Here is a 138,792-nt window from a genome sequence, read left to right as displayed (position 1 = left end):
TTACTATCAGCAAAACAACAACAACAACAAACTCTGCTATAAATTTCTCCCACAACTCTTCAGAATTTCATCCAGTTTTGGGATTAGACGATAATTCTTCGGAATTTTAAGACGATGATGGATCTGGGTAGGGGGTGGTGGCTGGGAGGGTAGTACAGTTTACTTAGTATCGCCGAACGGCTAAACGTTTAACATATTCTATTTATACAGTATAGCCGGGCGGCTATACGTTTAGAATATTCTATTTATAGCCGAACGGCCATACTTTTTTAACATATTCTATTTATATAGTCCCGCCCCCCGGCTATACTGTTAGATATTCTATTTATATCGTATAGCCATCCGGCTATACTGTTAGATATTCTGTTTATAGAGTCTAGCCGGACGGCTAAACCTTTAACATATTCTATATAGCCGTTCGGCTATACCATTTGAGATATTTTATTTATACACTATCGCCGCCCGGCTCTACTGTTAAATATTTTATTTATAAGGTATAGCCGCGCGGCTATACCTTAGCATGTTCTATTCATAGAGTATAGCCGCGCGGCTATACATTTCAACATATTCAATTTCTTCATCCGAGTGTGTAGTCCAACCAAATTCTCTCTCGCCCTCTCTCTCTCTCTCTCTCAAATTCCAAGAAAATGGCGAAAGATGAACGTAAGGTGTTGTTGGTATTACTAAATAAATGGGCTAGGCGTGTTAGAATTCAGACTATGATCTGAATTATTACTTGCATTCTACAACTGCTACTGAATGAGCAGAGGTTTCAGAGAGATTTTCAGAGTGAGAGAGAGCTTGAGGAAGGAGCAAAAAAGATGAATCTGTTATTCTCTCATGCACACACTGTGCACTCATAACAGCTGGAATAAGATATTCCAAATTACATCATCCAAATCTAGCCATCCATTCTTCTAGTATAAGATTACATCTTAGCTCTCCACTTGAACTGTAATCTAAGGGCTCACATTTAAATCTGTAAATTTAAACTAAATACAAAACAATATCAGCTAAAACACTTATATTTCAACAGGGCAAGCTAAGCAGTTGCTAGGAGGTCACTAGGCGGGCGTTAGGCAGTCTAGGCAGGTGCTAGCGCCTAGAAAAAAAAAATCCATTTGGAAACTCCAAGGTTAGGGACGAGATGACGATGTGCTATGACAGAGAAAGGGATATATATATATATATATATATACAGAGAGCTTCCATTGAGAGATCCCTCAAATAAGCTTATTTGAGGGACACCCCTTGTAGGGCCCACTCTGGATTATATTTCACTAATCCAAACCGTCTATTTTGTAGATATACATTCAAAGATATATATACAAAAAATCACTTGAATCCGATATCATTTGACCATTCAATTGAGTTATTGAAATTTTAGTACTTTCTTGAAACACCGTGTTCATTAATTTTGTATGACACAATTGGATGTCGAAACAGTTTCCGATTTGTCTAATTTTTTGTAAGGATGATCTATGAATGAAGACCTAAAATATAGATGGTTTGGATCATTGGAAAAAAAAATATAGAGTGCCCTAAAGGGTATCCTTCAAATAAAATTATTTGAGGGATCCCTCAATAGAAGGGGACTGTATATATACATACATATATATATATATATATAAGGATTGAAGAAGAGAGGTCGCCAGTTATGTCTGAGCGAGAGATAGGGGCTAGAAGACGGCTCGTGTTCCAATGAATTCAAGGAGATCCATTTTGTCTCGTAGTCATTTTATAGCGTATAGCCGCACGGCTATACTTTTAAATATTCCATTTACATGGTACAGCCGCACGGCTATACCTTCGACATATTATATTTAACGTATAGCCGCGCGGCTGAACTCTATTTATGCACCACATGTCAAAAGAAGTCTATTTAAAACGAAAAATTTACAACACCGGAGTGTATATATATATATATATATATATATTATGGGATCCTTTTTTCTTTAAATTTTTTCTCCGATTTTTATTTATCGATAAGAGTAGTTTATAACATTATTCATTACTATCTGGCTTGGATAAAAACCGATTCAAGTAGTTAATGGCAAGGTATGGTATGAAAGGGTCAAGGTTGCAAGAATATTGTGCCTTGTAAATTATGAGAAGTTTAGACCAATATGCAAGAAGAGAGAAATTAACTGAAGAAACAGAGCTCACAAGTTTCTTTTCTATTTCATTTTTTACCTGTAAAACAAGAGAAATGGCTTCTAAGGCAAAGAGGTTTTGAGCAGCTTAAGGAATTTTGTGAGGGCATGTGGTCAGATTCTGAGGCAAAGAGATTTTGCAGACAAACTCATCCATTTTCTCTGCTTGGTTTTGTGTTTCAAGTGAATTTCTTTATGAAGTCCGAGTACAGAGGAGGTCAAGGAGAGGACATTGGAGATGTATGTCTTCACCTTCACTCCCCTCAGTAGTAGGTAAAAAGAATATTTCTTTAAAAGATATTCCTAGTTGAAACCATCTATTTTCTATTTGTATATGTATAATCTTGTACCGCATGAGAAAAAATACTAACTATATTTGCATATCTATGACAACATTCACATGTGTCGTTAATTTTTCAAATAGGACTATCCGTTAACCGATTTAATAAGAATTTCTATCGTTATGTGAACATTTCCAAATAATGCAAAGGATTCCAAAATTATTAAACACTGCTCAAATGCCCAAGAATCATATCCATATTGAATTTGGTTTTATCTGAGCATCAAGGTGAAGATCGTACATGAAATGAAACAAAACATGAAATATCACTACATAAGGTCCAAATATCACCACTTAAAACTAACAAGAACAGTAGAAACATTCTCAATACATTGTTAACTGCCTATTTAACTAAGGATGTTCATTTTTTTTTTATTTTTTATTTTTTAAAGACTAATGATATTCCTTTGCACTGTTAAGGCCCAGCTTCTCAATTTCTCTTTCAGGTTGCCTTTTGATCCAAAGATGAAGTCTTTCACACAACCTTCTCAATTCCTTTGCACTGCGCAGCTCTACAAGTAGTATAGCCGCGCGGCTGTACGTTTAACATATTCTAATTAGGCTTTTCATGAAGGCACTAGGAGGTAACATAACTGGTTCAGATAGGAGGATCCTGTTTCTCTGTGGGGTAAGTTTTATTTTCCTTCGCAGTGCAATGAGAAATATGAAATTGTGATGCCGATCAATATTGAGCATATATAGTATCGAGATTTGCCCTTTTACAGATACTTCTGAAAGATAGTGAAAATAACCTGAATAGTCTTTACCAGATTTGCCGCAATTCTGGCGTGATAAGGTTCCATCATTCCTATGTGTTTTTTCAATGTTTTGGTGGTATGATTCATTGGTCTGCCTACCTGGGTCCGTTGCCCATTGGAATACTTGTTTGTCAGGTCATTTGTGTGAGTTGAGAACTTGTGAAAGTAAATCCAAACATGCTTACTGGTCATTTTTCAAGTTGTTTGAATTATGGATTCTAAACATGATACATAGACAAGTACATCCTTTATGAATTTTAAAAGACTTCTTTACTTTAATTTTCCGGAAAGTTGACTACTGAAGAATTTCAATTTCCCCCTTCCCCCAAAACTGAATACCTCCACCAATACCCGAGCCAATTAGGTCTCCAAATTCGAAATGCTACTACTGCCCTAGACCCATAAATTAGTTGCTGTCAGATTTCATAAGAACCTATTTTCTTGAAACCAGTTGTTTGTTTTCCCTTTAAAACCAAATCCTTTGAAGCATACCTAAACTTCTCTACCTACAATGCCAAAACTTATACAACTTGACAAACCTTAAAGCCCACTACGTTTTTTAAGCTGGTAATTTAACAGTGATAAGATGATCCATAAATCAAGATTGGCTACTTGACAAACCTTAAAGCCCACCAAATTCAAAATATTATTTTACTTGTCAATATCAATATTGATAAGCTGGTCCATAAATCAAGTTTGGCTACGTGTTATAATTCACTGTGAATCTAGTAAACCCCTTGACAAGAACATTAAAGCTGCATGTTGTTTGTTTATGAACTAATTGTTATCTACGTATTATTCCTGTCAATGATCAAAATTTTATATTTCTCACAGTTACTAAGCATCATTCACTTTCTCTCCCTCAACACTTGTAGGACTTCATGGAAGATTATGAGGTAATTGTGCCTTTTCAATCTCTTCAAGCTCTAGGATGCCATGTTGATGCAGTTTGCCCCAAGAAGAAAGCTGGTGAAATCTGTGCAACTGCTGTCCATGATTTTGAAGGTGACCAAACATACAGTGAGAATCCGGGCCATAATTTCACTTTAACAGCTGACTTTGAAGCTCTATATGTCTCAAGTTATGATGCTCTTGTAATCCCTGGAGGTCGAGCCCCAGAATATTTGGCATTGGATGAGAAAGTTATTATATTAGTGAAGCAAATTGTGGAAGCCAGGAAACCAATTGCATCCATCTGCCACGGGCAGCAGATTTTAGCTGCTGCTGGTGTTCTACAGGTAAGGCTACTCCCTTTAAGCCAGGCTACGCCTTTGTTTCCAGAAATTTGATCCGAATTTCAATTTGGTCCATATTCTTTAAGTTTCTCAATCAAATCCGACTATTTCCATATCGCTTCAATTTGGTGCGTCGTCAAACATAGTATTGATATTGTTAAAAATATTACTGACTTTCTATAATTCCATGTGATGCCACCAAAGGAATTGCTCCAATAATTGGGTTCAACTGAAACAAAGTGAAGCTGTAATCCCTGTTTAGGTGACACTGTAGTTTTATTGTATCTATAGCTCATCTTTTAATAGCGTTGGGTCCCATGTCGTTGGGATCAGTCCCATGCTGTCCAGAAGTTCAATAAGTTGATTTCTGAAACTAAATGAGTTGAAAGTGTACAAAATGCAGAAACAATAATATAAAGTTAATTTGTTAGGCACACAAACAAGGACGCAAAATCCTCATTAACAATCCAAAATCATATAACAAAATCGAGATTATAAATTTTGGAATTTTAAAGTCCAAGCATGATATGGTAGATATGGGAGATGCTACAATGAGGGGGATCTGAGTGGGGGGTTTGAGTGAGGGGTTCAATCCAACCATCCAACCATCCAATAATTAAAAAGGTTTTAAGTTCAAAATTTCCTTCATATTATTGGATAGTGGTATTGAACCCCTTACCCACAACCCCTCATTATAGCATTTCCGTGGTAGATATACATTTATTTGTGGATTTATTTGTTCTTTTACTCACTAGCAAAGCAATGTAGTTGATCGTAAATTTAAATGTTTGTTCTGTGGGTGTTGATGAGCGAGCTTGCCAGTTGGTGCATGAACATTTGTGCTGTAATATAAAAGTCAGAAGGTGTGTACTGTAATGCAGAATTCTCTGAAGGCATATATGCAGTAAAAATCTATGCTAGATGGAATGGTTAAGAATGGGGTAAAACAAGAAATTACCTAGTAAGGAAAACCAAAAGGCTTGGCTGAGCTAGGCAGTTTCAGTTTTTCAGAAGGTGTTAGGAAGAGTTAGGAGTATCATCAATTTTGAGAGGGTTGATTTACCAGAGTGAGTATTTTATGACAAGTAAAAAAGAAACCACCTTGAAGTTGTGATCTGTTTGCCTTTTGCTGATTCTTCTGATTGAGGGTTGATTTACTTATTTTCACATTATGAACTTTTTTTAATCATGTCCTAATTGTTGTTAACTGGCTAAATTTTAGGGAAAGAAATGTACTGCGTATCCAGCGGTTAAGCTTAATGCGGTTTTGTCGGGAGCAACATGGCTGGAACCTGATCCAGTAGATCTTTGCTTATCAGATGGAAATTTGGTTACTGGAGCAGCGTGGCCGGGCCACCCAAAGTTCATTTCTCAGTTGATGACATTGCTTGATATTCGAGTATCATTCTAGTTGCTGTTTACCGGGTCAGCTGCTTGCATGTACTACATGTAATTCATGAAAGAATAAGGCATGTATGTTGTGTTATGTTAAGGTGACGTTTGTATATATGAGGGAACAAGTGACACTCTGGTTTTGATATATGTATATGTCATGTTCCCTGCAAGTTTGGTATTGGATGAACAGTAAGAAAAGAGAACTAGCCAACAAAACCCAAACAAAAGGTTAAAAAATAAAGTTAGAAGCATAAAAGCTGGAAACAAAATAAAAGAAAAGAAAAAAGAACAGTGCATACACACCATGAGAACTAAACCGACAACCTGCAAATGTCTACTTAAAACAAAAATAAGAACATAACTACACAAAACTGAGTGTTTATTAGAAAACTTAAAAAACTAACTGAAACAAGAAAACAACTAAAAAGATCATGCTAAAACGAAAGCAAAACAAGAAATAACCATAAAAGGAAACAAAAGCCTGCTAAAACCAAGCTGCAGAAAAAACAAAGAAAACTGAAGACACAAAACCCACAAATCCACAGAACAAGAAAAATAAACACAATGACACAACAAAAGGAAAACAAAAGTAACAAAGAAAACACTAAGATGATCGTTCTAAATGTAACAACATAATATGTCCAACAAGGCAAAACTTATCTGGTGTTGTAGTAACCATCAAACCACAAGAAACTACTCCAGACTTATTTATTAACGTTGAAAACACCCAATAAAACCGTTAGTCATCAAATTTACTTTCTTTTATATGTTAGTTGTACTTTTCTTTCTCTTTAGCTGGTGGGCCCAGGGGTAGGAGTTCTTTGGAACGGTATGCTCTCAACTTTGGAACTGCAATGCTTGTAGAGGATCAAATGAACCGCCAACAATTGCTCCCAACTTTGGAACTGCCAAGGCTTGTATAGGGGCAAAAACCATGCAACAGAGAGGGAGGCTCCAAAAAGGAGGCGGCAACAAAGCAACTCTAACAGTAAAATATGAAGAAATGTGCAGAACAAAATTGTTGGTTTTTGGTATATTGAAAAACGTTTATTCAGAAGAGAGAAGAAAAACCAGAGAGAATGAGAAAATGTTCTGTATTTTTCTATATTGAGGTCTGAGCAAAAACCTGCTCTCATATACATGACATAAGGTGCCAAAATCAGGATCCTAAATTTTAGGATACAAGGACTCATCTCCTACCATTCATAATGATTGGAGGCTACGATTCTTACACCTAGGCTAGAGTCTGTTAACACAGTACAGCTAAGAAACAGACAAAAAAAAAAAAAAAAACAGCTGTAGAAATTATCCCAAAATAGCTAGAGTAGCTAACGGCTACTTCCCAAAAGGGAAAGTTCTTCAATTCTTCATTCTTCTCAGGAACAATCTGCAGGATTGTCATCTGCAGTTTCTTATTAAGCTCATGAGTAGCTTAATTCTCAACAGCCTCTCCTAAGCTGCTTCTGGCTTAACTCCAAGTTTCAACTTAGTTGATTAAATCTGTCTTTAGGCAGTGCCTTTGTAAAAATATCTGCAAGTTGTTCTTCACTTCTGCAGAATTTCATGTCAATCACTTCTTCTTGTAGAGCCTCCCTTATGAAATGATACCTCCTGTTTATGTGTCTAGTCCTTTGATGAAAAACTGGATTCTTGGCCATAGAAATTGCTGACATATTGTCACAGAAAAGAGGTGTTGCCTCAGTTTGCATTTCACCAAAATCATCAAGGACAAACCTTAACCAAATAGCCTGTGTTGTTGCCTCGATGTCGAGACATACTCAGCTTCACTGTTGATAGTGCCACTGTATTTTGTTTCACAGAGGCCCAAGAGAATGCTCCACTTCCAAAGCTGAATGCATAGCCAGAAGTGCTCCTGCTATCATCCTCACTACCTGCCCAATCTGCATCACAGAATCCAATGAGAATTGCAGACTTATCCTTCACATACTCAATGCCATAGTTGAGAGTTCCTTGCACATATCTTAGGACCCTTCTTGCAACTCCCATATGCTTCTTTGTAGGACTAGTCATAAACCTTGACAGCAAACTGGCAGCATACATCAAATCTGGTCTAGTTGCTGTTAAGTATAGTAGACTTCCTACTATCTTTCTATAGAGTCCTTCATCAGCTAAGTCACTTCCATCCACTTTCTTGAGTCTCTCACCAGTAGGCAATGGAATGGATACTGGTTTGCAATCTTCAAGCCCAAACTTCACAAGCAAGGATTTGGCATACTTGCTTTGATGAATGAAAACCCCTTGATCAGTTTGTAGTATTCCCATGCCCAAGAAGTGATGAAGGAGTCCAAGGTCTGACATTTCATATCTCTGCATCATCTCCCTTTTAAACTCAGCAAGCATCCTCTCACTGTTTCCAGTATAAACAATGTCATCAACATAGATTGAGACAATGATTAAACCTCCTTCATTATCAGATCTAGTGTACAGAGTAGCTTCACTAATGCTTCTTTTGAACTTGCACATAGATAAATATGCATCAATCTCACTGTACCAGGCTCTAGAGCCTGCTTAAGTCCATACAAGGCTTTTTTCAGCTTGTAAACCTTGTGACTTCCATTTTTCAGTTCAAAACCCTCAGGCTGCTCTACATATACTTCCTCATCAAGCACACCATTTAGGAATGCTGACTTGACATCTAACTGAAACAACTTCCATCCCTTTTGTGCTGCAAGAGCAATGAGAGTTCGAATTGTGTCTAACCTTGCAACTGGTGCAAAGGTTTCATTGTAGTCAATTCCAGGTTTCTGTGCATACCCTTTTGCTACAAGTCTGGCCTTATGTTTTTGAACTGTTCCATCCAAATTAAGCTTGGTTTTAAACACCCACTTCACACCTATAACAGGTTTATCTGCTGGTCTCTCAACCAATTCCCAGGTATTGTTCTTCTCTATCATTTCCAACTCAGCATTCATAGCTTCTTGCCAAGCTAAATCACCAGCTGCTTCTTGATAGTTCTCTGGTTCAATGATACACATGTGGCATCTTGCATATATGTCTTCCAGAGTTCTCAACTTCACTGGAGTAGAGCTAGGTGTAGAAGCTTGACTGTTATTTCCTACTGAAACACCAACAGTTGTGTTTGAGTGAGAGCTGCCACCATTATCAAACTGAGTTGTTTCAGTTTGTTCTTCACCAAATTCAGTTTCTATTTCATTTCCTCCAAGGTTGAATGGTATTGGAACAGATTCCTCTTGATCACTCTTCCAATTCCATGCCTTGTCCTCATTGAAAATTACACTCCTTGAGAGCACAATTTTCTTAGATTGCAAGTCATACACTCTGTAACCCTTTTCACAGCTTCCATATCCCATAAAAACTCCCTTTCTAGCCTTGTCATCAAACTTCTGCCTCAAGGGTGATGGAACATGAGTATAACAGATACAACCAAACACTTTCAGATGCTTGATTCCTGGCTTTCTTCCTGTGAATGCTTCGAATGGTGTTTTACTTAGCACAGATGTTGTAAAACATCTGTTTTGGAGATACACAGCTATACTTACAGCTTCTGCCCAAAAAATCACAGGGATTCCTTTCTCTGTCATCATGGATCTTGCCATCTCACATATTGTTCTATTTCTCCTCTCAGCAACTCCATTTTGCTGAGGAGAGTAGGCAATGGTTAATTGCCTCTCCATTCCCATGCTTGCACAGAATTCTTGAAACTCATGTGAGGTATATTCACCACCTCTATCACTCCTTAGTTTTTTCAAACTAAATCCACTTTGCAATTCAACAAAGGCTTTGAATTTCTTGAACACATTAAAGGTATCAGATTTGTTTCTGAGAAAGTATACCCAGCACATTCTTGAAAAATCATCAATGAATGTGATGAAGTACCTATTTCCACCAATTGACTCATTTTGCATTGGTCCACACAAGTCTGTGTGCACTAATTCCAGTGGACAGCTTGCTCTCCATGCTCCCTCTTTGTCAAACTTCTCTCTGTGATGTTTTCCTGAAACACAACCTTCACACACATCCTTCATTTCGGTTAACACAGGTAGTCCAGCCACCATTTCCATCTGCTGCATTTTTTTCATGCTAACAAAATTCAAATGTCCAAGTCTTCTATGCCAGATCCAAGAATCTTCAATCACTGATGCTTTTCTAGCTGCAGGTGTCATAGATTCTAGTGAGAGAGGGAAGCATCTATTTCCTCCCATGACCACTTTAGCTACAACATTGTTGAGGCTGCCATCATCAAAAATAACTGCCATGTTACCCCCAAATAGGACATAGTAACCATGCTCCATCATTTGGCCTACACTCAATAGATTCTCATCCAAGCCCGGAACAAGCAACACTTCATGTATATACCTTCTCCCATGTTGAGTTTCAACTACTAGAGTGCCTTTTCCAGTTGCTTGTACAAGATCTCCAGTGCCCATTTTAACTTTGCAAGTCACAGTCCTGTCAATGTTTATTAACACAGACTCTTGAGAAGTCATGTGGTTGCTGCAGGCGCTGTCCACAAACCATACACTTCCATTTTTCACACTTGCAGAGTGGCAAGCATAGAACATGGTGCCTGTGATTACCTCTTCCTCCTTTGCACAGTTAGCCACCTGCTTGTTGCCTTCACAGTCTTTTGCAGTATGACCAAACCTATTACATTTTCCACATCTAGGTTTGCCTTTGTGCCTGCACACACCAAAATGATACTTTTGACAGACTTGGCATTGTGGTTTCACACTTCCTTGACTGCTGCTACCTTGCTTGTTCTGAGAATTGAAACTATTGTTCCAATTTCCTCCAGCATTGTTATTCCAGCTTGAGCCATTGTTATTTTGAGACCAATTTGATCCCTTTTTGTCTTGTCCCTGCCACTTTTGATTTGGTCTACTCTGTGAGCCCTTATTAGAGCCATGAACTTGGTTATTTCCAACCTTGAGGCTACTAAAAGCTCTCTCAGTTCCAGCCACTTTATCTCTTTCATCATGTGTCTTCCCTTTTATCATAAACTTTGACAGAGGCAATGACCTCTTCAACTCTAAGAACATCAAGGTCTCGAGTTTCTTCAATAATAGACACAATGGATTTATATCTTCTACTTAGACTCATCAAAAGTTTTTGCACAATTCTTGTTTCAGTCACATCTTCACCAAGAGATTTCAGATTATTCACAGTTCCAAAAAATCTAGCCAAATAGCTATCTAAGCTTTCACCATCACCATTCTCATATACTCAAAATCTGCTCTAACAGCTTGAAGTTTTACAGCTCTTACCTTTTTTCTCCTCTGAACTCTCTCCTCAAGACATCCCAAGCTCCTTTTGCAGTCTTTTCATTTCTGATGCGAGGGAAGAGCTCATCAGTTAAGGCTCCTTGAATGAGACTCAGTGCCTTGGCATTTTTGATTCTGTCTTCTCTGGAGATAGTAGGTGCTTCTGCTGGAATTTGCTCAGCTTCACTTCCTTCACCTCCAGAGTCTTCTTCCTCTTCAATAACTAGCTGAGGTTGAACTCCGACCTCAACTACATCCCATAGATCATGTGCTATGAGGATGGTCTCCATTTTGACAGCCCAAAAATCATAGTTTGCACCATCAAACTGTGGAGTTCGTAGATCTCCACCTGAAGAACCTGATCCCACCATTTTCCTAGCGAGTCTTAGTGAACCAAACAATAAAAGAGCAACCTTTATCCCTTTTGGGAATTTTTCAGGAAAGCTCTCTCTCTCACACCACGCCTCTTTGGATCTGTACTCAAGAGCTCGATAATATGTTGGTTTTGGTATATTGAAAAAGTTTATTCAAGAGAGAAGAAAACCAGAGAGAATGAGAAAATGTTCAGTATTTTTCTATATTGAGGTCTGAGTAAAAACCTGCTCTCATATACATGACATAAGGTGCCAAAATCAGGATCCTAAATTTTAGGATACAAGGACTCATCTCCTACCATTCATAATGATTGGAGGCTACGATTCTTACACCTAGGCTAGAGTCTGTTAACACAAGATACAGCTAAGAAACAGACAAAAAAAAAAACAGCTGTAGAAATTATCCCAAAATAGCTAGAGTAGCTAACGGCTACTTCCCAAAAGGGAAAGTTCTTCAATTCTTCATTCTTCTCAGGAACAATCTGCAAGATTGTCATCTGCAGTTTCTTATTAAGCTCAGTGAGTAGCTTAATTCTCAACAAAAATCCCATACCACTAATGGAAGAGGAACCAATTAGATGACGTATGATCATCGACAATCACAAGCAACAAAAATATAGTACGTAAAGAACATTCATGCAAAAATAAAACTTTTAGATGTTATGCTGCCCAAACAAGGACTTAGGGGGGGACCAATATTATCCTCTCACGAAACTGTGAAACAAGAGCAAGAAATAAGAAACACAATTGTGAAATCAATACCAAATGAAAAAGAATAATACGTTAATGGTCAATGACCAAAGCAAACAAGATAGAGTGGTCGCAGACAGAATCTCCTCAATTTTCCATCAAAGACAATTCCCACGGGAGCCACCACACATACGCAGATCTACATGTGAGTGTGGCGATCCGACTGTGCGGAGACGGAGAAACATAGAAAACAGAGAGTAAGAGAAACATAGAAACTAAAACTGAAACAGCACTTCGATTCATCTCCAGTATATTGACGTTCTTAATCAAAGTTGTGATACTAAAACCCAAAACCAAAAGGTGGAATAGTTCTGCAGTTGGTGGAATTGGGAAGGCAATGGGTGGTTCCCGAGAGGATAAGTCTGTGTTGAAACATCTCTGGGTTATCTGTTGTTGTTCGGAAATCTTCTTTACAAGTTAAATCCTTGAACACACTCACTCATATTGTTAATATTACTGAATAAATGATCTAGACAGGGGCTAGGAGGGCTAGGTGGTTGCTAGGCTGGCGTTAGGTCGTCCTAGGCGGTTCAGGCGTGCTCTAGCGCCTAGAAAGAAGAAAAAAAAACCATTTTGGAATCTCCAAGGTTAGGGACGAGATGACGATATGCTATGTGAGAGAGAGAGAGAGAGATATATATATATATATATATATACAGAGAGCTTCCATTGAGGGATCCCTCAAATAAGCTTATTTGAGGGACACCTCTTGTAGGCCCCACTCCGGATTGTATTTCACTAATTCAAACCATTTATTTTGTACATACTCATTCAAAGATCATCTCTACAAAAAATTACTTGAATCCGATATCATTTGACCACTCATTTGAGTTATAGAAATTTTAGTATTTTCTTGAAGCATCGTGTTCATTGATTTTGTAAGACACAATTGGATGTCGAAACGGTTTCTGATTTGTCTAATTTTTTGTAAGGATGATCTATGAATGAAAACTTTAAAAATAGATGGTTTGGATCATTGGGAACAACTTTGTAGGTTACCCTAAAGGGCGTCCCTCAAATAAAATTATTTGAGGGATCCCTCAATAGAAGGAGACTGTATATATATAAGCATTGAAGAAGAAAGGTCACCGGTTATGTCTAAGTGAGAGAGAGGGGCTAGAAGATGGCTCGTGTTCCAATGAATTCAAGGAGATCCATTTTGTCTTGAAGTCATTTTATTAGTACAGCCGCACGGCTATACCTTTAAATATTCTAGTACAGCCGCACGGCTATACCTTCGAGATATTCTATTTACAGTATAGCCGCGCGGCTGCACTCTTTAATAATTCTATTTATGCGCCACGTGTCAAAAGTAGTCTACTTAAAAAGAAAATTTTAAAACACCGAGTATATATGTGTGTGTATATATATATATTATGGGATCCTTTTTTTCTTTAAATTTTTTCCCCGATTTTCGTTTATTGATAAGAATAGTTTATAACATTATCCATTACTATCTGGCTTGGATAAGAACTGATCCAGGTAGTTAATGGCAAGGTATGGTATGAAAGGGTCAAGGTTGCAAGAATATTGTGCCTCGTAAATTATGAGAAGTTTAGACCAATATGCAAGAAGAGAGAAATTAACTGAAGAAACAGAGCTCACAAGTATTCTTTTCTATTTCATTTTTTACCTGTAAAACAAGAGAAATGGCTTCTGAGGCAAAGATGTTTTGAGCAGCTTAAGGAATTTTGTGAGGGCATGTGGTCAGATTCTGAGGCAAAGAGATTTGAAGACCAAACTCATCCATTTTCTCTGCTTGGTTTTGTGTTTCAAGTGAATTTGTTTATGAAGTCTGAGTAAAGAGGAGGTCAAGGAGAGGACATTGGATATGTATGTCTTCACCTTCACTCCCCTCAGTAGTAAATAAAAAGAATATTTCTTTAAAAGATATTCCTAGTTGAAACCATCTATTTTTCTATTTGTATATGTATAATCTTGTACCGCATGAGAAAAAATACTAACTATATTTGCATATCTATGACAACATTCACATGTGTCGTTAATTTTTCGAACAGGATTATCTGTTAACCGATCTAATAAGAATTTCTATCGTTATGTGAACATTTCCAGATAATGCAAAGGATTCCAAAATTATAAAACACTGCTCAAATGCCCAAGAATCATATCCATACTGAATTTGGTTTTATCTGAGCATCAAGGTGAAGATCATACATGAAATGAAACAAAACATGAAATATCACTACATAAGGTCCAAATATCACCACTTAAAACTAACAAGAACAGTAGAATCATTCTCAATACATTGTTAACTGCCTATTTAACTAAGGATGTTCTCTTTTCTTTTTTTTTTCTTTTTTTAAAGACTAATGATATTCCTTTGCACTGTTAAGGGCCAGCTTCTCAATTTCTCTTTCAGGTTGCCTTTTTTATCCAAAGATTAAGTCTTTCACACAACCTTCAGCAGACTCTGTCGCCCTCTTAATCTGCCATCACAACTTTGTGCCATTAGCCTTCGAAACACTTAACGTACACCAAGTATAGAAATTATTCAACAAAACTGATATCTATCAAAAGAACCTATGACAATCGCCAATTACCAATGAAGAAATTGAAGGTTTTCTAAGACAGAGGAAAAAGGAACATGAACACAGAGAAGAATCTCAGCTCAGCTAAAGGCATCCTGCCTTATAATATAGATGGTGAGACAAAACATGCTTTACGTTAAACAATCTAGTCTTTAACTACCTAATAATACCTCAGCACTAATCTTAGCCATAATCTGTTTCAAAGGCCAAGATGCTATCCTTACAGACAGAAACAACAAATTTTTTAAAAAGACAATCAACAGCACCTCTAGCAGGCAAGGTACTTTGCAATAACGGACTACTTTCATGTCTGCACCTATTTCTAAATTCTAACTCGGAAAATTTGTCACTATTCCATTGAGCATCATATAGTTCTAGTTTCATGAACACTCCTACAAGCAGTCCACTACACAAACTGGTTCACATTATAATTTTGATAATGAGATATGGTAACAGGAGAGACGTCGTATAGCAAAATCAGTTCAAATCACATAACCCAAATTTGGTCCACAACTAGCAACTCAAGTTCAAGCCCAAAATCTAAGACCCCAAAATTTTGAACTAAAAGTGCCAACAAGAAGAGAAAATTGTAACCCCAAGACTAATTTTCATTTTCTCCCTACCATTTCTTAACAAGATCCAGTAGTAATTTTACAAAAAGTGTCACGTCCCAGACCCGGGGGTCGGTGGAAATCCCGCTCCCGGTGCGTGAGTAAAGAAAATACAAACTAAAATAAAATAAATAGAAAGCCGAAACATTTGGTTTAAAATAAACTTCTTTAAAAACTTTTAAGAATATGGATTCTCACAATCTACCCTCCTTAAAGAAATTTCGTCCTCGAAATTTAAAAAGAAAAACTTACTAGAATCAGAGAAAAATTTATGGGTACTTCTTATGCATTTCAGTTTCTAATTCCCATGTAACCAAAGAACTTTGACCAATGGTTTTTTTTTTTTTTTTTTTTTTTTTTGGATTAAGTGTAGGCAACATGACAATGATGAAAATGGTAGTATGAGGGTAATACTAGCCATTCAGGATATGACCTATGCTATTCGTGAAACAAATCCAAATAACTATGAGCCCCATTAGGAAACTTAGGACGATCAATTAATGAGGATTCAAGGAGAATTTCGTAAGGCACGGCCACCTATGTTCAAGGGTGATCCAAACCCTACGGCAGCATAAGTATGGTTAAGACAAATAAGGAGAAAGATGAATGAACAAAGAGTTCCTAGAGACCTGAGAATGACCATTGCTTCTACCTATTTGGAAGGACAAGCTTATCATTAGTTGGAATTTGACTTGGCTATGCTTGATGTTAAGAATGCAACTTAAGTTCATTTCAAACCCTATTTCGGCTTTCTTTTCATTTTATTTTATTTTATTTATTTTCTCACGCACCGGGCGAGATTTCCACAGACCGGGTCCGAGACGTGACAGAAAGAAATCACCTGAAGAACAAAGAACATACAGGGTCGAGAGCATAGGGCTCAAAGCCATAATCAGCAGCCAAAGAGTAAAAGTACAGACTTTGACACTTGTTCAAATCTGAACTTAAGCGTCGAGGTCTTTTAAGAGTCATTATATAAAGTTATTTTTGCCTATGTCTATATACTAAGAGAAAAACAAATCTGAACTTGTCTTAACCACTTGAGCTACAAGCCTTTTGAATATATATTGTTTCTCACATTACTTATTTCCCCAAATCACAATTTGGCACATTTGTAAAAATAATTTTATCAACAACACAAAGAAAAATATTTGCACACCTATCAAACTGAATTTTGCAGGAAAATAGGAGGCAAATTCCCACCATAAAAGCTTGAAATACTTAGCCAAATAATTGATAAGCAGAACAATGGCCATGTTGCATTACTTTCCAAAATGCCTATAGACCATTTACTATTCAAAACCGGATATTAAGAAACTGAAAAGGAAAATGCAGGGGCTGTGTATCTCAGTAGCATACTAGCAAATCAGTTTAATAAGCTAGTTTCCCTCCAAAGCATTCATGGGTAAAGAGAAATCTCATATACCTGTAATGCATCATGTATGCTGCTTGCCACTGGTTTGCCTCAAAAGGAAGCGGAGCGGGTGAGCCTTGGCTTGGCTATCTTCTTGTCCTCTTCAAGAGAGATTAGTGAAAGATTGGCTGGGTTCTTGATCATCAGTTTAGCTACTAGATATCCTGAGATGCTCCAAGTCTGGTGCTTCCTCGCTTGCTTCCAGATATATCTCCCGACTTGCCGTCATAGTATTCTGCCACTCGTCTTTTGAGAGCCGCTGCTCCACCTATTCAATTGCTCTCTCAGCAGTCTGAGGCCTCCCCGTCTTGATACATGCTGCAGTAAGCAACCACAGCAGTGCTACAAGACAGATGCAACAACATTAACCAATTGTTTTAGAACAAACACATAAGTCAGAATTCTGTGAACAAGCATCAAAATATCATGAATAGCACAACCATTTGGCATGCTTTCCCAAATTACATTCAGAAATGTATCCCACAACATTTATATACCAGAAGATTTCGATTGGAAAAGTGGTTACAATTAGCAAATAAAGACGTTTAAAATAAAAGATACTATGTCAGGTAAGTAGTACTTGTAGCCTAGTTTACTAAATAAAAACAATAACTACCCTACTCATATAAAGTGGGTACTAATGTTCATGAAATGTAATTGAAAGGTCTCAGTCAAATAGAACTAGCATTAGGCTTCAAGTAGAAAAATAGAACTGCAAATTGTAATATCAAGCAAATAGACACAGGGGACATTATCTGAAAGATTTACAAATCAACGGAAACTAACAAAACCAGCCTTGAGCCACCGATATTTAAGCAAAAACCTTTATACTTTAATGGTGAAAATGACTACTAGAGGTGCTGAAATGAATAGACATAGCACGTAACAGAGACGAATCAAAACAAGACATGAACAAAAAGAACAGAAAAGATAAAGAGCTAATGCAAATAGCATATTGTGATAACACCATCTCCATGAGACTTACTTGCCCAAGAGCCACCATTGTGATAACTCCATGAAACTTCTCTGGGTTATCTGTTGTTGTTCGGAAATCTTCTTTGCAAGTTAAATCATTGAACACACTCACTCATATTGTTAATATTACTGGATAAATGGCCTAGGTGGGCTAGGTTGGGGCTAGGCAGGCTAGGCAGTCTAGGCGGTTGCTAGGCGGTCACTAGGTGGGAGCTAGGTGGTCTAGGCGGGCGCTAAGCGGTCACGGCAGGGCGCTAGGCAGTCTAGGCGTTCTAGGCAGGCGCTAGCGCCTACAAAAAAAGAAGAAGCCATTTTGGAACCTCCAAGGACAAGGACGAGATGACGATGGTGCTATAAGAGAGAGAGAGAGAGAGAGAGAGAGAGAGAGAGAGAGAGAGATGAGGATTGAAGAAGAGAGGTTGCCGGTTATGTCCGAGCGAGAGAGAGGGGCTAGAAGACGGCTCGTGTTCGAATGAATTCAAGGAGATCCATTCTATCTCATAGTCATTATATTTTATTTATAATGTATAGCCGCACGGCTATACGGTTAGATATTCTGGTCACCTAATTTGTAGTAATGATCCCTCAATTATACTTTGAGTTACATTTTGGTCACTCAATTCCAAAAACTAGTTATAGAGGTCACTCAATTAGGTGTAGTGTTGCACCATTAGTCCCTACCGTTAGAGAAACTTGACGGTAGGAACTACTGGTGCAACACAACACCTAATTGAGTGACTTCTGCAACTAATATTTGAGTTGAGTGACCAAAATGTAACTCCGAGTACAGTTGAGAGACCATTGTTACAAATAACTCATTAATATATATTCAATTAATCAAAACATCGGCCTTGGGCCTTGGGGCTCTTGGGCTCTTGGTGGATGCTCTAAAGACAATTGGGCAGAAAATATGAAATAAGAACCATGTCGTGTTTAGCACAATAAAAAACACAACGAATAATACACAAACATTAAGGCCTCATTTGTTAGACAAGATTAGGATTGGACCAAAAAAGATTAGGACTGGGCAATTTAGCACTAATTCTGTCTTCAGCCGAACAATGATTTTCTAAAAACTTGAATTAAGTATGATTAAAAGCTCACAAACTGGCCTTAATTAACAAGACACTCCTCAAACTTGATGTGAGAAAACCTCAACCTTTCAACTATCGTCTTCTTCTCTTCAACCAATATCGCTTGTATAAAAAAAATATTTTAAAAACCAATTTACCTAATATGTATATAGACTTATTTACAACAATGCCCCAAAACTGCTAAAATATGAAAATACAACTTCTATATGTTGTGTTAATTCTTCTCTCCAGTACTAATTGTACAAGTAATATTGGTTTACACACTAACTAGAAGTGTTTTTTTTTTTTTTTGGGAACTACACTAATACTAATTATTTTTTAAACTATTCCACCTTTGGCCCAACTCAATTAAAAAAAAAAATTATGGATAAATAACAATATTGCGTAAATAAAGTTTTCTTTAAAGAAACTCATCAAGTTGGGTTTGGGAACTTATGAACCAAGAAAATACTACTACATAAGGGTTTATATTTTTCTTCTTGAAAAAAAAAAAAGCTGTCACTTGTCAATCGGATTTGGAGACTTGTAAACCAAGAAATCCTAGTCCTAGTCCTAATCCAATTCCCAATTCTAATTCTAATCGTATTTGGTTTAGATTCTGAAGTCTCTCCCCTATATATACATAGGTCTCTTTAGAATAAAAAACCAATCTTATTTCTCTTCTTGTTGAGTTCGATCTTCTAAGGCTTCTCGGCGTTCAATTTTGTTGTTTTGTTGTTTTGCTTCTATATCCATGGCTTCCAACGATGAAATTAGAAAACCAATCGAGTCACTGATAATGCCTTCCATATCCCCCCTTGAGTTTTTCCTCGTCACCAAACCAAAATCCGATTGGTACGAAAATATGGATGATGATTATTATTATGAGGAGGAGAAGGAGTATGATGATGATGATGATGGTGTTTCCACACTCCTTGACCAATTTAATCAACTTTTCATGAAAACAAAGCCTTCAAATAATTCATGCACAACCCATGTACACGAACACGAGGGTGACAGGCCCAAAAGCGATGATTATACTGTGTCTCTAGATGGTTTAAATCCAACCCTTCATCAACATCAAGATCTGCACCCACCAAGATCTGCATCTTACTTTGAGTGCAACATGTGCATGAAAATGGCAAGAGAGCCAGTTGTGACTGCTTGTGGGCATTTGTATTGTAGGCCTTGTTTGTACAGTTACAGCTCTCAAAAGGAGGAGTGTCTTGTCTGCAAGAGTAAAGTGTTTAATTCTTTGATCACTCCTATTTACAACTGCAGAGACCTCAACTCTGGCTTCAATGTGCCACCAAGAACAAGTTCAAGAGCCCAGCAAGCCATCTCACGTATCAAGCAATGGCAAAATAAAGATTTCTCTGTCGAAGAAGGTCATCAAATAGTGGGGGAATTAATATCCCATTTGCAAGTCTTGGCTGAAGAGCGTCTCGTTCCTCGATCTGTTTATCATTCTGGACTTGTCTCAGCTCAAGAATTCAAACAAGCTGCAGATAAGTGGGAGACAATGCGTGTCTCTATTGAACATCTACAGAAAAGCAGATCTCAGTGTTCTGCTCAAAACTTAGAATTGCAAGGTCTGAGAAACCAAGCTCAAGAGGTAGAGGCTCAGATTGCTAAACTGCAAACAGACCTCAAAACTATCAGAAATAAGGAAAAAGAGGTGCATCTTCAACTTCAAACCAATCTCAAAAAATCCTGGGAGCTACAAAAACAGATCACCACCACTGCTCAACCCAGATTAGAAAAATCGTATGTTACTATCTTGAAGGGTTCAACACTCCGGGCAGGTATGGATGCCAAATTTAAATTCCTCAAAGTCATCTTGACTAGTCTTGTACTGTAATTTTGATATAAGAGCATCTACAATGGGCTCCCTATAATTTATTATTGCTTTGTTTTATGTATATTTTAAACTTTTAATTAATATTAATTATTTTTATATAGAGATGAAGTAATTATATTGAATCAAAAAATAATTATAGTATTTATGACTTTTGATTGGAGTATGATTGGAGTTCAAATTTTATAAAGAGTTCCTAAAATAGCTTTTGTGTATTTTTAGCTATATTTTAACTAAAAAATTGAGAGTGCTCTAATCCAATGAAATATGAAATTTATCGTCTTTCTGCCTTAACCACAACTTGGTTTCTTGCATTGATGAAAAGAGTTACTTTACAACCGTATGTATGGCTTAAGCAATATTAAGTGCCCGTTTGAAGTTGATTATTTAGAGTGAACGTGATTTTTTTAAAAAATTTGAAAATTCTTGTCCGATTGGTAACCTATGAGAAAACAATAGGGTAATTCTATATGAACCCCATAAATTACTCTTTACACCCCATAATTTTTTACACCCCACTAAATTTTAATAAAATTTCAAATTACTCATTAAACCCCTTTTTTTTCCCTAAATTGCCCTCATAAACCCCATTCCCTAACCACCCACTGAAAACCCCCTTCCCTTTCAGCCACACCCCATCTGAAATCAAACCCCACCCCATCTAATATCCAGCCACACCCCACCGAAAATTCTCTCCTCTTGCAGACACACCCCATCGCACACCCCATCCCATTTACACCAACCTCCATCGCAGAACCATCGAAGAAGCCTTTGCCATTGCCTGCATCGTAGAACATCGAAGAACCCTCTCTTGCCATCGCAGATCTTTGCTCACCATCGAAGATGCCCTTTGCCATCGCCTCCAGCAAACCTGAACCATCTCTGAAACATAACCATCACACCCATCTCCATCTCTGCAAACCCAAAAGCCATTGAAGCTCAAGTTCTCACAAATCCTTATTCAAGGTTTGATTTCAAATTTGATTTATATATTTACGTTTCTAAGTGTTGATTAAGCCTACATTTGATTTCACTTTTGAAAAGCCAAAGTCTGATACTGATTTTGATTTCGATTTCAAGGTTCTGGGTAGTTCGAACCTGATTTTACGAAATTGAATTCTAGTTTCGGTGGATTGCCACCGAAATGATTACATTTCTTCAGTGGTAGTCCACCGAATTGAACTTGTACTTTCGGTGGGTTACCACCGAAATTGTTACCTTGTTTCGGTGGTAGTCCACCGAATCTGCTTTCTATTTTTCAGGGGACTCCCACCAAATTTCTTTCGGTTTTTCAGTGGTACTCCACCAAATATGTATTCTTTTTTCAGTGATTGTCCACCGAATTTATTTCCGTTTTTCAGTGATTATGTACCAAATACGTTACTGAGTGTGTACTTAATATTTTTTATTTTTAGATATGAAGAGGATTCGTAGGGGTACTACTGAAGCTTCATCATCACGACCTAATAGACAACGTCACACGGCCTCAGCGAGGAGACAGAGAGCGGCTCCCCAAGATCACATTGAGGATACTACAGAGGTTGAAGATGTAGTTCCTACTAATTATAGTAATGTTGACGCAGAGGTTGAAGATGTAGCTACTGCTCAGGATAGTAATGTTGAGGTACATGCCGAGCCTACTGAGCCATCTCGAGTAGGTCCCATTGATCCATCTTTACTTACGAGTTTTAAAACTCACATAGCAGCTACAATTTGGAATAACCAGGTAAGTCGTTTTATTGTGACAATAGAAGGTAGAATATAAATCTGGTTCATGGTAACTAACCTTAATTTTTTTTTTTTTGTTTAACTAGGAACGTGAGCCCCTTAGGTGCATGTCGAAAACATCTACCCTTCGTGAGTGGAATTGGTGGGGTAATCCAAATAATGGTATATTCAAAGGGTACATTCAGAGGTCTGGATTAGAGCACCTTATTAGGTATTCTTATCGGAATGCTGATAAGATTGTGGTGTCTACATTTGTTGAGAGGTGGCATCCCGAAACGAACACCTTTCACATGCCTTTTGGTGAGATGACCATTACATTGGATGATGTGTCATCTATTTTAGGCATTCCTGTGTCTGGTGCAGCGGTTGCTCCTCTTGGAGATGATGACGAGACAAATTTTGAGTTGTTAGTTAAATACTTAGGAGTGACTGATGAAGAGGCTACTGAACAATTGCACAAATACAGTGATGAGTATGTGAGTTTGTCATGGTTACGGGCACGATTCTCCAATGTTTCGACACAGATTCAGAGGAGTACGTCATGTATTCGGCCAGGGCATATTTGCTATATCTCTTGGGTTGCACTTTGTTTGTTGACAAGATTGGCACGAGAGTCCAAATTGTGTACCTTAGACTACTTAGAAACCTTGATAGTGTTGATGGTTATTCATGGGGTTCTGGGTGCTTAGCATGGTTGTATAGACAATTAGGCCAAGCTTCGAGGTCTAAGGTGAAGCAGATTGATGGGTACATGACTTTGCTGGAGGCATGGGTGTATGAGCACATGCATGGTGTTGTTGTCCCTGATCATGACCTTGATTATTTAGAGGTCCAGCCTCGTGCACTTCGTTGGATTCCACGTCGAGACAATGGCACAACGTCGGTAGACGTGCAGAAGTATAGACAACGGCTTGACGCTTTGAATGCTGATCAGGTGTGTTTCTCTTACATATCATCCAACTTTGTTGTGTTTTGTATTTTATATATATTTTTTGGTTTAGGAATGTATATTCTAGTGGTTCATATTTCAGGTTATATGGGAACCTTACAAGTTTGAAAGGGAACACCACCCATTTCCAGATGTTGCATTCTACTCAGGGATGCTCAGATGTTGTGATGTTATTGAGCCTTACCATCCTGAGCGGGTTCTTAGGCAGTTTGGTCGAGTGCAGACGATTCCTCCCAAAATAAGTGCTCTAACCAGAATAGGTAGTCGTGCCAATTCCTATTAGTCTTATAGGTGCAATCCATGATAAGTAAATGTGGAAATGCGCGCAAAATATCAATATTAATGGGGTGTGTCCAAAACAGGTCAGTTACAATACCCCCAGATGTCCTATGCCACTCAATATAATTGTGTTCGGATAACTTAGTAAGCAATTGTTGCATTTGGGTTCTCCCAGCAAATTCTTTGGTTCTATTTCGGATCCTAGCATTGTATATTGTCTTCATAGTTGAAACATTCATTGCATCTCTATTTTTAATGGTGACCAAAATATCTCTGGGTTTCACCAAACTCTTAGACATGTCCACCAACAAGACATTCTCCTCTTCAGTAAGTCGCCCCACAAATGAATGACCTTGAAAATACTCTGAAATAGGATGGTTGTGTACTCCACAAACCACCTCCAACTTCCAATCATCCCTATCACCAATATTGACACCTTTTAACAAGAATGGGCATCCACATTTCTTGGTACCAGTGTCTCTAGCACATTTTTTCATATCACTATTTGCATCCGATCTTATATCAGTTGTCTCACTAGACTTGCAAGACTTATAGTTACCGTTCCTCTCACAAGCAAGTATTACACGAGGTCTCCTCTTGCCCTCACCTCCATAATCAGACCTTTTAATTACAATGACAATATTATTCAATTTTCCTTGTTCACGAGCCCATCGAAGTAATGCATCTCTACCATTCTACACATAAAACTCATATTATTTAAATATAAAATTTGAAACATTAATGCCACGTTAATAATACTAAAAAGGATTTCAGATAAATAATTACCGAATAAGTTGTGAATTGATCACTATAGTCCATTACACATTCTGTTCCCACATTGTTGCCTTCAGTAGGGGCGTCACCTTGATTTTGTTCCTTCAATGGGAGTAAGATCAAAATAGCTTGGATTAAATTTGTGGTTGGCAATAAGTTATTGAAAAAATAAATAAATTTCGGTTGGATGCCACTGAAACGCAGTAAAATTTCGGTAGCACACCATCTGAACTACGTTCCATATTACGGTGGATCCCCACCGAATATTAAGTTTCTCACCGGTGAAATCCAACCGAAAAATGCGCAAAGTTTCGGTGGCATCCCATCGAAATTATCTGTCGCGTTCGATGATGTCTTGAACACAACCAATGATCATTATGAAATATTAAACTTGCAAAACGCCAAAAATAAACTCGTACCTCATTCAAACGTCTCTAACTTCAATCTCACCCTTCATTAATAAATACAATATATTTTTTCACCAGTATAAACTTATAAATCTTGGGTTTAGGGTTTAGGAACATGATAGTTTGAGAAAAAAGTCAAACTAGGGTTGCAGGAACATATGTGGGGTGTAGTGAGCAATTTTAATTTTAATTTTAAATTTTTTTATCCTTAACGGTAATTGTGTACAAGGGCAAAATAGGTTATTTATATTTAAAATTAGTATGGGGTGTAAAGAGTAATTAATGGGGTGCCAATAAAATCACCCAAAACAATAAGGTTTCATTTTCTGATAAATTTGAGGCGCTGGGTTTTAATGAATTTTGAAAAATTCCGAAAATACCCCTATCGATTTTCTGGCTCTCTTCTCTTGGTGCGTCGTCTCCTCCTTCCCTCACGTGACGTTGCTTCTTTACGCCATCGCTTCACAGAGCCTACTCCTCTCCTTTTCTTCCATTCTGCCTACAGTTTTTTCTCGTTGGATCAATTGAGGCGCACTGCTGAGCCACAAGACTCAGGTAAGAGGCGCATATTATGTTTATTTCTTTTCAATTTCAATCTTCCCTCTTTCTCTTTAATTTCCAGGGTTTTAACTATCATTGTTGTTGCTATTGGTTTTCTGTATCACGTATTGGCTTGAGAATGGCATTTTTCCATTTGGGTTTTAGGGCACTGCAGCTCCCTATCTAGTGTAGTTTGAATTATGTGGTTCCCTGTGGGAATTATTGAGAATAGTTGACCTGTTTTGCAAATACTACAAAGTTGGATTAAATAACAAGCAGTACTAGAAAAATAAAATTATACGACGAAAAGGTTTTGGGAATTCAGTCCTTCCCTCCGTCCATTTCCGATTTTCACAGGCAGCGCAACTTCACTCTCCATTTCCTTTCCCTTCCCAGGTAACCCTAATTCCAAAAACCTAACCCGAAAATATATATATATATATATATATATTCATACATAGTTGTCCATATGTGGATATGCGGGATGCGTGCATATGGCCATATAGCTCAGTTTGTTTCTCTGCAGCTTAGCAACTTCACTCATCTGAAATAAATTATATTTTTCCCTTTTCATTTGTATTAGGTTCATATCTGCCTGTTTTATTTCTCTGGCTTTTTGTATAAATGCTCATGTGGGTTTTAGGTGTTTCAAAGGTTTCTTTTCATTTTCAAGGCATGTGGGTTTTTGCTATTGTAAATTTGTCACTTTTTTTTTATTTTTTTTATTTTTCATTTGGTAGCAGGGAAAATGCGTAATAGTTATGATAATTTCCAATATTCTTTTGTGTATTTTACTTGTGGCTATTTGATTTTGGTTGTTCTGTTTATGGGTTTGACAGAGGTAACTTGTTGGAAGTGCCTGGATTTTCTTTATAAGGTTGTCCACTGTCCAGTTGCCTTTGTAGGATTTAATTCTTTGACTATATTGTATCAACTATTCTCCCTTTCTGTTCAAACATCATGCCTTCTGTATAAATTTTATTTTTGACATGTAATCCAGGTTTGTAGGGTTGTTTAAGTGGTTGTGCCTTCTTTGACTAGATGTTGATAATTGCATCATAAGCTAACTAAAGTACTTCACACTTTATTGATACAAATGGGTGAAATTAGATGAAGGCTGAGAGTTATTTGTGGAGGAATCAGGAATGGGTGTTCTTGTGTGCTCTTTTCTTATGTGCTACTCTACTTCTTCTCTTTCTTATGAAAAGAAAGTTATTTGTTCTTTGCTGATTCATTTTCATATTTTGCAACTCATATCAGAGAAAAAACCCAACCCATTCTAATTCTAAGAGTCAGGGAACAGAGACAAAGATGGCAAAGCGTCTAATTTCAACCTTTAACCATGGGCTAGTTGGCAAACTCTTTTCCGAGTCCTTCACTAAGGTAGCATTACCTTGATATATACATATTTGTTTATGCATTTATTACATGGATCTGATAGTATGTGATGCTGTGTTGGTGTTGGTGTTGGTTGGGTTGGTTCATTTGGTATAGCTGAACTCCGGAAAGACAGTGGCTGTGGGATTGGGTAAACAGGACAAAGCAGGTTACAGTACCCAGGCCAAGCAAGAGTATGTATCTTTTACGGTGTTGCTCTTTTTTTCCATGAATATTTTGTCACCATGGTTTATGTTTTATTTCTTTTTGGCTACTATGTTGTCACCACACCATGTTGTGTTTGTGTATATGCTTTTATATTTTTTTATTGGGTTTTTTTTCTTCTCTTCCTCTGTTCTTATGGTATTTGGATTTTGGGTTGTGTTTGTCTTTTGAGTAGGTCTCATTTTTACGACGGTGCTTTTGTGGATGCATTCTTGATGAAAATGAAGAACAACAAAGATCTTCTTATGAATAAGAAAATTTGGTCGCGGAGATCTACAATTTTGCCAGAATTCGTGGGTTCTACAGTTCGTATTTATAATGGAAAAGTTCATTTTCGTTGCAAGATCACTGAAGAAAAGGTTGGACATAAATTTGGAGAATTTGCAATGACACGGAAACGTAGAGTTCATGCTAAAACTACTGGACCAGCAAGACCAGCAAAACCAGGAAAAAAAGCCGGCAAAAAGTAAAGCTCTAAGAGCATGCGTATGTCACTCAAAGAATCTGAATCACATCTCATGTTCCGTCTTTTTTGATCTTATAATGTCAGGTTTATATTGAAATTCTTAACATATCTGATTCTATCTTAACACATGAGCGATTTGGTTGGACATTTCCTGTAGTTGGTTGTGTTAGGTTTTGTTCCTAGTTTATTTTAACTCATTGTTGAAATTTTCTCAGTGGATGCTTGCATGCTAATTAATACTTTTGGTAAGCACAAGTTGTGTTTGGTTTGTTATTTGCATTGACAGAGATGTAGTTTGTCCAAACAAAGCTATTTGATTTCAGGTTCAGATCCTCCATCTGATTTTAATTTCTCTAAACAAAAATAACTTGCCTCGTAATTTGTAAATGTGGTGAAGCCAAAACCCAAAAAAATAAAAATAAAAAAATCTCAATTCTTTTTAAAAGTAAGGAAAATTAAGATGCCATTGCCTATTTTCTGCAAAAATACAAAAAGCCCTTCTGCGCACAAATTGTACCTTCTCGTAAATTAATATTCCTGGAAGAAAAACAAAATATTTAGTAAGGCTATTCGTGTAATTTTAAAAATTTTAATTTTTTTTTAAAAAAAAAAGAAAAGGAAAAACACCTGACACACTCGTACAGAGAAAATGGGGGATGAAACTTGGAGTACAAGTACAACCCAAGCTAAGGGAGATGAAAATATTAAAACAAAAATTGAGAATGGAGAAAAAACTTCCCAGCTCCCAGTAGCATCTGTACGATGGGCGATTGTAGCTCAAGGTCTCAACTTCTCAGCTGTAGATAGAACAGAAAGCTGGTGCCGAGTTGAGTGTGATGGGCAGAGGTAGAAAGAGGTCAGGGAAAGATCCAGAAGCGGGTTTTGGAGAAAATGATGGGGGTTTAGAGAAGAAAGAGGGCTTTTTGGAGAATCAAAATGGTGGGACAAAATGGGTAGGTGAAGAAGGTGATGGGGTTGCTTTGAGTTTGAAGAAGAAGAAGCGTGGTGGAGCTTTGGCGGGTGAGAAAGTTGTGGAAGGTGGGGATGGAACAAAATGGGAGGAGGGTAAAGGCAATTGGGTTGCTCCGACTTGGAAGAAATATAATAGGCGGTGGAAGAGGGACAGAGATTTGGTCCCTGAGAAAGTTGGGGAAGGTGGTGATAGAGGTAGAAAGAAATGCCAAATGGGTTCTGAGAATCGGACTGGGAGTGATGAGAAATGGGGTCCAATGGGTCTGGGGAATGAGAAATTTTATGTCTTCAGTGAGTTGGACTCTCAAGAAGGTCAAGGGCAAGGAAGTACTGGTTTTAGTGGCAAGGAAGTTGAAGGAGCTTCAGCAAAGAAACGTGGTAGACAGAGTAAGAAAAGTGAGAAAGTTAAGGCATCTGAAAGGGGAGTGGAGAAGCTTGTCAGTGGGAATTGTATTGTTAATAAGAAGAGTGCAGAAGTATGATGTTTGTAATTCTCTGTATTGTGATTGTTTTCTATTGTTGTGATTATGTAATAACTTCTGATTTTGGATCTAACAGTTTGTTGAGGAGGTGTCTTTGATGTGCCATCAATGTCAGAGGAATGACAAGGCCAGTGTTGTTCGGTGCAGAAGGTGCAAGAGAAAGCGGTTTTGTATCTTTTGCCTAAAAAAATGGTATGGATTACTTGCTTGATCTATCTTATTGATTCTTCTGATTACTAACTTGTAAAGATGGTTGATTATTTGAATTAGTTTTGTTGGACTTCCATCATTCTTTGAAGTGAGTTTTATTAGTAAAATCCAGTACATGTATCTTGAACTGATGTTTGTGGATTTAATTTTCCAGCAACTTGTTTTTGAACAGGTTTTTGGAAAATTATATAAATTTCTTAGCCCAAGTACTAATTCATTCTGCTATTGTAAATTTAGTTCAAATGAGTTATATGCTGTTACCCAAAAAAAAGAGTTATATGCATTTGACTAAGTGCTGTTACCCAAAAAACAAGAGTTATATGCATTTGACTAAGTATGTAATCAAGCAATATAGATGCACTCCCAGAAAACTAATTTCCTTTGCTCTGTAAATTGCTCAATATTTGTTAATAAAGGTTTTAGAATCAACTTTAAATTAATGGGTGGAACCTGGGGTATGTTAGGACTGGATCTAGTACTGAGAGAAGTCTCTTTTTATGTGTAATTGTAATACTCCAAATATTTTGAATTGATATTTGAAGTTTTTCTTTACATAGCTTTTATGACTACTTATTTAGAAGTTTTGTACTGTATAGGTATCCTCAGATGTCAGAGGATGCTATTGCTGAGGCTTGTCCTGTATGCCGTGGAAATTGTAATTGCAAAGCATGCTTACGCTTAGATGTACCTAATGTCAGTTTATCCTTCTTCAGACATCTCCTGATTTTCACCTCATGCCTGTTCATTTCATATGTTATTTATGTGAAGTTTGATAAAATCTTATGGTTTTCACTGTAAATTTTTTTTTTGCGTCAGCTGCAATTCTGCATTAGCAAAGATAAAAAAGTTGAGCACTCAAAGTATTTGCTGCAAGTACTGCTTCCATTCTTGAAAAGAGTTAATGATGAACAAATGATTGAGATGGAGATCGAGGCTAGGAGACGAGGTATATTCTGTTTATGTCAGACAGGTGTAGGTACTTATTATATGGAGTTTGTTGATGATACAAATAAAAGTGCAGTCCAAGAACTGCAAAAACAGTGACTAAATTTACTTGAAACACTGTTAACCAAGAGAACAAACCCATACAGAAGTTCGTTGTATTTAAAGGAAAGTATTGAAACTTCCTATTGAAATTTGATTACGATACATAGTGTTCTTCCACTGTTATAGTACCCAAATTATCCGCTTAATTTACCAGCTCTTACATTTCCTAGATTTCATTGTTATAATGGACCTTAAGCTATCCGCTTAATTTACCACTCTTACATTCCTAGATTTCATTTGTTATAATGATTCACACCCCACCTAAAAAAGTTCCCAAATTTCCAATGTCATCTAATATTTTGAAAAGGAGGGTTATAATTTATAACTTTGTGTTCAAGTGACTACAATGAAGAGTTTTTCCCCCCATAAGTATAATTATTTTGGGTGTGGGATGTAAGATTAGAAGATGGCTTTGCATGAATAGATTTTGGGCGAAAGGAAGCAGGTTTGCAAATGACATTGTCACACACACAGGCACACATAGGTATATTCTTTATGTTACATTAATTTGTTTTATTCAGATTTTCCTAGTGGATGTTTCTTGATTCTTCCTTGGGGTTGCTTCTGATTGTAGGAAAAAAACGTGTGAACTTGGTTCTTTAATTTGCAAAATAAGTGATCAGTGTGATATTATTTTCTTTATCGCCTGAGACCTAACACAAAATATTAACAAAACTTTCTGCATATTTGTAATTTGCTTTTTGGATGTCCATTGAGACAGGGCTATCTCTTTCGGAGCTAAAGATACAGCGATCAAATTCCTCTTATGGTGATCGAGTGTACTGGTAGAGCCTTTACCAGAAATTTATTCTATTATAGATTTGTTCCGTATACCTATTAAGGATCCAATATTAACTTTTTTGTTTTCTTTTTCAGCAACAACTGCAAAACTTCTATTATTGATTTACACAGAAGCTGTCCTATATGTTCATATGATCTTTGCCTCATCTGTTGCCAAGAGATTCGAGATGGACACCTGCTGGGTGGTGGGGAGGAAGTGATTATGGACTATATCAATCAGGGCCTAAACTATTTGCATGGTGAAAATTGGGACGCTGTAGAACTGCCTTCAGAAACTAGCCACACTTGTCGTACATGGTCAACATCTGAGTGGAAAGCAAATTTAGATGGAAGTATTTCTTGCCCCCCAGAGGACAAGGATGGTTGCGGTCAAAGTTTTCTAGAATTGAGATGCATGTTTTCTGAAAATGATGTCAGAGAGTTGGTTAAGAAAGCAGAGGAAATTGCTCAAACTTACAAATTTACGCACGCCGCTGGAACTTCTGCACAACGGTGTTCATGTTCTAATAAGTTAAGGAAAGCAGCTTCTTGAGAGGGTTCTGATGACAACTTCTTGTACTGTCCAAGGGCTGGAGATATCCAACATGAGGAGTTTAAGCATTTTCAATGTCATTGGATCAGAGGTGAGCCTGTGATTGTGAGCAATGTGCTTGAAACTGCATCAGGTCTAAGCTGGGAACCTACGGTCATGTGGCGTGCTTGTCGTCAGATGAAACATACTAGGCATAAGAAACATTTGGAAGTCAAGGCCATTGATTGCTTAGATTGGTGTGAGGTCAGTTGTTATGACTTTTAATTCCTCAGTACTTTTTGGTGTGAGGTCAGTTGGATTGATGCAGGATGAACTTCTGTACATACAACTGAGGACAGTTGTAATTTGGTTTTGTTTTGATGATTTCTTTAACAGAATGTTGGTGGATCTCTTATCCACCCAGCTTTTGTATCTTGTACTATGGCTATATGTTTATCTTTCGTTTCTGGTTCTTTGTTTTAATAACTTTTATTTCTTGTAAGAAAAACAATTGATCAGTATTGTTCGTACTTATTTGTTCAATTGCTAACTTCTTGTCGTTATGATGTTCTTAATCTGGTTCACTATTTAAGTTCTAGCAAGAGAATGCTAAGAAGAAATATATGTACAGGTGTTGTCATCAATTTCAGGTTGATATTTTGATGGTGAACCTTTTATGGGGGTTTGATTCTTTTACTGGTTTGTGCAGTTTAAATAAGCATATATTGGTCACTGGTTTAAATTATAATTTCTTATAATATATTTTTCTTTGCTCGTGACTTGTGAGTTATACGTTATTTTGTTTATTCATGTGTCAGACATTTATTTAGTGTGTGTGATTCATTAAGGAAAGAGGAAGACCAAAAATAATATAGATGGAGTGATGATGGATATAATTAACTATGAACCAAGTCAAAGCTAATTAGTATGCTCACCCATCCATGTATTAAGAAATTCAGAATAAGAATTTAGCATGAAATCAGGTTAAATTACACTTCACTCAAACTCTGAATATAGGAGAGCTCAATTGCTGAGTAGATCCCTTAGAGTTTTGGGTTTGTTCAAACTTAATTCAAGTTCTAAACTCAGGCTTTGAAATAAAACGAAGAGCAAGGTAAGATTGTGCTAGTTAGCTGGAAAATTTAACTGAGAAGTGTGGATGATCATTAAAGAAAAAAAGAATTCAAGAAACATGAAATTGTAGGCTGGGACTGATGAAGGGAAGGAAGTAAATAGAGATCATAGCAGAGTCTGGACTCACACCCATACTTGGTTTCACAGAATACCTTTCATATTGCAGAAGAAAGGTTGTGGCCAAAGAAGGATTCTGGGAGCAAAATTCAATTCATGTCATGCCTTTAGACACTTACAAATATTTATAACCAGCAAGATTTCCCCTACACTAGCATTGAAGGTTAACCAATTAAAGAGGATTTTCCGGTAAATATCTTTACTCTCTTTGCAATACCACCCTCCCTCCGATGTCTAAATTGATGATAAGGGTGGTTATGACCAGTGGTTTTCTTATCTCAAACCATTTCTAATGAAATCCTCTGTTCACTGTATTGCTTTTTATTTCTAATCTGCTTCTGTTTGTGTAGTCCCTTAAGATATTTGATAATGCCCCAGTTGATTTTAACGTTGGCCTTTTTTCTTAGGAGAAAGAAGAATTCTTGATTGAACGTCTTTCCATTTTTTGTTCTGATATAGCAATCACTCTTTAATTGAAAATTAAAGAATGTAAAGTTTTCTTGATGGTTTGATTTTGATTTTTTATATAAATTTTATTTTGAATGCAGATAGATATCGGTATCCACAAGTTTTTTACTGGATATTCAAAAGGCCGTTTTGATCGGAAAATGTGGCCTCAGATGCTAAAACTCAACGATCCGTCCCTGGATGACTTTTTCAAGGAGCGCCTTCCTCGTCACTGTGCTGAGTTTATTTGCTACTTGCCGTTTAAGGAATATACTCATCCCCACAGAGGCTTTTTGAACCTTGCTGTTAAATTGCCCAAGGAATGTGTAAAGCCAGATATGGGGCCAAAGACATATATTGCTTATGGTGTTTCCGAGGAGCTTGGACGTGGAGATTCTGTAACCAAGCTTCACTGCAATTCCTGTGATGTGGTGAGTTTGGCTGTTTTGCATTTCTACTTTTTTTTCTCTTTCGGTGGGGTGGGGGGGTGTAGGTGCTGCGCGTAGCTGTGTTTACTTCCCATCTGACCTTTCTTATAGGTTGGAGTTTTTCAGTTGGGTATGTATCTTTAAAAAAATTTACTACCTGCCCATAATTTTCTATTGAAAATCTAGCAAAGTTGGTTTGCAGTTTGCTATTCTGTATCTGGTTTGAGGTTTGTTATACTGGTATGTAAGACTTGCATTATTGAATTTTCTTTTTATGGCTTTTTTATTTTCTGGCAGAAATCACTGTATATTTAGTTCTAGCTTTTTGCAAGAAGGTTTTTTTCCTTTGCTTTTCTGCACATTGTAACTTTCAACATATGTTGTCTTGAATAACCTGTTTCAGGTGAATATTCTGACACATACTGCTGAATTTACCCTTACTCCCAAGGACATTGAAACTATGAAAAGGTTGAAAAAAAAGCACATTGAACAAGACAGAAGGGAAATGTTTGGACATTGTCAGACTGTGAATGACAATGTTGGTTGTAACAAGGCTGGCAGTGGCAGGGCCGCAAATGATAAGCAATTTTTTTTTGAAGTTGACAATCAAAACAAGGGTGCAGCTTTTCAAGAGCTGACTGATCCAGCTGTTCAACCTGATGGTGATTCTTGTGTTTCTAGTTTGAATGCTGGAAGTTTTACAGAAGGATCCAAGTCTGAAAAGAATGTAGAGGGTGGTGCTTTATGGGACATTTTCCGGCGAGAAGATGTTCCTAAGCTGCAGGATTATCTCCAGAAGCACTACAAGGAATTCAGGCATACCTATTGTTGTCCGCTGCCACAGGTAATTAATTGCTCATTAATTGTTAGGGTTGACGTATTTGAGCTAGGAATGAGAGAGAGAGACAGAGACAGTGAAGGTTCAGCCCATATTTAGGCAAGTATGCATTAATTCATACAAGATAAAAAATACATAAGCATGCCTAACTCTTACAACTCAACAAATGTGACAAAATAAGAAAACTCGACTGGCTTTTATTTCTAGACATCCCATACATGAGTATGAACCAGTGTGGAAGGGTTGGTTATATGAATATGTTCTCTAGGAGAAAAGGACACATGATGGTGATGGTATTTCTAGACTAGACAAGGATTCAACTGCTGGCTGGGTTTAATAGACCTAAATGAAAGATGACCAGGACTAGACAAGGAGCTAGAAATCATGGAATACTGGCTATCCTTCTCATGCCCTTCACCAATCTTCTTCTTTGTGAAAGACTAATAGGATGTTAGCTTTTAAAGATCTCCTACTCCTTGTTGACTTGTAGGGCAAACCAAATGAATTAGAATTATCATGGCCCTACCTGCAAATGAATATGTAAATATGCTGACAAATATATTATTCAGAACAAGACGTGATAATGGCCGACCAAGAGTCGACCTTCTGAATGAGAGAGAATGTTCGGCCCGCATTTTGGCCTGCTATCTTTATGATTATGACGTAGAAAAGTAAAATTACATGGACCTTGAATTGTCATTTCTCAAAAGTAGGGTTGATTTTCAGATAGATGAGATTGGAATAGAAGCCTTTAGACAAACTTACAAAATTCCAAAGACACTTTACTTCCGACTGAAAATTTTCAGAATTCCAAAAGACCTTTCTGATTTTACAGTTTTTGATTTCTCAAAGGATTCAGAAAAGGGTTAAGTTATAGATAATAATAGTAATAATAATAATAATGAAGCATTAAGTTGCAAATTAGAGTCCAGTGGATCCTCCCTCTGATTCATTCAAGCTTTTCTTCAAGGTCGGTGTCCCAACTAAGCTGAAAAATTTCACTTATGACATCTTACAGAGAAGAAGGCCCTGTGCATGCTTATTAGCGTGTTGTATGCAAAGTAGGCAGAGTATTTGGACCATGTATTTTTAGCACTGCAGGTTCACCAGACAGATCTGTTGGAGGTGTTTGGCTTTGTTTGGATGTTCCCTAGAAGCTGTTTATGTTGTGGTTGGGGTTTTATTTGGTTGAATCTTTGTTGATGTTCTGTATTGGCTCTCTTGAGGACAAGCATGACGAGGAAGAGTTAATTTGGAATAGGATTATTGTTAGCTTTTGTTTCCAGTTGCAAATTTGTATCCCATTTGAATTAGTATTTCAAAAAAGGAAAGTTATTGATATGTTTTTGTTTATCTGAACGTAGTTTCATTGTATATTAGTTTCTTTTTGTAGGTTATTCATCCCATACATGATCAGACCTTTTATCTGACTCTGGAGCACAAAAGGAAGCTCAAGGAAGAATATGGTTGCTCCATTGTATATATATTTGTAGTTGGATTGAAATTTATAATCCATCTGGGTTTCAAATTATATATCTTTTGTTGTTGTGCTGTCTAATAGGAATTGAACCATGGACATTTATCCAAAAACTGGGGGATGCTGTTTTAATTCCGGCAGGATGTCCACACCAAGTGAGAAACTTGAAGGTAACTTGTAGTACAAAAAGAAAAATGCTTGCCTTCCATCTATGGTGTACCATTTCACTTCTTTTTCTTTGTTACAAGTGAGAACAGGGGAGGAGGATTCGAACTCTGGCTTCGGTTTGGGGTTGGAGGCCTGAAGCTAGGACCCATGGTGTAACATTTTTTAAAAGCAACAAATAAATCCATTTTTCTGTGTGTCCAAAACCTTTTTTTTATAACTACATCTACCCACTTCATTTAAGCTATTCTACCTCATTTGACTCCTCATGACATGGAATAAGATATTCTTTATTAGCTTTCTTGCTAAGTTATGAAAAGACCCATTCCTTCATTTAAGTCTTTCAGTTTCGAGGGTGATATATTTATTGTCTATCTAAAATTGGAAAGAAAAAATTAGTATCTTTGAGACTTTCTGGGTCCTGTTTGTCATTCATAGGCCGTCTCTGTACTGAATTCCTATCAATCTTGCAGTGAACACACAACAAATCATCTCAGATTAAAAAAATGCTTGATGGTCAATGTAAAATTTTATTGCTCTGTTCGTGAAATATGAAATTGTGTTGTATTGATTGGTCCATTTCCATAATCAAATATACATAAATCTTGACAATACTAATTTTCTCCCCAGTCGTGCATTAAAGTCGCACTTGAATTTGTCTCTCCTGAAAATGTTGGGGAGTGCATACGGTTGACAGATGAATTCCGCACACTTCCACAAAATCATAGGGCTAAAGAGGACAAATTGGAGGTACGCCGTCTTCTGTAGACAAATATGTTTGGTTAATCACGCCAATCTTATGTCACTTGTTATAACATGAGTTGTAAGTGGCCTTTTCGTTCTGTGGGTCGGTATGATTATTCAATCATTATTGTCTAAAGAAACATCCTTATGTACTTTTTGTATTCATTTTTTTCACACAAGCGATATTGGGGGAGGGGGAAATCGAACCTAATACCTCAAATGCAAGGATAAATGCTCTTAACCACTTAAGCTACAAGCCCCTTGCCTTTAGATGAATGCTTAAATGCTTTTTGTATTCAATTTAGTTGAATGCTTTTGGGAGGGGGGGTAAATGCTTTTGTACTCATTTTAGGTGAATGCTTTAGGGAGGGAGGTATATTCATTTTAGGTTAATCATTTGTGGTGTAATTTTGAGGTTTTTGTTACCATATGGTATGCCTGTTTCAGTTAGTTTTTCCATTTTAATGTTCTGTTGGAGGTATATTACAGAGATAAGACCTAAGTGACCATTAACTTCAAAACAATTCCGGTTGGAACAGAGGGCTAGGATATTGTGGTGGACAGGATAATTATTTGATGCAAAATATTTTTTTTGTTATAAAGGGCTTATTATTCTGATCCTCTTGAAACAGGTGAAGAAAATGATTGTTCATTCTGTGCGTTGGCTTGTGAAGGATTTGGATCAAAATATGAGGTTAGTGAACAAGTATAAGTTGATGTGTAGTTTAGATATTGCGTTTATGTATTAATGGAATATGAACATAGGGTTAATTCTTACTTGTTTTATTGGATTTTCTTCTTTCAATTTTGTTTTTGGGCCTCCATGGCGTCAGACATGTATGCAGAGATGAATCTGGAGAAAGACAGCAAGAAGGAACGGCAGAAGAGGGTGAAGTCCAAGCTGTTGACAAGCAGCCCAGACAGAAAGACAGAAGGGTTGAAGAGGAGGAAATGCACTTGGTTAAAGAGCAGCCTTCACCTGCCCCTGTTGTACAATGCAGACCTGTACATGCATGGAGAGAGGAAGAATCTGTAGGACAGCAAGACGGAATGGAAATAGAGGATGTCCAAGTTGTTGTAAAGCAGCCTTCACAGCCCCCTGTTGAAGGAGGTAAAACTGGGCATGCATTGGAAGAGGAAGAAGCTGGAGGACAGCAAGAAGGAATGGGAGAAGAGGAGGTCCAAGTTTTTGAGGAGAAGCCTTCACAGTCCCCTAAGTCCCCTGTTGAACTATGTAGAATTAGACATGCATGGAGAGAGGAAGAAGCTGGAGCACAGAAACAAGGAATGGTAGAAGAGGATGAGGTCCAAGTTGTTGAGGAGCAGCCTCCACAACCCCCTGTTGAACGATGTAGAATTGGACATGAATGGAGAGACAAAGAAGCTGGAGCACAGCAAGAAGGAATGGTAGAAGAGGAGGTCGTCCTTGTTGAGGAGCAGCCTTCACAACCCCCTGTTGAACGATGTAAGATCGGACATGCATGGAGAGGTGAAGAAGCTGGAGGACAGAAAGAAGGAAGTGGTGATGAGGAAGAGGTCCAAGGTGCTGAGGAGCAGCGATCCTCCTCGCATCCTGCACAGTCCACTGTTGAACGACGTAGCATTGGACATGCACTAAGAGAGGTGGAAGGAGGACAACAAGAAGAATGGAAAGAAGAGGAAGAGGTAGTTGTTGTGGAGAAGCCTTTACCATCATCAGAGTCTGGAGGAGATGAGGAAGAGGTGGTTGTTGTCGAGAAGCCTTCACAATCATCACAGTTTCAACACACCACTGTTGATCTTGTTACGGTGGTGCAGCATCTCGATGGCCTCATGGAACGCATTACACATTTTGAACAGACAATGGAAGAGAGAGATAGAGTGCAGCATCCTGAATTCCAGCGCATACGTTCAGATTTATTGAATTTATCTTCCCGTCTTGGTTTTACAACTCACCCAAGAGAGCCTGGCATCCACCATCCTCTCAGCAGCTGAAGACCAAAGACCTTTAAATTTAGGATTTGTCGTCTTGAATGATGTATGCGAACTTTGGATCAATGGTTCACTTTTTGTTTTAGTGTACTTAATCAATGACAGTTGATTTTGGAACCAAATTTTCAGTTCGGCTTGGTATTTCTTCTTGCTGATCTCCAATCTTAAAACTTAGAGATTTTATTCATGAAGCAGTGGCTATCCCTCTTCTCATTTTGCTCATGTTTTTCCTTCTTTAGCTTCAGAGGTTCAACAGATGCATCTCCATTTGATTGCCCATGTTGCAGATTCTTGGTGTTTAAGACTGGGACAATGTCATTTGTCATAGGACCAGCCATATCCAATCTCATAAATATGTTGTAATTTGAAAAGCTTAGCTTGATAGGCGTTTTCATGTCTCTTTTGCTTTTGTTTGGGAATTGCTGATCTTCTCCTCGGCTACTCTAGCAATTTGATTCCACATTTTGTATTTTTTAAAATAATAATAATAAACACTATGCTTACTCCAGCCACATTTTGTATTTCACCTTGATCTCTTAGAATTTTACTCTGAAGTAAATAAATGAGAACACATTATGTGAGTGGCATGCATATTGTTCTTTAATGTTTTCCTTGACTTATTCTGCCTATCCTTTAAGCTTAATTTTTCATTCTTGTTGAGAATATCAGGAAAGTTTTTAGAACAGCTGCTAAAACTTCTCAAGTCCAATTGCAATGAACTTAAAGAGAAAAAGAAAAAGGGACATGAACACTAGCTATTGGATTCTTGGTCTTTGCCAACACACAACCAATTTGGTATTCAAAACACTATAAATTTATCACAGAGAGAGAGAGAGAGAGAGAGAGAGAGAGAGAGAAATCAACTTGATCTTGATCTTTACCAACTTCAAGTCAAGTTGATACTGTTCATTTGTGCTTATCTTTACATCCTAGCCATCACTTTACCAAGCTTCTCAAGTCACTCACCAATAAAAGGGCATTACCAAATAGAGCATGAAACTCCAAAAACAAGGCAAAAGTTACTTAGTGGTATAAAACTATTTATTATATTTGGTTTACACCACTAGAATGATTTGGAGTTCACCAGGTTTTTTGGTAACATTTTGGATGAAAATGTTGGGGTTTACTAGATTGCATTATTGGCACCGCCCTTTGTGACTGTCAATTCTCTAGAATTTGTGAGAAGTCCTTCATTTTCAGTGGATGGGATGGGATGGGACAAGAATTAAATCCTATTGGGTAGAAATCTCTTCTTCCTTTTCATAGTAAGAGATTAGCTGAAGTCACTTTCTGGGGCATACAAGTTTGGGACTTTAGCAAGAAAATGGAAAGTTTGAAGGGTTCTCTGTACATGGGACAACTAGCGAATTGAATCAAATAATGACATGCGGTCCTTGCGCCTGTGTGACATCAATTACAATTATTGGGACAAGTCCCTAAACAAACAAGTTATTTCTCTCATAACTTTTTTTTATTACATATACATATTTCGGGTTACGTGCCGGGGACCAGGGTCCAAATTTTCTCTATTACCTCTCAATTCAACATCCATTATGATAATAGTGACATTCACATGTCTAGTGTCCCAAGTTTTTATGTGGTTCAAGCTGGATGGGTTCATCTAGGATGCATTATTGTTGATGATGACTTAAAAACCTCTCAACAAGTGTCCGTGCTCTTTGCAAGGATAATAAGTCAAATCACACATTATCACATAATAATACAATCACATATTATCACGTGATAATACGTGATTGATTTAAAATACCGTTAAAATAACATTCCGGTACGATATAGGTAAATTTTTCTCCTCCATTAAAAGCATGAGTTGATTTAAGACCCAAAGCCCACTCCCTCTCCCTGTCAGTTGACCGAATGTCTGAACACGGTTTGAATATGGAGAGAATTTACATGAAAGAGGAAAGTTTTATTATTATGATGGTAAAAACCCACCTAAGACACCTTCTTGGGATTTTTTGTTTTATTTGTTTCCCATATTAAAAATATATATATATAAATATATAATTGGGATATGTTGAACTGCCAAAAACAATTATAATATTTTGATGAAATTTTCAAGGCATTATATATATGATTGGTGATTAAACGACAAACAAAAACCCAAAAAATTTAGAGCTAAATTACTCTCTTAAAGCTGTCAAGCACAACAAAATACTGAAAAAATTAATCATGGTCCCTGCAATTAATATAACAAGTTTAACCACTAATCCTTCAAAGCCAAGTGTTCTCATACATGTTTAAGGATTTCATAATTAAATGTCAAAGTAACATGATAAGCTTGAATCTCCAATACAAAATTGGAATTAAAAGTTAACCATGAGAAAAATAAATATTTTTGAGGAATATGAAAAGGAGTTGAGAACATTTTGCTTGCAGAGTGAACCAATTTGCTGGAAAATCTGTCACTGGTCCCACAGGGCATGTGCTCCGCTATGATCAATGGTGATGCAAATCAACGGCTGAGATCATCACAGCAGATATGTTGATAGCAAATACAAGATACTGATATTATATATTTATTTAGACAGTGATAAATTAGTAGAATTTCTTATAGGGAAGATATGTATGAGGTGGCAGTTGCTTAGTATTGAATATTCATGTGTATATGGGCTGCATCCATTGTCTTCTTCCCTGTAATCCAAAACCCACATGAGATATTTCCATGGCTACATGATGGTACTTTGACACTTCACCATTATCTTATGCTGTCTTCTGCCAAAGATTCTGTCACAGTAGCCATACGAATTGGTCAATTGATTTAAGTTATTTCATTATTATGTTTAATAAACATATATATATATATATTTATATATGCATGTATAAATATATATTCTGCAGAAGTTGGTGACACGGTTGTAACAGAGGTCAGAGCAATTTGGAGACATAATTGGACCAAGTTGAAGGTGGCATATCAACAAGCTTAGAATACTCAAATATGAGTTTTTCTCTTCTTTTTTTTAAAATTATTTACAAGCGATATTGAAAGTGAGAAAAATCGAACCTAAAACCTCGGATACAAATGTAAATGCTATCTTGTCTACTTGAGCTCGAATTTGAGTTTTTTTTTTTTTTTGCCGGGGAGGGGGAGATTGATATATATGTACTGTGCTAACTGCTATGTTAACATGAACACCCCAATCCTCATAAAATAAAAAGAAGGTGGTTTCAATTCAAAACCGGTGGAAAAAGCAAATCTATAGTGAGATTATAGAGAGTGAGGGCCCTGAAAAGTTTTATGTGGAATTCATGGCATGGCATGGCAAACCTTATGGCCTACCAATATGTGAACTCGTTTATTGGAGGAATACTAAATGTACACATGAAACATGAAAAATGGTTTTGTCACCAGTAAACAAACATATATGTTACCATGAAAAAAGAGAAAAAGGGCAAAAGAGAGACCAAGCAAGGGGCAGATGGAAAAGCTTAGAGAGAGAGAGAGAGAGAGAGAGAGAGAGAGAGAGAGAGAGAGGGAAGGGGAAATAAAGCAGATGGGATAAACAAAAACAAAAATAAAGAAAAGCAAAGAATAGCAAATGGATGCAAAAGATGGTCTCAAAGCACACACTACTCTATTCCCACATGGGGAACAAAATAGCTGAACTGTAGTTTCTCTTATGCGATTGGACCCCATGTCTTCTTTATATATATTCTCTTTTTTTTCTTTTCCTTTTTTCTTCTTATTTAAATGCTTCTTGTTTTTCTAGAGAATCATAAAAGCCCAACACAAGACCTCTGTTTTTATGCACCACTCACATTCTTTCTCTAACTTTGGAGCTAGGCCCCCTCCCCTATCATGGCTAAGCAAATCAACATAGAGAGTGATGCTCAAGAAAACCTCCTTACCTCATCTTCCTCCTCCACCTCCTCAACAACAACAACTTCTGATTTTTTGGCTGATAAAAACACTCAAAACTCAGAGAATTGTACATCCCAAAAAGGCTCATCAATAAATGGGCAAGAAGAACCAAACAATGAGAATGAGCAAGACAACAGCAAGAAGAAGAAGAGGCAGAGAAGCAGTGATCAGAGTGATGGCAAGCACCCGACATACCGCGGCGTAAGAATGCGTAGCTGGGGAAAATGGGTGTCCGAAATCCGAGAGCCAAGGAAGAAATCAAGAATATGGTTAGGGACATACCCAACAGCTGAAATGGCAGCTAGAGCTCATGATGTGGCAGCTCTAGCCATCAAAGGTGCTTCTGCTTTTCTCAATTTCCCTGAATTGGCTCAAACACTTCCCCAACCAGACTCCAAGTCTCCAAAGGACATTCAAGCTGCTGCTGCTAAGGCTGCAGCAGCTGCAGCTGATGCTTCTGAGGAAAAGCAGATTATTTGTGAAACAGAGGCTGAGGAAGCAGAGCCCAGCAGCAAAGTCAAGCTTCCCATGTCCTCAAATTCAACTTTGTCCATGGACAAAATTAATGCTCAAGAATCAACTAGTACTTGTGCTTCAACTGATTATGATGATGACAAATTGTTTGACCTTCCAGATCTTTTCATGGATGGCACAAATGGAAGTGATCAGTTTTGCTATTCTACTTCTTCAACATGGCATTTGTGTGCAGCTGACACTGGATTCAGGCTAGAGGATCCCTTCTTGTGGGAGTATTAGCTAGTGCCTAGTGTAGACAGTGAGAGACTATGTATTTAATTTTTCTTTTCTTTTTCTTTTTTTACCAAACAGAAATAATTAAGTTTCAAATTCACCACATTTGGTCACTGCATGGTCCAAAAGTAGACACCAGACCAATTCAGAAGAAATAACATTTGCATATTGGAAATGGGTTTTGTTCAGTTTTGGACCTGCAGCTGCAGAGATTTGAGATTTTTTATATAAAAAAATAAAAAAAATAAAAAAGGAAAAAGAAGAAGAAGAAGAAGTGTGACCATTTGTTTCTTTTCTCATAATTGGCCCTGAGAAAAGAGAAAAGGGCATAATCTTTACTCCAATAGACTATATGAGCAGAATAAAGAGTCATTAGTTTCTTATTGCATGATTGAAGAAACATTTACCCTCCCTCCAGTCCAAGTTTTCTTTACTAAGAGGGTTTCAACTTTCATGGGGTTCAGAGAAGTTGACCATAAAGCTAGCCATCTTGATAGATTTTGATACTTCACAGATTTATGGAAATTTAATGTTAAAATGCTTTTAAAAAGCTACTCCCACCTTCTAAGGTTTAGATTATGCCCTTCTTTCTTTTTCTTTTTCTCTCTTTCAATTTCTCTATCTTGTTGGAAAGATACTCTGGGAGGATGAATTACATCATGTACTAATGATGTCTTTACAAATCCTTTTCCTTTATCATCTTTTGAAAATTTAGGGAAACTGTTCTGCTTTATGCCATTATGCATTAGGAACACTGTGCACCTATTTGCTTAGCTATTCAGAAACTACCCCCTTCTTTTTTCTTTTTCTTTTTTGAGAGTAAGTGATAATTGTATTCCTAACTTAGACATCAACAAGGGCGGAACTATGAATTTTTCAACGGATGGACTAACTAAAGTTATTGGCTTAAAATCTAATTATAATTTTTCTTGTACTTTATAGTTATTTTTAGAAATAAAATATATATTAAAGCATATAAACCACGCTAGTTCATAGCTACATTGACTAATTTCCAATAAGATTTAACATAAAATAAATACATGTGAAATGCACCTAAAAACACACATAGTATCAAAATGAGAAATTGTTCAACAACAAAATTGAAATTGTACACATTTAAGTTGTGCCCTATGATTCTTGAGAGAATTGAGATCTTTTGTTATTGTGTATGAATAGATATTGTCAGCAACTTCTTTTTCGATGTAGACAATAATAGAAACTGCTATAAACTCATTCTTCATATGAATCGCATCACGCCCACACTTTGGACTACCTAATTGAGAAGGGTGTCGTTAAATGAATATTGATGAAAACGATGAGAAAAAATAGAGACATGAGTGTTTACTAAGGGATTATTTCTTAATTGAGCAAGCAACTTAATCTAAAATCACATTAAAATATATTTATTATAGTTTTAATTTTCAAAAAAGGCTACTTAGGCTAGAGTCCATGGTAGCCTTTAAATTGATTCCGCGAGTAAGCATCAAGACCATCAGCCACAAGGTACCCAGATACAAATGTAGAAACTACCCTTTTTTAGCTGAGCTTAAAGAGTCACCTAATGTTCCAATGTCAAAAGATTAACTTCAGTGAAAAGTTTGGAATTTTATGTATAGAAGATTGTGATGGGTTGGTAGAATCAGTGATAAAGCATTAAATCATTATCCACAGTAAGAGTTAATCTTACCAAATTATTAGAAGAAATTGATCACTCTAGGGGGTTGTAAAGTTCAAGTGTCAAGTTGAAGAGGGTGAGGGCCACTTTATTTCTCTTCATTTTATATAATCCCACTAAAGAACAAATATTTGTTGAGCTAAACGCAAGCCTAAATAGTTAATCCATGTAAACACTTCAAGATTCCATTAGTAGTGGAAAACCCCATAGATAACTCAAGTGATACAATCCAATTTTGAGGGAGTACTTATGTACTTGCTACAACTATTTCACCTAATTACAAAGGTTAATCTATTTCGGATTTTCTTAATTAGACAATGATTAAGATAATGAAATTAATTAATGGGGATTCTAGAGAATGTAGACACCCATGTAGGTACCCAAAGCTAGGTGACAATATCATGAAACTAAATAAAATGGTAGGTATAACATATAGAATTGATTTTATAATTAAATTAATTTAATAGCAAAAACTTAAGGGCCCCAGTGCTCCAATGTGCATTAGTGGTTAATGACCTCACCATCATTATCTTCTTCTCTTGTCTTCCCTTCCTTCATTTGCCACACTTCATTTGCCCATTGGACTAAAATTCAAGAGAGAGACAGAAAATTTGTTTGTAGGTCCCCACATGTTAAATCTTCTCTGCATACCACACTGGCAAGCGCTATGTTAAAAAAGACCCACAAGTATCTAATCATTGAGCTCCTGTTTACTCTTGTATAAACAATAATAATTAAGGGGTAGCTAAACACTGCAGCATTAGACAAAGATAAGGACACCAAAATCCTCTCAAAATCCTCTCTCTCTCTCTCTCTCTCTCTCTCTCTGCGCGCTAAAGTAAGCAATGAGGGTGTTGATCAAATGATAATGACAGTGCATATGTTGATGACAAACCTTTTGATTAAAAAGATGATTGGAGTTTGATGTGTGAAATTTTCATGAAGAAAAGTTTTGGTAGCTGAGGCTCCTGTATTACTTGGTACTAACAGTAGCCATCGTGTTTTTGATGGTTGGTTTGTCATCACAATTAAAGACAGGAAAATTCTAGTAGTACCAAATAATTGCTCTTTATACGTACAATCAATCAGAATTAAAGACATGCTATTAAGGTACCAAATAATTTGTCTTTACAATCACTCAAATAATTGTACTTTGCACTCACCATAAGTTGAAGATGATTTGTTTTTACTAGTACTGAGATATTACTCTTAACACCCTCTTTGAAACGATAATTTTTCTTGCATTTTATTTTATTGTTTATTGTTTGCACACGAGCGATCTAACACTGATTGTTAGTTAATAAGTTAATATGATGCTAAATACTCGTTTAGATGTACTCCACAATGCGTTCTTATAATCCAAATAATTCATTTTATATATTGTAGGTCAATTTTCAAGAATCATTCCTATTAAATATTAAACAAATTGAAAGTTCGTCATTTGGTTATCATTGTGATTATGTACTTTCATTGTTTATTAAACATATTGTGATTTATTTCATCACAGTTAAATGGATATATATTTTAATATTACTTGTCCAAATGTCATTCTTATATATCTTCTGGTGCGGGATGAGATTTAAAAGTTACAGAGCAAGACTTCTTGAAACTAAAACTCCTATCATATTAAACAATCACTTATAAGCCCGTGGTTAATTAGAGAACCAGTCAACAACGTATATCAAGCTAGCTAGCACAAAGTAACTCAATCTTTCATTAACTAATCTCCATTCAAAGTTTCCAATCATTTTAATTAACGAAGCATAAAATCCAACCTCACGAGAAAGAAAAAACATACATGCATGATATTTACACATTGTTCTCCCCTTTTCTTTTTTTAGTACAAACAATAGTCTAACTAAATGAGAGGGAGAATTTCTCACACACACACACAACTAGGATGACGTAGGGATTCGAACCTGAGAACTCTTATATGCAAGTTAAGGCTCTTTTCCACTAGGTTAGATCTCGTTGACTCCCTTTTCTAGATATCCATTACAAAATTATGCATGATATGCACAATTTGTACTCTTAGACCCCATTTGGTTCTTGGAAAAGGAGACTTGGGGATAGGAAATCAATTGTTTTCCCATATTTGATAAGTCTGGGTATGGGAAATGGTTGCTTGGCACATGAGAAAGTAGAGAGGAAAGTGAAGCCCTCCTTCCAACTTGGGTTTTGTTTTTCCTCCTCATGGAAAAGTTTGGGAAAATGAACCAACGTTCAATGCACATTTTTATGACCATTTTGTCCCCATTAATAAGTTAGAATTATAATATATCATTAAATGTACTTTTTTTAATTTGATTTAATGTGGTATAATTGGAAAATTATACAAACTTTTTTTTTTCATTCCTACTCAAAACAAACATATGGGAAATGAAATCAAATGAAATCTCCCGGTTACTTTCCCGGCATTACTAAAAGTGGGAAAGAAATCTTCCATTTCCCATCCCTTAGGAAATGACATGGAAAGTGATTTCTCCTCAAATTCGTTCCGTGAACCAAACATAGCCTTATGGTTTGAAACATGTAACAGTTTCTTCATGTCTTTCAATTGGAACACCAATCATAAAGTTACAAATTGTTATGCATACCCCATATGATCACCATAGTTGGCTTATACAAAGTATAAAACTCCAAAATCCTAATAATTAGTTTATAATATTTGATGATATTTTGTTTTGGTTACATTATTTGTCATAATTGAATGCTCTGATATTATTATTTTTAGGTTATTACTTATAATTAATTCATCAGTTGGAAGCATCTATAACATATTAACAAGAAAATCTTGATGTTTTGCTCCATATATACACATATAGTACCATTGCTCAGTATCTAGGTACTCAGATCTGGCATTGTGTCCTAGCATGAAAATGAAATCATTACCCCACAAGCATGAAGAATCTATTTTCTTTCTTGGACCAAAAACGAAAGCAAGCAACATGAGGGGACAAAGACAGTGTATACACATGAAGAATCTAATGATAAGAGATATTGGTTAATTATTTCACTAATCATGGTTTAATTACTACTGCTAGCCAAGTATATTAAAAGATAATTAATCAAGGTTCATATCTAATGAATTAATTGGAAACTGCGATCGAGTTATTATTAGTACGTTTACAATGAGCAAGAATCTCTCATTTCTTTTTAATTGACCAGTTGGAAAGAGAGGGGAATCAAATGCTTTTGCTCAATTAATCATGAGATACTTGTATGCTTTTGATGCATCCATGTTTCCTTTTTTGTGATAAAGTGATCTAGGGGGAGACATGTTCGTTGCTTATACATACTCAAAATTGCACATTTTGACGTGATAATTCTGAATTTTGACCTCGATAATAAATTTTAGCTTTGCCGCTGTTTTCTTGCCTGAAATTAATGATGTCGGTTTAGGAACATAAGGATCTCTAAGCACTTATTAGTATGAATTTCATCATACAACCCCACATGCAAATCATTTCCAACCCATAAGAAAACAAGAAAACTGCATTTTTATGATACACATGTGCAAACCAAGTGAGGTTATTCTAAACAAAGATTTATGCAAATTTGCATATATAGTGTGGTTGGTGATAGTTTGTGAGGGGTTTCTTTAATTAGCTTTTAGCAATTTTTTAGTGCCATTTGGCCTCCAACATGTACAGAAATTAAAATCTCTATGCAACTGCTAATCTTTCAAGATCATAGCATAAATAAATTAAGAAGGAATAAATTAAAGTACTAGTCTACTTGACTCACAAATAGTGGAATTATGTCTTTTTTAGATCTTAAAGATATTATTAATTTTATTTTAGAGAACTATATTATTATTATTATTATTATTATTATTATTATTATTATTATTATTAGTGCAACAATAATTGAAAGGACAACAATCCAGTTTTGTGAATAAAATTGACATAAGCTAAGATTTGCTATCTGCTCTCAATCTATTTTCGTCTTCTTTTTTTCCTTTATGAAATCATTTTGAAATACAGAAATTGAAAGGAAAAGAGAATCCAATTTCTCATGATGAGGCTTTTTCAGAGAATCTGTTTCTACTATGGACCAAGGAAGACTTGTATAATGCCATTCTTTCGCATGTGAACATGACAAGGGGCAAAATAATTTGGTTAAAAGATTGCGTATGATCAAGTCTACATGAATGGGTATATAAGAAAATTTTCCTAAACTGTTTCATCATCAAACACTGTCATGTAATAAGATACAAATTGTTCTCACAAGTGGGATCACTTTTTTTAATCCATTCAATGACAAACTATATGCATCAAACTGTCCTAAAATGATTCAATTACATCAATTTAAGCAAATCTTATATGAATTATTTCTTTTTCACCATTTCATTTTCTTTTGTTTTCCCTGGACTTGCATATCTATTTATACATTTGTTTGGGAAACTATGATGTGTCTACCTTTATGAGCTAATGACAAAAGGAAGACGTATAGTATACGCATGCATGCCTGGCCGATTGTTGTTCACAAAATTCATGAAAAACTCGAGAATAAAAAAAGAGCAAACTAAAAATGTGAACATATATCCTCATTTCATTTGATTCTCATGAAACATTAGAACTTATCATATTCATTCTCACTTTGCCATTCTGTATTCTTTTTGTGTGTGAATATTTTAAAATGTAAACAAATATTGATTTCGAATTGCAAGATGACAAATTGAGAGTGTGAATAGAAACTGCCTTAATTTTCCGGAACTACTTTTCTATTTTCTCCTTTTCTTTTGTAAACGATTTTATGGTTTTTTTTTTTCTCTCTCTTGGTTACATTAATAAACCAATGAAAGTTACTTTTAGCTGTGGAAGTTGACTGCATATATCAGACGATAAGAACAATGCAAACCTTCCATGCAGGCTTGAGTTTGAGGCTTGTGGTGCCTTGGTATTAAGTATTAACTGGCAAAATAGTTAATACGTGTCAAATCACGACTGGTCCTAGGGCTAGCTTCTGATTAACCACCTTGCATTATTAGGCGTATGGTTAACATGCAAGCAATTTCTTTTTTGGGTCATACGAATGCACCCAAGCAAGTTTAATTAGGTCATGATTGAAGGAGTTGCCTGGAAATTGCTTCAGGTTGGGAGGCTTGGTATGTATACATTATGGATCATGTAGTTGAGATAGTACAAGAAAAATCCTCATTTCCGAGTACTTTCGCAATCGAAAAAAAACATTTTCTCGAGAGCCAAGCTTGATCTTGGGATCTTAATTTTCTAAATTACTTTCAGCGGAAATGGTAAAATAATTCTCCATGAGCTCCCTTAAAAAAGTTGTACTTCCAACTAGTTTCCCCTTTCAAAAATTTTTTGAAAGTGTAATCTTTTTTTTCTTTTTTTTCCAATTAAATGTATGTTTTTGATAAACCAATGGCTTTTCTAGCTCCAAATTTTTTGGCTGCATAATACATTTTAAACTTAAATATTTAGTTCGTTAAACTTTATTTATATAATATTGTTATTATATAGTAATAGTTTTTGCAACCTCGCGAGTTCTTATTTGTTACATTTGAAAGGATTGAAGATGTAACTTAATGCAATTCTCCACCCACCGTCACCTACTTGAGCTAGCCTCAAAAACTCTAAATTGCAGTTTAAAATTCATATTTTGAGTACATGGACACCTTTCAAACAACTCAATATAATGACACTATTTTATCCCCTAAAATGGATACTCGGTCTTATTTTACCTTCTAAAACTTAAATTTTCTCACTTAACCCCCAAAATTTCTAAAATTTGCTGAAATTTTCCACTTTATCACTTCCGTCCATTTTCATCCACAAAATCATTAAGTATGCTGACGTGGCACGGATATTTTTATAATTTTAACTTCTCTCTTTCTGGGCTGGGTGTTTTTTGGTTTGGGGTGATCGGAAAGTAAAAAAAGAAAAGATAGAGGTGATGGTTGGTGAGCTAACGGGGAGGGGAAGAAAGGGGTTTGTTACCTAACAAAATTTTAAAATGTTTAAAATTTGTTTTTTTATTTTTTATTTGGATTTTATAGTTTTTTAATTGTAACATCTCATGTCAACCAATGGAGAGAGCATGATGTGCCTTATATGTACATGTCCGTCTCCATATAACACGAGGCTTTTTGGGAGCTCACGGACTGCGGAGTCATGGGAACTCCGAAGTTAAGCGAGTTTGGGCTATAGCAATTCCGAATAGGTGACCCACTGGAAAGTTGCTCGTGAGCTCCCGAAACAAAACCGTGAAGGCAGAGAGGGAGGCCCAAAGAGAACAATATCCTGCTACGGCGAAGCCAATCCCGGGATGTAATATTAATAACTAAAATTACTAAAATCCCCATGTCATGTCAACATACTAAATAGTTTTGTGGATGGAAATTGACGGAAGTGGTAAAGTGAGAACTTTTTAGCAATATTTAGAGATCCTGAGGTTAAGTGAGAAAATTTCAGTTTCATGGGATGAAGTGAAACCGAGTGTTCGTTTCAGGGAGTAAAACTCAAAACCAAAAAAAAAAAAAACCCATATTATATGTTATAGGTTAGCTAATGTTATACTCAAAACTCAAAAAGAAAATTAAAACACCTAACATTGGAGGGAGATGACAAATTAATTTCAAGGTGCCTAAGCTTTTGCAAATTTCAATGAAGCAGAAGATTGGTTGATCCAATCCATCATATCAAAGGTGTCAAAGTTTTGATTTTGGTCACATCTTGTTATGTTCCCACACCAGCTAATTGTGTTGCCCTTTAACTTGGTTAAGTGGACCTCTTCTTTTAATATCTTTGGAGTTACCTGTAATTAAATAGTATAGTAGGATGGGGTCAAAATTTCACTTGTGAAAGTGAAATTGATACTCTACATCTCATGTAAACTACGGAAGAAAAAAAAAACAATAATGAACAAAAACTTGAGTGAGACTATGCATGCCTACTCGCATGATAACTATCAATGCAAACACAGTCGAAAGTCACCCACACGTGTAATTAACATTAATACAATTAAAAAAAGAGATGTAACGATCACGGTGTCAGAGACCAATGTGGACATTAATTAGGGAAAATGTAAAACAGTACGTACGTTAGATTTGACATTGTAATGTGGACATTTAGGCTCATAGGGAGCAAATGTGTCCTGAGGGGGTGTGAAAGCCATGTCTATGTCTTGGTTTACTGAGAACGATATGCATGTGAAGAAGGCCTACAGTGGACATGCATGGACACATTTCTAAACTTACGTTGAGTCAAGTCTCTATCAAAATTCAACTACAGCAAAGGACACTATGGTCCAGGGGAATGTGAGAGTGTTTTGCCTTCCACAATGCTAATATTTTATCACAAAATTTCTTTTTCTTTTTTCTTTCTAGAATTTAAAATTCAAAACCCAAAGCCAACTCTTGTTTCTTCCCTGAAACCATGACCATCAATGAGAGAATTGGTTTTAGCTTAAATTTGAATCCCATTTGAGTAGGGTCAATAGAGGCTTGGATTTTAAGCTAGCTAAAACGACTTTTTTTTTTTTTCCCAGTGATTAGGGTTCCACAGTCGAATCATTCTCAGTGAAACTCGTGTTAAGGTTCTAGTTTACAAACAAAACCACATGTCAAGCCAAAGTGAGATGAATTTTATATGGTCAGCCTAAAACAAAAGCCATCAAACAATGTGATTTTAATTTAACTTGAAAGTTTGAAACTAACTTGTTAGAACATTGTGCATAAAAAAATGATAAAATAATAAGTCGACAAAATAAATTTGCATTTTATAGTTTGAATTTTCAATATAGATTTGCTGTTTCTCTCCTAAATTGTTTTTGTGTTTGGTTACTGGAGATGTTGTACTCATATTTGACATTATGACTGCTCTGTACTTTATTTCGTTTTATAAATAAATTACTATCGCTTTTTCTCGGGAAAAAAAAATTGAAGAGGCATGGATTCAAGATTCGAATTTGAAAAAGTGGTGGGCTGAAATTTTAAGCCTAATTTCGCTACGCATAAATCTTATTTGTTTTTACGACATTTGGGGGAGCAACTTCCTCTAATTGGACGCGGATTCGTTCTCATCCGATCTTGTACTTCAGTCAACAAGGGATTCAACTTTTGGCCCCCATTTTCAGTTTTGCCTTCTGCCCACAGCCACAGAACATGTCACAAGCATTATCTTTGTTTATCAACCAGACATCTAATTCTCACCTGATCTCGCTTTATATTTTACTAGGGTAGCGCCTCATAGATAGATGCATATCCAAAAGAGAGGAAATTAAAAGATAAAAAGAATTGAAAGAGCCAAAGAGAGGTGTGATGAACATATCAAAGTATGACCTCGTAATCTAGCCTTAATTGAAGTAGGGGCGGAATCGAATCGAAGAAATTCTGAGTTGAACTCTGATTCAAAGATAGAAAACATTTCAAGCAAGCATATCTATCACTGAATTGGTTCCTAACTTTGTGTCTCCTCCAGATAGAAAATACTTAGTTCCTAACACCACTATTGACTACCATAACACCAAACGACATGACAAAATAAGAAAATAAAACAAACACTGAATTATGAATCCCTCAAATAAGATGCTGAGTAAAATAATCAGATAAAAATTCCAGATATGTAGCAAAAGGATTATAATTACCAGGGAATGGAGGATTCTGCCCTATCTGTTTAACATGAGGACCAACTATAGCATGATCATCAGGGTTGGTAGCAGACAAAACTTGTACCTCTTCAAACATCGAGTTGTCTCTTAATCAAGTCCTCAATCTCTTCAAATGGTAACTTCAAATCTAAGGCCTGAGCTCCAAGTTGAACTGCAACATTCTTCTTCGACTTCACGAAAGACAAGTAAAGATTATGGGCTTGTCTTAAACCTTTAGCCTGTCCAAGAGAACAATTCTGCAATGCCTCCAATATCACCCTGTCCGGAGCAAAAGTATGAGAATTTTAAATCAACCGTATCAGACAATAGATGGGAAATTATGCACTGGAACAAATATCAACACCGGAGAGAATTTGACATAAACAATTTAGCCATCTGTACATAGAGTCGAACATAACGAAATCCGGAGCAGACTCTGAGAATTAGTCAAATACAGTAGTCTCAATTATATCATCTTTAACTTCCAACTCCAATTGACCTCGCCTGAGTGCATTTACAATCCCCTTCAAATCCAAACAGAAATTCAGTAAAGTAGGTTATAAACAATGACATACAGCAGCAACTTTGAAACCAAACCACTGTCCAGCATCTACATCAGTCCTAAAAACATGAAACAATATTTTTGACATGCCATAGAGAAGGAATTTTCTTCCTTTGCAAAGTACATTACTATTGGTAATTCGAAAAACACCTTGAACAAATTTTCTGATAAACTCCCAAAAAATGATAATTTACATTATTGCATTGTCCTTTTGATAAGTATATACATCATTACTCCACCTCATGGTCTTGACACCCTAGTGATTCACCCCATCCCGGCATCAATAGTAGCATAGCGGTTGCGCATAGGTCAATAGAAGTCAATGCACACTTAACAGCCAATGTTAACTCTTTTGCAATGAAGAAAGTGTGTGCATATCGAGTAAATAAGAACCTGATAAAAGTACCTAAAATATAAAATAACATAAGGAAGACGAACACAACAATCGAGATGAAGATCTCATCACTTCCCTGAGTTGTAAAGGTCTACCTAAGGAAGTCAAGCAATAAATAACAAATTAGTAGCCTAAAAAGGGTAACATCAATAAGTAAAGGCTTTACAAACAATTGTGTCCTGCAAATGAAGTAAACTCATCCTCTTGATGTGGCATTATCCACAAGGCATGGTTTCACATAAGAGACTGTCAAGAGACTGTCAAAACAGAGTTATACAAGCAAAGAATAATATGATTCCGAGGCATCAACTCACAGTTTTGCGTGCACGATCTTGACCGACATCTTCAAGTACAAGCTCTGCTTGTAAAAGCTTCCTTGACTAACAGCATTAGAAATGGAGCTTAATCAGTGTTCTATGTCTCTGTATCAACAAAAATTACATTTTAGAGAAAAAGAAACTAGACAAATTGAGATACCAAGACACAAAATTATAATATAGATAAGTCTCGAAACCTGTCAGCTCATTCAATTAGCATCTCAGCTGGAAGAACTACTTTTGCAGTATAGTTAGGTCATGCAAAATCAATTAAAGAGAGAGAGAGGGTGTGAGAACTTCCCGGGTTTGTGTAGGTGTATGGATGAGCAAAGCGTAGAATATGTCGAAGTGAGAGAGGATAGACAACGAGATGATTTCAAACACCCACAACTTGCTCCTTGGAATGTGAACGGACCCAAAATAACTCCTACATGTCTCTGATCATGATCACATTTGGTCTGAAGTTGATCTGGGTAATCTGAAGAACACCGTCGCAGAAAAGTTTTAGCCACGAAAAATATTGCACATCCGTCGCTAAAAACCTTTGGTGATGAAAAATCTTCAAATTTCTGGGCAAAACAGCAGCCGGGTTTTTTGGGTTTTAGGTCCTTTTTTGAGCTTCAAATCATCCAAAACATAATGTAGGCCACTTGAGACCCCGAAACCTGGTCCAAATCATCATAATAATCATTATAAACATGTCGGTGGCTTCAGATTGACCTGAAAAACAACAAAAAATACATTAGGCAGAAATTTTGATTTTGACCAAAATAAGAACCTACTTAGCTATGTTGCTATTTTCTGGCATTTAACTTCAACCAATGACCAAAAAAACTTCTGTAACATATCTGAAACGTGCTGAAAACATCCTAGGGCTAGAAAAAATGCCCAAAATTTTCTTTGGAAAACAAAATCCTTAGTTTGATGACGCAAAATGACACTTTTAGTTTTAAAGGGTCTATTTATGGTGTCACAGTGTGTGTGTGTGTGTGTGTGTGTGTGTGTGTGTGTGACAATAATTTCTATGTTGGTGATACAATAAAAGAATTAGGTACATTACTGGCAAATGCTAATAGAAAACATAGTGCAACTTGAAAGCTCATAGATTTAATGAAAATGCATTTTCCCTTTTGAGTAAGTTTTCTGTGTGTGTGTGTGTGCACCTTGTAATATAACATATGCGTTTCTCTGCAAATTTAAAGTTCAACCGTTGATTCCTATGGCTTATAGCTTAGCTTAACTAGATATGATCCAAATGCATTTGTTCCTTCTATAGGCTTCTAATCTCTCTTATAGCTGCTTACATTTGGTAGATTCTTAAAATCCTTTATTTTTCTTTATTGCTCGCTTACTTTGTCATTCTTTCATAATGGGAGTTCAGTTAGTCTGCCCCTTAGTTTATTTTTCTTTCTTATGTTTTCTAGAATGGAGTTTTTCAAGTCACATGGATGTTTATTTAGTCTTTTTTCATGGCGATTGGAATTGTCTTCCAATCCCAATGTTAAATTGAAGCCGAAACCGAAGTACCATCATGAAGGAGTCCTGCTGGAAGAATTTCCTGGAGCCTACAAACAAATGAAATATCAGAAAAATTTGCCTCATAGTTTCTCTTTTTGATCAAGAGAAAATGGAGACATATTTGATTCAGTCATATATTCCTTATTTCCACATGAAACCTGAAAAGTGGTTGTTACCCGTTACCTTGGTAGCACCAAGTTAGGATTTTCTGGTGTTACCTTTATTTTTCTTCAGTTTTGTTAGAAAACATTTCAGGCAACCATATCTATCACTTAATTCGTTCCTAACTTTGTGTCTCCTCCAGAAAGACAATACCTGGTTCCTAACACCACTACTAAACACCATAACAGCAAACGACACGAAAAAGAGAGTAAGAAAACTGAATTACGAATTCTTCAAATAAGATCCAATTAACTTAAGATGCTAAGTAAAATAATCTGATAAAAGTTCCAGATATGTGCCAAAAGGATTACAATTATCGGGTCAAGAAGATCGTAGTTGGGCTTCTAGGGAATGGAGGATTCTGCTCTATCTGTTTAACATGAGGACCAACTTTTGCACGATCATCAGGATTGGTAGCAGACAAAACTTGTACCTCTTCAAGCACGAGTTGTTTCTTAATCAAGTCTATGTTCTCTTCAAGTACCTGAACCTCTCCAAATGGTAACTTCAAATCTAAGGCCTGAGCTCCAAGTTGAACTGCGTCCTTCTTCTTCAACTTCACGAAAGGCATGCAAAGATTCTGGATTTGTCTTAAACCCTTCGCCTGTCCTAGAGAACTACTCTGCAATGCCTCCAATATCACCCTGTCCGGAGCAAAAGTACGAGTCTCTATATTGAAGTTATTCTGGAGTATCCTCAAGCACTCTGCTTTCCACTCATCAAATTGCTCCTTCACATATATCAGGCCTATTAGCTTCTTGCCTTGTACCAAAGATGTAACTGGAGCACCATTCTTATCAACATTATCTAAATTTGACTTGTACTTTTCAAGCTTCTTCCTCATTATATCAATCGAGTCTTTCAAATACTTATTGGCACTCTGGAGGATTAGATTGCATAACGTTTCGCTTTCACAACCTTATCCATGTCTTTCAATTTCCTCATCTGCCACCCCACAAACTTATCAAAATATGGGTTCCTGTCTGTAGTAATAAAGGATCGGCTCCAGTCACATCCCAAGCGAAAAGCCTTGAGGTCTTCCATTGCCATTGGAGGGAAGAAGTTCAACCATTCAGATGCTTCACAGAATTTGGATATCTCACTGTCAGAGAGGCCAAGACTGAGCATGATTTCCCACTGGTATGCTTGTCCACTTGACTTTGATGTAGCCTTGGACTTCTTTCCCTTGAACTTATTATCTGTAGGTGCGTGCACCTGAATTTGCATCTTCAGCTTCCTGATGGTTCCCTTTCTCCTCTTTGTTGCTAGGAAAGACTGGTGGATGTCCAAACTGTTGGATCTCTTGTGCGATTTTATCGGCTGAGGCTTTGATGGGCATTCTATTTCCGTGGAAACCAAAAGGCAAGAGGACATTGGCACCTCTTAATCATGATAACGTGCAGAAAACTCTAGCTTTGAGAGTGAGAATGCATGTCCAAGATGCAAAAACCATTCATGTAAGGGAGCGGGAAGTTCCCAAAGAACTTTTCCCCTGGCTCAGTAGGCTTTTCACGAGATTAGGCCCTGTAAACATCATGTTCTTTCTGTTGGCGAGTTCTTACTTAGTTAGGATTTTGGTTCCTTACTATGTTAGGATTTTAGTTACTTACCCATTTATGTAGTAATAGACCTACTACCGATGCTTTTATGTGTTCTTCCATGTGTCCAATTTGTTAGAGTTTTTGTGACAAGGCCTTCTCTACAGTTGTACGATTGGTCAATGTCGAGTATGGTGTTCTATGACTCACTTGTCAAGTTGGACATGCAAAATATCTTAGGTTTTTTAGGTTTTAGACATAAAAAATTTTCACTTTGGAAAAAGCTTTGGCTTTTTCAAAAAGACAAAAAAACCACTCAACTTTCAAATCAAAGACATGCAAATGTATTGGATTCCTTAGAAATCTAAAAATAAATAAGGCATTTTTGTCCATTTTTGCTTCTTTTAAGATTTTTCTCTCTCCTTTTGCTTTTTCCAAAATGTCCCAAATATCTTTGCCCTAACTTGAGGGAGTGTTGGCGAATCCTTACTTAGTTAGGATTTTGGTTCCTTACTATGTTAGGATTTTGGTTACTTACCCATTTATCCAAATTACAAAAGAAAATAAATATAAATTACAGTATGAAATAAATCTCAATTATAATAGGACTAGATAAATTGGTAAGTAACCAAAATCCTAACATAGTAAGGAACCAAAATCCTAATTAAGTAAGGATTCGCCAACACTTTCCACAAATTTTGAATCTTTTCTTCAATCTTTCTGAGTGTGTCTCTCTTTACGAAGCTCTTCGCTTCTTTGGCTGCCATTTCAGTATTCTTACAGAAACTGCAAACAATAATGATTTCTATTAGCAATGTCTATGATAAAAACTAACCTTAAAATTATCTAAAACCTTCACCATTCTTAAAAATTAAAACTTAATTGGTATTACATTAAATGCATAAACCATATTATCATCCCACTGTGCAGGAAACCACAAAAATATGCATCATTTACTTTTACTTTGGCTAGGCCTAATTGACATTAACGTACCGCTTTTAGACCTGTGTTATGTTCACACTGAGGGATAAAAAGAGTAAAATACTAAGAAGCCTAAGAGGAAAGTGAGCTAGAGACTCAAACCCCTCGTCCTCAACCTCATGAAAACACAACATTACGGCATACAAAGGCTACCTAGGACTTCATGCATGGGATATGAAAGTATTGTTCGTGCCTAAAGCTTAAAGAGGTGAAGAATAACCGATAATACAAGTAATATCAATCACATGAACATGCAGCGCAAGATTAAAATGGGAATAAGACTTTAGAACGGATCGCCAAAAAATACAACCGTGGAAATTGTATCAAACCACTTAATTCCCACATCAGAAGCTTGCATAACAATAAAATTCGAAACTCATTTCACTAAATTGACAACTAACCACACAGAAAGGAGTATAATAAAATAACCACACAGAAAGGAACAAAAACCACTGAGAGGCACAAACTTCACCGTTCGAAAAGAAAACGAAATAGAAAATCGTAACCATTCGAAAGGGAATTGGAGCTTACGTCGAGAAGTGGAAGGAGGTCTTCGACGGAAGACGGAGGTTCCAATAGGCTTTATTTTATGGTTCAACTAAAGACAAGGAGCAAAATTTTCGGTTTCTTCAACTCCAGCAGCCGTGCCGTGTAAAGCACGCAATTGATCCTTGCAAGTGCAAAACCCTAAATTAGACGTGACAAACAAGCCTATAAGAAAGAAAATGTATTGCTTTGCTAGGAAAGCTGAACCAATCCTAGTCGAATGGGGAATCTTGGGTAATGCTTACACGATTCAAGTTGCAGGTTCTTACTCTTACCTACCTAAAAAGAAAAGGAATGTTATAACGAAGGTTTACTTACCTAAAAACGTGGAGCAAGGAGACTCTTGTATGTACGGTAACCCTCTCCTCCGCTACTGGTGGACTGTTGCACAGAAAGGCCGACAGAGGCAACGTTTAAGACCCAAAGAGTCGTTGGCCGAACAATATTCCGACCAAAAAAAAAAACTAATGAAAAATATAAAATGTGATTCTCCTAAAAAAAGAAATAAAATACTCTTTTGGTCACTAGATTTTACACGAAATTTTAATTTTGTCACTTAAAAACAAATTTAGCTAAATTGGTCACTCTATTATCAAAAGTTTACAATTTAAAGACTTTTGATTTATGTTAAGTTTGTTAGGTTAAATACCATTTTAGTCACTAGATTTTTTATTCTCTTATATATGTTCTAAAACTTTTAGTTAAAAGCAATTTTCTTTGCAAATGCGAAACTTTATTTTGAATTTTTTTTTGTCAAATTCATGTATTGACATAGTTATGGATTTTAATTTTTGTGAATGTGAGTATGATAATGGGGATTATGATTTGAGCTTTTTTGAAAAGATCGATTTGCATTTTTGTGAAACTACTATATATGAACATATTTTGTCATGATGGGATTCCTTTTTTAACCTTAATTGATGCTATACCAACCATAAATTTTTAGCCTATTCCGTTGTTCGTGGGACATGTAGGGGTTGGTTCATTTTAGATATGCGGTCACACGGAACCAATGTAATATCATGATTCTGATTGGTTTGATAAAGTTTCCACATGTTCCATGTGTATTGGAGGGTACACCAACCACGTGGTGTATTCGGAACATGCAAAAATTACTCTTTATTATAGATTCTTCAAAGATTCATCAATTACAATTTTGGTTTGTTTAGTACGAAACTTTAGGATTTAAGGTTTATGTGTAATAATCTCATGCCTATAACTATTGTACAATAAATCATTAGTTTCATATGCTTAATTTAAGGTGTAAATTTGGGATTTAAATTTGTTGGTTTTGCATTATTGTTGTTATTTTATACTTTGCAGAATCGATAGTGCAATGCATTGAGTATCATAAAACCCAAATGTCTCAAGTGATATGAAATGTTACTGCAATGCACTAAAAGAGAGTGAAAAATCCCCATAAATTTAGAAAATGGCCCCATCATGTGGAATATCTTGGTGATACGTTAAATATGGAGAATAGGATTGATGGGCAAGATGCAGATAGTGGCTGAGCACTTTTGTTTTTGTTTTTGTTTTTGTGGTCGAAAGTGGCTGAGTACTTGGGCTGTGACAAAACTAACACTAAGTACCATTACAAACATAGGATGTGGAGGAATTGGGTGTGAAGTTAGATAAGGATTTGACCAAAACAAAAAAGTTAGATAAGGATTACTTTGAAGCCCCTAAGTTGTTTCCTTCAAAACATTGTAAAATGAGTCTTCAAAAAGAGTATGTCAATCACTTTGCACCCGTATGGCCAAGATCAAACTACAATTTGTTGTATATCCTTCAAAACATTGCAAAGGTAGAGACTTTGCTTCTTCATTAGTATCAAACAGAAAGTAGAGGTGTAAATGAGTCGAGCCAAACCGAACTGTCCAATATGAACCCAATATGTCAAATTGGATTCGAATCAGGTTCATTTACAGGTTTTTAATTTGATTTTCGATTATAGATGTTTTTTTTATATTTTTTTAGCAAAGCTCTTTTACTCTTTGTTGAAAAATTTGGCATCAACAAAATCAAATTTCGTTTCAAAATAAACGCTCTGCAATATTTAATGCAATTTCTCATATTCGAACTAATTTAATAAATCATTATTAGCTAGTTAATAATATCTCTTCCAAAAAATACTAAAACTGCCCAAAGCTGAACGCGCAGCAACTCACCTAAACGGCGTCGTCTTAGTTTTCCCCTGGAATACGTCGTTCCGCGAATAAACGACAGAACCATGCACATGGTATCATCTGTCGTTACCACGCACGAAATCGCTTCTCCCAAGAGTCTCTCTCTCTCTCTCTCTCTCTCTCTCTGTGTTGGTGAAGGAAAGCAAAGAAAAGCAGCGATTTTTGTTTTCTGTAGAAAAAGAAAGAGGATGGTTCTGTCGCAGAAGCTTCACGAGGCCTTCAAAGGGACCGTAGAGAAAATCACAGGGCCTCGTACGGTCTCAGCCTTCAAAGAAAAGGGTGTTCTCAGCGTCACCGAGTTCGTCACTGCTGGTGATAACCTCGTCTCCAAGTGCCCCACCTGGTCTTGGTATTTTCCTTTCCTTTGTTTCTATTTATTGTAAAATTCGATATTTTAATTTTACTTGATTGTAATTTGTTATCTTTATGTTCGGATTGTTTATGGTTTTTCATTTTTGACTAATGGCTATTATGAATTTGTTGAAAAAATAAAGTTCGGGAAGTGAAGCGAGGGTTTTAAGAGTTTGCCACTGATTCTGTCAATCAACTTGGCTGAATTGCAGGGTTAAATGAAATAAAAAAACCCATCTATCAATTGGGTTTATGGGTTTTTGTTTTAAAACAAATTCAGTAGAAGTACAGGAAGATGAAATTTAAAAAGGAAAAGGATGTAAATTTATTTGAAAATAGCTGAAAGAAAGTAGAGACAAGAACAACTTTGTTTGATTAAGTATTCTGATAATTTGAATTTAGAGGAAGCAGCCTGTTTTAGAGTTTTCAAATATGCTGGTTGAATAGTTATTACATATTTAGACTGTAGAGTCTTATTAGTGATGGCTACAATTCTTAATCTCTTTGTATTTTATTTCTTTTGTATCTTCTCATCACTTTATTTTTGTTTTACGAACAAGGTTTTGAGGTGATATCTTACTTTTTGGTTGGTATTTTCCTTTCGATTCATATCATGTTAGGGAATCAGGTGAGCCAAGCAAGAGGAAGCCATACTTACCACCAGAAAAGCAGTATTTGATTACTAGAAATGGTATGATGACATCACACTACTCTATTTCTTTGCAATCCTTTTGTTTTTTCCCACTTCCTGCGACAAATTTTCATCTTGTTATTAATAGCTACTGGGGATTATAATATTCAGGCATAATAATATTGCTAGTGCTCAATGTTTTGTATAATTTCCTTTTCATTTTAATCATTGATTTATGTCACCTTTATAGTGATCCTTTTCATGGTTTCTGTAAATGAAAGAAAACCAAGCAAAGAGATTTTTTGTCTTATACTCTGTTTTTGGCCTCCAAAAAGTTAAAAAGTTTGCTCAAGCAATCCAGTTGGTTGGAGTTAATCCTCATTGAATCAAGAACCATTTGAGCTAACTGCCCAGTATTGTGTGTGCGCGTGGGGTTTCTCTCTCTCAAGTATAAACTTAAAGAAAACTGCTGCCCTTACTTACAATGGGGTGATCTGTTTACTTCTTATTCAGTCCCTTGCTTACGGAGGGCTGCATCTATTGAAGAGGAGTATGAAGCTGCTGGTATGGAAGTTCTTCTAGATAATGAAGATAATGATGGCTGGTTGGCAACCCATGGGAAGCCAAAGGGTAAGTTACTTTGGTTAAAGTACACAAATATTTTCTTAGAACCATTGACTCAGACTATCTCTTATCTTTAAAAGATAGAAGTTGCGAGGAGGAAAACTTACCCTCCATTGAAAGTTTAGAAATCAGCAAGAATAAGGCTGTGAAGTTGGCCCCTTCACATGTTGGAGGGGAAGATGAAGACGATATTCCTGACATGGCTGACTATGAAGAAGCTGACAACATTGAAATAGATCCTGTAAGTGTTTAATTGGCGTGCAGTGATAGTTCGTCTCTTTAAAACTTCATGTCTTTGTGCTGGGTCTACTCGTTGATAAGTTTCATGTTGTAGCCTGTTCAATACACATGATATAGTTTATTTATGTTTCTTTTGATTAGTAGCAACGTTCAGGAAGGGAAATTTGACCTCCTCTTTAAACAAGAGGTGTGACTACCAATTGGGTTATGCCCTAGTTTTAATACTTTCTTAAAATTACTTAATTTTATGATAAAAATAGTTTGTATGCAATTTTAATGAGTGCAAACAAAATAAGAGATGGAGGAGGGTAAGAGTCTTGTTTGGGTAGGAGTGAGGGGGATAGTTATAGAGAAGGATTTGATATTTCATTGAAACTTTATTTTTATATGTTATCTAATCTAGATCTTGAGCAACCTTCTTCCCTAGTCTCTTGCACAGGATGTTAATTTTTGCTTTCAACCATGAAAATGATGTTAATATATTGTAGAGAGCTAAGAATTTTTGGGTTTGTCTTAAATTGCAGGGAACTTATATTATTGCTCATGAACCTGAAGATGACAATATTTTACGAACACGAACCTATGATGTCAGCATTACGTAAGATTCGTTTTCTTTTGAACTGTTGACCAGGTCCAATATTTTCCCCATGTGGAACTTAGAAGCATGTTGCCTTTTGGAGAAATGGTTGCTTTTTATTTCAAAGTTTTTGGTAATAAAGTGTTGCTTTCTTGATAGCTCAATTATAAGGCAATTGAAGTTCACTTCAATTTGTTGGTCTCTGTAGCTAATTCTATGTTGGCATCAATAGCTTAATTGATATTACTCACTTTCAGGTATGATAAATATTACCAAACTCCTCGAGTGTGGCTGACTGGGTATGATGAGGTTTGTTTCAGTAACTAGCTGTTTTCTTTTCCAAATTTTTTTATTGTCAAGAATTGCTGTCATTTGGTATTCAACTTGAGTCAGTTGAAGTCTACATGTTAAGATCGTTCTCTAGCTCAACAGAGTCAAGCTGGAGTCTGTTTTTGAGTTTTCTTTCAAAACGAGTGAAGTCCTTTTACTTTCCTTTTTCTTCTTTTTTCTTTAAAAAAAAGAAAGAAAAGAAATACAAAATATTTATCTAAAACAAAGCCAAAATTACAAGAGCGGCGAACAAGCAGTCCACCATATACAAAAGAACGTTAGCATGCAACTAACATTAAGTAACAGCTAAAGGAACACAATCGTCTGGAGCGACAGCCAGAAAATTCACTGGAAACAGCAACATTGGTTTCAATTGGTTCCTAGCTTAACTTATGGAGCCGAATAATAAAATAGACTCATAACCATTTGGCTTTTCTCTTTTTGTCATTTATATTCTTTGGTAACTTGTATTTTTCTATGATCTTGTGCCTGAAAACTGTTAAAATTTATTTGAGTGCATGTGCTATACAGCTGATAAATATTGCAAAAGTAGTTGGAAACCAAGTTCTTCCATCAGAGATACTAATAAAATAAGTTCACAGCTAACTGGAGGGTCCCTGGATCAACTTCAAGCTGAGTAGTAACGAAAGCATACTATCCAGCTGAGCCCCAATTAAGTCCTTGGCTCAGTTTGGCATGTATTCATTTTTCACTTGCTACTCTAGAGTGTGCGTGTGTTGTTTTTAAAGATAGGTAATATACATATATATGTCGTGCAAAAAAACTTACTCCTCCCCGTATTTTCTTTGACTTGGTGCTCAATGCTGTTAGGGTTGGTACCTGTAAGTACACTTGCAATTAAATAATTAAAGATGAAAAGTAAACAATCAATTTTAGAAAAGATGTTTCTGCTACTGTACCTACAATAAAAAATAAAAATACTGTCAATAAAACCAGTGTTTTGTTTCAGTTCCAGGCTGTGTTAAGGTACCTGATTTTTTATATTTCCTCAATCCTGGTTATGCCTTGGTCTCTGGCTAATTGGTTATTAGAATGTATGAGTTGGTTTATGGTTACATGTTTCTAGACTTATTAAAATTTTATATTTGTGTTGGTATATCAGTTTGTCTAATTTCGTTTTCTCTAAAATGTAACTCTTTGCTGATATAAAGACTTCAAAGACTAATTGAACTCCATTTCTAATGCTGTTAGTCAAGGATGCTTTTACAAGCAGAGCTCGTACTTGAAGATGTCAGTCAAGATCATGCACGCAAAACTGTGAGTTGATGCCTCAGAATCATATTATTCCTTGCTTGTATAACTGTTTTGACAGTCTCGTGTGAAACCATGCCTTATGGATAATGCCACATAAAGAGGATGTGTTTACTTCATTTTACAGGACACAATTGTTCATAAAGTGTTTGACTTATTGATGTTACCCTTTTTACGCTATGAGTTTGTTGTTTATTGCTTAACTTCTCTAGGTAGAACTTTCCAACTCAGGGAATTGATGAAGATATTATCTAGATTCTTGTGTTCTTCTTCCTTGTTTTATTTTTTAACTCAATATGCACTTACTTTCTTCCATGGGATAGAGTTAAACATTAGCTGTTAAGTGTGATAATTTTGTTCTGTCTTCTATGCAGTAAGCTGGTTATTGTTTGCTTTGGTGGTTAAATCGTTGCTTTAACATTCAATCATTTGGACACAGGTAACAATTGAGGACCATCCCCACTTGCCTGGAAAGCATGCATCTGTCCATCCATGCCGACATGGAGCTGTGATGAAAAAGATTATTGATGTACTTATGTCACGTGGAGTGGAACCAGAAGTTGATAAGTAATTTCCCATCTTGACTCACCCATTTGTATGCCTTTACACACACACGGGCTAATCGTTTGTCACTTAATGATTTTATTAGTTATTCTTTTTTTTAGTTTTTTTTTTCTATTGCTATTTGAAAAGTTAACACCACCAAGGCCCTATGGGTCATAAGCACTGAGGTGTCCCCCGTACGGGTTGTAAAAGAATTGTTGATCTATAAAATGTATCGAGTAGATAATTGCCAATTAATAACACCAATCAAGTAATCGAGTCACATATAAAAGCTATATAATTTAGTTAAGAGTCAAAATAGGTTTGTTCTGAAAATAAGGTTATCTCAGAATGGCTGTATTGAGCATGCGGGATAATATCGATAAAAACATCTCATACTCTTCCATCATCAATTTGTCAGATATGGATCCTGCAATAACATTATTGTCATGATTTACTAGACCAGCACCTTGAACTGTCAATGCAACAACTTTTTTATCGTTGTAAGTTTTTGTTTTGTAGGTACCTTTTCTTATTCTTGAAATTTGTTGCCTCTGTAATTCCAACTATTGAATATGACTATACGATGGACTTTGATCTTGGCAGCTCCAGCAGTTAGCAACTTAAGCAAGGTAAATCTAGAGTAAGAAAGGGATTTTATTGTTCTTCACATAACCAAGCATTCATTCTGTCTACTTTCAACTCTTTTATTCTTGCAAGTCAGAAGACCTTGGAACCAACCAAAAGTTCTGCTATCTTCCCATCATATTGTGGGACAGTCTCTTCCGCAGGAAGTCATGACTCTAGACCACTTTATTCAGTTTCGTAGATTTATTGTTTTTTAAAAGTTTATGAAACACATCTATTCAGATGTGTTTCAAATTTACAGTAGGAATGTACTTTCCAAAGGGAAAAAAAGATTCCTTTTCTATAGCATGTCCAAAATTTTATTTCATGTTTCTAAGACTGATTTAGATGCTGGACAGTGGTTTGTTTACCAACTGGGCTTTGTATGGGATGCCCTTTTCCCCCTCCAATAAGAAAAATTGTTGCTGCATGTCATTGTTTATAACCTACTTTACTGGATTTCTGTTTGTATTTTCAGGGGATTGTAAATGTACTAGGATGATGTGGATCGGAATTGGAAGTTAAAGATATTATCATTGAGACTACCGTATTTGACGTATCCTCAAAATCTGCTCCCAATTGCATTATGTTTGACTGCTTGTACAGATGGCTAAATTGTTTATGTTAAATTCTCTGCGGTGTTGGTATGTGTTCCAGTGCATAATCTCCCATCTATTGTTTGATAGGGTGATGTTCATCCCAAGTTAACTATGTAACTCTGCACATAACTTCTCCTACTCATATTATGCAAAACACAGTATATAATATTCAGTCTTCTTCTACTGCGATTGTGATTGTGCTTTGTTTTAGTGGTAATGGAATAGTAACCCTAACATTAGGAGATTTTCGGATAAACAATTTGCTTGCTTCTGGGGTTTAACATGAATCTTAAAATCCATAATCCACTTTCCACTGTAGTACTACCCTATGTCTCACTCGACATGTTACGTCCTCAATCAACTTACTAGCTCAATTACCCTCTCTAGACATGGGAAAAAAAAAAAAAAAAAAACCCTAAACGAAAGGTGTGCTACTTTAGTTCAGACCATTTTTTAACTCTGGTTCTTATGTTTTCAATTGTTGACCGTGCGCTCCTGTACTTCTGAAGTTCGTCAATTATGAATTAGAAACTCCCTTCAAAATGGCAGATAGAATGAGCATGTGCATTTTTGGTTTTTGTAGTTTGGAACTTTAGGATTTAAGGTTTATGCCACGAGGAAGTGTATCAGAAATCACATGAACCAAAAAATTGTCCAAATAATCCAGGGGTGCTCAGGTTCAAAACAAATAATGTTTAGCCAATTCGCATACAATCCAATGTAGATTGAATTATGGACTTCCCAATCCAATTCAATCTGATCAAAGGGTGACTAGGCTTATTAAGCTTTTTTCTCCTTTTTTTTGGGGGTAAGAACATAAAATAGAACAAACAAAATCCCTTCGGAACAAATAATAAAAGAAACAAGGATAAAGAACGCCCACAGGTCTACAAATGCCAACCATGAAGGCTTGAACCAAACGTCCAAATAAGAACAAGAAAATTTGCAGATAAACTACTAAGAAGAAATTATCAAAACTGAGATCTTTGCATTTATAAATAAATGAATAATCCATCTGAAGAACATTTACATCTCTAAAGAAATGTTGTGCAAGCATCTTGAAAAGATCTACCTAAACATCTAGTAAAATCTGTACAGCCGAAAGTTCAGTTGCAGGTTCATCTAATTTCGGCAAGAAACAAAACCCTCGAATGGAAAGACACTGACTACAAGTGCAAATCAGAGAACCCCATTTTTTGACTTACGAACATAAAATCTTATTCTTTTTACGATCATGCAGGCTGCATCGCCACCGGGAATACAATCTCAATGGGTCATTTGGATAAATCTGAAAACGATAAATTGAAAGATTCCAGGCTCCAGGCAGTTAAAAGGGGCAAAAGATTATTCTGCACTAGAAAATTGAGTTAAATTGACAACCTAGAAGCAGAACCAGCAAAACTAAGACTGTTTGATGAGGGAAGGAGAGCTGCTCCTAAACAAAGGCTTCTCTACAATTTCACTAATTTAACAATTACATGGGAATCTGCAGGAATTCATAATTCATGTCTGGGATCATATGCACTGGAGCACATGCATGATGCAGGTCTCATTAACGTTTCATCCATCTCCTTTTAGATGTATACAGATTTAACATCATTAGGGCCGAAACTCATTGAACACCGTGGACACTTCCTCTGTCGACTTTCAATTACTTTTTGCACACAAGGGTTGCAGAACAAGTGATAGCATTTTGTAATGACAACCTGGCATTAAGATAAAGAAAAGAAACTAAGCGCTATGCCAGAAACGCCAAAATAATGATGACCACAATGATGATTATAACAATGACAATGATAGTAAGCATGAAATTTCTGACTGACTGGTCTCTAAACAGATATTAAATAGCAAAAGATTTTAAAACCACAAATGGATATTAATGTGCAACCTTTCCTCATAGAAGTTGTCTCAGTTTAAAATTAAATCCACAAATTTTGTGATGCTTCATGTATCATTTAATGCCCTAATTCATTACAAAAGTGCTGTAGGATGTTATAAATTTCACAGGAAGTCATACCCACCTTCACATTTTCCATGTTGGTCCACATATTTACTTGACTAGGATCCAATATTTGGACATTTTCACCTCCAAAAAGCTAAGAAATGTGGAATGGGAATTAAATAAATATAAGTTGAGTCAACAGATACCTGTTTTGTCCTGTCAAGGCAGACATCACACTTCAGTATCTCCCGGTATTCTCCAAGTTCCTGTTGAAGTTTTTCAACAATTGATGAACCCTCTGTCTGCGCTCGAAGCCGTGAAGCCTTTCTTTTTAAAATTTCCAATTCCTCTTCTATTCTTTTCTTTTCAAACCTAACAAACAACAAAATATGAGGTCACGCAACCAGTTATGAAAGATTGGAAGGAAGCGAGCAGAACGTCCACTATACCTTTCCCTCTCTAGTTCTATCTGCAGCTCTGACAGACCCATTCGACTTCTGTCAACTTTAGATTGTGATTCCTCTAGAGCCTCCTGTGCCTGCTGAGATGACTTCCTGACATCCGACAATCTCTTTTGAGTATTTTCCAATGTAATTGCTCTTTGAAACTTATCTTCTGCTAGTTTCTGAATCTGATCTCTACACATTTTCAACTGTAAAGAAAGTATCAAACAATCAGTTCAGCTCAACTCCATATGAATTTATTTCAAGTTTTATAGGAGGTTTAGAAATACCTGATCTTCAATTCGAGCAGCTTTCATGTTATAGAAATTAAGAGATGCATTGCCTTGTTGAATCTCCCTCTCCATTTTCCGTTTATCCATGAGTACAGCCTTCTGCAGCTGTTTAGCCCTCACACCCTCTAAAACAAGCTGAAAGAAGAGAGCCACAAATTGAAGCTTAATATTAGAACGTGTATATAATAATCCAACAATTTAGCCTACCACATGTATACTGATCCATGCATAGATCTGGCAAAGGAAAAAATACTATTAACCTTCCGTTCCATGCATTACTGGCATTTTCAAAGGTTGCCAATTATATTTCAAATATAACTTCATCCAAACAAACAGTTTGGATGAGGCAGATAAATAAATAAAATTATAGTTTGGTAGGCGTTGACATCACAAAAAGAAAAATATCCAATGAAAAGAACACCTTTAGAAACCAGATTCAGACCGACTGTTCCAACTCAGTTAACCGGGAACTAATTGCCCTGATGATCAGGGTTGTTAAACCAGCCAATAAAATTGTTCATTAAAAAGAATTTGTTCTTTCTGATTGCATGGGTTTAAACCAGAGCTCTATTTATTAAATATAAAGTCATAATCAATAAGTCAATATCACATTTGTTGCATTTGACAATTTTATATTTATCTCACGTCCCAGCCAACAACAATGAGAAACTAAAAGATTTATTCCTAAGAAACTTAAAAAACAAATAAAACCAAAGGAATTAATGAAAATTTATATTAATAACGTCCTTCTTCTTTTTTTCTGAGAAAGATGCATGCTTACGTTATTCTTAAAAACCATAATCAATATAAAGTAACCAATTTTAAGAAAATGTTCAAGCCTTTCCTAATAATACTCAAAATAATTTTTTTTAAAAATAAAAGTAACTAACTTTTGCAACAACAAAAAAAAACAAGTTATTTGTTAAATATTATTAATTTTATCCTATCATATAATTTGACATTTAAAGTACAATAAATACATAGTTAACGTCATCAAAATTCAACCATGCTAGAAACTTTATGCATAGTTATTCATTTTGTATGCTGTAATTGCCTGTGTTTTTTTTTTTCCATTCTGTACTATAGGATACAAAATCTACACCACCACAAACCTTCTGATACAAGGAAATGCTGAGTTAATCACCTTAATGTTATAGTCATCTCTCTCAGTAATTTGCTGCAGTAGATGTTGGTTTTGAGTTTGCATATCATCATATGCTTGTCCAATTGTCTGAAGAAAATCAAACTAAAATGTCAGAACTATCCAATGACAAATGAAAGATCTCGTCCGCATATAAAGAAGAGAACTAACCTCAATTTCAGATAAGTATGCCTCATTTTCTTCATTTTTGGACTTCAGAGCATCAGAAAGTCTCAAAATATCCCTGAAATATTGAGAAGGGAAAAAACAAATCATCTACACAATAATCATGTCAATCGAGAACTAGGAACTGCCTAAGCAAATATAGTCTACCAGTTACCATAAAGAACCATAGATAAGTTATAATTCCACCTGCATTTTGCTTAGAGTTTAACATTGTAACAAGCAGGTTTTAAGCCCAGATAAAGGCAGAGTGTTGCACAAGGCTGACAGCAGCATAAATTGTCAATCCCATTTAATGGCCAAAGGCTTAATTGATTATGCAAAATTATTCTGATACTTTAAATATAGTCTGGAGGTTCAAAGTAAACCCTTGTAGTAGTTAAATAATAATATTATCTCCTTAGTTTACCTCACTGAGACTTGACAAGTACAAATAATAAATAAATAAATTGAATGTGAACTGGGAATCAACAGTATCTTGGGCTTCTCTGGGTTCTTTGGCCTGCATGTGTTTTTGTTTATGCTTCTTGATCAGAAAGTAATCTGTTTTTCCAATGTATTTGTATTGTTGAGACATCTTTAGGTGGAACATTGGTTCAACGTGTTTCTACTCATTTTTACTAAATTAGTTATGTTTCCTATCATACAAAATAACTAAATGAAAAACAGTTTGACCACATCAGAAAAGTATACCTTTTGGAATCTTCGAATTTCTGTCTCAAGTCAGCAATCTCAGCTTCTGCAGCAGCGAGCCTTTGTTGAGAAATGGCCTCAGCTTCATTTGCTGTCTTAACTCGTAATTCCAAGGTGTGTTCATCAAGAGAGGACTTCAAACTTTCAACATGAGCCCATGCCTTGCATTCCAAATCTCTAGCTTCCAAGACATCCCTGCAAATAGATAAACTCCACACATCAAACACATGTTACCTTTGCACAATCAAACCAACACATGACAAGCAAATCGGCTGAATTGGTAAAATCACATTAACTATTACAATTGAGTTATGACACTTGTTCAACTGAAGCCAGCATCATGTAACAGGAAATAAACGAACATGAGACCTTAAAGATTCACTTGTGAATAATTATGGGAAACCCAACTGCATACCTTACAAAACTTGCATTGATTTAGTTAACAGAAAGAAACAATTTAATATCAAAAAATGCAAGCACAATTTTAAAATTCTTTTGATAAGTCCTGGATAGATGCCGTTCAAAAAGTGCCATTCTTTGCAAAGTACTTAAATGAAAGCTGCACATAACTAAACCACCAAACACTTGTAAAGGCACTTTACCTTGGATCAGTCAACTCATGTCTATACATTTCCAAAATCAGCTTTAACTCTGATTCACTCTCCTTTAAATCTTGAACCTACATTAAATAATGGGGGAAAGAAAAAGTTGATGAAGCTAAACAAATTATATCTAATATTACATAAGAAAAAGTTGACAAAGCCATTTTATAACCCAAGAGCCACTGATATCTAATATTATATAAATATGAGTGTAAGTGCATACCAAGTGAAACTTTCTGCAGATCCAACTATCAAATGGAATGTAACAAATCCACAAAACATACCCACCAACATAATAAATCTACTATGCATGTCGAAAACATGATAGAGACACAACCAACACTACTGCTCAAAGATTACTCTTTTTCTTTTTATCCCAAAAATGCAGGCTACTTAAAAGTGGTACTTATTCACGAATAAACTTAACAAAAAGCTTCAGTCAAATAAGACAAGCTCACTAATTCAACACTTCCACCCAGCATGCAACATAAATTCAGTCACAGTAGGAAGAGACACATACCACAGCATTCAACTTTTGTATCTCAGCAACTTGATCTGTGGATCTGGCAGATAAAGTCTCACACTCTTTCACCTGTTTGGAAAGGAAACAGTTTAAATTTTTCAATGCAACCAAGAATTTCACTGAATAACATAAATACCCACCTTCCTATCAAGAATGCTGGAAAGAGACTGCACATCAGCCTGTAAAGAATGAAAATCAGAAGCAGCCTCTTTGTATTTACGTAATTGACCTTGCATGGTACCCATTTCCTCAGGAAATGAAGAAACCAAGGCTTTAAATTCTTCAATGATTTCTTTTCTTCCTGAAATAGTGAACACAATTTCAGGGTGTCTATAGCGAAAAAATGCAGCAAGAATTCCAGAGTTAAAAAGAAAGCATCAGATTTTCTCTAACCTGGTTCTCTTGACGCCTCTTCCAGCTTCGCTTCAATCATTTTTCTTTCCTCAATCTGTTTCTGTATTTCTATACCCAGATCAGAAATTCTAGAATCAACAACTGCAGAAGATCTTCGAAAAACATCAGCAATGTCACTCTTCACATTCAGTTCCCTCTCCCTCCACAAAATATTATCCTTCTCAACCTAATGATTTCAAGGAACAAGAAACTATCAGCATAATTACACTACAGTTTCAACAAAATTACCGATAAGAGGCATAAATGAAACTACCGACCAGTTACAACCTGTAGTTTCTCAAATAAGGCCTGGCACTCAAAAACTTCTGACTTTGACTTTTCTATTTGATCTCTCACCAACTGATAGGCTTGGGAAGAGGAAATACACTTCACATTCTTTAGCATGTTCTGCAAATAAAAAATATAAAAAACCCAATTTCACTTACATGACTAAATAAGAACTCAAAAATGCAAGAAGTGAAGAGTAAAGTTGAACTCGCATTCACATAGAAAAAGCTCATAGTAGGACAGTAAAATAACCTGCAAACTAGATAACTGCTGTAATATTTTTATCCTCTCTTCATGAAGGCCTTTTATGTCCATTAGACGACTCGAAGCTTGGTCCTGCAGAGCTCGAATCAATTAACATGATTACCCCTTTCAAAATCAGCTTTCAGAAGTGAATCAAGGAGATAAAAGGCAGCACAATACCATTAGCTCCTTGAGGGTAGACTCCATATCTTGCAGATCTTTTTGCTTATCTCTAACCCTATCAACATGCTTGTTCCCAAAATTTAGGACTGGGAAAACTGCCCCTTTTGCAGCATCACTCTCTGCCTTAAGAGTTGCTAGTTGACAATTACTATCTGCTAATTCACTAACTGCAGCTTCCAACTCCCCTTCAAAATACAACCAAAACATAACAGACTTTCAGAACATTCAGTGACATATCAAACCATGAGAATCACAACCAACTGAAATAAAATTCTTCCTCCTTTTTGAAGGACAGGTGATTAAACAACTTTTATATATATATATAAAACTTAACATTAAGAAAAAATGAAAAGAAAAAAGAGCAATGGACAGAGAACTCTCATCATAAGAATAATAACAATTCAACAAGCTCATATATATATATATATATATATATACAGAGAGAGAGAGAGAGAGAGAGAGAGAGAGAGACTCCCATTATAGGTGGTACATTAGATTCTCCCATCATGGAGAGACAAACACTCGTAGAGAGACAAACCGTCCACGATGGAGAACATTAAAAACCCAAAAATCAATACATAACTATTCCCTTCCCCCCCCACCCCCTCCCCAAAAAAAAAAAATTACAAGAAACTAAAGGGGATGTTACCAAAATGTTTTGAAAAGAAAACCAACAAGGATTCTAAAAATATTTTACCATTTAAACGTCTAAGGTCAGCTTTATTATTTGCATCCATGTCACGGTGGCTCTGCAGTTCCCTTGCCAGCAATTTGTGCTTCACAAACATATCGCTAAATGCCAATCTCAAGTTCTTAACTTCATTTTTAAAGTCACTTGATGTCTTCTGCCTACTTGTGCCTATGAAAAGGAGCAGCACACACAAAATCTGAGGGATAATTTTGAAAGGAAATGTTTCACAACATATGATATGTGAAATACATCTAATCTCCTAAACTCTCACCTTCTTCTGGAAGCTCTTTCAACAGAGCATCATGCAATGCATCCTTCACATGCCACTGGTGGTCAATTGCAGCTATGACATTACCTATAATATTCTTGGTCTTTTCAAAGGTAGTTCCTCTACCTTCTTCCATCTGATTAGAAATGTTATATGTACATGAACTTTCAGTTGCACCTGCTTGTGCAAGGCGGTTAAGAAAAGCATCCTGCAATGCAGATGGAGCCCCATCTGATAAACAATACAAGGCAACCTTAGCAGCAAGTATATTTGAACACCCATAGTACTGATGCTTCTTACAAGTATGTAAAGTATGAATCCAGACCCCCATAAATTTTTCAAGCTCTGTGAATCACTGATTCACAACATATATATGAAAAGAAGAAACAACATGGTAAAGAACTAAGAAATCAGAGTTGGAGCAGGGGACTATGAGCAAATAATAATGGTACTACTTTGAAAATTAAATAAAACTGACTGTAAAAATCATCTCAACTTGAGGCATTCATTAATGCCTAAAGGCTTCAAAAGAATTCTTTTAGATTACCATAGATGTACCGCCCCTAAAAACATAATACAATGTAATCGGATAGCAGGATGAATAACATGTCTAACAAGAAAATAACACTATACAATATTGAACAACTCAATCAGCATTAATTAAAAATGAAGTCCCCCTATGCAACATTCATGAGAAAACCCCCCATTACTTAGCCAACTCAGTAATTTTACAGCAACTAGCAAGTTTAGTATAAAATATATGTATGTATGTATGTATATATATATATATATACGCACATAAGAAAACACGCAGAGACTTCATGAAGTTAGACCCAGAATTAACTAAGCTTTTTCATCATAACTAGTGCCACTGCATAGAACAAGCATGATCCTCACCATCCATGATTGACTTGTCTTTAACATCTTGCTGACAGCTCAACTCTCTTGAATGGATGGAACATGATTCCAAGTCATTAACCACCTATTGTCAAAACATATGGTCAATTTCCCCTCGAAGCAATATATAGTACCATATGCAGAAGAGAAAAGGAGAGAAAGTCATAACAGACAAGAGGGTTCCTACCTCTTCCCAAGACTTATTGACCACTGATAATGTGGTATCATATGGCTTTTGTTTGTCCTTCATTTGAGAAAATTTATTCTCAAGACCAGAGTACTCAACCTTCTGAGTCTCTAACTTCTGTAATAGCTTTTGATTTTGATATTGAAGGACAGCAATGTCAAGCTACACGTCAAAAAGGACAACATAAGTTAAAAAACAAGAAGATTACATATATCTAAAGAAAATCACCTAAGTGTTTCATTTGACTTTCAAATGAATGCATTCAATTTAAATTATCTCTTCATGTCTTCAATGAACATCCAAATAAGTACTAATAACATCTCATTTATATTCTCTCTTCTTCTCCCACCCTATCATATTTTAGAGCCTACCTTAACTAAGAAATGATATTTGACTAAAAAAAGGAGTGTGTGGGCCTGTAAAGTTAATATATCTAAGGAGCGTACACATAATCCTTAAAGATGGAAAGTATTATGTTTGCATTGTGTCAAATACCACTTAAGTCTACCTAGCCCGTGTTAGATGACTTTATATCAAGCAGACCTCAGATATTAGAGAAACCAAGAGAAAGGAATCTATCTCTAAGAGGATTCATACAATATCAGAGAAGAAATGAAAAGGAAAATTTTCACATACAAGCTAAACTTGTCTTTCATTCAGAGTATTGTTCTCTGTGTTTAACACTGGCCCAATTTATCTATTATTCGTGTTAGCAGGTCACATTAATTTTGTGTTGGGTTCAAACCATATCATCTAACAATTGCCATTGGGTAAAATCATCACAAACTTTTGGGTCCATAAAATCATTACAAATAGATGGGGGCAAAACCACAGACTGAAAATTTGCGCATCACAATAAAGTGGTAATTTAATTGATGAAGTAGTAAAATTCCTCAAACTAAAAGCGACATAAATCCTTCAACAATGACTATAGGGCTGAATTATTCAAATTATTGGCAAACTAAATCAGCAAAATAACAAAAACCAATATACCCAATACGAATAATCCAAAATTCAAACCCAAGCACAGAATTGCTTCACACTAATAATGAAATATATGTGCAACTAGAAGCAACAGGAACAAAGGCCTCACCTTTTTGTCCTCAGAAATGGGCAAAAAGGGCTGCTTCTTAGCAGTAGCAGCCGTGGGTGATAGGGAGCTAAAGTGACGGCGTTTTCGATCATGCTCACCTGTGCTCCCCATTGGAAACCCTAGAAACCCCCCCTAAACAGTTCCACTCACATTACACCAGACCCCCCTAAACAAGAACAGCCCCAAACAAATTAATTCCTTTTAAACTACAACTAGGCACACCATCAACCCCTAGAAAAATAGAAGAGAGAGAAACCCTAGTTGAAAGCCCCAGATAGAAAAAAACCAACAAAATGGACAGGTCCTTCGTTTCCTTTTGTGCTTTGAAATCCCAAATTCTCAAACCCTAATTCAAGGCCCACAATCCCTCTCTCTCTCTCTCTCTCTCTCTCTCTCTATAATCTTTAGAGTGTTTAGGAGTTTTGATCCATCTGATCTCCCTCTGTCTCTCTCGCTCTCGCGCTCTCGGCTGACTGGAAGGCTCCAACACACTCAGAAAAAACAGAAAATAAATAAATAAATTGACTTTTTTATGGTTTTGTAATTTTGTACCAGAATTAAAAACGAAGAAGGGCAGCATGGAATTTCGTGAATGTAAGAAGGGTATTTTAGTCATTAAATCTAGGTGAGTTTGTGTTCGGGGAATACAAGGTCAACTAAGACCCGGTTGGATTGTGAGCCTCAAGTGTGATTGGTTGCTAGTGAGGTTGGATCTACTTCGGCCCGCAGCCGATAATTTGCTCACTTTCACTTGCAGTTATGCATGATGAAACTGCCACTCTACTTGCCTAGGTTGTTGCCAGTTGGGCTCTCAAATTGAGTGACTTTGACTGTTTGAGGAGTTAGTGGGATAAAGAACTTTAACTGAAAAAATAATAATAATAATAATAACAGCTCCACAACTCTTATTATTGCACACTCGACTTCTCTTTCCGTAGTTTAAATTAAATTAAAGTTGAATATCGCTGGCATCAAAATAAAAAATTAATAATTTTTATAAACTAAAAAAAAATCTTTTAGATAATCTTTTATGTAATCATTGACTTAATGGTAATAAATATAGAATTCACCTAAAATAATTTGTTTTCAATGAAAGTAGAGCAAAGCCAATAATGCTCTTCAAACTTTAATTACATTTAGCCAAAATGATTAGAAAAATATTTTAGTATAATCAAGTTGAAATATCATTTAATTTTCATAAGTTTTTTGGAAGATTTAACAACTTAAATTAGCAGCAAATCTATCTCTAAAACTCACAAATGAGAATATAGTGAACAGTTTAAACTTTAAACATAACAACTAATGTGAAAGCTTAAACAATAACAGCTAATATCAAAGCGTGCATGCCTAAATTTATCTGATTAATCAAAAATCAGTGAGCATTTAAAACAATATCTTGGCATAATCACTAATTTTATGCTCAACAAATAAATTCTTCAAACTTTTAGCACAAGATCGAAAAAGTACAATACCCAAACAAATCAATCAAAACCTAACCATTCAAATTGATGTTCATTCATCACATAAACAAAAGCAAATTTATAGAAGAGAATAGTTAATAAATAAATAAATAAAATTCCTATAATTCAGTATAATTTTCTTTTCTCTAGCAACAATATTTAACAATTAAAAATAAAGATTTTTTTTTTTCATTTCAAGTTTTGCATGTCTCTTAATTTGATCATGGAAGCAATTACATGTTTGTGAGGTTATTTCTCCGTTGATTTTAAAAAAAAAATACTAGTTGTAATGCTCTGGACAATCTCTTACCTCTGTTTTCTCTTCACTAAAATTCGCGACGCATAAATGACTTCTCGAAATTAACTAGCATCGTAGAGAGGTTGTTGTTGAAGGCTCTAATTTTCCAACAGCATCTCCAAGTTAGCTCAGAATAAAGGATCGAGGCTTATGAAGTTGCTCTAAGAGCTAGAAATGGAGAAAGGACTGCAATTGCGCCGCTCTCACCGTAAAGGTGAGATAAGTAAATAAGCACAAAAGTTATAAACCCTAATCTCTCACCGTAAATGTGATATAAGTATGCTACCACAAAAGCTATAAAATCTAAATACCATATCCAGAAAGTTATGTTGAGAAAGTTTAGTCACAAGAGAATAGCATTTATAATGACATTAATTTATTATTTGTGAAATTTTTTGAGGAGAATGTATCCAAAAATAAATTTGTTAAGGAAAAGTAGCACAACTGATAGGAGGCTTTATTACATTTTACTTACAAAATGATGTAATATTTAGTTGAATATAACATGTCAATATTATTTTTCAAGTTTATCATAAGATAATAATTTATGACTTTTTAGGTGATGTTTCCTTGCAATGTTTATATGTGCGGAACTCCCACTGAGATATTATTTTTCATATCTTGAACCTCAATTAGGTACCGTAGTCAAATGTGCTTCCCAACATAATTCTCATTCCCATTTCATCCCATCCTCGCAATCAAACATCACCTTAGAAAGGGTTACATACACTCACCCACTAAACATATCTTTGTGAAGTTTTTCGTGTTTTCACAAAATCCATTATGTTTTGGAAATTACACTAACACCTTTTGAGGTTTCAATTTTTTTCACAAAACCTCTCCCGTTAATCTTCTGTTCAAAAAATTGCTAATGTCATTTAAAAAAAAAATATATACAAATAACAAAATTAACCTCAAAGATTAGACCTCAAGGGTGTATCTGCAATCTGATCTTAGAAGTTAACAGTCATTTGGAGAATTTTTTTTTTATGACATCATTAATTTTGGATTGAAATTAGGGTTCGTGAAAACAATTTAAACCTCAGGATGTGTTAGTATAATTTTCAAAAAATCAACATATTTTTTGAAAATTAAAAAAAAAAAAAACTAAAAAACAAAAAAAAAAACCTCCAGGAATGTTCATGTAAGAAATACATCTATCCAGCGAGTACAACATACAATACAACATTAAATATCGCTTTAGCTACAAATTTAGAGTGGTAGCAAAACAATTCATTACTTTTCAACGTCCTTCCTAGCCTGTAAAAATACAGATGAGCTTCCGCTTTCTATTGCACTGTATCCTAAGTCTAACAGTTATTCAACTCTTCTCCAATTGAATCAAAAGAATGAGAAGATAGAAAAAAGGAAAACCTGAGAACCTATTCGTTGACCCGAGCATCAGCTATCTACAAACATGAGAACCATACCCCCTAAAGGATGTAAATTACTATATTACAACAAAAGCACAACAATGCGATGAAAAGTAAGCTCATCAGCCTCATTCGTCTTTCGCATGATCGCTTTTCTTCTGCCCGACATCTGCATGATTACTCTTTTTCTGCTCCATGTCTGTATGATCGCTCTTCTTCTTCCCAACTTCCACAAGCAATGTCAAAAGAGCTTCACACACTTGAGAAGCATCTGCTTCAGAAGGGTCATCTGTCAATGAAGAATAAACCATCCAGGCATGGTCTAATTTACGTTTTGGCCGAACAACAATGGATCCAGGAACTTCTGCATCGCAGCATGTGACAAGTCCATCACTCTTCTTGCCATATCTGACCTGCAGAAGCTGTGCACAGGCAGCCATAGCTGCACCAAGGGGAATTACCACTGGGAGTTTTGCCGGCTGGCCTGTAGAAAGAGGAGCAACCATAGGTAGCTCTGCATGTGCTACATGAGATAATGTAGCTAGTACAGCTGGAGAGATTGCAGCTTCTGTGTGAAATGAAACAACAGGGAGTTCCTTTGGCAACGGGTGTTTCTTCAAAAATTCTCTTCTTTTTTCATAAGTCAAATCTTCCAGAGCTTGCAAATCACCCTTCACAGAAGAAGATGACATGCTATATTAAAAAAACATACCTAGGAAAAAGTGACAAATTCATCATGGGAATGACCTACTATATGTTTGATGATAACAGAAACTCCATAAACACAGAAAATATGCTTTTACTGTAAATGTCGTTTCAATGGATAGCACAACATTTTAATATTAAAATCACTATCACGCTCCTTATTATACCTTAATCACTTTGCAGATCAGAATCTCCATTAGCTTTCGTAAGTTCACATAATCACCAAGCTGTCCCTCTCGCAAGATATCCGTAGCTATTGGGCTACCACCATATGGACTTTGTGCTAAAACCAACCCGGCAACCTTATCTTTCAAGTCAGGCCAATACAACGATAAAGCAGCTGCTGCATCTATTCCCCCTTTGCTATGTCCAAGAAGCAAAACACGCTTTTTGGAACCCCAATAGAATTCCTCAATGTATTCTTTTATCTCTCGAGCATTTTTCTCAACTGAAGCCTGATTAGTAATTGGCAAAAACTCAGTTCAGAATATAATTAACATGGTGCAAAAAAGCCCTTTCTTTTAATTTAAATGAAGAACATACCTCACTATGAATCTTGGCTATATGACAGGCCAGACCCATCTTTGAGAGACTCATTTTTGTATTTACAAAATATAGAGGTCCATGATTGCTGAAAAGACCTATTGATTACATAAGTAACCAAACTTCATTAGCACTTTACTATAAGCAAAATTGAATATGCAAAACGAAAATAAAAAATAAAAGTTCCATGTACTCTAGAAGTCCAGTCTCCAGCAAGACATGTAGGAACAAAAAGAGCAAAGATTAGGTGGAGAGAAACCCAGAAGGCTCCCTAAATCCACCACTGGCAGCATCCAAGCATGCCCCATCAGGGCAGAAAGTGGGAAGGTGATGGAGATGTTGTTTCTTGCAATGTAATTTCTCGACTTAAGTATTATTAATAATTTTTGTGTGTTATAAAAGAATGATACCTGGAAGCAACAAACAAACCATCGAATTTGGCAATCTGTGAACACCATGCCTGTCAAAGGGAATAACATCTACATTATTATTGCCATTACCATGAAAAGCAGATATTATATGCACAACAAAATACAGTGTATCACACCTGATATCCCCCAGAATTTCCATGAACCTTTCAGTTCCGTCTTCAACAGGGGGCATTGTTGGATCACGTTGTAGCCATCCTATATCATCTGCAGACCCGCGAACAGTTCTTCGCACCCGGTCAACAAGGCTGAAAATGAACACAATCATTACTGCTAATTTTGGAAAGTGTGAACGCTGCTGGTAGCAAGAATCTCAGAGAAAAAACAAGCTTAAAGATATACCATGGAAATTCTTTGGGTTTAGTTTCAATCTAGGGCCCACAAGGCATCCCCCATAGACTCCTCTAGTAACCACTGCTGTCATGAGTCATATTCCTATATTTCTTCACATTAGGAGACAAGCTTTTCGAGCCAAGAATATTTTGGTGCAATTCCCAACTGGGACATAATTGGAACTAACGGTACACCAGCATGGTTCCTAATAAGGTTCATCTCATACTACTAATGTTTCATGGTTTCTAAGGCTATGTAGTTTTCATGGAGACCAATGATTCCTAGAAATTTGTCTTCTCTTTCTTTTTCGGTTGTTATTCTTACCTCGAATCACTGTAACCATAACTAGCATGCATTTCTTTAGATGACAATAAAAAAACCCTTCTCTTGATCCTCAGTCATTTTCTACAAACCAAAAGCATGAAAATATCAGCCATCCACAATACCCAGTACGGTTTTCTGAGTTTCTTGTGGTATAATAGCTATCAAGATACATCATTTCCAGGTCAAAGCTTTTTTATTTCCCCCCGAGAATTTCTTTTATTTATGGCTGAGAGTTGTGCTGATGGTTAGTACATGGGCTCTTCCAACAAATTTGGTTTTACTCTATTTGTAGCAATCTGGGAGTTGTGGATATCCACTTTCCAGCAAGATGGGGAGTGTCAATATAGAACGTTTACAGCCTGTAAATTGATTTAAGAGTTGACTATCTTGAATAGCTTAATTGTTGTCTGATTAGCTCAGTTACTTAATACTAGGCATTCGTATTGCTGATTTTGTCTTGGAATCCTACATAATCCTTGATGTTCTGATGTCTTAGCATTGCTATACAATGTTCTTCTCTTCAACCAAGTTTTCTTTGGAAAAAAAATTGCCGGTCTGACAATACTAAATTTCAGTTCAAGAATGATTTTTAAACTCATATTAATTATAGAAGGATATCTCCAAAAAACACTAATAAGTAGTATGCTGGGAACAAATACCCTTGAAAGATAGAAATGCTGCCCGGGCCACTAGGATCAGATTTGACGAGGGCACTAGAATTTGAGATGAATCTCCTGCAGAGCTTCTCAGTGTTCCATCAAGTACAGAGGGAGCATCTGTTGCATTACTAGATGACTCTGCATATGCTGAGTGGTTTCCACTTGAGGACGCATGATCACCAGATGTAGCAAAAGATCCCCTAGGTTGTCCAGACGAAAAGGTCACCAACTCCTGAGCATGCTCATTTGAAACCCCAGAATCGCTAGAAGACAGATCTGCTGCAAAATAGCAGAGACATTTAACTAGATCAATCTAAGATCCAATGCTCATGACAACTCAGAAAAATAGATGCATGCAAGTAAAATATAAAATTCATTATAATCATAAGTTAATAATTAGTAAGGAAAAATGAAAAGAAAACTACATAAGGGACATGAGAGAAGCTTAATTCAAATGTGCCACATCATCAAATTCTACTCAGAGATGCAAGTAAGGTTGAAAGGACTCAGATGAAAAAGGATCAATTACATTATCTGATCAAACTTTAAATTAGAATTATGCTCCATTTCAAGTTTCAACTAGTGAAAAAAATGGAAAAGGAAGATACCTAGCAAAAATATTCACGCTAAGATCTGCAGATAATATACGAACTCTGCTAGTCTAATGTCTTATAAGGCATGTACTTCTGCAAAATACAGTTTCATTCTCCAGAGAAAATTATATTCAAGTAGTTTGGTTGATCTTGTATGATATTTATGTCGGCATGGTAGAAAACTAGTAAAACTAAGAAAACTGTACTTAGGGAAATACCAAATAACAATAATAATAAAAATCCAAACTAATGGAAGTGTACAGAGCGATGCTATTATGGGTAATAACATGCATACTTTTCCAGGTTAATACATCTGATAACCAACTCCCCACCTCCACATTAGTCACTTCCACAACAGGCTAGGAAAATATAAAGAAGGATAAACAAGAGAATAAAAAACTGAAGCAATCTCCATATGGAACAGTATGATTACCAGAATAGTCAGAGAAACAGCGTGTGAATAATGAAGTTGTCTGAGAAAGATAAGAAGCAGCTTCGTTCAGAGATGGTACAGAGGTAAATAGCTGAGGGATGACCCCATCATTTCTTAAAGTATCATTCTGAGCCTGAAAAAACAGGAGCTGTTAAAAATGAGCAAGGACATCACCAAAGCTTGATATTGCCAATTCCATGAAGAGATTCATAATTTTTTTTTATAAAAAAATTCGAAGTGAAAACACAATCAGATTCAGGCCACAAAACCCACTGGTTGCATCGTCTAATTTTGTCATTTCTTCATACATAAGGATAGAGATTAGACACAATCAGCAACTGGTACCCTAGAGTCCAATAACAATGCTTGCTAGAAACTAGTATTGGTGCTTTGAAATAATACTATATTCTCGTAAAACTACACTAAAATAGTTTATCAAAATCTCAGGAAGATCAAAACTTTTGTAATATAATTATCACTTCTCCTTCCATTGCACAAATAAACATGAGCTAAGCTTTCAAAATGTAATTCTTTCGGCGAAAATGTTAATTAAATCACTGTAAAAATAAACAATTTGAATGCTACAAGAGAATGATGGGTACCATCAACGGTGCGGATTCGTTGGAATTGGGCTTTGCATCTTGCATTATAGACATCAGTTTCTGCCAAATGAAAGACAAAAACATAATAATACGTTAGCTTTCAATGCAAAGTCAGGCGCCTCAAAAAATCCAAACATTAGAGAATACAGAAAATGTTAGAGATCGCGGTGAAATTAATTTACCTGGATTAATACTGCGATTGAGAATCAAATGAAGCGTGGACGAATAGAAAGAATCACCATTGAAGTGGAATTAGGGTTTTGGAAGATTCAAATCATCAAGTTTTCTTCTTCAACAGAAGCACAGAGAGAGAGAGGAGAGAGAATACCTTAACGGCAAAGCAAAAGAACGTGGCACGAAAAAAAAAACTACGTCGTTTTCTTTGACTTTCGGAGTTTTCGCGGCACCGCTACTTTGGAGATTTGCGTCCAGTGGTTGGTTTTGTTAGAATATAATATCTATATATATAAAGCAAAAGATTAAACATTTAAAATATCATAAAATGTTACTTGGTTAATGCAAATATTAAGAATTAAAATTATTAATTAAATAAGAATAATATAGTAAATTCACATTTTTTCATATTAAAAAATTAAAATGAAAAGAAAAATCAGATAATGAATCCTATTTTTATGAAACACAACTACCCATTATCTTTTTTAATTCTAAAATAAATTTGATTTTTTTTTAAAAAAAAAAAAACCTCTCGAGGGGTGGAGAGGCTAGTGATATTAAGTGAAAAGTACAAGTTCAAAAATAAATTAATTTATGGCATGTTTATTAATCTGATACGAATTAGGAGGAATTGAATTTAGTAGGAGTTGGATTGAGGAGAATTAGATTCAAATTCTTATTGAAGTTGTTTATTAAACCATTTGGATTGAGGAGAGTTAGGATCCGGATTCCTATTGAAGTTGTTTATTAAACCATATGGTAGAAGTTGTGCTAATTACTAAAATGTCTTCATTGTTGGGTTAAAGTAGATGGTAAATTTGGAAATTTTAAAATTGTGTGAGGATATAATGGGTAAAAAAAATGAATTCCTAAAAGGTTAGTTCTTCCAGAATTAGAATATCACCTCCTACCCAAGAATTGAATTCCTCCAAAATTATTCCTAATTTTGTGTGGGTCCTACGTTACTTTTTAATTTCTTAATGTGAAGTAAACACAAAAATCCTTCATAATTGAAATTCAATTCATTATTCGAATTCCAATTCCTGATTAGTAAACACACCATCAATGTTGATATTCTAATTCCTGGAGACAAGAGAGGGAAGGGGGAATCCTCCAAAATTAAAACATTAAGTCCACAAAAAATGTTGGTTTTTGTAAAATTTTATTGAAATATGCTATTTTGGAAATTAAAGGGTGAAGAACAATTAAATTTTTAGACTTTTAGTAATGAAAATCTGGCCGCTAGAAAATGAGTTGATTTTTACTATATTTATTCCACTATGCTTCAAATGTTTTTTCTAAAAATTAGAAATGTTTATAAATTAGACTAAATAGCGAAAAATGATGAAGAAAAAAATGTGCTAGAATCAGAATAGGTTAAGAGTTCGATCCTTCCCAATCCCTTATAACCGAAAAGAAATGGTTTCGTTGATAAATGATTAGCAATAAATTGCAGTGGAATTCATAAATTTCATGTCACAGACCACAAGCTACATGTGAAGGCCAATTTGATTTTGGCTACATATCCTTTTCTCCATTACATTTCATTAAAAATTAAAATGACCAAATTAACTTAGAATCTTAAATGCAATGTAGCATGGTAATAATTGATCCTCCTACAGGCTGCGCATGAGGATTCCTTCAAATGTAATTCCAGGGCCAAAAGCTAAGGCAAGCCCCCATTCTTCCCTCTCCTCCTCCTTCTTCTTCTTCAACTCCTCCCTCATATTCTCCATGACATAGAAAATGGTGTTGCTGCTAACATTTCCATAGTCCATCAGAGCCCTCCTGCTGCACTCTAGCTTATCACTGCCCAGCTTGAGGGTGCTCTCTAGCTTGTTAAGAATGGCAGGTCCTCCTGGATGAACAGCCCAGAACAACTCATTGAAGTCCTTCAATGAAGCCTTGGCCATCAGCTTCTTGCAAAACTCCTCGATGTTTTCGTCAATCTTCTGAGGCAGGTCCCTTCCAAGCTTAAAGTTAATGCCTTCCTCCGAGAGCCTCCCATCAATCACATTGTGTGTGTCAGGGAGGAACTGCTGGACAGCATAGTTGAGCTCCATGAAAGGAGTCTCTTGGCCTGGTTTTGGGTTGCTTCCAACGATCACAGCTGCAGCTCCATCACCGAAAAGCGCAGCCCCAACAAGGTCATAAGGGCGTGCCTTGTTTGGTGGCCTGAAACCAAGAATTGTGGTCTCAGAAGTGGTTAGCAAGACCCGGCTTCCCGGGTTGTTTTCAGCTATGTCTTTTGCAACCCGGAGGCCGGTGACACCACCATAGCAGCCTAGGAAGTAGAGCATAACGCGGCCAACGTCGTTCCTCAGGCCAAGCTTGCTGGCAAGGTAGAGGTCACCACCAGGTAGTCTGATTTCACTTGAGGATACATAGACAATGTGAGTGATGTCTTCAACTGGCCTACCCCATTCCTTGATGCAAGAAAGGCTAGCTTCCAAGGCCATCTGTACCACTGCAGGGTTTGCAATTTCAAGCCTTTGTCTGATGGTGGCTGAGCCCTCAGTTGCTAGTTCAGGGTATTTGTCCAGGATCTCCTTGGACATGACTGTGTATCTAGTCTTCACAGTTGTGGTTTTGCCTAGGAAAAACAAAAACAAAAATGAAGAAAGATAAGCATGGTGAGTCTTGCCCCTTTCAAAATATCGCGTAATGTTAAACGTACCACATTAAAAAGGAATTACATTAGCTAGCTGATCACATAATCTGTATCATATTTACTTATTATGTAGAATTATTTGGAGTATATTTATTGACCACATCTCTAGTAGAGGTGAAACTCATTTATGTAGTTGGCAGTTGCCAATGAAATCAGTAAACAGGATACGAATAGTTTTGCGAAAAAGTAATTTAGAGGGCAGCCAGCAAGTAAATAGATGAGTTCTAAGAGATTCAAGATAATAAAACGCAAATAATTTTGCTTACACAGGCGTTCCAATTTCTCCTTAATGGCAACATCTACACATTTGGTGTCACGAATGTAGCCCTCCACCAAGCAGTCCTGGGGATCAGTTGGCTTGGGAAGGCCTTGCCCAATGCAAGGACTGTTGCCTTCCCTGGTGTAGGAGCGTGCCTACTTGGTGCATGGAATTGCTTGGAAGAACCATTAGCGCCATTGCTTTCGAGCTTCGACATCTTTAGGATGATGATGATGATGATGATGAGGAGGACTAGAAGGCTTAGCAATGAAATAGTCTGAGTTTGGTGTAAGTTGAAGGCATGTATATATGGGGGAACTGGGCTTGGTGTTGGAGAGGAGTTGGTTTCAAAGGAGATGAGCATGAAAAGAAAGAGATGCCTACTTTATTATGGTTTGGTGATTGTATGGGTTTCTTGGGGGAGTTAGGAGTGTGACTGTTTCAAGGGGAAACAATCTTCTCCTTTTGTTTGGTAAAACAATGAATGAAAAGTTGAAACCCAATGGTTACTTACTTTCTGCTTCAAAAGTATGAATTGTAGAAAAAGGGTTAGAATAGTCCACTGCAAAAGAAAGGAGGAAGATCTCTAGAACTGGTACTACCAGAAAACAAAAAAGAAACCAAAAAAAAAAAGGAGAGAGAGAACAAAACAGATTGAGAATAGGTAGCAGAATTTCCTACTTCTTCCATGTTAAAATTGCCCTTTAGCTAACTTATGAATTCTCCAAGTAAGCCAGCCCATTTTTGCAGGTTTAGTAGATCTAACTGTCTGATCTAACTGTGAATACCCTTCAAAACCATTTTAATTTTGTAAGAAAAGATTTCAGTTCACTGAAAATGAAAATCAATAGTTCAGAATTTGTAGATTAATTTTGTAAATTATTTCCTAATTAGCAACTGATAATAGTCCCAAGTTTGTCTGATAATTTTCAAAACCACTTCTTGTAAAAAGTATCATTTCTAAATCCTCTCATTCTGAAATCTTTAAAAAGTGAGGAATTTACACTCTTTACACCTTACGTGATGACACTTCTGTTTTCCTGTTGGTTGTCAACCAGGAAAAAAAACCCTCTTAAATGATCAAATTGATTATATCCCCTTTTCATTTTTTCAGCTGAATTGTCCTTTTTTCTCCTTCAACCACATCACATTATTCAAGCCATTTGGAGCTTTTTGTCATTTGCTTTCCATCCAGGCTTCGGTTGTCTGTTCAGGATTGGGTACATTCTAGTTAGAGCTTTACCACTTAAAAAGGAAAAAGGAACCAAGAGAAAAGCTTGCTGCAAAGCTACATTCTCTTCAATCATCTGTAACAAAAAAGATGAAAGAAAATTTCATAAACCAACCCAAGAGACCGTTTCAACGGAACCAACTAAGTAAATAAGATCCACCATTCTTCCTGTTACAGAAGTTCATAAATCTGATTCACAAAAGGAATGGAAAACAAATGTAGTACAACAGCTCCCTGCTTAATAACCAAAACCAGGTGGTAGAAAATCATACCATCTACTTCTGCAGAAAGGCACAGATCATATTCTCTTCTTTGTGGTGCTTATAGCTTTTCTTCTGTTCAATAATCAACCCATATAAAAGTCCATCAAACTATTTTTCCTAAATTGATAAGATAACCTTGGACCAAAATACCTTCAAAACTTGACTCAAGTTGGGGTTCAACCCTAAACTTTTTGTTGCTTTCTGTCTCTACATGATACCCTCCTTCCCTTTCAAAATCACCCTGAATTTCTATTCCAAAAGCCCGATATCATCTCCTCTCAAAATATTTCTGATCAAGAACCCAATCCATTTTCAAAACTCTCTCAAACAATCACACTTAACTCTCCCATTGCATCTCTCTCTCTCTCTCTCTCTCTCTCTGTGCATCACAACTTTATTGCCACTCCGCAAATTGTGAATCCACCACCTCAGGTTGTCATGATTCACCCTCTCTCTCTCTCTCTCTCTCTCTCTCTCTATGATTTCACTCCACAATTCCCTTGCCAATATATCATCCATTTTGTGTTGCACTGCACTTCGCAATCAGTGGTTATTGATTTTGTTGTTCTTGTAGTTTGCAATGGGTATGTATGAGTTTGGTTTCAAATGAGCTTTGGACTGCAGATGGACTGTATATGCTCCAATGGTTGAGATGTGGGGTCAGGGTGAAATTGAGACGAGGGATCGAATAAACGCTGAGAAGAAGTGGTACGAGGAGGGCAGCAACAACTGTGTATTTACAAGGCTGAGATGTGATTGAGGAAATCTTAAAAACCCACCATTTAGCAGCAAGAAAGATATGTACAGCAGCTGAGGACTTGACTTACAGTTGTAGTCTTGACTTCCCAGATTTGTTGTCCAGCAGCTGCTGTCTTGGAATCCTTTTAGATAGAAACTCAGCTTCAACTGATCTTCCTGCATCCTCTAGGGCAGATTTTAGAGAATCTAAGCAGGGCAATTGCTGATAGCCTTTATTTTCAACCAGTTCATAGTACAAGCCAAATGCTTCTGAAAGTTTATTTATATCACAAAGCCCTACAATAACTTGGTTAAAATTATCAATAACGACACTTTGATGCTTCTGCAGACCGAATTGCAACATTTCACATGCCTCTAAAAGCTTTCTACTTTGGCAAAGGAAACAAACCAGTTCTTCCATTTTAATTGAGTACCCATTCTCATAGAGCATCCCTACAATCTCAAATGCTTTATCTCGCAACCCACGACTGAAAAGTAGCCTTACAAGATGTGTTGAGAGATTAATGTTTTGTCTAATTTTTTTCTCCAACATTAAAGTGACAAAACTGGCAGATTCACGGGCACAATGCTGTTTCAAAAGTTCTGCAAGTAAAGAATGGAAAGTAGATGTTTGTGGGAGATGAGAGCTCTTTAGCATCTTCTCTAAAGTCTGTTGGGCAAGAAGGGGCTTACCCTTCTGCAAGAGGCCATCAATCAAGGATACATAAATCTCTTCATCAGGCACAAAATCCCTTCTAAGCATCCAGACTAAGAGTTCATACCCAGCTTCATATGTACCTTCCTTACAATTGCCCATGATCAAAGTCTTGTAGGACAGAGGGTCTTGTGTTCCTCTTCTCATTAGCTGCCTAAACACTTCCTCGGCCTTCTGAGTTTTCCCATTACTAGATAAATACCCAAAGATAGGGTTATAAGAGGCAACAAGAGGCTTACAACCATCATCCCTTAACAAAATTTCTTTCTTTGATAACTCATCAAACAACTCCTCTGCTCTAGGGTAATCCCCTCGTTGACATAAACTGCGTATCAAAACACTGTATGTAGCTGAATCTGGTGGAACCTTTAACTCTGACATCTTTGCAAAAACCTTCAATGCTTCATCCAAGTTTCCTGCATTGCAATGTGAATGCATCAATGTGTTGAACGTACATGTATCTGGAATAAATTCTCCACCGATCATTGTTCCTTCCAAAATCTCTTTTATCTTATCTAGCTTCTGCGCTTCACAAAGCCCCTTAATTAGAGTATTGTAGGTAAATCCATTTGGTTTTAACCCTCGAGTAGTCATCTCCTCCAAAATACATAAAGCCTTGTCAATCTCCTGTTTCACACAATACCCTCTAATCAAGGTCGTATAAGTAACAACATTTGGAGTCAAATCCCCACTTCTCTTACTCATACCCTTCACCACATTATGGGCAATTTCAACCTTCCCTGCTCTACATAGCCCATCAACAAGAGTATTATAGGTAATGACATCCGGGTCACATCTAAAACCCGACATATCTTTGAAAAAGCGATAACCTTCATCTACCATGGAGTTCATACAAAACCCTCTAATCAAAATGTTAAATGTATATGTATCTGGTGTCACTCCATACATACTGAGCATTTCATCATATACATTCTTGGCCATATTTGTCCTACCCTTTTTAAGCAAAATTGACAGAAGACTATTGAATGAAATAACAGAAGGCGATACACCAAGCGACTTCATTGTAGTAAAAAGCTTTATAGACTCTTGGAACAGCCCAGCTCGACCATAGTTCCTTATTAAGCTATTAAAGAAGTGGTCCTCAAGTTTAACTGCACCATTAGACTTTTTTTCAATTGAAAACAATAAATTTCGTGCTGCATTGAGATTTCGGGCTCGACCCAAGATTTCAAGCATCAAGAAGTAGGATTGGTCATTGTGAGAGAAACCCATTACCTCTACCCACTTAAAGAACTGAAGGGCTTTGTGCGGGGTTTTGATAAGGTGGAGTGTTTGGTGCACCGTGGTCTTGGAGAGAGAGGAAGAGATTGTAGAGAGAGAAGACTCAAGCTCACTCGACCATGGATTGGTGTTGACAAGCCTGGCCATATCCTTAGCCGTTTTGGTTTTTGGGGTTGACGATTTGGGTTGTTTAGCTCTGTGCTGTTGTTCATCATTCTCATTATGGTTCTCGGTTTTCTGAGAAGAATAGCACCTGGGTTTTGACGATTGTTCAAAAACAAGCAATGTCAAAAAAAGTAAAATTTGTGTTTGCCTAGTGAGAAAATGTAGGAAAGGAAATCAAATTGAAGAGGCACACCTGAGAAAAGAAGCAGGCTGAGAATTGGACTTGAGGCTGGGACTGAAGAGTTGCTTTCTGAAGACTGCTAGTCCTTGACCCTGAGAAATGGGATTCGCGGCCATGAATTAATTTGTGGTTTCGTCCGAAGCTTTTCTTCTTACAGAAGGGTGCCAAAAGGCGCAAATCATCTATTTCTGTTTCTATTTTCTGCTGGTAAACGTTGGCCGGTGGATTGGTGTGGCATGCATCTAACTTTTCACAGCCAAGGGTAGAGAGGTGAGGTAACTGGGGCTTCGAACATTTGTAAAATGATTTCCAAAAATTTTACCCTTCGTTTGGACGAAGAAATTGATAATTACATAGAATTCTAAAATTGTGACAAAATTTAGATTTCTATCATTTCAATTTCTGAAAATTGAAAATTTCAGTGTTTGGATTTATGTATCTCGAATTTTGTAAACGACAAAATTTTGTAATGACATTATGGAAATTGTGAAATGACACCTATTTTAATGAAAATTAAACTCAGGAATTTGATGCCCCAATTTCCACAATTTTTTCTACATGTCATTTAATAAATTCTGTACTAAAATTGCCAAACAAAGGAATTGTCAATTTCTCCTTTTAAATTCCCAACTTTTAGTTAAATTCTGAATTATTTTCCCTAATCCAAATGGATCGATGAACGGATTTGAAAGAAATGATTTGGATATACGAGCATGTCTAAAATTTGTTATTAAAAAAAACAAAGATTAGTTTGCATGTATTTAAAATAACTAATTGTATCGCATTCGGAATAAAATGAGTTATTTGGAATTCATTTATTTTCTTCTTTTATCTTTATTCAAATCTTAACATACATGAATTTTCGAAATTTCCCCTTTGTCATGTTTCTACTTCCTACACACTACAACATTATCAAACAAGAGAAAGGTCAACAACATAGGTACTTTAAGAGAAGGATATCTTATAATGGATGTTGAGCCTATTTACAAGTCAGGAAAGGTCGTAGAGGCACATTCTGTTAATCTAACTCTATCAGCCACAGGCCTGGGAGACAAGGACCACGTCCAGCATGAGAGCAGTCCAAAGCGTCAAGCAGACCGCTTATAATAATACCTGCAAAGATTTCAAGAAATTAGTTTGATGTGCATCGGTGTGCGTGTTGGCAGAAGATGGGAGAAGGAAGAGAAAGAAAACATACACATATATCTTTATGCTGTACAGAGAAGCATATTTTCGTAGAAGACGTTCGACTGTGTACCATTCTGCACGATCTGATCCATCTTGATACCCAATGCGTGGCATGTGGATTGAAGCTGTTAAAATCAAGAAAGAAGAATGCGACATGAGACATTTTTAAAAGTATAAATCCGACATGTCTGACTCGAAGTTAGCCAATGAAATCTTGACGTCCTTAACAAGAAAAGAACTATACTTTTGCATTTCAAATGTACCATGGGGTGAAATAACAAGGCAAGAATAGCATAGTCAGCTTTGAACTGATTCAATTATAATGTTTACCAGAATTCTGAGCAGCTGAAAATGATGCCTTCGATAAGCATCTTTCTAAGTCGGGAATAGAAAGCTTGCTTCGGGGTACTTTACGCCTGGGATTATAAGATTGTACAACAGCCAAAGCCACCCATTGAGGGGGATTACAGTCCATCTTCTGTTCATTCGCATCCTCTACATAGTAACAAATAGGTAATGCAGAAAGTTCAAATGTAAAACATACTTCTGGCCGACATGATAAACAAATTCCTGCATAGTGCATATTGCAGCTAAAAGCTACTTGTACTCTTCTCATTATAACTTCGGACAGAACATGAAAAAAGAAAAATATTGCTGTGTTGTAACTGATATAATCAAATTTCTCTCCTACTCGTGCTTCTGAGTAGAAGAGATTCCTTTGTCTTATAAGCAACAAGGTAATGGAGATAATATTTCAGGAGGAGAGACCAGAGGCTAACCATTAACTCTTATAAGGTGAAGATCACCAAGATGCAGGTCATCAAATTCTGAAGCTTGCAGATATGCATCGGGGATACTTGAAGATAGCTTGGCCAGTGCATCAAACATTCCTCCATGACCCCAGTGTCCAGAATCATCAACACAGCTGCGAAATAAACATATTAAGTCAGGTCTGGTGGTAAAACCACTGACAGCCTACATCATGCTCATACTCTGAAAGAATATGTTTCTATAAAATAATAATGGAAGGAAAAAGAATATTCGAGCTTTAAGAAGCATGAACAAACAAAAAGTTACTGTATCAAGAACGAAATAGCAGGAACACAAGAAGACACATTAACTGTTCTGACTCATTCAATGCAAAATAATGTGAACACTCAAGAGGAGGCATTTAGAAAAATTAAATTTACCTGAAAATAATGGTAGGTTCAGATGGACAAACTTTTGATGGTTGTGTACAGTCCCCATAAACAAACTGGACAGAACCTGAATCAGACATCATGTCACTATCCACAGGGCTGATAGGGTCCTCGACAGACAATGAATGGTACCCAAGGTCTTCCCACTTAGATAACTTCTCCTCCTCTGCCTTCTTCTTTGCAGCCTCACGTTTTAGACGCTTTTCCTCGTGAAAGTTTCTTCTGCTTCTCAAATCCGTATTTTCATTTCCACTTTCTTGTGATACGTCCTTGAATTTTTCAACCCAAGAGAGATATGAAGCTTCATCAAAACCAGAATTGAAACTAAGAGAAGTGTTACTTTCTCCTGCAACAAGATCATGTCCATGCAAAACATCTGTTGGATTGACCTCAAATTTCCTCTCATCCTCAATTGCTATCTGTTTATCGCGCACTGAGATTACCTTCTCAGCCATAGCATTCAGTTCTGACATCCCAAACTCATCATTGTTGATTTCATCAGGATCGAAGAGATGTAACCCAAATATGATGGATCGCAAGTCACTAGGTTCAACTCCTGCTTCTTCTTTACCTTCCTGGTCCATAACATCATCTCCAATAACATTATGGCTAAGCCGCAACTTCCTCTCCGCTCTCCGCATGATAACCTATATTGACACATTTGAATACAATACATATAATGGGGTTCAATGTCTCATGAGTCATGTAGAGGAACTCTTCAATCGAAAGAAAAGAAAAAAAAAAGTATAGGATCTCACCTCCTCCACCGTACGTCCTGTAACTAGGTTTATTGACAGTACATCATTCATTTGACCAATCCTGTGAGCCCGCTGAAGAGCTTGTTTGTCAACCTGGGGATTCCAATCTTGCTCATAGAATATAACCTAGCGTATGCAAATTGAACATAAGAATGTCAGGGAAAAGTATATGCCTAATATAATAAGAATAGAATAAAAGTACGTCAGTACTATGATGTGCTTTACAGAAACCAATTTACTGGGACTTTTACAACATAGACTACTATAAGTTCCTCATGCCTACATAATAAGACTAGTACATGATGTGCTTTACAGAAACCAATTTACTGGGACTTTTACCAAATACCATACTCAACAGACTGTCATTCTTAAAGTAATATGCTGGAGATAAGAACGTCACTCGTCAACCCCAAGGTTTCTTGCAAGTGATTCAAAGGTTTCTTGAGTTACGTGAAATTGCAGTAAGTCACGTTTCTGACTATTGAGCATCAACACTTCAACAGGGTTTGAAGGCCATTTAAAGTTTGCACTTTCAGGATTCAATAGTACACTATTTATTACATGTCAATCTCAACTGTAAACGTCTCAAGAGAACTAAAAAGTTTTTAACCTGTGGTTAAAAACATTTTATATATAATTTGACAGATACAAAGAGATTTTGAAATGATTATGAACTTTCTTGTACTCTAAAAAATGTAAAGATCTGATCCAACGATGTAACAATAGAACCTACAGGTCCTGAGTTTCAGGTCTAAACATAAGTGATTGTTTTAAGAGCAGTACACAACTGTTTGCCAAAACTCACAGTATCAGCAGCCACAAGATTCAAGCCAACTCCACCAGCTCTTGTAGAGATCATGAAGACAAAAGCACCATTTTGATCAGGTTGAGACTTCAAACTTTTTTTGGTTGATTGTGTGCTGAAACTTCTTATGGCAGCAAAGCGCTCCTCAGCCCGAATTGATCCATCAAGGCGTTCATAGGAATATTTCCTTAACTCTAGAAAATCCTGCATTGCGTATGAGAATATTAATTTGTTAAAATGCAGAGTAACATATGCAAACAAGCTGAAGCATTTTATCATTTAGCATGAGACAGGAAAAAAAAAATACAAAAGGAAAAAAAACAAACCTGGAGAATGTCAAGGGTATGCGTCATCTGTGCAAAGAGAAGCACACGGTGTCCATACCCATGCAGCTTTTGAAGTAGTTGGTCCAAAATCATAAGTTTACCACTAGCCTATGAAAAGATAAGGAATGAACAGAGATTGGTTGGCAGATATTACGAGTGAGCAGAAGGCATACTAAAAGTACTACTCAGGGATCAAAGGCTTTCCCTTTCAGAAAGAAAGCAAAAAGAGACTTATTTCAAAGGCTTTCCCTTTCTTATTTTCCTCTGTTAATCTTCGGATGTTAGAGTCTCGACACTACATGACTCGGTTTACACACCTAGGTCATTATCATTTACCAAATTAAAATCAGCGATACCTGAACAAGGTGTTCACCCTCTTCATATGGTTCGGGCTCAATACCCGGGAAGAGATAAGGATGGCTACATGCTTTTCGTAACTGTATCACCTGTATGACAGAGGGAGAAGTAATGGCAAAGGATAAACATTCAATCAAAATAAATAATTGATCACAATACTAGCTGCAATACAAATAAACAATGAAACGCTGAATAAGCATATAAACTCTGTTTTACAGGAAAAGTAGCTTTAGATGCATTTGATACAGTTCTGCGTCTGCTACTACTTCATCAAAGTTTCTGCTATGGAAAAGCAACATCGAGGAAGCAAACTAGAGGGTGCTTTTTGAAAGTTACATTTGCAAAAAGTAAAGTTTCTTCAGAAAATGACAATGACACTAGGCAAAGGAATTTGGCTGCTAGCCTACACAGGTTTTGAAATGTATGTACCATACTATGAATTCACAGCTACCAGCCAACAGGACCTCTTAAATCCACAACTTTTCCAGAAGAAAAGTAGTGATATTGCACTGGTCAACCTAAAACCATGGGAAATAAAATATCTTCTCTGTGTTTTTGATTTTGTAGAATGTATAGGATAAAGGGGTTCATAATACCAATGTACCATATCACATCACATGAAGGGAAGACAAGAATAGAGATGCGTAGGGTAAAAAAATAGAAAAAAGAGATGCTTAGGGTAAGAAATCAAAAAACTAACATACAATATTCTGTAAGGATTGATGATTTGGACCTCCAGAAGAGACAGCAAGTAGTTTAGGAAGCTCCTTCCTCAGTATTGACATGTACACCTTCTTTTGCAATCCGACCAATGGTGCCAGCCTATCAAGATAATGCACCTTAGCATCATAAAACAGCCTCATCAACACTATGTCTACAAGGAAAAAAGGGATGGAGAACATACACTGTTATCTCAGTAAGCGGGGGCAGCAATAGATCTCCGCTCTCAATAAGTTTAGATTTCGTACGCCGGAGCATGAAAGCTCCCAATATGCATCTTAAGTTTTTAAGTTGCTCCTTAACTTTAGCTGCATCATGGCCTGTTTTGATATCCCAGGGAAGAAATTATTACAATTATAGCTTTCCACATCACATTATAAGAAATAAAATCCACATAAACTACTTATGACAGGTAAGAAGATAACCTGATGAAGGATCTCCAGCTTCCTTAAATGTTGCAAGGAACTCATCCAGTTTCCCATAGACTGATGGCATACAAAAATGCATCAAAGCCCAAAGTTCAGTGATATTGTTTTGAATGGGTGTGCCAGTCATCAGTAGCCGTCTTGGTATAAGATAGCGCTCTCTTAGGACATTGTACAGAACCTATTAAGGTCGAACCACGTATGTGTCTGGGATGAAAGTTATTATAGGAAAACAAAAAGTAGTCTAACTTTAACCCCTTTTTATCGCCACCTAGCAAAAATTTACATGGTAAATAACAATTGAAAAATTCGACATGTGAACTTGTCTTAGGCAAATGTTTAAAAATTAAAAGAAAATTCCAAACTGATCTGCAGTAAGCTGTCATTTCATTTCTAAAAGTCAGTGGTACAAAAAGTCATATACTGAATAACTGTATCTAGTGTATGATTATTTTCAGGGCAGTAATTACTGGAGTAAATAGTATTAATTCACAATAAGAAAAGGTTACTCAGTACAAGTATAGAGTTCATTCATATATAAGAGAGAGAGTTTAAGATGTCTTAAACATACACTATTAGGGTTTTTAAGCCTTTGAGCTTCATCAATTACTGCATAACCCCATGGTATCTGAGAAAGAAAATCCTGATCTGCCAACACCATGTCATATGTTGTCAATAGGACATCAAAAGGCAACGACAATACCTGTCGACAGGCCCAACTTGAAAATATCAACAAAACAAGTAGTAGCTTATTAAAGCTTATTAAAATTATTAACCTTTAGCGTCAAACATTAATAATGGATTACATCTGCAGCCTTCCAATAGCTACACAACAGGACCAGAGCTTACATCAGATGAAGAGGACTCTTCTTTTACATGCTCGTAGATTGTCCTGCGAAGAATGCGCCTATATTCTTTATCACCAACGTACCGAAGAACTTTTAGTTTTGGTGCAAATTTCTCCATCTCAGAGACCCAACCATCTGTTACACTTAGAGGACACAATACCACTGTGGATAGTTGATTGATGAAAAGAAAACAAAAGTATCAGGCACACCAATACCAAAAATATAAACTTCAAGATTTTCACACCAAAAACAGAAACGAAACTCACAAAATGGCCCAGGTGACAACTTGTGACCCTTCAAATAGCTCAATAAAGAGACAGCTTGCAAAGTCTTGCCCAGTCCCATCTGCCAACCAATCACTTAGATTCAAGTATAATGAACACGGCAAAGAATATGTCACTTTTGCTCAATATATTGCAAGTACTTGTAGCTTATTGCAAAAATGAATTGCACAAGCCTTAACAATCAACACCAGAATCTTCACTGCCAGGAAATAATGCACCAGCTGAACAGTTACTTCCATTTTCCCGAAAATTATAACTAAAATTCAAACTCATAAAATCACATTCAAATTTAAGGAAAATTTTGAACTCATTCAATATATAAGACCAGAAAACTTGCAGCTTTACCTCGTCTCCTGCAAATTCAACCAATGCATCCAAGTTAATTCATTAAAAATATTTAATTCTACTTTTTCTTTTTAAATTTTCTCGAAAACCAAACACATCGGAAATGATACGACAGCTCCTTACCAAGAATGACGTTGACGCCAAGATTGTATCGGCGTATGAGCCACGAGACGCCTTCGACTTGGTGAGGCTTTAGTGAAGCCGTGACACCGAGCTCTTCAGCGCTAACACGCTCGTCTCCGGCGCGTGCGTCGTCGGCGAGTATGATTTTCGCTGCGGCTTTGAGCCTCTGCTCGTAATTCATCGTCCTCCCTCCTAGTCACCACTCTGTAGTGAGTGTGAGAGATAGAGAGACGGCGCTTAACTGCCTAATAGTGACGAGACGAAAGTACCCTTGAATGAGTTCCAAATTTACGAAAGTGGCAGCATTGACGGTCCAGTGATGGGCGCCGTGGTGGTGCAACAGGCGGCGCAACAACAGTAACGTTGGTTGTGGTGGGAAACGGTGGTGGTAACTTTTTGTTAAATTAACATTGCTTTTTTTTTTTTTTTTTTTTTAATTATTATGCTCTAATTACGTGTCACCGTTTTATTAATTAATTAAATTTATTCTTCATCCTTTGTAACGCAAATTTAGTATACAAATTGAGTGTATCTAGTAGCACCCCTTAAAAAACTCACATGATTGAACCTTTCTCTAAAAATCCAATCAAATCTAGTAGATTTAAAACAAAATACTCTCTAAGTCGAATGTATTTTGAAAAAGATTAATATTTTCGTTTGGGAAGTACTTATACTTATAAGCATGTCTAATACCATAAATGAGATTATGTGTGGCGCTATCCTAAGTCAAACACACGTTGTCATTCATTTTAGCTTTCCCATATAGCAATGCATGATGAATTTGAGATGGTGAGTCCTTATTTAGTTACGATATTCATTACTTCCTTTTTTTTTTCTTTTTTTTTAAATAATTTTTTTTTAAATGATATGTCATGTTAGGGCATGTTTATGGAAAGTACTGTATTTAGTCTTATTATAATTTGGGAGTTTCACTAAAACACCCAAAGTGGAAGTTGAAATTATAAAAAAACCCAAGCACTATTTAAACATATAAACACATCCAAAACTCATCATTACACACACTCAAAACCCATTTATAAACACACCCAAAAAGTTGACTTTGGGGTTGATTTTGGGTGTGTTTATATGTTTAAATAGTGCTTGGGTTTTTTTTATAAATACATGTCTAGGATTGAGTTTATTTATAAATTTGTATATAATTTATTATTTCCTATTTTATTTAAAATTAACGCATCTTTGTATTTCTTTATAAATACCTTCATATTGAAGAAGAATACATATATGAACTGAACGTATCTGAAAAAGATTCTCACATACTTTGTTTCACAACAAGTTCTTCTCCTTTGACCACGAAGGTCTTATTCTCCAATTTTGCAGGGGCATTGGGGACTTTCTAGCTCCGTGGATTTTTGCTCCCAGAAACTCTAACAGCATGTGCATGTAATGTGTAACAGTCTGTCGAGAATGCAGCATACGTGAACACCTTTCGAATATTTTGCATGAATATTGCCTAAATAAGCTTTCCTCTCTCTCTAAACGAGACTCAGGAACAATAAACTTTGACGATAATTAATTATGAAGGTGGTGGTGGAGAATTTGACAGGAACTCTCTTCTATGTTCAAATGGGCAACAAGGCCACTGTTGCTGATCTGAAGCGGGAAATCGAAGCCCAACAGAAGCTCCCTTATGACCGTCTGATCTTCATTCTTGACACTGATGATGATCATGATCATCATCGTAGCCATCTCATCAAAGATGATGTAGATGGGGCTTTGCTCGTTGATTATGGAGTCCAAGATGGGTCCCATGTATATATGTTTGTCAATCCCCTTTATGATGGGTCCACTGACCACCCTTTCGAGTTTAACTGGTCCGATTCTGTATTGGGTTAATATCTTTGTTTCTTAATTGCTTGTTCTTACTTAACCAAGTATTTTGATAGTTTGAGTTTCAGAATTGCAGATTTTTTGTTTATAATGTTACACCATAGTTGCTCCAATTGTTCATATTTGAGAATTTTTTTTTAAAATTTATTCAAAGAGAGTTCTCAATTCCATTCCAGGAAAACTGGATTATCTCGTTTGATGAACTGAATTATGTAATGTAATTAGACATGATTCATACTATAATTAAATGTTTGATACCGTAAAAACAATATGAATTGGATTATGTCTAATCTTGCTAGGGCCATGTAATAGCATATTTCAATTAATCTAGCCTCTTGATCGTGTGTAGGATCAAACACATCATTGGATCAGTGTTATCCTCTCCCATTCAATGTGATCCATTTTTACCTTATAATCCAATCCAAACATGGCCTATGAAGTAAAATTTTTGGTTATACAAGGCTATATAGGAAACTAGAAACCACTGCTGCATTGACCAGCAAACAAATGAGGCACTTGTATCTGAAATATATTTGTCTGGAAAAAAATTACAGATCACCTATTTTTCTCATCCGCGATGTCAAAGAAATCCTGATAAAACAGAAATGCTAGGATAGATGAAGATACAAATGGGTCTCTATACACTTGTGAAATAGCAGAAAAGAAAAACTGATGATCACAAAGAAGTTTCATTTCAAGAGCTGAATAAATTTACATATGAAAGAAGGAAGGTTCAATTATCCTTGTTACTACAGAGACGAACTCAACTGTAAAAATCTTTGAGCCTCCTTAACGCGACCAAAACGAGTAAGAAGTCCAATGATCAGAGAATATTGCTCTTCAGAAACCTTCACTTTATATACACGAGACATCAAATGGAAGATACGGCAAGCATCATTGACAAATCCAGCCTGGTCACAGATAGATAGAACCACTTGGAAAGTGAAATGGTTTGGAGTGAAGTCTTTAGATCTCATCTCATCGAAAAGATCGATAGCATCCCGATACATGCCATTGTAGGCATAAGCCTCTATAATTGCAGTCCATGTCATTGAACCCTTGACAGGGATTATATTGAAAGCTGACTTTGCATGATCAACTTCTCCACAGTGCCCATACATTTTCACTATTTCAGATGCAACGAAAGGGATGGACTCAAAATCCTTCTTCAAAACTTGTCCATGGATTTCCTTCCCAAGCTTCAAATTCTTCAGTCCATTGCAAGTAGTCAAAATCCTTGCTGTTGCAACCGAATCTGGTCTGTGCTTCGATAAGAGCATTGACCTTATCACACCAAGTGCCTCATATAGGCACCCGTTGTCAATATAGGAATCAATCATGGCTGTCCAGAGAATGACATTTCTCTGCTCCATCCCATCAAATAGTCTTCTAGAGTACTTAAAGATTCCACATTTTGAGTACATTACCATTAGGGAAGAAATTATAGATACATTGGGCAAGAAACAATTCTTGACAGCATAAGCATGAATCTCCTTCCCTCGTTTCAAATCCTTCAACTCTGCACAAACTGGAAGGACGGTGGCAACCGTGACCAAATCAGGCTTAAACCCTTCCTGCTGCATCCAAATGACCGATCGCAATGCCTGCTCAGGCCTCCCATTTGCAACATAACCCGACATCAAAGCAGTCCAACAAATTGCATTCCTCTCCTTTGAGTGATAAAAAACCCGCCTCCCCATATCCATGTCTCCACACTTGCAATACATATCTATCAAGCCAGACTGAATGAAAATCTGCTTCGAATAACTCTTTGTCTTCAGCACAAAAGCATGAACCTCCTGCCCTAGTTTTTGAGCCCCAACATCTCCAATCACAGGAAGAATACTAGTCAATATAACCGAATTCGGTCTTATTCCTTCATCTACCATCATCCTAGCATACTCCAGAGCTTCCCTTTGCCGCCTATTATGCGCAAAACCTGCAATCATGGTTCCCCATACAACAACATCTCGTTCACCGAATTCTTCAAAAACGCGGTGGGCAAGCCTAATCTTGCCACATTTGAAGTACAAATCAACCAAACTCGGTCCGAACAATCGAGCTATCAATAAAACCATTCTTAACCAAAAGGGCATGCGTCTTTAAACCTTGTGAAAGCGCCGAAGCACCCGCAAAGCTCTTCATTACACTAGAGAAAGAATACACATTCAACTCGACCCCTAAGGCCCTCATCTCCGTATAAGTATGAAGAACATCCCGGTATCGCCTCCCACCCGAAATGAACAGTGCCTCTAAGCAAGGCATTCCACGAGTACACACTCTTGGTAGAACTTTCATCGAACAGCTGTTGCGCATCTTCCACTGAACCAAAACTAGTGTACATATGGACCAACTTCGTACGTATAAAATCGTTGCTTTCGAGCCCGTTAATCCGTATATGCGTGTGGATTTGCTTTCCATGATCTTCTGACCTTGTACGGACGCAAGCGGCGATAAGGGAAGAGAATGTGGTGGCGTTAACTGGGATGCCCTGTTGGTCTAAGTAGTCCAAGATGGTCAGGGCCTCCTTGAGCTTGTTGCGCCTTGCGAAGCTCTGTATGTCCTTGTAAATGGCATGTGGGTTCTTGGTATGGAGTGGTAAAGAGTCCGGAAACGCGTCGTTTTCGGCAAAAGTCGGAGTCTTTTGTTGCCGTCGTGTTAAAGCTTTCAGCTTGAAGGTTTGGTGGTTATTACAGTTATTGCAGTTGGTGGCGGTGAACCAAATGTTTGGCGGGAAAGAGTGATGGTGCAGAGAGAGAGGCGGTGAGGTTACTGTTACAGCTTCCATGGCCTATATCTGCAATGGCCGTTGGCCTGTTACTCCGAGTCAGATCGAGTTTTGAGTCTTTTGACGATGTTCAAGTTTTGTTTCAAAGGTTGAGCTGAAGGAAAGCCCAAGCCCAATAAAGCATCACTCCAGCCCATCCCATAAGCCCAATTTGCAACCACGAAGCTCAGTTCTGTAGACCTGTAAAATTCTGCCTCTCTCTCTCTCTCTCTCTCTCTCTCTCTCTAAATTTACAATGGCTTCCAAGTCTTCGAATTTTCTTGAGCGCTATGGTTACGATTTGCTACTTGGATCCATAGCTGCGTTTTATGTTTTCATGGCGCCCTACACTAAGGTTGAAGAAAGCTTCAATGTTCAGGTAAAACTTTTCTTTGCCACTCTCTCAGTAAGTTGCTTGCCGAAAGTGTAAGAAATTGAGAAAAATGGGAAATATACACCTTAGAGAGTTAAATTATTAATTTAAGAATGATTTGTGGTGTTATATACTTGTAATTTTTCAGCTCGCGCATATGTAATTGTGGTTGCTGAGAAAAATGTTGGAAATGAAAAGATTTTCATTATTTCAGATAGTAAAGAGAAAAGAAATGTCAAACAGGCCAAACTATTTTTTCTATACAGTATATGAGCTAGAATTTAAATGAATATTTGAAGTTCAACTTTTGTTTGATAACTGATAATGGGAAGATGAGTTTGTCATCTGGGCAACCGACTTCTTTATCATATCTTGTTTCTTTTGGCTTCTATAGTTCTTCTGCTTGCTAACTTTGTGTTTTTCCCCCTCTTGTTTGTTATCAGGCAATGCATGATATACTATATCATCGACATCACTTAGATAATGTAAGTTTACTTATCTGTCTCTTCATATGGTTCTGTGAACTGTTATTCTCTGGAATGTGTTAGCCCTTTTGCCTAACTGTTCAGTTGGATGGATGTTTGCCTTCCTGATAGTATGATCATTTGGAGTTCCCTGGAGTGGTTCCTCGCACTTTCCTTGGTAAGCTTGTAAAACTTGCTTAATACTGCTACGCTTGCGATTACAGTTTAAACAAGTAACACTGCAAAAGAAGGCTTTTGGGGCAATCCCCATATTTCTTGTGCAGTTTTAATTGTTTTAGGGTTTTGTCTCATAGAGCCATTAATCAGCTAATCAGAAATTGTACTGATTCGTTGATAAATTATTAAATGTTCCAAAAGGTTTAACTTCACTTATTACTACGTTACGTCATTCTTCTAGGTGCATTGCTTGTATCAAGTTTGGCAGCTCCTTCTGTTTTAGCAATGGACTTGTTGCACATATCAAAGATTTATAGTATTTTTGCAGGTTAGTACTTTAATTGCTTGAAATTATCATTCATCTGTGCTTTGTTTCTACGAATGACAGCCCAGAAGATGGGACCAAATAGGTGATGATTCCACCTTCTGATCTACTCTTCATATAGATTAGTGTCCATTCTTTTGTGTTCATGGCCATGCTGAGATTTGTGGGCAACCTTCTTGCTTGCTGGAATGGTGATTTGGAAGGTCATCTAGTCTCTTAGAGGAGTTGTTTGTAGAGCACTTTGTTTGCACATTATGTGGTACATTTGGTCAGAATTGAAAGGCATACTCTCATATATTTATTATGTACTTAGGATCATGAATTACAAAAGTTTATTACTTATGAAAAGAAAAAAGTTAAATGAAATGCTTTGGAGTATGCTTTTCATTCTCTTTGAACATCTATTCTAACCGTTTATTTGTTGTATTATATGTTTTATATAAACATTTGCTAAATTGTTTTAGTTGCTGTTTGCCAGTTCGTTTGGTATTAGGTGGTGTCATATTATCTACATTACGCTTCTTTCGTCTTCAGGTATGTTCTTGTTTAATCCTTGTTCATTTTCACGTAGTTTCATCCTTTTTCTGAAACCAGATGTGATGCCTGTTTTGACTTGTTATGGCTGTATATCCTTTAACTTGTGGTCCTAAGGTGAATAAGTCCTAAGACTCCACAATTACATGCCAAAATATATATGCAATGTTAAAAATAAAGGGGGAAAAACTTGTGATGAATATTTTCTTAATATATTTGATAACCTTTCTTGCAACTGAAAGAAAAATCCAACTTGCATGCCTTGTTTCCATTACTTAAAGTTGGATGCATGAAAGAATTGTGCTACAATCTGGATTTAACTGGTAGACTTAATTTTTATGATTATCCTCCATACTTTTCATGATTCAATTAGGTATTTTAAGTTGTCATTGTACTTTTCGTCCATTGGACTTATTGTATTTTGTTCAGTTTAATAAAGTTTTTATTTCTTATAAATAAAATAACATAAAATAAGTAACCCTTTAATTAATTTTTTTTTGGTGCTAACCCTTAAATTTATTTCATTTCTGCAGGTTAGACATAAGTTTGGACTTCAAGTAGAAGCTTTCTTTGTTATATTAACTGCAGTTCAGTTCCACCTTTTGTTCTATTGTACTCGCCCACTTCCAAATGTACTAGCTCTGGGTGTAGGTAATTCTTCTTGTGCACATTTTTGTTTTTCTTTTAGATTAGTGTTATAAAGATGTGTATGGATGAACTGGTTATCTAGCCAACCTTTGCAACTGGTTGTTTGGTCCTGTAATTCCTTTTCCCACTTCCCCTACTCCAGTGATTTTAGCTCACCTGCCAAATTAAGTAAATTCGCAAGGAGTTTAAAGCATAGTTTGTTTTGTTAGATATCTATTTATTTATTATTTCTTTGGCCTTATTTTTAAATTTTTATGAGCAAGTTGTATAAGCTTAAAATCTATGAAGCACAAGATACTCCAAGATTTTATATGGAGCATTAGATATGGATACTGCCTATTAGACACCTGATGTGGCAAGATAAGTACCCGATACTCCAAGTATGAATCCATTAACATTTTGGCAAGTTTGACTCAAGGATAAGAGAATAATGCACGATCGGTATGCTCTAGATAGGGACGGGAAGAGGATTATTGCACATCTTTCTTTTTTGTTTCTTTTTAAACAATGTTTGTTTGTAATTATAAAATGTTAAGGGTCAATGGTGAGAAACACATAATAGGAAACAAAAAAGTTGGGAAGGAGCAGTTCTTATTCTCTTCATCGTGCGATGGAGGTGGCAGGGTTTTCTCATTTGCATCCTACAGAAGAAGTGGAGGAGAAGAAGATTTTTTTGGTTAACATATTTGTTTCAATTGGATAAAATTCCTATGGAATTGAGAAACAAAGAGAAATAGTTCCTTAATAGTTAATAGCTCTTATAGTGCTTGGTTTGTGATGCATGCTAGCTTTCATTCTGATTTGAAAATATGGATTAACTTTGCTAGCTTATTCATATGTCATGGCAGCGTTTACTTATTTACTTATTTTCTTTGTGTAGTCAATTTGGCATATGGATATTGGTTAAAGGAGAAATGTTATGCAGCTATAAACTGTCTGGTATGTTTCTATTTGCTAAAATCAGATTATGCATCATATATGGAATTCAATTGTACTGAAACTTAAAATCTCCCATCTACTTGGCTTACTTGGACACATTGGCTAAGGATATTATATTCTCTGTTCTTTTATCTTATCGTAATTTAATGTTTGGTAGACTTCGTTGATGATTTTTATGAAATAAGTTTGCTTTTATTCCTTACAATTAAAATTATACATATGCCTTTTGATGATTTTCTTATAACTTGCATTTTGTTTTCAATTTGTATATCTCTTACACATCCCTGATTTTCCATGTTCAGATTTTTGCTACAGTTATCTTTAGATGTGATATTTTGTTACTTCTTTGCCCTCTTGGCTTGGAGCTTTTGTTGGTAAGTTTCTACTTTGCCCTTGTTAAGGTGGATAATCATTTATGCATTTTGTAATTTGTGCCTAACTATAAGAATTTGATTTTTTTTTTTTTTTAACGACAGACTAGAAGAATTTCATTATGGAAGGCATTGAAATGCTGCAGTTTGTGTGCTATATTATGCATAGGTTGTTTTATTATTATTGATATTACTAGTCTCATTATTAGTGTTGGATTTACTGCTACTACTACTATGAATATTACCCTACTCTCAATTTCTTAAGATACATTAGATCATGTCTCTGCAACCATAACAACAATTTCTGAATCAGTGTGCGGATTTGGATTTTTCGCAGTGCAGGTCTTACTGTATTAGTAGATTCAATTATGTGGAAAAGGTTACTGTGGCCTGAATTTGAAGTTTTCTGGTTCAACTCTGTTCTGAATCGAAGTTCAGAGTGGGGTGTATCCTTACAAAAATTGTTTGTTTGTACATTCGATCTGCAAAGTGTGTTGTGTATTTCTTATCATACAATCCATATTTTAAAATCCGTTTAGGTGTATTTATGAGTCATCAAGTGTGTTTGCCTTTTGGGGGAAGGGGGGTTGTGAAATTTCATTGACAACTATATTTATCTAAATACATGTTATTAGTTTTCCTTCATTTTACTCTTATTCAGACACATCCGTTTCACTGGTACTTCACTTCAGCACTCCCTCGCTCATTGCTTGCTGCATACCCTCTTTTTCTAGTGAGTCTAGTACTCAAAGAAATAAAGTATATTTTTATTATATAATCCTTCTGTTTCATGTATAATTGTTGTGGGTGCTACTTTGTCAGGCATACTATTATATTTGTGATCCTCTGGTCTCCAAAACCCCTTGTTCTTCCTAACTTGATACCCAATCTTGTTTCAGCTTGGGGTCTTACTGGACAGAAGGATTTTGTTATTCATTCTTCCAGTCTTCTCCTTTGTTTTACTTTACTCTAAGCTTTCCCACAAGGTATAGTGCTCATATTATGGAAAGTTTGATGGACTTATTTTTACAATTTAATAATAGATATTGAATAGACCTTATTACTTCATGATGCAGGAGCTTCGTTTTATCATTAGCTCAGTTCCCATCTTCAACTTATCTGCTGCAATTGCTGCTACTAGAGTGTATGTGGTGTCTATTTGTTTGGTTATCTAATCTAATTTGTTGGGAATTTTCTTCACAAATAGAATCATATTGTTGCGTTACTTGTATGTTTACTCCTACATAAATAAAACCTGAATGCAAAATAGTACCACTAGTGAGACTTATTCTTTGACCAAAAACTCTTCTCTAATTTTGCTCATAGAGCTCTAGGCATTGGTTTCCAGAATAAAATTTTCTTTAACCAATTTAATGGTAATGCATCATTTGGCCTTTGGCTTAAAATCATACAAAAAATTAGTTTGGATTGTCATAAGGTGACCTTGGGAACTTTAAATTGCGCATTTTTTTCCTCTTTTTTTTTTGGTTTCAATTACTGATACTAATGAATAAATAAATTCTGATTACTTGCTACAGCTATAACAATAGGAAGAAGACTTATTGGAAGTTTCTCTATCCAATTATGCTCGGATTATTGTTGATCAGGTTAGATATTTATTTATTTTTGTTTCACTGGGAACAATAATCTGCTACCTCCTTAACTGATTTTATATTTTGTAGTCTAGGGTGCACCGTCATAACTTTCATGGCATCCAATGAGAATTATCCCAGTGGTCATGCTCTAAAACATTTGCATGAGACTGGTAATCTCTCTCTCTCTCTCTCTCTCTCTCTCTCTCTCTCAAACTGACATGTCCTGCTTGTTACCTGTATTGCTTGATCTTTCCTCCCTAGTATTGACCATAGCCAGTATTTGAACTGTATTTCTCATCTCTTTGTTATGGTTGATCAATTGGATTATTTTTTATAATTTATAATTTTATTTTTTTGCTTTTACTATTAGCATCTTGTCAGATATCTCTTTATTGTGTTAGAAATTTAGCTGGTACCTTCTCGTTGTTGCTCCCATATGAATTAGAAATTATGTATTTTTTCCTTTTGACAGGCCAGTTTGCTGACAGTACAACTGAACTTTGGGTTCACATCGATACTTTTTCGGCCATGAATGGAATATCCCGCTTCTGTGAAAATAAGTTTCCATGGAGGTATTTTTGATTTTCTCCTAGTTTTAACTTCCCTTATAACCTCTGATAGGTCCTGTTGGCTATTTGTGAATTTTTTTCAGTTACAGCTATTTGAGAAATTAAGTGCTGATCCCAATCCAACCGGGTGTCAGTGATCTGCCCCGCTCTCTTTGGACTGGCATTTTGGAATTTAACAGCACAATTATAAAACTAACATTTAAAACGTAAAAGTTTTGGTTTCCATTTTATGCAACAGGATCTGGTTGGTAATAGCATATTTCTACAAATTATGCTCTTTTAAGTTTACTATTGGATGCATAAGCTGTGGAAGGTTTGTGTATCAGTTCATTTGACACGGTGCAGGTATTCTAAAGAAGAAGGGATTCCTCCAGAAGAATTATGCCAGAGAAATTTCACCTATCTTATAAAGTGAGTTTTCCCATTGTCTTCGTTTTTCTCTGTCCAGAACATCTTTAAAATCAAATTTGTGAAGTCTGTTTATAAAAATTTCGGAACCTTTTTCTGAAGAATGTCATTCATTCTCACATAACATAGGATTAAATAAGCATCCAAGACCAAAAAAAAAAAAAAAGAAAAAGAAAAAAAAAAGCAGAGAGTTCCCTTTAGCAAAAACATTTTTGTGATTATTATTCTTCTAATGCTTATGTCCTTTCAAGGAATACATGGTGAGGCTTATCTAAATCCTCAAGTTTTTCCATTCTTACTGTGATGGATGTTCTCGGATTCAAACTTATGTTGTTTTATTTTTTGTGTTGATGCACTCACTCATGGTGTGTCTGATTTCATTCCTTTCATATATAACAGTGAACATCCTGCCATCGATGGATTTAAGTGTCTATTAGCTGAAAATGGTTTCTCACGGGTTCGTTTAAGAACTGGCTTCCCACCTATTTTACTGGTACAAAATCGATATAATTTCACCTAAGTAGTTGCATGTTTGTATCAAAACCAGATGCTAACTACTTCATCCTTGCTCCAGGTTAAAGAGCCCAAGGTTTATATTCATGGAAATGTAAGAAACAAAGATGTCATGCATAGAAATTGGCCAGGCTGCTTGTGACTTTGATGAGGTAAGCGTAGTGTGTGTTGAAACTTTTGTGAAGATGAATAATGGTCTCCTTTAAGTTTAACTCTAATGTAATAACAGATATCTTGCATTTCAGATATGATCCTTTGGCAGCCATGGCCCCTCAACAAACCTATACTTATTGAGAAAACCTTCCAGCCTGATGACAAGAATCCTGTTTCTTATTAGAATGAAATACAGCTCCAAAAATATGCCATAGAACAAATTCAGTATGTACACCTGAGTGGAAAGGAAATTTGAGAATTACAAGTGCTCTTAATTCGTCTTCTAATATTTGCTTGTCTGACAAACAGTGTAGCCATATCTCAGTAAAACATATTCTTATTTCTGACCTAATGCAATGTGTTGAATTTAACCTTGATTTGAGTATGAACAGGGACAAAGTTTGCTGTGTCTTTTTCACGCAAGTGTTGTAGGAACTTGTTTACACCCTTTTCCCTCGTGAAATGGGAATTAGGCACAGAATAGTTAACAGATTTTATAGTTGGATTTCCTTAGTCAACGTGAACAGATTTTCTTACATATTGCACACTACTTTCCTTGATAATATACAGTCATGTAAAGCATTTGCCATGGCCAAGTGTACGTGAAAGAAAATTCTAATTCTAAAGATATTATTGTGGCTTGAAAATCTCCAGTTCGAAATTCAATTCTGACCTTTCATTTACGTAACGATTGAGACTGACAAAAAGCAACATAAGAAACCAAGTGAAGATTTCAGGGTCCCCTCGGGGATCAACTTGACTTTCTATGACAACAAAAGAAGACTCGGTCTTGGATCAACGTTCTTGCTGCCAGTTCCCGTTGGAAAATCATAACTTTTGTTTTGGCCAACAAAATGAGAAGGGTAATCATACCACTTTTCAGTAAAACTGGTCAATCTACCTAAAAAATGAGTCACGTGTTGAATACGTGACTTTATTTGACAACATCTTAGATGGTTGCTATTTGGGATAAATTAACCAGTTTTGTATAGTTCATGAAAAATTAGCCCCAAAAAAGGGTCTGAGAGTTCATGTGATATCTTTCTGGGGCAAAACAGCATTATACTGAAATCAGAGCCTTATTTGGGCTCAGTTTTCTAGTCAAATTTGGAGAAAAGTCGTCAAGTCGTCTCCTGTTCACCTCACCCATCTTCCTTGAAGTACCTAGAGTCACTTCTTCTTATCATCTTAATGTAACAATTAATACAATGCAAAATTTTCTTATATATCACAGAACATCCAATCCATAAACATCAACAACTACTTCTTTCCAAAACCCTTCAATTCAAATTATTATACACCATATGGCTAGCTATGGCACCATGCAAAGGCCATCCACCACCTCAACATCAACACTTCCAACAACTACACATCCCCATGAACCAAAAGACACAACCAGAAAAACCCGCAACGACTTCAAGCTCCTCTTCCCCTTCAACATCCCCGCAACCCCCGAAGCTGCCGCGGTTCATATCATCCGAAACCTGGGCTATTTCCGATTGTACTACATACTCTTCATATGGACCATACTCTTCATAACCCTTCTGCCTAAGCGCAAAGTTTCCTTGATTTTCTTGGTGGCAATGACTGCTCTGACCTGCTTGTACCTTGTGCTATTAAGGGTAGTACCTAATTCTGTTGTGCTGCACAAGATCATTGATAGAAGACTGGTACTGGCCTTGTTGGCCATTGTGACCATGGTTGAGCTCATACTTACCCGTGCAGCCCTTCATCTGTTTCTGACTTTAGGTTGTGGGACGCCAGTTGTTTTGGTTCATGCAGTTTTGAGGGTGAGAGACGATCTTTTTGTTGAGGAAGAGGCTAGCGCTGCTGGTGAATTAGTTCCACTCAGACCAACTAGTGAGCCCAAATTATCTGATGCAGTGTGATAATTTTATGGATTTGTGAATTTGAGAATTTTTTTTTTTTTTTTTTTTTTTTTTGGTAGCTTCTGAATTTGTGAATTAGCCAATTTCTGAATTTGTGAGTGTACTTGTACCAAACAAGTTAGCAGTGCATTGAGAGAAATTGAGATTAGTTTACAAAATATCTAAAATAATTACAACAATGTATATTGGTATATAGTTAGATCTTTATTGTATCTAAGAGACTGAGATTACTTTACTAACTTGTGTTTGTCTAGTGACATTTATAACATGGGTGATTCGACCTAAAAAAAAAAAAATCACGACTGAAGAACAATGCTAAAATCAAACTGAAATGGTTAATTCAATATGATTGATACTTGATTTTTTATGCTCGAAACTCCTAATTTGGTGCACAAATCAGACTTAGCTTTGTTATTTGCTCTACTTTAACTATAAATGAGCTAAATAAATTCACAAAACAATTACAAATTGAAAAAAAACTATATCTATCTTCAAAAAGGATAGATGTAAAAGAATACAAGAGAAAAGGGAAAATACTTCACAATAACAATAGGGCCTTGAAGTAATTTCACAAACTTTATCTTCCAGCACAGAGTCATCTCTGTTACCAAACCAAACCCACACTTCCCATTTTCATTGCTGCATTCTTAACCCTCCAATAAACCCTCCACCAACACAAAATGCCTCTCCAAACTTCTGTGCACCACCGCCACCACAACCTCCCTCTCTCCTCATCCCTCTCCTACTCCACTATCCTCCCATGCAAAATTCCATCTTTGCCCCTCCCCAGTTCCATAAATTTCCAAAGACTCCCCTCCATCTCCTGCTCCATATCCCAAGTCCACAACTATGGCACTGTGGACTACGAGAGAAGACCCATGGTCAAATGGAACGCGATATATCGGAAAATATCGCTCACGGATGACCCTGAAGTGCGCTCTGCTGACGTGTTGAACCAGTGGGAGAAGGAGGGCAGGAAGCTCACCAAGTGGGAGCTTTGTAGGGTGGTCAAGGAGTTGAGGAAGTACAAGCGCTATGACAGAGCTCTTGAGGTAAAAAAACAAATTCAAGTGCAAAGTTTTTATTTTGGGTTCTTATTTGGTGGTTTTAGTTGGTGGGCATGCCATGTTTTTGTTGGGAAGTGCTTCAATTGCTCTGGTTGGGTGTCTCTCTGTTTTCATTTGGAATGGTTTGGTCTAATGGGATTTTGGATTTTTGCTTCTTCTCTGGGTGTTTTCATGCTCCTGGGTAAACAGCTATATTGGGTTTTTGATTTGGTGTTTTTGAGTGTTCTTTGCTTGATGGGTATGTACTCGTATTGGTAGATATGAAACTTATTGTCTAAATTGATTGGTATGTCTTGAGATTGCTTATATTGTAATGCATGTGGGTATAAAATTGCAAATCACCAAATATAACATGATTGCACAATAGAAGAATTTCTAAAGAATGTTTTAATTAGAGGCCCACTCTTACAACAGTGAATATAACTTCAAACTTTCAGTAATTTTCATTTGTAAGTGTTTCCACCATGATTTAAACTTCTCTCATTACCTTTTAGTGAATGTAAATCAAACCCTCAGGTTTTCGTCTGAGGCCATTAGTTCAAAATAAAACAGTAACCTACTTACAAAGTTGGTGCATATAAGAAGGGCTCTTGCACCATAGCGAGGGTTTTGATCTATTTTGAAAAGAAGTGAGAGAGATTGGGAATTTAGCTCTGAATGACTTGGAGAAGTCTGAGGATAGAGGTGGTAAAATAGTGAAGATCACCAGGTCTGCAATATTTTAGAATTGGAGACCCAAGAGTTGAGCATTTGTTTATAGAACACACCCTTGGAGTGGCTGCAGGAGCAAGATGGGAAAGTATTATATAAAAAGAGCAACTTGAAAGTGCATAAATGCATGCCGCTTGGTATAAATATACATGTTATCAGGTTTAAAACTAATTACTATCTGTTTTGGGTGGACACTTTGTATATCTACTATTAATACTTTAAGTTGAATTACAACTAAATTATCAATTGACTGGTAGGGTAATCAAACAGTTAATCAATGCAGATAATGTGTAACCTATGTTTGAACTCAAAGGCAGAGAAAATGAGATTTAATTGATATCCACTTTTGCACTGGATGGACAATGAGAATGCAATGCAGCTGTCACTGATGCTGATATTGTTATTAACCTCAATTGTAGATAAACTGATGCAGCTGTGACATAGGTTTGGGTGTGATGAATTTGGTAACTGAGGTTGATCTAAGAAGATAAGTAGAATGATAGAATAAAAATCATGAGGCAGTGTAATTGTGTTCATAAAGCCAACATTAAGGCTCCTTGAATGTTTCTGCTTTATCATCATAAGTGTGTGTTCCAATACATGTTCAATGGTATAATGCTCTTGACAAGTGTTACTAGCTCACATCTTTCTGTTCTAGACTTCTAGTACTGTTTCTGCTCTTTAGGTTGCAGCTGACCTTAATCTATTAAGCAATGGTCCTTTTATTTATTTCAGTTGTGTCATGACATGGCATATCTTTATTTTATGTTTTTGGACTGATGACATGTCTAATAATCAGTTTTGAATTTGCGTGCACCCTGCAGGTGTATGATTGGATGAGCAACAGAGGAGAGAGGTTTAGAATATCCACAAGTGATGCTGCAATTCAACTAGATTTAGTTGCTAAAGTTCGGGGAGTTGCTAGTGCTGAAAATTACTTCCTGAGCCTGCCAGATACTTTAAAAGACAGGAGAATATATGGGGCTCTGCTCAATGCCTATGTTCGCACTAGAATGAAAGAGAAGGCAGAATCTTTGCTTGATAAAATGAGAAGTAAAGGTCATGCGCTGCAATCGCTTCCATTTAATGTAATGATGACTCTCTATATGAACCTCAAGGAGTATGATAAAGTTGATTCGATTATTTCTGAAATGATGGAGAAAAACATCCAGCTTGATATATACTCCTACAATATCTGGTTATCATCTCGTGGCTCCCAAGGATCTGAAGAACGGATGGAACAGGTATTTGAACAGATGAAACTGGACAGAACCGTTAATCCCAACTGGACGACTTTCAGCACAATGGCTACAATGTACATCAAGATGGGGCAGCTTGAAAAGGCTGAAGCTTGCCTGAAGAAGGTTGAGAGTAGAATCACAGGTCGTGATCGGATACCTTATCATTATCTTTTAAGTCTCTATGGTAATGTTGGCAACAAAGAGGAGCTTTATCGGGTATGGAACATATACAAATCAAGTTTTCCCAGTATTCCAAATTTGGGATACCATGCTATCATGTCTTCGCTACTCAGAGTAGGAGATGTTGAAGGGGCAGAGAAGATTTATGAGGAATGGTTGACGGTTAAGTCAACTTACGACCCTCGAATTGCAAATGTTTTCATAGCTTATTATATTAAAGACGGGGACTTTGAGAAAGCCCAAAGTTTCTATGACCACATGGTTGATGTAGGAGGAAAACCTAATTCGAGTACATGGGAGACCCTTGCTGAAGGGCATACTGAAGAGCAGAGAATTTCTGAGGCATTATCCTGCTGGAAAGAAGCTTTTTCTGCAGAGGGATCAAAGAGTTGGAGGCCAAAGCCTGTAAATGTGTCTGCCTTCCTTGAACTCTGTGAGCAAGAAGCCAATTCGGTGAGCAAAGAGGTTTTCATGGGACTTTTGAAGCAGTCAGGACAGCTTAAAAATAAGTCATATGCATCACTTATAGGCTTAGCTGATGAAGATGTTAGTGATGATGATCTATCATTAAAGGAAGATAGAACTAATATTACAAACGACGATGATGACGAGAAAGAAGCAGGTGATGGGTCTGAATTGCTTTTGAACGAATTGCAGGGTACTACCCTGTAAGACATCTTTCTTCAATGTGTTGGAAGATCTGCTCTATGTTGTCAGCGCAGGGAAAGATTTTTAACTGAAATGGGCTCCTACCTTTTTCGTGGTAGTGATGAAGTTACCATGGTTGCATTCTGTCTGTAGTAGCTGGGTGTATGCAAGTTGACAAGTTGGAAGTGCCTTCATATCAGAGTGAGTTTAGATGGCAAGACTACTCAGCAGAAGAATATCTTGGTAATTGGTGTGACTAGAGAGAGCCCATCTCCACTCATCTTATGTTTGAGAGGTAATGTGAAATTCTTCATGTAATTTTTGAGTAGCTTAAAGGGCAAGAAGTTTTTGTTTGTTTAGCTATGCACGATGCTAACCTGACTAAAGGGAAGAAAAGACAAGTTATGAGATTCATATGTATAAACTCCTATAGTATATAGTTTTTCAGTTTCTGTTCAAATTCGTATAAATTATGGCTATGTTGTTCTCTCATTTGCCCTAAAGTTGGTTGCTACTGTATGCCTTTTAATTTATGTATTTTATGAGAATATGCCTTTCAGAATTATAAATTGGTACAATTCATCATTCAGGCTACATAAAAAACACCGCATCCGAAAGCTGTGCAAACAAGTGAAAAACACTATGTATTTGCCACGCCGCATTAGTTTCACCATCAAATGTGGTCTGTGCATTATTTTTTCTGCTTGCTCTACTGAGTGGTTCTCAATGATCATTTGGTTTTGTGGCATCCAATCTTCCCTTTGTTCGCAGAAGTTTTGAGTTCAAATCTCACGTACGACAATTGTTAATTAATAAAAACGAGAACATTTAAAGTGGTGTAATGAGCTTTATTAATTCACTTTGGGGTGCAAATCCAACTTTAAGATATGAAGTTAACCAAAAGTGATTAAGGAGAATTGAAGTTTTCATGGTAAAGAAAACAAGTTAAAGCCGCTAATATATCATGGATTTCACAATTAATGAGCACCATATTATTATTCACCATCTGCATTACAAGATGATTCTTAAAATTACCCACATAGGAAAAGGTGCAAAACAAGTCCTATGAGGGACTAAATTAAAAATTATTCTTCCCCTCATAGGTTTGGCCAAATTGCCAATCTCCAGGAGCAACATTATCAGACTTGAGTGTTCTCCCATCACTTGTAGTCACTTGAAACGACAAGCTTTGCCCTACCATGTTGCTTCCAATCTGCCAAATTTGGCCCCAATTTCGCGACATTTGAAGCCAATCAGTCTTAGACCCTCTGATTCTGACACTTGTCACATCCCCAGCACGACCAACATTGTACACTAAAACAGCAAGCCAAAACGGGTTTCCTTTGAGCAAAAACTTAACCCCTCCTTTTTTAGAGCAAGGGACTCTTCTATATTTGATAGGAATTATGCCAGCTTTGGCCTGTGCAAGCTTTGTGAACATAGCCATGGACAAGTCAAAGTGTTTCATTGGAGGATTGCACCAATGGTCAGGAGCTGGATCCCAATTTGGTGGGCAGAAATTGGTTGCTGTGATTTTGATTGTGCCAGAATTTGGTATGCACCATTGTGGATCATCTACACACATGACCTCAAAGCAAGCACCACAAGTAAGCCCATTGTTGAATAGTGCTGTGCTCAGAGCTGTTGTCTCCAAGCCATAGCCTTGTTGGAAGAGATCACCATATCCACAAGCCCCCTCTGTTCAATTAACAATCACAATAAGTTAATTAAAACTCGATCATTATCTCATTTTACATATCGAATACTTGATTATATACACCTTCCTCTCATAATATGTACATCACTACATGTGCTACCATTGTGAGGGAGAGGTTATGGATGCAACCGTGGATGCATACACAAATTATATTCTTCACTTACGCATGGTTTCTGCTCCTCCCATGTCACCATAAAACGTTGCGTGTGCATTGTCCCAGTCATTGTCTGCGGCGTTTGCACCAATGGTGATTTTCTTGCCCATGGCTTGAGCCAAAAGAGTGATGACGGACACTGCCCATGTAAACAAGTTCTGAAACTTAGCCATGGCTATATGAGAGTGAGAGAAACTTGAATTCTATTGTATTTCTACACACCCACACACACACATTTATATACAGAGATGTATATATATATAGTCGTCATCATGAATATTCCTTTTCCACGTGTAATTAGATTGGTGTGTTTGTTGGTAAATCAAAACATGCAAGCAAGGTCCAATAAAGGTCTTTGGAATCATCCTAAACCATATTCATATTATGGCAGTAACATATTAAATACACAATTAATGTTAAACTTGGTTGGTAATGCCTTATATCCAGTGCTGCAAGTGATGCCAAATTTAAAATGAATCACATTTAAGGTCCATGCCCATAATCAGCAAAACTGAGGTGGATATCATTATCTGGCTGGTAATTTGTACCAAGTATAAGTCGGGAGATCTGTTTTCTTTCCTTTTTCCTATTAATCTAATTTTGTTTAAACTGAATAAGTTATATTCAATAAACAGTGTTCATAGGTTGGTACGTTTTGCTCCTGATAATGCTCATGATTTTTTTTTTAGTACAAGCGATAGTCTAAACTGCAGGAGAGGAGGATTTCTCTCAAACACACACAACAAAGATGTCATGAGATTCGAACCTGAGACATTTGGTTCGCAAGTCTAGGTCCTTTTTCACTGAGTTAGACCCAGTTTGCCCTTTTCTTATACTCTCTTAACCTTTGGTTCGCAAGTCTAGGTCTTAATATTGTTTGATTCGAGGAACCTCATGATTTAACTCAGGATTGTATGGTTTCTTGAGTTTTCAAAGGTTCAATAAGTGAAAAAACTGATTTAATTTAGGATCTTTTATTTTAGAACTGTAATTTGTATGGTTCCTTAAGTTTGTTCAATAAAAATATATTTTCAAAAGTTCAATAAATGAAAAATCTGAATAAATCCTAATAATTAGTTGGATTAGAAAAAATAATCCTTTAGAAATCAAACATGCTCCTCTAAAAAAAAGGTTTAAACATGCTCACAATTAACAATTATAATCTTTAACAAATGATGAAGAACTACACATCAACTCATCTTCTTGATCGAACAATGAATTACTACTCACGAAGACTAAGGCTTCATTTGATTGAAATTGACAACGAAGCTATACACATTTGCTACATATAAAAAACTAGTAAACATTGTATTCAATATGTATTCGAAATAACTAAAAATGTAATACATTTGGAATGGATTTGGAATGACTATATGTCAGGAGTCATTTGAAATCCATTTGTTCTTTTCATTTTATTTTTATTCTAAAGTATGGTATATACGGACTATAATCTTACAATGTAGTATTGTAATGTCGTATTCAATTTGAAGCCATTCCATCCAAATATACCGTAATAGTGATTTCTTTGTTCAAAATGTATATGAGATTATGAAAATGGGGCTTTAACCTTTCAAAAAGTTAGCCAATACACCCACAAAAGGTGCATTGATATATGTGGTTGGCTCCGATTGTTGAACATTGGATCGAGAATCTTCAAATGTATCATCCTCGGCAGGCCCTCCCACAATTGCACCTACTAATATGTTAGGGTTTGGATCGTTGCTTTTGAAATACAAGTCTCCTTCATGGCACTGCATTTGTTGTAGGTGGTTTTCCATGGAAGGATTGACTGAGCCACGGTGATGTATTTTCTGAGGAAACTTTTTCCCATATCCCACCATATAAGACATCCCTAGTGGGTTGCTTCCTAGTATATAATCAACCTGCATTAATATTACCAATTAAATGTCAGCCAACAATAAAAATGAATCAATATTTGTACGTATGCTTCTTTTCGAAAATATGTTTTTAGACTGTAAATCTGAATCACACATTTCATGTTATGTACCTGTCCTTTGGTGAAATTCACTAGGCTAGCTGGAGTGACAATGAAATTATTGCCACAATCGATCACTTTGTTGGAAGCTTTCATGTAGCCAGCATAAGCCATAAGAAGAAATGATAGGGATGTTGAATGTTGCAGGTTACTTCCTCCAGGCTTGAACAAGAGTCCACCTAATATCAAAATCCAAAAACAAGAAGAGAAGATTATGTTACTTCTTATACAAGTTTTGAATATTGTACGATTTTAATTCGCATTAATTTGGAAAAATAACATGACATATGGTATTCTAGCTAGCTTCAGTAGGTCTGTTTTAGGCAACTACCTGGTGAATAGGTGACTGATTTTTGAGCAGGTGATTGAGGCAAAATAGAGCAGACAAGCTGGTCCGCCTTGGGAATAAAGGGATTAGCATTGTTGGGATCAGTCATTACCCACTGCAAAAAATAATGAATTAAAGAAGAAAATTAAGCTAGGTTCAACATATGTACAAATATAAGGTTCACTATCTATATATCAAAACATAAGAGATCAAGAAAATAATGTTCTAGATTGAAAACTCTAAGAACACTTATGTCAGTTTCCTGTGCACATGTGGGCCGAAAAAGAATTATGATTCGGGCCATCTAACACACACAGACGACTGACATTAACACTGCTCTTGAAAACTCACCTGAGAAACAAGTATGTTGATGCCGGCATGTTTTGAATCCCATCCAAATTCAGTGACATCACCAGTTAAGGAGGCAACAAGAATGCCATTTATATTTCTTACTACTGTGGGTCCCAAAAACTGTATGTTGTTTTTGACATAGTCCCAATATTGTGGTATCTTAGTAGCCTTGTATAACCACGCAGCTCCCCAAAGCAGTTCATCCTGCAAACAAGTAATTACTTGTGTATCAAAATTCTGTTCTAGTTATTTTAATACAGCACAACATGAAAAATTAGACCAGTGCTTAAAATTTGGAAAACAAGAAATTAGGATCACATAAGTGTACCTTGTAGCCACTGAAATCACAGTAAAAAGGGCAAGCTCCCTCACCAATACTGTCATTGTAAGACCCCCTATACTTATCTGCGAATTCAAACACCTAATATCCATACATGGAAAAAATTATTAGTCCCAAAGTTTCAATATATACATAGAAAAAAAGGAAACTTAAGAAACTTTATGAATCTATGATGCTCGTGTTAGATTGTGAACATGAACCATTGATTATATTGATTCTTGTCTGAATGTGCGGTACAGATTCACTGCATAACATAAGTCTGTAAGAGAAGAGAACATTGCATACCTGGATAGATCGGTTAAGCAGCGAAGCTGAGTAGAATTTGTCTGAATCTTTAAACACCATGGAAGAAGCTGCAAGTGCAGCTGCAGTCTCAGCTGCAACCTCTGATCCTGGCTTTTCTTTGTTGACAACATAAGTGGTTCGAGGGGTGGTCATGTCTTCAGGCCTTTCCCAACAAGTGTGGTCGCCATTGGGGTCACCAACCACACCGACAACAGAATCAGGAACACTTGTGGATTTAAGCAAATAATCAGACCCCCATCTGATGGCTTCCAGAGCATGTGGAAGTTCCGAGCCCATCAATTGTCCGAATTCTAGAACACTCCATGACAACATTGTTGTTGTGAAGGCCATGGGAAAGTTGAACTTCACATTGTCCCCCGCATCATAGTAACCTCCTACAAGATCCATCTGAGAGGGTGGAACAAGAGCATGTCATGCATTTAGGTCCATGTTGGCTAAATTAGGGTTTGACATGTGTGGAGAAACTCTGTATTTAATATATTATTAATGAGTAATTTTGTATATGATTTGAAAGTAATCGGTTCCTGTAATTTTTAGGTGTAACCGGTTGTATACAATTATGTGTCTATCTCTCTCGTGACATGGTTAGTCATGTGATGAGAGAGATGGAGACATAGTTGTATGCAACAGTTGATAAGGAAGTTTTTTCTCAACAATGTTCTTAAGAGAGAGAGAGAGAGAGAGAGAGAGAGAGAGAGAGAGAGAGAGACAGACTTACACCAACATCAGAGCCATCCTTTAGACCAGAATCTTTCCTCCAAGTAATTCGTTGTGAAGGTGGTAACTTGCCTGACCTTTGGCCTTCAAAAAACATAAGGCACTTTGACAAAGCATCAGCGTAGTTATGCGAACCAGAGTTTTGTGCTGCGGCCATTGTCAACATCCAAGCTAATATTAACACCCCTGAAAGGTAACTAGTGCACATGATTTTACTCATATTTTCTTTTCTTCACAACCCACTTTTATGTATCAAAATTGAAGAGTATTTCTAGCACTGGAGTATCAAGAAGAAAGCTAAAAACTTAGATATATTCTATACCCCTTGAACAATTTGGAGAACAGCCCACTGAATCGATCAAAAGCAACTCAGTAAGCAGCTGTTTATATACCATGGATCCCTAATTCAACAAGGAAATTTTATTAGTAAAAAGGAAATACAATTTACGAAAGGAAACCAGGAAAAATCTTCCTATGCTCATATGGAAACTTATTTTGGGAAAGTATTGTCCAAAAGGGACACGGAAGAAACGCACTGTTATAGAAATTCAAATCCTGTACAATTTTTTTGTTGTTGCCAAAATGTACAATTAATTCATCTTCAATAGTTTCTTCTTAACTTATTTTGTTATGATTTATTCTAGATTTTTGTGATTGTCAACCTTTTTTCTCTTGAGAAACCTGATAGTACGAGGGAAATTTTATTAACCAACAATAGAAAAACAGGAGCTTAAAACTTGACCCCGATTACACTATTTTTGTTAGTCAACCCAAGTAGTTGCCTTTCTAGAAAATAAATTATTTAGGGTTTTTAATCACATTGATATTCTTATTCGAATGTGTAAATTAGAATGACATTTTCCAACAAAAAATTAAAAATTAAAAATAGAATGGCATTCGCGGACAACTTTTGATGTGAGTTAACAAATTAAGGAGATTTATTTCTTAAGTTAATTAGGTGATTTATTTACTTTTTTTTTATATGATAATTAGGAGATATTCTCCTAATTAATTCCTGCATCTATTTACTTGTAAACCCCTATATATTCCTCCTTTCAGAGAAGAATATTACAATTAACATAAAGTATTCAAACCGTGTTCATATTTTAGCATGGTATCAGGGGAGCATTTTTGCTCACCACTTTAACCCAATATATATGCTTACCATTTTAACCCAAGGTGTATGCTCATCACCCTTCTCAACACTTAACACGTGTCCATAAGCATAACCATGGTTACATAAATCAATGTAAAAAAATTATAGTTATGGCTATGGACACGTATCAAGTGTTAAGAAGGGTGGTAAGCATACACCTTAGGTTAAAGTGGTGAGCAAAAATATTTCTTGGAATTAGAGCGGCCGATTCTAGGTCGTCTCTAAGCTTTCCCTTCAATCCTCATACCTTCACATCAAACACAAACCCTAAACAAATTCCTCAAATTCTCAAATCAAAACCCTTTGTCAAGTCCCTAACTCCAAACCCTTTTCCACAATTCCTAAACACAAACTCATATCCAATATTATTTTCGAGGCAATGTCAGGCCTCATTGTGATTCTCTCCCTCCTTGAAGACTCAACTAAGCCTGGGGATCCTGCTAAAAGGGCTACACTGGCTCGTGCTTCCATAATTTTTTTTCCCATATGCAAACATCAGTTCTTTTTTATATCAGCTAAGTAAATAGATATTTAAAAGTATAAATAAAAAAGGGGCTTTACCATATAAGGATAAATAGGAGGGTACCAAGACAAAATAGTCTAGTCCCTCAAAAATCGGACAAACCTGTCCAGTCACTATCCAATAGTGACATGAAATAACTCTTATGTTTGAGAGTTACATTGAACAACTCTCAGGTCCATGTCCGACAATGACATAAGAGTTATTTCATGTCACTGTCAGACAATGACTGGACCAGTTTGTCCAATTTTAGAGGGGCTTAACCATTTTAACATTTTATCATGTGTAAAGGACTTTTGTATCAATTTATGATTAAAAAAAGTAAACTGAAAAGAAAACAAAAAAAAGGATGTGGGTGGAGTGGAGTGGGGGAGTAACTTCCTCTATATAATTACTGAAGTGAAATTTTTTTTATTTATGATTGAGCACATTAATATTTTTTTTTATCATTTTATCCCTATTTATTAATTTACAATCCTTTAGCACTTTGGTTAATTAAGGATATTTTTTAGATTTTTGAATGTTTTACCATTCTTTGCATTTTGCGCAATATATATAGATTATGAACTAGTATCTATTGAAATCATAACTTGGTCTCAATATTTAATAAGTTTCTGTTTCTTGAAAAGATTGATATCGTTAAATTAGTTCATGCATGACACACAGCGAATATGCTTTTCTTCCTGAATTGAACAGATCAGGTGAGCAACTGCTAGATTCAGCAAACATCACCAAATTATAAAAAAAGCCTGCAAAAGGACTAACTGAAATGAACCCAACCGCCCAAAGCATACATACCCTCTTTACTGGATATTGTTGTTGTAGAAAACTAAGCTTTTCCTATAGTACGGTTCATTTTTTTCTACTTGAAGTTCATTTGTTTTTGGGTTAAATCCATTGACTAGATTTCGACTAAGTAAAGTTTTCATAACTTGCTAGATGAGCCAGATTTTGGATTTTCTCTTCCTAAATTACATATGTTATACTTGGGACTTTATTTTTCAACCGATTTGGTGAAATTTTATTTTTTCCAAACTGGTGGCATTTGATGTTTATTATTTCTGATTTGTTTACAATTCATTTGGTTTCTTCCTCTTTAGGCGTGAGTTTCTTCTTCTTGTGCATGGGATTTATCTTCTCTCTCTCTCTCTCTCTCTCTCTCTCTCTCTCTCTCTCGTATATATCTCCACATGACAAGTCACTTACCATACTTTTGGTGAGTCATAAGGAGGTTTTTGTGTGTGTAAAAAATAAAGAGATTTTTTTTTTTTGGTTGAGAAATTCTAGAATTACATTCATAATTCAGCACAAAAAAGCCACTAGACACAGATGACCAACTACCAAGACACACTATCTACAAGCCATTACAATAACGAAGTGATCTAACATCAAAATTAAGAAAATTTGGTGTGTGCCCTCTACTAACGATCACGCAGGATCGAAGAAACTCTAGTATAGGCATCCCAACTAAGATTGCAAACTCAGAATAATCAAAAAGGGATAAAGCTTGGAAAACTCAAGCTATAATCTCACAAAGGAGAGATGAAAAGCTCTCACAAAGGAGAGGTGAAAAGCTCTCACAAAAGGAGAGGTGAAAACTACACAGAGAACCCAAAGAGCCTCTGCAACTTATTTTAAATATAAAGAAACAGCAAAAAAGATGGTGGTAGAGATCAGACGTCGAAACGTAGGTGGAGATTTGATGTCAAGATGCCGTCGCCTATGATGGTTAAAAGAATCATAACAAAACAAAGACAAATAGGGGCAAACCTTCTGTCTTTGATAAAGGGGGAAGAGGAAGAAAAGAGGGGAGAAGGGAGGAAGTACAGTGACTTCCTCCTCAAAGTGAAAACGGCTATAGGAGTGTTTTTTGAGAGAGAGGGGGCTAGGGTTTCTCTCAATGACAATGAAGGCTCGTTTGTTTAAAATAACGAGGTATGCAATTGTTTTCTTTTTCCCTACATATAAAGAAAATCTTATACCACGATTTGTATGAAATTGAACAATATGGAGCCACTTAATAGGATTTCAATTTGATAATTGATTGGATGATTTGAATTAAAAGGGATTTGGAGTTTTTATTTTATTTTAGTACAAGTGAGTTTGGAAGTTTCGAACCTTTGCCCACCTATTGATGTAGGTGGAAAAGCTCAACCAATTAAGCTATATTCATTGGCAAGGAATTTGGAGTATCGATTCATATATATCCGCATGATTATTAACCAAATCCATAAAATGATGCAAGTCAACTATAAATCAATTAAGCAAAAATGTGGGTTATAGGCCAATTAATCAAAAGTAATATACGTGTTTCCTTACATCCTAGTTCGATCCCCTCTCATATAATAGAGTAATCCTTAATATTTTAGTCAGAATATTTTTTGCTGGACATAATGCACACTCCCATATAGTCCCACTATCTTTTTTCCTTTTTACTTTGGTTTTTTTTGTTTTTTTTTTGGGTGCTGCTGAACTATCTAATTGATAGCAAAGGTCAAACATTAATCTTTATCTAATATGTAAGTTAATTAATGCTTTTGAAATTTCTGATATGCGAGCGGTACAGCGAGAATTAATTAAATTTCTGTTGCTAACTTTTCTAATGTCTATTAGGAAAGAATCTGTTTGGGACTCCTTCAGCACTTATGTTTATAAGTGTTTTTTTAAGAACTTCTTCTAATAGAAGAATGTCAAAAAATTTAATAAAAATTAAATTGCTTTCTGAAAAAGCACTTAGAAGTAATTCTTAAAGAAGCACTAGTAGGTTTTATGACAAATGAGTCATTTCCTATCCAATTATTTCACACAAGTACTCTCATCAACACACATCACTGCTCACTAATATCTCTCTCATGCACTAATTTCTCTCTATCCTCTTTAGCAAAGATCAATTATATGACTTTTTGAGAGCTTATAATCATTTGGTAGAACAAGTTATTGAGAAATAAATCTAGAGCAGTGACCAGCAACCAAGCTTTAATAGCTGACCACAACTCTCAATGATTTCCAATTCAAATAACAAAATCATATATCAATAAATTCTAATCCATGAAGAACATATATCAATTTCATCAAAAATACAAATTCTACCAACTTTGGGAATCAATTAAATTAAAGAGGGGGGTTTGGGTTGCTGCCAGGTCATTTATAAAAAAAAATTTTAAAAAAAGCCCCTAGCCAAAACAACGTCGTTTTGGCGAGGCAGTTTTGATAAAAATAAGGCCCAGCTGCTGTGAGCGCAGGCCTTTCTGGCCTTTCGTCGAGCACCTTGTGTGCATTTGTGGTCTCCGAGCTGCTCGCCATGGGTTCGTCTCAGACTTCCACAGGCTGTCCACAGCCACATTTTCGGCCATCTCATGCCACCCCTCTTATCCCTTAATCCGTCCACCACATGATACGACAAATCAAACAAGAAGGACGACCATGACACACCGACTCAATTGTTTCAACAACAGAAACAAACTTATTTAGTACAACTACAAGCACACCTTTATTTTGAGCACGACATCATCATCATCATATCATGCAAGAGACTTAAAAATGAAACAACGTACGACCACACAACACAGCCAATATAATGCCATAATTGCATGCCTCAGAAACTGATTTTACAGTTGGCATTCGAAATAGCAGAAACAGGCTCGTCCTGGAAAGTCTACATGGCAAGCGCCATCCTTTGCTTCCTCCCAATCCTTACATTGTTTGTCACAGTGGCTCCCGTTTCCACACCACCCTGACCATGTTTTGCTACGCTCTTCGCACACTTTTGCTTCCACCATTTGTACCTCTGCACAATCAACAACAAATTGCCATAATAATAATAATAAAATATGTTTGTTTGAGTATATAATCTTTTTCACATGAATATAATTAATAATCAAATAATATTAGTAAATATTTAACGGAAACGATCTCTCAGGAAACTATTTAGCAACATAAGATACTACTGTCAGGAGATTTGTGAATTTGGACCATTGATTAGGTTAATTCTTGTCTTCGCATTGTCTAGATTTACAGATTGACAACGTAACATATGCAAGGCATGATAAGTTAGGCAAGAGAACTTAATGTGATTAAGGACAAACCGTGAGAGGAAAGGAGGAGAAAGTAAAGGCAGAGGAGAGCAACAAAGGTGGCGAAGTTAGATAAGGACTTGGCCATACTTTGTGATATGATATTGATTTGAGTGCGAGAGAAAAGCAAGGATGGGTTTCAATTATAGCAGGTGAAAATGGCTACTGTGTAATGTGTATAGTGAGTAGGTGGATAAATTACAGTGAAATGGAGTACTTATCTGCGAATATCATCAGAAGTCTTCTTAGCTTTTAAATAAAATAACCAAATGATGATATGAGAGACTATCATATTTTGATATCTAGTGATACCCTATTCGGTGTTCACAAGAACATTGCGCGCGGTTCAAACGCCAGGCCATGCTCCAAATAAACACAAGGCCTCAAGAACAAAACATAGAAAATGAGACTCAATCTTTTTACTGCAAATTTATATATAAGCTGTTTTCTCTCACTCATATAACTATTTGATTTAGTTCATCAACCCAAATAATGAATATAAAAAAATGAAGATATCTACTTATTCATTCCAACACTTTCTTTAAGAGGAAGGAATTAATAAAAGTTTGTCTATGTATCAATGAATCACACGTAGAGATATTGATAACACACATAAAGTTAATGGTATTTCATAACTAATCAATGGAGCAGCTAGCTCTAATAAAAAAATGAATGACGATATACACCACCCTCAAACAAACAATGGTATAAATTAGGGGTGGGCTTGATTTGGTTTGATTCCGTATTGAGCCAAAATGGCACACCGAACCGAAAGGCTTGGTGGAGGTATTTCAGGAATAGACATTGAACCACCACCATCAAACACCGAAGTCCTAAAAATTAGATCCGCGAAATCAATAGGCTCTTCGAAACATACATAATTAGTAGAATCAGATTGGGGCCTTATATTAGGTTCATCATATGGACATTTTCTAAGAATGTTTCAACACTAACTAGTTCTTAGTCTAGTTGTAGCACTTCTACCCATTTGCCATGGCAAAAAGCAAGGGGAGTTATTATTCAAGTGAATAATGCCTGCCCTAGTAATTTTTTGATGCATTCCCACCCATTGCCATGGCAACCCAAGGAAAACCACTATTCACATGAGATATGAGGAGAGGAATTTGTATGCATTTTAGGGTGGGAAGTGAAAAACATGGCTAAGTATTTATAGAAGAAAAAAAAAATTCTGAATTTCTTGGTTTTTTATTCCTTTTTTCTTTTTAGTATTTAAATTGACCGTTGACATCATGATGACATCAGCATGACGTCAGCTTGCCTAGTTTCATAGGGCCACTTCTTGCCATAACAATTTTTCCTTGGTGGAGGTTGTTTTTGGAGCCTAGGCGACAAAAGGGGATCGGTGGAAGTTCTCTAACTAGTTCTTAGTCTAGTTGTAGTTATTTTTCTTATTTTAGAATATGTTTCAAGTTCAAAACTCTCACTTCATTAATTAAATTTTTTGAAATAACTGTGTTTGGACCAACTGTAAAGACATTTTTTGTGTTTTGTTATTTTTATTTATTTATAGTTTTAGCAGGCAATTTTTTATTTTATATACAAACGATATTCTATTTCAATGTAATCTAAACTACTAGGAGGGGGATTCGAACTCGCGTGCATAGTGAGGAGCACATCCGCTCTAGCCAATTTGATTAAAGGCCAATTTGATATTGTTATGCTGTAAAAATAATCACTGTTAGATTTTCTGTGAAAGAAATCGGCTATGAAATAAAGCAATTTGGGGTTTGGTAAAATTTTTGTTAGAAGTGCGGTTGGTAAAAAAAAGGGTTATTTTTGGAATTTTGAAAGTTTCATTAAACCCAGTGCCTCTTTAAAATTAATTCCTGGATAATCAAAAAATAAAAGTAGCTAATCACCTGCTTTCCTTAATTGCTTTCTCTTATAGCAATTATTCAAAATAAGTGATGTTATTATCTTTTACCAAACAGGTTGGGCTTTCAAAATTTTCAAAATAATCACTTACAGCCCTAAATAAGCAATGTCAAACGGGCACTAAGCCAATGTTTGTAGTAGGCAATTCTTTAGTGTAAATAAATGACCCACTATTATAATGTCTCAAGGCCCTTTTCTCGGCTACACCCTATCAGAGATCAATTATCACTTAGTTCTGTCAATTTTTATAATACATTATAAGTAACCTAAATTGATGGAATTAAGTGGTTAGATTATGAAAATCAAATTAACAGCCCTTATAATTTGAAAATATTGTAAATATAACAGATCGAATGCTTATGTTATTATTAATAATCATAAACACAAGAGACACACTCATGATAGAACAAATCAAACAAGAAGGACGACCATGACACCGATCATAAACACAAGAGAGACACACATGATACGACAAATCAAACAAGAAGGACGACCATGACATGAATCAGTTTGTTTCAACAGAAACAAACTTATTTAGTACAAGCACACCTTCATTTGAACGCGACATCATATGATGATATGCAAACTATGAGACTTCATGACACACAGCCGACATAGTGCCATAATTGCATGCTTCAGAAACTGATTTTACAATGAGCATTCGAAATAGCAGAAACAGGCTTCTCTAGAAACTCTCCATGGCAAGCACCATGCTCTGCACCCTCCCAATCCTTGCATTGTTTGTTACAGTGGCTCGTTTTTGCACACCATCCTGTCCAGGTTTTGCTACGCCTTTCGCATAGTTTTGCTTCCACCATTTGTACACGTGCAAACAATCAACAAAATGTAATGAAAAGGAAGATGTTTCCAATAATAATCCTATTTAATTAACAATTGTTTGATTATAATCTTTTTCTCATGATCAACTACTATTAGTAAATATTTTTAAAGGAAATGATCTTTTGGGATGCTTAGCAACATAAGATACCATTGTCAAGAGAACTGCGAATCTGGATCATCGATTAGGTTGACTCTTGTCTTCGCGCAACCAGATGTACGGACAATGTATGTAAACATATGTACGACATGATACGTTAGGCAAGAGAACTTAATCGGATTAAGGATTTACCCTGAGAGGAAAGGAGGAGAAAGAAAAGGCAGAGGAGAGCACCAAAGGTGGCGGAGTTAGAAAGGGACTTGGCCATACTTTGTGATATGGTATTGATATGAGTGAGTGAAGATCAAGGATGGACTTGAATCTATATATAGCCGGTGAAAATGGCTACTGTACAAATGTGGATATAGTAGTGGCTAGCGAGGTGTAATTTGTTCAAAAGGATGATATAAAGCAACCAAAGACCAAAGTGGAGAATAAATTACAAATGAAATGGAGTACTTATCTGCCAATATCATCAGAAGTCTTATTAGCTTCAAAATAAATTAATCAAAATGATCATATGAGAGATTATCATGTGTTGATATCTATAGTTATACCCTATTCATCTGCTGTTCAAACGCCAGGCCATGCTCCTAATATACACAAATCTTTACAATATTAGACATTTTTGTTTTGTTTTGTTTTGTTTTAGTTGGCAATTATTGAGTGTATATAAATAATCCACTATTATAATGTCTGAAGGATTTAAATGTGGAATAGAGTTTGGGCTGTGCTTGGATTATGCGGCGGGTTGAACAGATTTGAGTTAAGGCCAATGCCACTTGACTTGACTAGATAGATGGATATCAAGAAAAAGTTAAAAAGCAATCCAATTCGATTGAATTTCGGATTGAGTTGCTCTGGTTGTCGGGTTGGACCTAAACCCGTAGTGTATTCTTCTCAATTGTATTTGTTGTAAAGTTTTTAGGTGGGCTATAAATTGGCTCGATGCAGTGATTAGTCTGTAAATTTATACATTTATGTATTTTTAAGGAAAATTGGATTTAAACTTATTACTTTATTTTCTCAATTTTCAGCTTTTCAAAGCAATTAATTGGTTTTGAATGGAAATACGACTTTTTGGTGGAATTTTTGTACAAGATACTAGTTGGAGATGAAAATGAAGATCTTGAAGATGATTGTGGAATATTTCTAGAATTTTCGGAGCAACCAATGAAAGCAGTCTTTGAAGTTAAATCAACATAAGGTGCAATCTTGTCAAAAATGTGCAGCAGTGGAAGAATGATTATTTGAAGACTTTCCTGATTTTTACTAAAGGCGTACGATATATGACTGGAAAGATAAGACAAAGATCTAAAATTTACATATTATTCATGTCTTATCTTGAAGGAGGAACGACCCTAGACGTGCGTACAAAGAAACTGATCTGTTTTCCCAGTCAAAGAAGGATTCTGAGTCAAGACTTTCCTAGTTTTATGTCTTTACCAATTATTTAGGGATTGGGACGCCCTAGGTTTTTTAATTTTATTTTAATTTTATTTTAATTTTATTTTTTTATAGAACTTTTAGGACCCTAGGATGTGATATAAGGAAGTGGAAAATTTCAGACAAGGGGTTAAACTTTGAGGAGAAGAAAATCAACCCTAAAGTGCAATATCTTCAGTTTTTGTGGGTTCTATTCTTTTTCCATGTCTTTTCTTTTGATGTTACGCATAACGAAGTGTAACTAAACACTTTCTTGCTAGGGCGTGATGATACCCTAATATGATTATCTAGTTTTCTTATTCTAATTTCTTTTTCGTGGCTCTATTGAATTGGATTTTTAATCACTGTTTTATCCTTGATTGATTGCTTGGATGCTTAGCTACCATCTAGGTTTTTGATTGAGTTATTTGATGCAAACTTGCGTAAATACCATACGGAGTTTGAGACCAACTTCTCGTGATTAAAAATTGTGATTCGCTTAGGGTAAATATCATATTCCTAGGGAGTTGCATGGCTTATATTGGATTCCATTAGACTTAATGAATTCTTGCATAATCATATTTGACTAAATACCATAGTCGAATTGCATGTTTAGGGTATGTGAGTTAGCCTGAGTACTATAGATAATTCACACTAAAGGGAATTAATCAACAATATAATTTGAGTAACAAAGGAAGGGAATAAGAGATTAGAGAAGAATACTATAGGAGTGGATTAATTGTCCTAGTGCCATCATATCTTGCCGAAAACTAGTTCTACTGTCCTTTGTTTGTGTGTTTAATTAATTGTTTTCTTATTTGCCTTTAAATCAATTATTCAAAAAGCCCATTTAGGTTTATGTGCATAAGTTATATGTTTAAATTCCATTTTAATTTATCTAAGTGTTTGTTAAGTTAAATTAGGTTCAATTGCTTCAAAGTTAAGAAATCAGTTCTTTTGAGAATGACCTCGTGCTTGCCTTGCTAAATGATTGACCTTGTGCACTTTCGAGTATAATTTGTGTTTAGATTAACCTCTATTTTGCAGGTATATAAAATTCACAACATGCAGGTCGAGTTTGGATTGGTTTTGTCTCATTTGAGCTCGGTTCATGATAGAAACAAGTCAAGGTGAAAGTGAAGCAAATGACATTTTTCAATTTTAATTAGTCAAATGCGTCAGGAATTAAAATGGATATAAATCAGGTCTTTTGAGAGGTCATCTATTTTCCGTTGTTAGACATGGAATTAACACAATTAAAGGGTTTTTATAAATAAAATATTTTAAAATATTTTTATTTAAAAAAAAATAATAATAATAATAAATTTTAAAAAAAAGTTGTTCACAGTTCCTCATTTTTAGATCCTCTAGCGAGCACGACTGATTGTACATTCGCACTTCCGCACTAAAATGCATAAGGGTAATTGGGTACGTAGCACAAATAGCTTTCTTCAAATTTTAAAATGACGTTAGGTCAATCTCAGAGATGTTCTAATTGAAGTGGAAAGACAACTTGCATGTAGTCCATATTTTACATGCTAAAGATTGTGTCATTGAAATATGTATATCAACTTCTCTTAATCAAATTAAAACCCCCAAATTACTTCGTTTTCTTCGACAATGATTTGAAACGCATTGCATGCATGGGAAGTAAATTTCTAAATCAACACCTTTTAAAAGAAAACAAAAATTATCTATTTGGATAATAAAATGAAATAAAAGTACTCAAATATTGGTGTGGAAACTAAAATCCACATAAGGAAAAAGGAGACATGCATAATATAATAAGGAAAATATTTCCCCCCTTATTAGGTAAGTAGAAGTTTTTACATTTCTGCCAATAGCAGTGTGATATGTGTACATATTAGTGTTTTTTGTGTTTTTGATGATTTATTTTTACATATATGTCAAATTGTGATTCGCAGAAAAAGAAGTATCTCCTTACAGGTAAGGAAGTAGTATCCATATAATAACATGGTTGTCATCCCACAAGCTCGAGAAATTATAGAATACTATAGTAGTACAGTCACGTGATATATCTTGTACATGTGTTATAATATAAGTAGATATTTATAGATACTATATAAATTTTGTCATCTATCCATATTATAACACGTATACAAGATGTACTACACGACCGTACTACTATATCATTCTATAATTTCACAACCTCACCCATTGGTATCTCAATAATAGTGATTTATCATGATTTAATTATTTAATTAATTGAGGAACGTCCAAAATCTTAGGCATATAACAAGGGGTTTTGATATATTAACAAAAGTGTACATTGAAGGATGTCATATTTAAAAGTTACAGGAGGCCCACCACCATGCACTCAAAACGGAGAACATGTGGGAATGTGGGGTTTGGTCTAAATTTTCCATTTTTATTTTCTAATTACGAAAATGTTTATTCTATTTTATGATGGCAAATTATGCTGGCGATGACGACAATGTAATTTAGGTTTCTCTTGTTTTCGTTTTTCTTTTTCTTTTTTTTGAGGTGGGAAGGGATCACACATGAATAGCACATGGGTTTGGGATGCAACCAGACAAGCTTCTGTGTATTTTGATCCCAATACAAAATGTTGAGATGTTACTCTCACAGAAACATGCTTTGCTCATGCTTCACTCCAACCAAAATACATGATTCCAGGTTGGCAATTAGGCATTTTTTTCTTAAGTTTCATACACATTGTTGACTCATTCTCTTATAACAGAGACGGAACCACAACTAAAGCTGTGGTAGGCTGTAGCCCAGTTAATTTTGAAGAAAAACTAATAATAAACCACAACAAGTTTGCTGCCTTTTGGCTTTTTCCTTTGCAAAGTATGATACCTATTGTTTTGGTTTTTCTCAAAGTTCGTTGTCTGTTTTTCTTTATCTGCTACCTTTTTTTGTGTGAAATTATCTACTGTCTTTGGCAAAAGAATTTTTAAGGAGGAAAAAAAAAAACCTATATGGCTCACCATCAATTATAGCACATTAGAGAAATCTATTTTCTCAAGTTTATTTGTATTCTCTTTGAAGAACAGAACAGTTGGTTAACCTAATTATATTGTTCTTATGTCTAATATATATGTGTGAAATATAATTATTTATATTTTTGCACTTTGCATCTTAGACGCTTATTCGGTTGATGTCAAAAAAAAATTAACGGGTTCAAACTGCAAAGGTTTTTTATTTTTTATTTTTATTTTTAAAGAGCATTATATTTTAAGCTAAAAAATTTAGTTAGTCCACCCTCCGAAAAATTCTTGATTCCGCCCTTGTCAGACAACTTAAGTTTTTGGAGTTACGATTGTCTGACATCATCAGAGCATTTCTTACAAAATATCGTAAGTCGATTCCCTTACTCAACGTCTTTGTTGGTTTGCAGGGTTGCATCTGTATATATTTGTATATCACCCTCTATCTATTCGTCTCTCCGTGCATAATGACTATGCATGTAAGGGAGTGTGTAAGCTCGATATGCATTGTTAACTCATTCCCCAACAACTAGCCATTGTTAACTCATTCCCCAACAACTTAATTTTTTGAGACTAGCTACTAGTTGTCTAAAATCCTAAATCACACCTAGCAAAAAAATTCCCCACCATTTGATGATTATTGGAAAATTGTATTCTAATAGTTAAAATATAGTAATTTATTATGACTTTTTTTGTAAATGGTTGAGTTACATTAAGCTAGTACAAAAGGATCTCTTAGGAATCTATAGGATAAGATTTCAGAAGATGTTATACCATGTAACTGGGGTAATTAACATTGATTATATACAAGAGGATTATTATGTACTTATAATTGTACTAATATTCAAAGTGGCATCCTCTCGTTAATTTGATATTTATGTTGTCAAATTGGTAATCTAAATAATTGATCAATATGTAATCTTACAGTGTTGTTAACATATTTCAGAATTGTTTGTTATGTGGATGAACATTTTGTTGGCTTGACTTATGGACTTGCATTTACTTTCCTTACATACCAAGGTTTCATATATTCAATGTAATTGATTTACTTTAATTCCTAATTTCCTACTGTAAATAGAAATAGGAGTCATTACTTTCCTTTACCTATAAGGGTTTATTGTATTATAAATACAACCTCCTACAATGAGAAGAATACACAGAAAATTCCCACAAACAATATTTTCTTATACGTTTCATATTCTGACATGGTATCAGAATGGCGATCTTGGAATTGCTAATTAGTTTTTACACACCGCCACCATCATGGGGAATGAAGATATTTTTTACCACCATGAAGGTAGCACCGCCGATTCTGCTTCTCCTTCTCAACTGAACTTCACAAAATTGGCTACTCAGATGACCCAGTTCTTGAAGATCCGAACCAGTTCGACCCGAACTCAACACTGTAGGGGACTTTTTCCTCCAGCAGCTGCAAATGGGCTGGGCTATTGTAAAATGGCAGACTGATGAAATTTTCCCCTTTGCCTGAGTTCGAAAATTAGGCCCTAGAATACCTCGAAAGGGCAGTAGAGCCTTGGGAAATATTTCAATTATCTTCACCAACCAAAATTAATGGCAGCTTACAGGTTATTTCTTCATGTTTACAGATAAACTCTCAAGCTCAACGTGAGTGGCATGTGGCATGGGAGCAAAATCAACATGAGTTTGGCACTAAGAGAAAATTTAGGCTTGCTTTGAGGGAAAAGGAAGTGTTAGGGTAAGGAAGGAGAAGTTTTGTAAGAGATTTGGCTAGGAAAGGGAAAATGAAGAGCAGAGTTCTTCCGGCAGCTGCCAGAAGAGCAAAACGGAGAAGAAGATGAACAGTGCACGAGATTGCTGGGTTTTTGTAAGTTAGAGAGAAAGCTTGCTCTCTGGGTCTGAGTTGTGGCTAATGGTGAAGTGTTTGGTGGTTTGGGT

At 36.1% G+C, this 138,792-nt stretch overlaps 18 protein-coding genes, 1 long non-coding RNA gene and 2 pseudogenes across 26 annotated transcripts; 9 read left to right on the top strand and 12 right to left on the bottom strand.

Annotated features, from left to right (window-relative positions):
• The first annotated feature begins 3,055 nt into the window (after window positions 1-3,055).
• LOC148917166 (protein DJ-1 homolog D-like) lies at window positions 3,056-6,026 on the top strand. Its single transcript, XM_089052914.1, has 3 exons — window positions 3,056-3,121; window positions 4,127-4,489; window positions 5,709-6,026. The coding sequence occupies exons 1-3, from the start codon at window positions 3,062-3,064 to the stop codon at window positions 5,895-5,897; spliced, it is 612 nt and encodes a 203-aa protein (XP_088909040.1). The 5' UTR covers window positions 3,056-3,061; the 3' UTR covers window positions 5,898-6,026.
• A 17,847-nt stretch (window positions 6,027-23,873) lies between these two features.
• LOC148917165 (uncharacterized) lies at window positions 23,874-24,503 on the bottom strand. The gene is made up of 3 exons (XM_089052376.1): window positions 24,471-24,503; window positions 23,969-24,379; window positions 23,874-23,885 (listed from the first exon to the last, which is right to left on the bottom strand). Exons 1-3 carry the CDS (start codon window positions 24,501-24,503, stop codon window positions 23,874-23,876), a joined length of 456 nt encoding a protein of 151 aa, XP_088908502.1.
• A 699-nt stretch (window positions 24,504-25,202) lies between these two features.
• On the top strand, window positions 25,203-27,728 carry LOC107881186 (small ribosomal subunit protein uS19m-like). 2 transcript variants are annotated; one of them, XM_016794396.2, is made up of 4 exons: window positions 25,203-25,420; window positions 26,666-26,788; window positions 26,900-26,976; window positions 27,183-27,728. In XM_016794396.2, exons 2-4 carry the CDS (start codon window positions 26,717-26,719, stop codon window positions 27,475-27,477), a joined length of 444 nt encoding a protein of 147 aa, XP_016649882.1. In that variant the 5' UTR covers window positions 25,203-25,420; window positions 26,666-26,716; the 3' UTR covers window positions 27,478-27,728. The 2 variants fall into 2 exon arrangements, with proteins under 2 accessions (XP_016649882.1, XP_016649883.1); XM_016794397.2 differs by lacking the exon at window positions 25,203-25,420 and adding an exon at window positions 25,549-25,801.
• Window positions 27,729-28,068: 340 nt separating this feature from the next.
• LOC103331520 (lysine-specific demethylase JMJ29-like) lies at window positions 28,069-38,939 on the top strand. Its single transcript, XM_008234149.3, is given in 13 exon segments — window positions 28,069-28,921; window positions 29,004-29,119; window positions 29,734-29,830; window positions 29,954-30,083; window positions 30,906-30,969; window positions 31,061-31,760; window positions 33,296-33,625; window positions 34,026-34,466; window positions 35,854-35,926; window positions 36,022-36,107; window positions 36,733-36,852; window positions 37,479-37,540; window positions 37,680-38,939. Coding segments are annotated over 13 exon segments (3,972 nt in total). The 5' UTR covers window positions 28,069-28,309; the 3' UTR covers window positions 38,821-38,939.
• A 3,619-nt stretch (window positions 38,940-42,558) lies between these two features.
• LOC103331540 (Integrase-type DNA-binding superfamily protein) lies at window positions 42,559-43,552 on the top strand. The gene has a single exon (XM_008234171.2). The coding sequence runs from the start codon at window positions 42,635-42,637 to the stop codon at window positions 43,451-43,453; it is 819 nt and encodes a 272-aa protein (XP_008232393.2). The 5' UTR covers window positions 42,559-42,634; the 3' UTR covers window positions 43,454-43,552.
• A 9,970-nt stretch (window positions 43,553-53,522) lies between these two features.
• LOC148917164 (uncharacterized) lies at window positions 53,523-55,899 on the bottom strand. Its single transcript, XR_016127205.1, has 3 exons — window positions 55,006-55,899; window positions 54,115-54,786; window positions 53,523-54,014 (listed from the first exon to the last, which is right to left on the bottom strand). It is a non-coding gene; the product is annotated as an uncharacterized LOC148917164 (long non-coding RNA).
• Window positions 55,900-56,897: 998 nt separating this feature from the next.
• LOC148917163 (leucine--tRNA ligase, cytoplasmic pseudogene) lies at window positions 56,898-58,197 on the bottom strand (annotated as a pseudogene).
• On the bottom strand, window positions 57,577-58,062 carry LOC103331541 (leucine--tRNA ligase, cytoplasmic pseudogene; annotated as a pseudogene).
• Window positions 58,198-62,008: 3,811 nt separating the features above from the next.
• On the top strand, window positions 62,009-67,919 carry ATG3 (autophagy 3 (APG3)). The gene is made up of 10 exons (XM_008234150.2): window positions 62,009-62,291; window positions 62,914-62,984; window positions 63,438-63,554; window positions 63,629-63,789; window positions 64,313-64,386; window positions 64,623-64,674; window positions 65,908-65,973; window positions 66,407-66,534; window positions 67,033-67,142; window positions 67,616-67,919. Exons 1-9 carry the CDS (start codon window positions 62,131-62,133, stop codon window positions 67,127-67,129), a joined length of 927 nt encoding a protein of 308 aa, XP_008232372.1. The 5' UTR covers window positions 62,009-62,130; the 3' UTR covers window positions 67,130-67,142; window positions 67,616-67,919.
• A 785-nt stretch (window positions 67,920-68,704) lies between these two features.
• Window positions 68,705-78,320, bottom strand: HUB1 (histone mono-ubiquitination 1). 2 transcript variants are annotated; one of them, XM_089051970.1, is made up of 19 exons: window positions 77,800-78,320; window positions 76,707-76,868; window positions 76,520-76,604; window positions 75,626-75,853; window positions 75,361-75,522; window positions 74,661-74,848; window positions 74,490-74,573; window positions 74,238-74,357; window positions 73,950-74,136; window positions 73,697-73,857; window positions 73,554-73,625; window positions 73,034-73,110; window positions 72,432-72,626; window positions 71,727-71,799; window positions 71,559-71,645; window positions 70,412-70,549; window positions 70,128-70,330; window positions 69,885-70,050; window positions 68,705-69,442 (listed from the first exon to the last, which is right to left on the bottom strand). In XM_089051970.1, exons 1-19 carry the CDS (start codon window positions 77,908-77,910, stop codon window positions 69,311-69,313), a joined length of 2,631 nt encoding a protein of 876 aa, XP_088908096.1. In that variant the 5' UTR covers window positions 77,911-78,320; the 3' UTR covers window positions 68,705-69,310. The 2 variants fall into 2 exon arrangements, 1 of the variants encoding a protein (XP_088908096.1); XR_016126889.1 differs by having other exon boundaries at window positions 69,304-69,442; window positions 69,758-70,050; window positions 77,800-78,309.
• Window positions 78,321-80,741: 2,421 nt separating this feature from the next.
• Window positions 80,742-85,983, bottom strand: LOC103331524 (alpha/beta-Hydrolases superfamily protein). Its single transcript, XM_008234152.2, has 9 exons — window positions 85,733-85,983; window positions 85,551-85,610; window positions 84,949-85,081; window positions 83,923-84,201; window positions 82,726-82,854; window positions 82,589-82,638; window positions 82,179-82,276; window positions 81,803-82,090; window positions 80,742-81,601 (listed from the first exon to the last, which is right to left on the bottom strand). The coding sequence occupies exons 5-9, from the start codon at window positions 82,779-82,781 to the stop codon at window positions 81,059-81,061; spliced, it is 1,035 nt and encodes a 344-aa protein (XP_008232374.2). The 5' UTR covers window positions 82,782-82,854; window positions 83,923-84,201; window positions 84,949-85,081; window positions 85,551-85,610; window positions 85,733-85,983; the 3' UTR covers window positions 80,742-81,058.
• A 1,164-nt stretch (window positions 85,984-87,147) lies between these two features.
• On the bottom strand, window positions 87,148-88,948 carry LAP6 (Chalcone and stilbene synthase family protein). The gene is made up of 2 exons (XM_016794707.2): window positions 88,662-88,948; window positions 87,148-88,317 (listed from the first exon to the last, which is right to left on the bottom strand). Exon 2 carries the CDS (start codon window positions 88,280-88,282, stop codon window positions 87,341-87,343), a length of 942 nt encoding a protein of 313 aa, XP_016650193.2. The 5' UTR covers window positions 88,283-88,317; window positions 88,662-88,948; the 3' UTR covers window positions 87,148-87,340.
• A 1,016-nt stretch (window positions 88,949-89,964) lies between these two features.
• LOC107880087 (Tetratricopeptide repeat (TPR)-like superfamily protein) lies at window positions 89,965-93,460 on the bottom strand. The gene is made up of 2 exons (XM_016794704.2): window positions 93,202-93,460; window positions 89,965-93,096 (listed from the first exon to the last, which is right to left on the bottom strand). Exons 1-2 carry the CDS (start codon window positions 93,303-93,305, stop codon window positions 90,972-90,974), a joined length of 2,229 nt encoding a protein of 742 aa, XP_016650190.2. The 5' UTR covers window positions 93,306-93,460; the 3' UTR covers window positions 89,965-90,971.
• A 529-nt stretch (window positions 93,461-93,989) lies between these two features.
• On the bottom strand, window positions 93,990-100,871 carry ASG3 (SNF2 domain-containing protein / helicase domain-containing protein). The gene is made up of 17 exons (XM_008234155.3): window positions 100,568-100,871; window positions 100,445-100,452; window positions 100,082-100,160; window positions 99,817-99,977; window positions 99,539-99,670; window positions 98,968-99,148; window positions 98,727-98,862; window positions 98,527-98,644; window positions 97,822-97,911; window positions 97,466-97,573; window positions 97,140-97,343; window positions 96,335-96,460; window positions 95,568-96,223; window positions 95,157-95,302; window positions 94,708-94,872; window positions 94,388-94,502; window positions 93,990-94,302 (listed from the first exon to the last, which is right to left on the bottom strand). The coding sequence occupies exons 1-17, from the start codon at window positions 100,746-100,748 to the stop codon at window positions 94,278-94,280; spliced, it is 2,631 nt and encodes an 876-aa protein (XP_008232377.2). The 5' UTR covers window positions 100,749-100,871; the 3' UTR covers window positions 93,990-94,277.
• Window positions 100,872-101,335: 464 nt separating this feature from the next.
• LOC103331543 (uncharacterized) lies at window positions 101,336-102,421 on the top strand. Its single transcript, XM_008234176.2, has 2 exons — window positions 101,336-101,356; window positions 102,110-102,421. Exons 1-2 carry the CDS (start codon window positions 101,336-101,338, stop codon window positions 102,419-102,421), a joined length of 333 nt encoding a protein of 110 aa, XP_008232398.2.
• Window positions 102,422-103,087: 666 nt separating this feature from the next.
• On the bottom strand, window positions 103,088-105,349 carry LOC103331544 (Pentatricopeptide repeat (PPR-like) superfamily protein). Its single transcript, XM_089052419.1, is given in 3 exon segments — window positions 103,088-104,466; window positions 104,468-104,656; window positions 104,658-105,349. Coding segments are annotated over 3 exon segments (2,037 nt in total). The 5' UTR covers window positions 105,204-105,349; the 3' UTR covers window positions 103,088-103,164.
• Window positions 105,350-105,395: 46 nt separating this feature from the next.
• On the top strand, window positions 105,396-112,603 carry ALG12 (homolog of asparagine-linked glycosylation 12). 5 transcript variants are annotated; one of them, XM_008234156.2, is made up of 20 exons: window positions 105,401-105,561; window positions 105,999-106,040; window positions 106,152-106,197; window positions 106,438-106,524; window positions 107,000-107,055; window positions 107,589-107,706; window positions 108,584-108,642; window positions 108,945-109,016; window positions 109,119-109,182; window positions 109,356-109,459; window positions 109,675-109,746; window positions 109,913-109,999; window positions 110,090-110,157; window positions 110,552-110,620; window positions 110,696-110,778; window positions 111,081-111,180; window positions 111,523-111,588; window positions 111,985-112,078; window positions 112,160-112,250; window positions 112,344-112,603. In XM_008234156.2, the coding sequence occupies exons 1-19, from the start codon at window positions 105,439-105,441 to the stop codon at window positions 112,238-112,240; spliced, it is 1,491 nt and encodes a 496-aa protein (XP_008232378.2). In that variant the 5' UTR covers window positions 105,401-105,438; the 3' UTR covers window positions 112,241-112,250; window positions 112,344-112,603. The 5 variants fall into 5 exon arrangements, 4 of the variants coding, with proteins under 4 accessions (XP_008232378.2, XP_008232379.2, XP_088908546.1 ...); XM_008234157.2 differs by having other exon boundaries at window positions 112,328-112,603; XM_089052420.1 differs by lacking the exon at window positions 109,675-109,746.
• Window positions 112,604-113,443: 840 nt separating this feature from the next.
• On the top strand, window positions 113,444-114,375 carry LOC103331527 (PRA1 family protein F4-like). Its single transcript, XM_008234158.3, has one exon. It carries the CDS (start codon window positions 113,556-113,558, stop codon window positions 114,138-114,140), a length of 585 nt encoding a protein of 194 aa, XP_008232380.2. The 5' UTR covers window positions 113,444-113,555; the 3' UTR covers window positions 114,141-114,375.
• A 347-nt stretch (window positions 114,376-114,722) lies between these two features.
• On the top strand, window positions 114,723-118,479 carry LOC103331528 (Tetratricopeptide repeat (TPR)-like superfamily protein). The gene is made up of 2 exons (XM_008234159.2): window positions 114,723-115,192; window positions 116,743-118,479. The coding sequence occupies exons 1-2, from the start codon at window positions 114,821-114,823 to the stop codon at window positions 118,009-118,011; spliced, it is 1,641 nt and encodes a 546-aa protein (XP_008232381.2). The 5' UTR covers window positions 114,723-114,820; the 3' UTR covers window positions 118,012-118,479.
• A 586-nt stretch (window positions 118,480-119,065) lies between these two features.
• Window positions 119,066-120,031, bottom strand: LOC103331529 (expansin-A25-like). 2 transcript variants are annotated; one of them, XM_008234160.2, is made up of 2 exons: window positions 119,869-120,031; window positions 119,066-119,685 (listed from the first exon to the last, which is right to left on the bottom strand). In XM_008234160.2, the coding sequence occupies exons 1-2, from the start codon at window positions 120,029-120,031 to the stop codon at window positions 119,066-119,068; spliced, it is 783 nt and encodes a 260-aa protein (XP_008232382.2). The 2 variants fall into 2 exon arrangements, with proteins under 2 accessions (XP_008232382.2, XP_088908351.1); XM_089052225.1 differs by having other exon boundaries at window positions 119,066-119,683; window positions 119,882-119,890.
• A 1,274-nt stretch (window positions 120,032-121,305) lies between these two features.
• LOC103331545 (endoglucanase 4) lies at window positions 121,306-123,524 on the bottom strand. The gene is made up of 6 exons (XM_089052600.1): window positions 123,159-123,524; window positions 122,862-122,954; window positions 122,534-122,737; window positions 122,186-122,297; window positions 121,867-122,033; window positions 121,306-121,741 (listed from the first exon to the last, which is right to left on the bottom strand). The coding sequence occupies exons 1-6, from the start codon at window positions 123,507-123,509 to the stop codon at window positions 121,421-121,423; spliced, it is 1,248 nt and encodes a 415-aa protein (XP_088908726.1). The 5' UTR covers window positions 123,510-123,524; the 3' UTR covers window positions 121,306-121,420.
• Window positions 123,525-138,792: the final 15,268 nt, after the last annotated feature.

Source organism: Prunus mume, linkage group LG5 (assembly GCF_029339155.1).
Source record: "Prunus mume cultivar Tortuosa linkage group LG5, ASM2933915v1, whole genome shotgun sequence".
Taxonomy (NCBI): Eukaryota; Viridiplantae; Streptophyta; class Magnoliopsida; order Rosales; family Rosaceae; genus Prunus; species Prunus mume.
Note: the sequence above shows the minus strand (reverse complement) of the source record. Positions and strands in the feature narration are given on the sequence as shown.

What these genes read in the sequence shown, in the direction of transcription:
- ATG3 (XM_008234150.2), top strand. Translation starts at nt 62,131, where the DNA reads ATGGTTCTGTCGCAGAAGCTTCACGAGGCCTTCAAAGGGACCGTAGAG. An exon ending in GGCTGACTGGGTATGATGAG is followed by an intron (nt 64,675 to 65,907) that starts GTTTGTTTCAGT and finishes TAATGCTGTTAG; the next exon opens with TCAAGGATGCTTTTACAAGC. An exon ending in AAGATCATGCACGCAAAACT is followed by an intron (nt 65,974 to 66,406) that starts GTGAGTTGATGC and finishes ATTTGGACACAG; the next exon opens with GTAACAATTGAGGACCATCC.
- LOC148917165 (XM_089052376.1), bottom strand. Translation starts at nt 24,503, where the DNA reads ATGGACTATAGTGATCAATTCACAACTTATTCG. An exon ending in ATCAATTCACAACTTATTCG is followed by an intron (nt 24,380 to 24,470) that starts GTAATTATTTAT and finishes TTTTATGTGTAG; the next exon opens with AATGGTAGAGATGCATTACT.
- ASG3 (XM_008234155.3), bottom strand. Translation starts at nt 100,748, where the DNA reads ATGAATTACGAGCAGAGGCTCAAAGCCGCAGCGAAAATCATACTCGCC. An exon ending in GTTGTCACCTGGGCCATTTT is followed by an intron (nt 99,978 to 100,081) that starts GTGAGTTTCGTT and finishes AACTATCCACAG; the next exon opens with TGGTATTGTGTCCTCTAAGT. An exon ending in AGGGTGAACACCTTGTTCAG is followed by an intron (nt 97,574 to 97,821) that starts GTATCGCTGATT and finishes ATCTTTTCATAG; the next exon opens with GCTAGTGGTAAACTTATGAT.
- LAP6 (XM_016794707.2), bottom strand. Translation starts at nt 88,282, where the DNA reads ATGTCCAAGGAGATCCTGGACAAATACCCTGAACTAGCAACTGAGGGC.
- LOC103331528 (XM_008234159.2), top strand. Translation starts at nt 114,821, where the DNA reads ATGCCTCTCCAAACTTCTGTGCACCACCGCCACCACAACCTCCCTCTC. An exon ending in GCTATGACAGAGCTCTTGAG is followed by an intron (nt 115,193 to 116,742) that starts GTAAAAAAACAA and finishes TGCACCCTGCAG; the next exon opens with GTGTATGATTGGATGAGCAA.
- LOC148917166 (XM_089052914.1), top strand. Translation starts at nt 3,062, where the DNA reads ATGAAGGCACTAGGAGGTAACATAACTGGTTCAGATAGGAGGATCCTG. An exon ending in GGATCCTGTTTCTCTGTGGG is followed by an intron (nt 3,122 to 4,126) that starts GTAAGTTTTATT and finishes CAACACTTGTAG; the next exon opens with GACTTCATGGAAGATTATGA. An exon ending in CTGCTGCTGGTGTTCTACAG is followed by an intron (nt 4,490 to 5,708) that starts GTAAGGCTACTC and finishes GCTAAATTTTAG; the next exon opens with GGAAAGAAATGTACTGCGTA.
- LOC103331543 (XM_008234176.2), top strand. Translation starts at nt 101,336, where the DNA reads ATGCATGATGAATTTGAGATG. An exon ending in TGCATGATGAATTTGAGATG is followed by an intron (nt 101,357 to 102,109) that starts GTGAGTCCTTAT and finishes TTAATTATGAAG; the next exon opens with GTGGTGGTGGAGAATTTGAC.
- LOC103331529 (XM_008234160.2), bottom strand. Translation starts at nt 120,031, where the DNA reads ATGGCTAAGTTTCAGAACTTGTTTACATGGGCAGTGTCCGTCATCACT. An exon ending in GGGAGGAGCAGAAACCATGC is followed by an intron (nt 119,686 to 119,868) that starts GTAAGTGAAGAA and finishes TTAATTGAACAG; the next exon opens with AGGGGGCTTGTGGATATGGT.
- LOC103331545 (XM_089052600.1), bottom strand. Translation starts at nt 123,509, where the DNA reads ATGGCCTTCACAACAACAATGTTGTCATGGAGTGTTCTAGAATTCGGA. An exon ending in TGCTTAACCGATCTATCCAG is followed by an intron (nt 122,955 to 123,158) that starts GTATGCAATGTT and finishes TATGGATATTAG; the next exon opens with GTGTTTGAATTCGCAGATAA. An exon ending in TCAACATACTTGTTTCTCAG is followed by an intron (nt 122,298 to 122,533) that starts GTGAGTTTTCAA and finishes TATTTTTTGCAG; the next exon opens with TGGGTAATGACTGATCCCAA.
- LOC103331527 (XM_008234158.3), top strand. Translation starts at nt 113,556, where the DNA reads ATGGCTAGCTATGGCACCATGCAAAGGCCATCCACCACCTCAACATCA.
- LOC107880087 (XM_016794704.2), bottom strand. Translation starts at nt 93,305, where the DNA reads ATGGCCGCGAATCCCATTTCTCAGGGTCAAGGACTAGCAGTCTTCAGA. An exon ending in CAGCCTGCTTCTTTTCTCAG is followed by an intron (nt 93,097 to 93,201) that starts GTGTGCCTCTTC and finishes GTCAAAACCCAG; the next exon opens with GTGCTATTCTTCTCAGAAAA.
- LOC107881186 (XM_016794396.2), top strand. Translation starts at nt 26,717, where the DNA reads ATGGCAAAGCGTCTAATTTCAACCTTTAACCATGGGCTAGTTGGCAAA. An exon ending in TTTCCGAGTCCTTCACTAAG is followed by an intron (nt 26,789 to 26,899) that starts GTAGCATTACCT and finishes CATTTGGTATAG; the next exon opens with CTGAACTCCGGAAAGACAGT. An exon ending in AGTACCCAGGCCAAGCAAGA is followed by an intron (nt 26,977 to 27,182) that starts GTATGTATCTTT and finishes TCTTTTGAGTAG; the next exon opens with GTCTCATTTTTACGACGGTG.
- HUB1 (XM_089051970.1), bottom strand. Translation starts at nt 77,910, where the DNA reads ATGGGGAGCACAGGTGAGCATGATCGAAAACGCCGTCACTTTAGCTCC. An exon ending in CCTTATTTGAGAAACTACAG is followed by an intron (nt 74,137 to 74,237) that starts GTTGTAACTGGT and finishes TGAAATCATTAG; the next exon opens with GTTGAGAAGGATAATATTTT. An exon ending in TACAAAAGTTGAATGCTGTG is followed by an intron (nt 73,111 to 73,553) that starts GTATGTGTCTCT and finishes TATTTAATGTAG; the next exon opens with GTTCAAGATTTAAAGGAGAG.
- LOC103331540 (XM_008234171.2), top strand. Translation starts at nt 42,635, where the DNA reads ATGGCTAAGCAAATCAACATAGAGAGTGATGCTCAAGAAAACCTCCTT.
- ALG12 (XM_008234156.2), top strand. Translation starts at nt 105,439, where the DNA reads ATGGCTTCCAAGTCTTCGAATTTTCTTGAGCGCTATGGTTACGATTTG. An exon ending in ATGCAGCTATAAACTGTCTG is followed by an intron (nt 108,643 to 108,944) that starts GTATGTTTCTAT and finishes TTCCATGTTCAG; the next exon opens with ATTTTTGCTACAGTTATCTT. An exon ending in GTGTGCTATATTATGCATAG is followed by an intron (nt 109,183 to 109,355) that starts GTTGTTTTATTA and finishes TTCGCAGTGCAG; the next exon opens with GTCTTACTGTATTAGTAGAT.
- LOC103331524 (XM_008234152.2), bottom strand. Translation starts at nt 82,781, where the DNA reads ATGCCCCCTGTTGAAGACGGAACTGAAAGGTTCATGGAAATTCTGGGG. An exon ending in GGTTTGTTTGTTGCTTCCAG is followed by an intron (nt 82,277 to 82,588) that starts GTATCATTCTTT and finishes TGTAATCAATAG; the next exon opens with GTCTTTTCAGCAATCATGGA. An exon ending in TAGCCAAGATTCATAGTGAG is followed by an intron (nt 82,091 to 82,178) that starts GTATGTTCTTCA and finishes ATTACTAATCAG; the next exon opens with GCTTCAGTTGAGAAAAATGC.